The sequence below is a fragment of the Glycine max genome, chromosome 9, assembly GCF_000004515.6.
Source record: "Glycine max cultivar Williams 82 chromosome 9, Glycine_max_v4.0, whole genome shotgun sequence".
NCBI classification, from domain to species: Eukaryota; Viridiplantae; Streptophyta; class Magnoliopsida; order Fabales; family Fabaceae; genus Glycine; species Glycine max.
This window is the reverse complement of record NC_038245.2, coordinates 1,447,848-1,589,365: the sequence shown is the minus strand read 5'-3', so window position 1 is coordinate 1,589,365 and position 141,518 is coordinate 1,447,848. Positions and strand designations below refer to the sequence as shown.

General features: G+C 32.6%; 16 protein-coding genes and 1 pseudogene across 28 annotated transcripts; 8 read left to right on the top strand and 9 right to left on the bottom strand.

Moving 5' to 3' along the window:
- Window positions 1-1,114: 1,114 nt before the first annotated feature.
- On the top strand, window positions 1,115-3,888 carry LOC100785035 (O-fucosyltransferase 23). 2 transcript variants are annotated; one of them, XM_003534713.5, is made up of 3 exons: window positions 1,115-1,613; window positions 2,058-2,179; window positions 2,284-3,888. In XM_003534713.5, exon 3 carries the CDS (start codon window positions 2,296-2,298, stop codon window positions 3,610-3,612), a length of 1,317 nt encoding a protein of 438 aa, XP_003534761.1. In that variant the 5' UTR covers window positions 1,115-1,613; window positions 2,058-2,179; window positions 2,284-2,295; the 3' UTR covers window positions 3,613-3,888. The 2 variants fall into 2 exon arrangements, with proteins under 2 accessions (XP_003534761.1, XP_040861242.1); XM_041005308.1 differs by having other exon boundaries at window positions 1,116-1,613; window positions 2,058-3,888.
- A 4,018-nt stretch (window positions 3,889-7,906) lies between these two features.
- On the top strand, window positions 7,907-12,650 carry RTRP3 (reverse transcriptase-like domain-containing RBR protein). Its single transcript, NM_001282135.1, is given in 3 exon segments — window positions 7,907-8,471; window positions 9,408-10,165; window positions 12,180-12,650. Coding segments are annotated over 3 exon segments (1,536 nt in total). The 5' UTR covers window positions 7,907-8,075; the 3' UTR covers window positions 12,562-12,650.
- A 14,632-nt stretch (window positions 12,651-27,282) lies between these two features.
- LOC100781461 (BOI-related E3 ubiquitin-protein ligase 1) lies at window positions 27,283-29,155 on the bottom strand. The gene is made up of 3 exons (XM_003534999.5): window positions 28,827-29,155; window positions 28,336-28,687; window positions 27,283-27,946 (listed from the first exon to the last, which is right to left on the bottom strand). Exons 1-3 carry the CDS (start codon window positions 28,880-28,882, stop codon window positions 27,422-27,424), a joined length of 933 nt encoding a protein of 310 aa, XP_003535047.1. The 5' UTR covers window positions 28,883-29,155; the 3' UTR covers window positions 27,283-27,421.
- Window positions 29,156-43,434: 14,279 nt separating this feature from the next.
- VAMP721D (vesicle-associated membrane protein 721d) lies at window positions 43,435-50,536 on the bottom strand. The gene is made up of 5 exons (NM_001353581.1): window positions 50,106-50,536; window positions 48,837-48,978; window positions 48,629-48,749; window positions 44,355-44,417; window positions 43,435-43,940 (listed from the first exon to the last, which is right to left on the bottom strand). The coding sequence occupies exons 1-5, from the start codon at window positions 50,293-50,295 to the stop codon at window positions 43,791-43,793; spliced, it is 666 nt and encodes a 221-aa protein (NP_001340510.1). The 5' UTR covers window positions 50,296-50,536; the 3' UTR covers window positions 43,435-43,790.
- Window positions 50,537-54,646: 4,110 nt separating this feature from the next.
- Window positions 54,647-60,822, top strand: LOC100783978 (putative uncharacterized protein DDB_G0288537). Of its 3 annotated transcripts, none has more exons than XM_003534711.4 (10): window positions 54,647-55,057; window positions 55,357-55,400; window positions 55,740-55,866; window positions 56,001-56,124; window positions 56,776-57,323; window positions 57,496-57,772; window positions 57,859-58,138; window positions 58,553-58,714; window positions 59,457-59,918; window positions 60,244-60,822. In XM_003534711.4, the coding sequence occupies exons 1-10, from the start codon at window positions 54,883-54,885 to the stop codon at window positions 60,559-60,561; spliced, it is 2,517 nt and encodes an 838-aa protein (XP_003534759.1). In that variant the 5' UTR covers window positions 54,647-54,882; the 3' UTR covers window positions 60,562-60,822. The 3 variants fall into 3 exon arrangements, with proteins under 3 accessions (XP_003534759.1, XP_006586817.1, XP_014617336.1); XM_006586754.4 differs by having other exon boundaries at window positions 54,680-55,057; window positions 58,556-58,714; XM_014761850.3 differs by lacking the exon at window positions 55,357-55,400 and having other exon boundaries at window positions 54,680-55,057.
- A 908-nt stretch (window positions 60,823-61,730) lies between these two features.
- On the top strand, window positions 61,731-66,369 carry LOC100783441 (uncharacterized). Of its 3 annotated transcripts, XM_014761849.3 has the most exons (6): window positions 61,731-62,104; window positions 62,695-63,504; window positions 64,414-64,473; window positions 64,562-64,631; window positions 65,196-65,346; window positions 65,487-66,369. In XM_014761849.3, exons 2-6 carry the CDS (start codon window positions 63,500-63,502, stop codon window positions 65,510-65,512), a joined length of 312 nt encoding a protein of 103 aa, XP_014617335.1. In that variant the 5' UTR covers window positions 61,731-62,104; window positions 62,695-63,499; the 3' UTR covers window positions 65,513-66,369. The 3 variants fall into 3 exon arrangements, 2 of the variants coding, with proteins under 2 accessions (XP_014617335.1, XP_040861255.1); XM_041005321.1 differs by having other exon boundaries at window positions 61,737-62,104; window positions 65,196-66,369; XR_001382574.3 differs by lacking the exon at window positions 61,731-62,104 and adding an exon at window positions 62,152-62,393 and having other exon boundaries at window positions 65,196-66,369.
- A 660-nt stretch (window positions 66,370-67,029) lies between these two features.
- On the bottom strand, window positions 67,030-69,755 carry LOC100527022 (uncharacterized). The gene is given in 6 exon segments (NM_001250506.2): window positions 67,030-67,283; window positions 67,370-67,454; window positions 68,466-68,543; window positions 68,654-68,801; window positions 68,991-69,150; window positions 69,689-69,755. Coding segments are annotated over 6 exon segments (540 nt in total). The 5' UTR covers window positions 69,698-69,755; the 3' UTR covers window positions 67,030-67,223.
- A 653-nt stretch (window positions 69,756-70,408) lies between these two features.
- Window positions 70,409-73,112, bottom strand: LOC100782904 (F-box/kelch-repeat protein At1g55270-like; annotated as a pseudogene). Its single transcript, XR_415817.4, has 2 exons — window positions 72,891-73,112; window positions 70,409-72,080 (listed from the first exon to the last, which is right to left on the bottom strand). The product of XR_415817.4 is annotated as an F-box/kelch-repeat protein At1g55270-like (transcript).
- Window positions 73,113-73,907: 795 nt separating this feature from the next.
- On the bottom strand, window positions 73,908-76,926 carry LOC100814986 (protein FAR1-RELATED SEQUENCE 6). 3 transcript variants are annotated; one of them, XM_003534988.5, is made up of 2 exons: window positions 76,753-76,926; window positions 73,908-76,480 (listed from the first exon to the last, which is right to left on the bottom strand). In XM_003534988.5, exon 2 carries the CDS (start codon window positions 76,425-76,427, stop codon window positions 74,409-74,411), a length of 2,019 nt encoding a protein of 672 aa, XP_003535036.1. In that variant the 5' UTR covers window positions 76,428-76,480; window positions 76,753-76,926; the 3' UTR covers window positions 73,908-74,408. The 3 variants fall into 3 exon arrangements, with proteins under 3 accessions (XP_003535036.1, XP_006586816.1, XP_040861233.1); XM_006586753.4 differs by having other exon boundaries at window positions 73,908-76,475; XM_041005299.1 differs by lacking the exon at window positions 76,753-76,926 and adding an exon at window positions 76,600-76,690 and having other exon boundaries at window positions 73,908-76,475.
- A 1,991-nt stretch (window positions 76,927-78,917) lies between these two features.
- On the bottom strand, window positions 78,918-80,797 carry LOC100813011 (actin-depolymerizing factor 2). Its single transcript, XM_006586752.4, has 3 exons — window positions 80,625-80,797; window positions 79,389-79,654; window positions 78,918-79,300 (listed from the first exon to the last, which is right to left on the bottom strand). The coding sequence occupies exons 1-3, from the start codon at window positions 80,625-80,627 to the stop codon at window positions 79,150-79,152; spliced, it is 420 nt and encodes a 139-aa protein (XP_006586815.1). The 5' UTR covers window positions 80,628-80,797; the 3' UTR covers window positions 78,918-79,149.
- A 1,321-nt stretch (window positions 80,798-82,118) lies between these two features.
- On the bottom strand, window positions 82,119-85,774 carry LOC100812474 (uncharacterized). The gene is made up of 7 exons (XM_003534985.4): window positions 85,354-85,774; window positions 85,184-85,253; window positions 84,974-85,029; window positions 84,746-84,821; window positions 84,607-84,643; window positions 82,555-82,669; window positions 82,119-82,455 (listed from the first exon to the last, which is right to left on the bottom strand). Exons 1-7 carry the CDS (start codon window positions 85,635-85,637, stop codon window positions 82,212-82,214), a joined length of 882 nt encoding a protein of 293 aa, XP_003535033.1. The 5' UTR covers window positions 85,638-85,774; the 3' UTR covers window positions 82,119-82,211.
- Window positions 85,775-89,063: 3,289 nt separating this feature from the next.
- LOC102664598 (probable methyltransferase At1g29790) lies at window positions 89,064-90,389 on the top strand. Its single transcript, XM_006586751.3, has one exon. The coding sequence runs from the start codon at window positions 89,064-89,066 to the stop codon at window positions 90,387-90,389; it is 1,326 nt and encodes a 441-aa protein (XP_006586814.1).
- Window positions 90,390-90,884: 495 nt separating this feature from the next.
- On the bottom strand, window positions 90,885-97,306 carry LOC100810323 (leucine-rich repeat receptor protein kinase HPCA1). 3 transcript variants are annotated; one of them, XM_003534984.4, is made up of 19 exons: window positions 97,135-97,306; window positions 96,752-96,869; window positions 96,579-96,650; window positions 96,265-96,339; window positions 96,048-96,119; window positions 95,771-95,932; window positions 95,599-95,673; window positions 95,143-95,214; window positions 94,975-95,046; window positions 94,819-94,887; window positions 94,629-94,703; window positions 94,464-94,535; window positions 94,193-94,333; window positions 93,582-94,015; window positions 93,331-93,489; window positions 93,120-93,256; window positions 92,414-92,633; window positions 91,862-92,097; window positions 90,885-91,554 (listed from the first exon to the last, which is right to left on the bottom strand). In XM_003534984.4, the coding sequence occupies exons 1-19, from the start codon at window positions 97,220-97,222 to the stop codon at window positions 91,066-91,068; spliced, it is 2,838 nt and encodes a 945-aa protein (XP_003535032.1). In that variant the 5' UTR covers window positions 97,223-97,306; the 3' UTR covers window positions 90,885-91,065. The 3 variants fall into 3 exon arrangements, with proteins under 3 accessions (XP_003535032.1, XP_040861225.1, XP_040861224.1); XM_041005291.1 differs by lacking the exon at window positions 97,135-97,306 and adding an exon at window positions 96,956-97,100 and having other exon boundaries at window positions 96,543-96,650; XM_041005290.1 differs by lacking the exon at window positions 97,135-97,306 and adding an exon at window positions 96,956-97,100.
- A 5,935-nt stretch (window positions 97,307-103,241) lies between these two features.
- Window positions 103,242-110,743, bottom strand: LOC100782366 (leucine-rich repeat receptor protein kinase HPCA1). 2 transcript variants are annotated; one of them, XM_014761846.3, is made up of 19 exons: window positions 110,333-110,743; window positions 110,013-110,133; window positions 109,855-109,926; window positions 109,533-109,607; window positions 109,346-109,417; window positions 108,982-109,143; window positions 108,796-108,870; window positions 108,028-108,099; window positions 107,878-107,949; window positions 107,694-107,762; window positions 107,510-107,584; window positions 107,331-107,402; window positions 107,050-107,187; window positions 106,420-106,907; window positions 106,171-106,332; window positions 105,948-106,084; window positions 105,008-105,227; window positions 104,262-104,497; window positions 103,242-104,094 (listed from the first exon to the last, which is right to left on the bottom strand). In XM_014761846.3, exons 1-19 carry the CDS (start codon window positions 110,412-110,414, stop codon window positions 103,630-103,632), a joined length of 2,865 nt encoding a protein of 954 aa, XP_014617332.1. In that variant the 5' UTR covers window positions 110,415-110,743; the 3' UTR covers window positions 103,242-103,629. The 2 variants fall into 2 exon arrangements, with proteins under 2 accessions (XP_014617332.1, XP_025979435.1); XM_026123650.2 differs by having other exon boundaries at window positions 106,171-106,329.
- A 7,126-nt stretch (window positions 110,744-117,869) lies between these two features.
- On the top strand, window positions 117,870-120,094 carry LOC100781827 (uncharacterized). Its single transcript, XM_003534708.5, has 5 exons — window positions 117,870-118,344; window positions 118,425-118,594; window positions 118,804-119,458; window positions 119,615-119,706; window positions 119,787-120,094. The coding sequence occupies exons 1-5, from the start codon at window positions 118,072-118,074 to the stop codon at window positions 119,926-119,928; spliced, it is 1,332 nt and encodes a 443-aa protein (XP_003534756.2). The 5' UTR covers window positions 117,870-118,071; the 3' UTR covers window positions 119,929-120,094.
- A 4,519-nt stretch (window positions 120,095-124,613) lies between these two features.
- On the top strand, window positions 124,614-130,421 carry LOC100804994 (ferric reduction oxidase 7, chloroplastic). Of its 2 annotated transcripts, XM_003534980.5 has the most exons (9): window positions 124,810-125,424; window positions 125,512-125,605; window positions 125,798-125,998; window positions 126,827-127,061; window positions 128,096-128,423; window positions 128,519-128,771; window positions 128,927-129,182; window positions 129,291-129,723; window positions 130,027-130,421. In XM_003534980.5, exons 1-9 carry the CDS (start codon window positions 125,190-125,192, stop codon window positions 130,194-130,196), a joined length of 2,205 nt encoding a protein of 734 aa, XP_003535028.1. In that variant the 5' UTR covers window positions 124,810-125,189; the 3' UTR covers window positions 130,197-130,421. The 2 variants fall into 2 exon arrangements, with proteins under 2 accessions (XP_040861230.1, XP_003535028.1); XM_041005296.1 differs by having other exon boundaries at window positions 124,614-125,424; window positions 125,512-125,998.
- Window positions 130,422-134,073: 3,652 nt separating this feature from the next.
- On the top strand, window positions 134,074-137,593 carry CEL12 (endo-1,4-beta-glucancase). Its single transcript, NM_001354193.1, has 6 exons — window positions 134,074-134,527; window positions 134,616-134,929; window positions 135,371-135,829; window positions 136,313-136,448; window positions 136,545-136,717; window positions 136,841-137,593. The coding sequence occupies exons 1-6, from the start codon at window positions 134,155-134,157 to the stop codon at window positions 137,240-137,242; spliced, it is 1,857 nt and encodes a 618-aa protein (NP_001341122.1). The 5' UTR covers window positions 134,074-134,154; the 3' UTR covers window positions 137,243-137,593.
- Window positions 137,594-141,518: the final 3,925 nt, after the last annotated feature.

The following is a 141,518-nucleotide window of genomic DNA, read 5'->3' as shown; positions in this document are numbered from 1 at the left end:
TGTAGCCACTAACCACAAGCCCACGATGAGAACTTCACGAGAACCACCTTCAGTGACTCACGCCAAACAACCTTTGTGATGTGTTTGGTCGAGGGGAGGGGGAGAGAAAAAGTGAAGAAATTGTGTGGATTCCAAGTGGATCTTAAATCTCTTATACTTTATTTTAATTCAAATGTTTTTTTATTTTATTTTCACCATTTCAACCAAACACGACATTAGGTGGGCTACATGGAGGGTTCAGAACCGGAGCGACAAGGAAGACTTTCAGGTCTTCAGAATGCTCAATAGAGAGGGACAAGGAAGGCCTTCAGGTCTTTAGAATGCTCAATAGAGAGGGTTCCAACTCGCACAACCCTTTTTCCTATTATCCCTCTTTAATTTTTTTTCTAAATAAATAATAATAATGTTAACTGAATAAAAAATGTCACAGACCAGCCAGCACCAATCTTGTTGTCAAAGTGAGTAATTTCTTTTTAACAACAAGTGTTAATTATTATTATTATTGTTAGTCTAGAATGAATGATGAATGATGGATAATCTTCAACATCTCCCGGCACAGGGAAATGGGATGTTCCCAAATTTAATGCAGTCCAACTCTTCATGGCACTATTCACTACCCAACCTTTTCTAGTCTCATGTTCACACATCTAAACTGCTTGTCGATACTATCATCTTCCTTTTGTTATGGCCCTATAGTAGTATTTTTAGCTAAAAGTAAAGGAGGGAAATTCAGAAGAGAATAAACTATATTTTTAATCTCATCTTTTCATAAAAATTTACTTTTAGTTTCTTAACAATTTTTTAACCTATTTTATTATCTCAACTATTCATGTTTTTATACCTTCTGTCAATAACATCATTAGACAACCACATAACTTATTACCTAAATTATTTGTTTAATATGATAATCACCTGTTAAAATATTGATTTAAAACTTTTTCTAATCATTTTAAGGTGCGTGCTATAGATTGTCTAGGGAGATAAAATCACAAAAAAAAAAAAAGCTTGAGATTTTCCAATAAAGAAAAAAGCAAAATAGAAACAAACATGCAACAAGCAAAATCATTAAAAAAATCACAAACGACTGAACTTATGAATCAAAACCCAAACACACAAATAAAAAAAATTCTGATTTTTGAAATATTTTAGCCTTTGAAAAAAAAAAATCCCCTTTTAATTTTAATCACAGACACTATTATTTGCACATGGAAAAAGGAAAAAAAAAATGATGTGGTTAGAGAGCCTTTCCGAACAAACTCAAACTTGGCCTTGGTTTTTGGCTCTGTTACACACCAGAGGCATTCCCTCTGAAACATTAAATCTCACTCGTCCTCTTGCTTCACCTTCATCTTATTCTGCCTTTTCCTTTTTACCATCTTTTTATGTTCAACTTCTCTCTTCCCAACAACACTCCATTCACCATTCTCCCTTCCTTTTCCTTCTTCATTTCCATCTTCTTTCATAACCAACCACTCTTCTTTGGTTCAAGTTGGTTCCTTTTCCACCTTTCATCACACCCCAGTTTGTTTATTCTCTCTGTTGCTTTCTTCTTCACCCCACAACTCTAAAACACGGTCGTTCCATTCCATCAGTGACTCAAAGTTTTTCCAAAGGTGAGAAAATCAACATGCAGACGCTGTTTTGGCCTTAATAACAATGCCTAAACAAAATCCTCATTAAAAAGTTATTTTTCTTTTCTTATTTTTTTTTTATTATTATCGTCGGTTTCATTTCATGGGTGATAGGACACGTTCTTATCGATGTGTTTCGTGTTTCTTTGGCTTTTTCGGATTTCTGGGTTGTGATAGGAACATGCAATGATGGTGTTTGCCACCAAGATTCACATGTGTGTCATTTGTTTTTGGCGTGTTCTTCTTTCTCGTTTGTTTTGGTGTCTGTTTTCCCTGTTCTTCTTTTTTTATCTTTTAATGCAATTGAAATGGCATAAAAGTTATGAAACTTTGAACGTATCGCCGTAAATTAGAATATTCATTTTCTTTTAACATTACAATTTCATAGCTGATTCTTGTGGTTTTTCTTTTTTTCTTCTTGTGTAGATATTCATCGTTGGAGGAGAATCCTGTTGGAAATTTGTTACTTTTCTCGTTATTCCTTTTTGTATCAGTCTAGTCAGATTGTGGGGTCCTTCAAAATTGGATCTTGACCTTCAAATTTGTTGGTATGGTTTTTCAACACTTGTGATGATCCTTTGTAAGTGATGCTGTAATCTGAGTTCTTGAACTAGAGCAAAAAAACTTGATGATGCTTTAATTTGCATGGTAGAGTGAATGATACATGGAAGTGTTGGCTGGCGCATTGCATTCAATAACTAGCAAATGTATGGTTTTGCTTGTTACTGTTTTGATCCTTAGAGCACTGTTGTTTGCATCCTTCCCTGGCTTTGGTGGGATCGAATGGGGCAACCTTGTATATCTCCGCGCTCCGTTGTTGAATTTCGACTTTGGGATTCGACAAGATAAGTTCTTGGTGGTTCCTCAGCTCGTGTGGGGATTAAACAACCAGAAGATTGCATTTGCAAGGGCTTGCCTTACTGCCAGATTGCTGAATAGAACATTGTTGATGCCAAGCCTTAGTGCCTCACTGTTTTACAAAGAAATTGACCTCTTGCAACCCATTTCCTTTGACAAGGTATTCCAATTTGAGAAGTTTAATGCCCTTTGCCGTGGTTTTGTCCGGTTGGGGCGCTATTCAGATGTCTTGAATAGAACAGAAGTGCTAGAAATGGAGAAGGGAAGTGGCAGGAGGTGGACAGTGGAGAGAGATTTGTCACAATTGAAGGAGCATAGTGAGGGCTCTTTTGATGACTACGAGATAATTCGGATCATAGGGAAGAACCCTTTCTTGTGGCATGATCATTGGCCTGTGAAGGACTATGCAAGGATTTTTGAGTGCTTGGATTTGACAGAGGAGATTGCTAAGGAAGCAGACAGGGTTGTGTCTAGGATTCGAGCCGTCGGAAGAGAGGTAACAGGTAACACTGAAGCAGTGGAAGTGAAGAGCAGTATTATCACCTCTGATGGATCTTCATTTCAGCCTCTTCCATTTGTTGCTGTCCACATGAGGATAGAAATCGACTGGATGATTCACTGTAAAAACTTAGAGCGGAGATTGAACACGAATCGAATCTGCAGTGGCAAGAAAGCGATAGTGGAAAGAGTTAGGAACATTGCTGGTTTGAAGACTCCAGTTGTTGTTTATCTTGCTGTTGCTGATAAACTCCTGAACAATTCTTCCATACTGGATGGTTGGGAAGAAGGGTTTCTTCCTTTTGAGAAGAAGAAACTTGGTGTTGTTGGAATTTATAAGAAGTATCCCTATTTAATTCAGTCTGCAATTGACTATGAAGTATGTTTAAAAGCTGATATCTTTGTGGGGAACAGTTTCTCCACATTTTCAAGTCTTATAGTTCTTGAAAGAACACAGAAGATGATCAGAATGAGTGTCACCAACATGTGTGGAGAAAATGTAAGATGGCCTTCTTATGCTTACAATATACCAGGAGAATCAAATGGTCCAATGAGATGGGTTACAAATATGTCAGAATCAAGTCTTCAAGCAATCAGCTATGGCACCAATCATATCTCTTGTTGATAATGTCTTATTTAACTAAGTAAACTTTTAGAGAAGATGAAGAGACCCTTTTTCTTGTCCCGACATGTTTCACTTCTTTGTTTGCTTGGCACACTTTAAAAACAAGAGTTTTGATGTAGAGAATACAGCAATGGATTATATGTGTTTACACTAAGGTACAGTTTGCTCCTTATGTAAATTTAACCCTTTATTTTGAAACAATTTTCTCAGGTGTAGGCACTGTTTGTCTGGTTGTTAAAAAACAAAAGTCCCTCCGAAAGGGTAAGTTTTGGATTATGTTTACATTTTGTGTTTATAGTTTGGGTGGTGTTACTGGTTGTTTGATTGGGTTCACGTGTGAGAGAGTTGCAAAAGGTGTGTCTATTTTTGTTGTATACTTGAGAGAACACAAAGTTCTTTAGTTATTATTAAGTGAACCCTCTTTTATTTTCTTTTACATATGAATTTCACTTCCATAATATTAGGATTCTTAAGAATGCTGCAGTGGAAAATTCCATCTTTAGAAATGATTTTCTACATCAAGTTTTTACATGTGAATTCCCCGAAATTTCTTTTTTCAAAAGGCTTAGATTTTATTTTGGCATATCAGACTTAAAACATGTATTAGAATTTGTGTCATTTGCGTGTTTGAATAACACAAAAATCAATTATTCAATTCCATCCCATAAAATTATAGTGATTCCTGTGAAAATGTATAAATAATTATTTGTTGCTTTAACTTTACCATAAAAATTAATTGATTATTTCTTACCATAAAACTAATCTAAACACACTGTTAATCTTCATTCAAAATTTTCCCATTTGTTGATTGGATGAATGCTTAAATTTGGTGATTACCAAATCCATTTTCATGATTTTATTGGTGCAGCATTGCAGCGGGGTGTTTTGCATTTGCATACCCTTGTACAAACAGTGATGATTTTACTTTCAAATTTTAGGTTAGTGCAATCATGTATGAATCAAGCTTTATAGGAAGTGCCATCTTTTTCCTCATCTAGCCAAAAGTAAATAACAAAGGAACCCATCACATACTAGGGAGGGGACTTTGAAAGGGCACTATCACCTAGGGTGGGGAATCAAAATAGTGTTATAGGGTGGTGGAGTGGAATTATTTTGGATTTTAGGTCTAAAAGGAGTCTCCTCGGAATTATTTGTGATACCTAACTTTTCGGTTCAAAATGTTTATTCTAAGTAACAATTCAACTAAATCACTTAAAAAGAAGAAAAAAATTGGTAAGAGATCATTGTATCTCATTTTGCATGTGAATTGGCAATAGATTTGATGGGGTTACTTTACCCATTCGCTTCAGAAAAATCGTAGACGAATTGATTCGATGCAGGTGGTCTTTTTTTAAAAGCCTAAATATAGGGAAGACTTGTATTAAAAAGTAAAGGTTTAAATTAATTTACAAGTTCTTAAATTATTTGATAATTCTTAATTAGATTTTTTTTTTCAATTAAGTTCCTGTATTTGAATTTATTTTTTAATTAGGTCTTATTGTTAACTTTGTTAAGAAAATTAACGACAGAAATTTAATTAAAAAAATACAAATTTACGAACCTAATTGAAAAATTAATAGAAATGTGAATATATAGACGTTTCTGTGTTTCCGTTAACAATTATTAAATGAATATGAGGAAAGATACAAAATTTTAATGAGTTTTACAAAGAGAGAAGATAAGGGGGGAAATAATAGGAAGAAAAATATTATAGGATAATAAAATATAAAAAAAAAAACACGAGAGATAAAAGTAATTGCTATTCAGTAAAAAAAAATAATTGCTATTATTAGAAAAACGATAATAAATTAATTAATTTAATTGGTATAATAATAAAACTTAAAATGTAGAATAATACAAGGTTATACATTGTAGAATAATATGTCTAGTATATCACTTGTATACAGATAATATAGATAAGTTGGGAAAACACGTGCTGCATAAGAACTGTTAATTCCAAATTGGATCCATAATTTGGGCTTACCTTGTGGGAGACTGGGCTTAGGTAACTCCATGTAGCCTTTAATACAAAAAAAAAAAAAAAACTTCCCTATAGATACTATGTATTTATTGATATCCTGTTTTTATTCGCAAAGATTTCGAGACAAAATTATAGAATTGCTTAATCTTCTAAAGATGTTTGAGATTACGAGAATACAAGTATTCAAATGATTAATTTAGAGAAATCATGTTATCTTCAATAAAAACTCACAATGTATTAAAAAGTTTTAAAATAAGAAATCCTAAAAAGTTCTAATATCACATTATATGAAATCTATTATATTTTACGAGTATTTGTCAATTTATTGGGCTGGTATATCATATCTTCATACTCCTAATTTAGGACTATATATTTTTAGATGGAAAAAGAAAAGGGATTTCCATAATTAACACGGATTATAACATTATTTACATACTATCAAATCATTGTTTTCACATGAACAATTCTAAAGGAATTTAGACACTAGAGAATCTAAAAAAAAAAAAAACATCACGGAAAGTTTGGCGCAAGTTTTTGGCATCAAAAGAGAATTTCACGCATAAGAATATGCAAGTTTTTTTTTTAACATAAGAATATGCTTATATTTTTTTATTAATAAGAATATGCTTATATGCAAGTTGACATGAAGTATTATACATGTGGGAGGAAATAGAATTATATAATACATCATAAAAAAGATTATCAATTTTAAGTATGATTAAATCTTAAATTAAGAATTAATTTTATAATCAATCATATGAGGTGAGATTTAACTGAGAAACTAAAGATCCTAATTATAATAGTTACCAAATATATATATGTATGTGATTATCAAATATTTGTGTATGTGAGGAATCAGAAAATAGCATTGATATGTATTCTTTTAAAGATATTTTATGTATTGATAATATAAAATAATTTATATTATTAGTAACAATTTATTATATAAGATAAATTTGTTAATTTTTTTATTTTAAAAGTTATATTAATGATAATTTTTAAGTGATTGAGAATGGAAAAAAATTATATGAGCAATGTATAGTCATGAAAATATTTTTTAACACTATGTTTTTTATATTCTTGGTATAAAATTAAATTTCATGCTAATTTTTCCTAGTTATTTGATTCTTTTTCCTCTTAGATAGAATTTAATCAAATTCAAATAAAATTTTAAAATTAAACTGATTATTAAATAAATAATAAAACAAAAATGATTGAATTGAACAAATTTTCGTCTTAAATCCAATTCAATCTAGTATCTAGTATGCATTCGAATCCGCGAACATAGTTGAAGGTAAGGCAGTGGTTCTGTCGTCTGTGATTAAGCAAGACAAATACCAGTGAGCTAGGCATAGATCACGTCAGATGAGCCACTAGTCATTCATTTATTATTTAATCATTTAAATATTATTTGACAAAAATAATTAAATAAATAAATAGTCATTTTTATTATACTACCAATTTCATCACTGATAAAAGAATAAAATTTATCCAATGTATACAAAGTGAAAAAAATCTAACTCATTATTAACTTTCATCCATTAATATCAAAGAATTCGTCTACCTAATAATAAGAATAAAAATATTATGAAATTCATATTCACCTTAACATAACAAATAATATTAATAATAAATAGATCCCTAAATTTAATAATTTTTTATCCTTTAATTATACAACTTATCAATACAAAATACATAAATCTAATTAATTGATATTAATAAAAATATATTTTTTCATGAAATAAATAATTATAATAATAAAATCAGAAACTTCTAACGTGTTATTGATGCATTATTTTGTTAATAATCTTAATTAATTAAGTTTATATATTTGATGGATAAATTTGTAATAAATTTTATTTCTTCGGTATTCAATTTTTAATTTACATCCCTGTTTAAACGGCGAAGCTCTCTCTGTTTGTTACTTTTTTTTTTTTATTAATTGTCAGTATCTGTTTGGGGGTGAAGTGCCAATTTGTCAAATTAGTAATTTAATTAATAATTATTAATTATAAATTATCTGAGTAAAGATGGGTTGTTAAGCTGCTGAAGTTGTCGTCTTCTAGGTTATTAGGGTTTTTATTCTGTTGCAGAGACAGTGGTTGAGAATCACTGCTCAAAAGAAGAAGAATAATAGTACCAAATTCCAACCAGATAAGGAGTGTGGAATTTCGAAGTTTCACTTCTTTCTTTTACTACTACTTGATACCCTTTTCCTTTCTCTCTCTTCTCTTATTCTCGTTGTTTAGTTACCTACCGTGGATCAAAGTCAATACCCTACCTCGCTCCTTTTTTTTTTTTTTTTAATTTGATTTCTTTTGGGTTTAGCAGCCTCCCCAAAAGGGTTATTTTATTTTGTTATGACATTCTGTAATTTCCCCCAAAAATTAATTTTTTAGATCGATTCGTTGATGGGTCATGCTGGGGTGTTGTCAATCGTTGTAATGGCTAATTGAAGTTCTGTGGGTGTTTTGTTGGGAAAATGGGGGATCAAGGTGTTAATGTTGGGAGAGAGGAAGAGGAAGATGAGTTTTGCAGTTGTTGTGGAGATGAAGATGAGGAAGTGTGGAAAGAGACTGAGGAACCTGTTGTGGAAAAAGGGTTGAAGGATGAGCTTGATGAATTTTCAGTGAAAATGTTCTTTAAGGGGTTGTCAATGGCAGGGGTCGAAAATTTAAGTTCTGGGTTTTCAGGGATTGGAGTGTTCATGGAAAGGTCTTCAGGTCTACCTGCTATAAGGGTGCAGAAAAAGCTTGACTTTTATGCGGAGGAGTCTGTGGTTGACTATTTGGCACTCTTGGATGGGTTGCTGGAAGCTGTGCAGAAAAAGATCCGCAGGGTTTTTGCTTTCACTGATTCTGAGTTGTTGCATGATCAGGTTGGCATTTCAGTGTTGGATGTTAACATTTGTTTGTTTTATTATGATATGGTTATGTCCTTTACATGAATTGATGAAGACCTAGACAAGCACTTTGAAGCTATAATTAATCACTTATATGAAATTTGTAGCTAATTAGAGTGTGTCTGTTAAAATATTGGCTATATTCTTTTCTTTCCAATTGTTCAGGCATGTTATGCTTTTTTGTTCATGTTTCCTTTTTTTGTGGATCGACACTGAGATAAGCATTGTTGTGTATGCTAATGGGCGTTGAGTCTAGCAGAAATAGCTACTAGCTAGCCCCCCACAACTTGATGAACCAAGGTTTGAATCTCCGCTATGAGAGGTGTCTATATTTAGTGTATGACCATGCCTCAAATAGGATTGCTTCCAAAAGAGGATATCTGTTGTGGAAATATAAAAGAGAACAAAACTTCAAGCCTTGTGCTATTGCTGTGTTTGCGCAAACATCATATGGTGTTTCATTTCTTAATATCTATTTTCATAATGTACCTAACATGGCTGTTATTTACATCTCAATATCTTTGTTTGTTTGGATGTTCTTTTTCTTTTTGTTTCTTTAGTTTGTATATATAAAAGTGTTAGAGGTTTGCTTTATAGCAGGCACACTGATTCAATTTGACAGAAAATTGCTTTTTTCTATAACAGGCGACAACTGATATAACTTTGCTATTTTTCATGCATGTGTAAGACTTTTTCTTGAATGTAGTTGGGGAAGCTTTGTGGACTAGGAGGATTGTGTTTACCATTTAAATATCAACGGATAGCCTACATTCAAATTTCTGTTTTAAAAATACATTATTGACATTGCTTTGACATGTGCCACTAACCTCTAATAGTTCTTTAATGTGTATTTGTTGGTATTTCCCTGGTCACTTTAACTATCCTTTCATTTGAACGTGATTATTTTGACAGATAACATTTGGGAAAAAATTGGAGATGCCTCTTTTGACGGCACTGCGAGAAAGGATTCTTGAACTTGCCAATAATTTTGAAGATTTTGTTTTAAAGCTTATACCTTCTAGTGATCTTGAGCAGCCACTGCATTTGGCCAAAGTAGCTATTGGACTTGTTACTTTCCCTGTAAATGATGAGAGATTGCTTAAGAACTGTTCTATTTGCTGTGATGACAAGCCAGTGCCAATTATGATTACCTTAAAATGTTCTCACACATTCTGTTCACATTGCTTGAGGGCCTATGCTGATGGTAAAGTACAATCTTGTCAAGTCCCTATAAGATGCCCTCAACCAGGATGCAAGTATTGCACATCTGTAACTGAGTGCAGGTCTTTTCTTCCATTCACCTCCTTTGAATCTCTGGAGAAATCCCTTTCTGAAGCAAATATTGGCTGTTCAGATAGAATTTATTGTCCATTTCCAAATTGCTCTGTTCTCCTTGATCCTCATGAATGTTCATCAGCAAGGGACTGTTCATCTAGTCAGTCTGACAACTCTTGTATCGAGTGTCCTGTTTGTCGGAGGTTTATCTGTGTGGATTGTAAGGTTCCTTGGCATTCTTCTATGAGTTGTGTAGAATACCAGAATCTGCCAGAGGAGAGGGATGCTTCTGACATTACCTTTCACCGTCTTGCTCAGAATAAAAGGTGGAAGCGTTGTCAGCAGTGTCGTAGAACGATTGAGCTTACTCAAGGCTGCTACCACATGACATGCTGGTAAGATATCAAAAAGTGTTGACTATTTTTCTATTTATTTTATTACATGGTCTACTATGAATTTTATTATGCAGCCAAACTATTATATAGAAAGTGGAACAAAATATTATAGAAATTTACATGTTAAGAAGTGAGGGAGGGATCTGCTTATCTAAAACTGTTGCATTCTGTTTTCTTCCTTGTTTTTTTTTTTTTTGCTCGGCTGTTTTCTTCCTTGTTTGTTCATGGTTTCTCATTTCATTTTACGATTATGTGTGAAGAACTTCTATACTCTAAAAAGGTAAAATGAAATTGTCTGTACTCTGTAGGCCTTAATTAAATTTCAGGTTGAGTGTTAGATCATTTGAAATTTAAATTTATTGTTACCTTCAACTAGATAACGTCCCTGACAAGTGTCTAAGTGAAAATATTAGACTCAGGAGAGAGAGATTGGCTGGTGATATGATCCCACTAAAAGATAATGTCAGAGCTCAGGGGAGATAAAGTAAATAGAATAACTTGGCCTGAACATAATTATATTAATAATCTATGTGTGTCTGTGTAATTCAGACCTCAGTATTAGTTTCAGATTGCTCTGTAATCTATTCAATGTAATCTTATGATCTGATGCTGAAGATTCAAACTGATTTTCTCTAGGTAACTAGTAGGTACTGGATGCTAAAATGGTATATATTGGGATATAGTTTTGTGATCCAAAATTGGAAAATCCTAATGAAGGCTTTAGAACAGCAAAACTGAGTTCTGCCATGAATTTGTAGAAGGGATTGTTCTGTTCTGAGATTATCTGCTATTTGGGTTATATTGATTTTTAGAATTTCTATTGGAGTAGGACAAGTAACATGTGGGTTTGTAATGGGCTATGTGTTAAAGTTGTAAGTTTTTTGTTTTACGCTTACTAAACAGAAAGTGCTAAGCAAAGGGACTTGCAGACAAGTGGCTGAGGACTGTAAGTTGAATCATGGTTATATGATAAGATTCCAAGCCCAAACATTTTTAGACTGGCTGAAATGAAACCAATTGATTTGAAAGTATCTAGGCATCAGAGTATGGTTAGATATTGAAAACTTCCTATGCTGGAGTTATGTGGGCCAATATTGGGGAAAATATTCCAATACTAAGTATTTGTGCCTGTTAAGTACTTGCAGCAATGAAAGAAGTAGAGTGAAGCATAGAACACTTGGTATTCATGCCTGTTAAGCACTTGATTTCTCGTTATCAAATTAATATTTTCAATCATCTAAAATGCTGTTTAATAAGAGGTAGTGAGATGCCAATATAAATAAAGGGACATTTCAAATTCCAAAATGGAGGAATGAAATAACTAAAATTATGCTCAATCCTTGCCTGTAGGACCGAACCTCTATGTCTGTTAAATGAAAACTTTGGAGAAACCCTTGAAAACATTGGGCTTTGAGCTCAAATGTGGATCAGTTGGACCTCTCTTTGGCTTTCCGGTGGATATATATGTCTTGATTTTTCTGCCAGCGTGTAGCTCATTGCATTCAACATAGCCCATTGGCCTTGTGACGGTGGGGTGTCCTGTTTGCTTGTAATGATTAACCTAAATCCATGGGCTTTTTTTTCGCGTCCTCTTCATTCAAAGAAAGATGGTAGTTGGAGATGTTAGAATGGCTGGTGATCAACAATAAAACTGTAACCAGCCAAACAATAACCCTCTCCTATACCTTCACATAGTGAGGAGCCTTGGGACACCAGAGTACGTTAGTTTTTTATTGATGTATTTGTTAGCGTTGCCAACATTGCTGTTAGATCTATAATATGTTGTAGGTTTAGGTTAATGATGATATGATAGATTGTTGAACAGTCTAAAAGTCTTGGTTGAATTTCATTACTAGAACATGAGCTGTCACATTGATTTAAACACCTGTTCCTAGAGGAATAAAAAAGAAAAGAAAAAAAGCCTTACTAGGAAGGGCATGATGACATGTTTATCTAAGTTACGTTATAGCTTAAGCTTTTCTAATAGTTTTCTACTCTCTTGTCTTCATTTCAGGTGTGGACATGAGTTTTGCTATTCATGTGGTGGGGAGTACCGAGAAGGGCAACAAACATGCCAGTGTGCATATTGGGATGAAGATAACTCTGATGACTCAGTGGCGCACTCTCTTCAAGAATCAGAACAATGGGCATGGGAGACATTCAATTCTCTCTCCATGATTGTGGATGCATACTCGGACCAAGAACGATCGCAGCTTGCTCTTATTCAAAGGTTCCTAACTGGGGGTTTCAGTCTCAGTGACCATAATCCTTACCAATCTCCTCCTCGCAGTACAGAGTCCTATGTAGACCCCATGAAGGATCTACATCAACTTCCATGGCTAGAGAGGTTTGTGTCTGTGATTAGTGACAACTACTATGAGGATTACATTCAATGAATGAAACTGTGATAGATCATAGACTACCTAATAAGTTCATCAACTTTCAATCTCAACTAAGTTTTGAAAGGATGCAGGAAGAGTTTGTGACTATGTCCACTTTACATCAAGAGGTGTAGCAACATTTACATCATGGAATTTCTTGTTTGTTCCCCGTTTGGATATCTTTAACCTCAGGTGAAGAATCTGTTTCATGATGATTCTCTTTATGGAAAGAAAAAGAAAAGAAAAAAGGGGGGGGGGGGGGGGGGGGGGGGGGGAGGAATTTGGGAGTGAAAACATTTACTTGTGGTTGACTGGTTGGAAAGAATACAATGATAGGTAACAGAATTCTGGATTTTTAATTTTGGTCCCATACTCGCCACTTTTCCTTACTATCAACTGGTTATTGAAAAGAATTACTTATTCACATTATCATCAATGTTTTATTCAACTAATATAATAACTTGAGAAAAGGATGTAATTATTAACCAATCGAATTAGCCTTTCTTTTTATCACTTTAATCATGGTTGATATGTTTCTTTGAAGATTGTTTTACTACAGTAGGTGACTCATCAACAATGAATCTTAACAAGAGATAAGTGTTTGGTTTAACTTATTATAAAGAAATATTCGATTTTTTAAAGCTTTTAAAAAGTAAGTTAATTATTTTTCCAAAATTAGTGTCATTATTCATTAAACATACATGAAGCCTAAATTATTTAATTGGTGATTAAGGGAGCTTTAATTAGTGCTTATTGACTTATTGTTGAAGTTCTAGCCCAAAGGATGAAGATCATAAGGTTTATTTTTTGAGTTTGGGCTAGTAATACTAGTTTCTTTTCAAAATGGTTAAAGATTGCATCTTTGATAGAGAGATTGTTTGGCACTTTGGTGCAGTTTGAAAGAGATGAAAATAGATAATAGAGTCCAATATTCGGTGTTTGCTACGTCGAGCTAGGCCATGTAAACCATAATCAATCAGAATAAATCAAATGGCAATTGTTTTTGTTTTCTATGTAATTAATGATTACTTTTTGAAAACAAAGGGTAAAATTTTAGTATATTGACTTGTGGAGACACTCATAAGAGTAAGAGAAATGTTTCTGTGTCATTAGTTGAACGTAAGTGTCAATAGATATACTAAGAAAAAATTAATTGACGTGATATAATGCATGTGTTTCAGCTTATTTTGAAGAGATGCTAGGCTTTTATATCAGTTTCTGGATAAATCTTTAAAAAATGAATATTTTTTAAAACTTTAAATATTACCAAACATGTGCATACATCATTTTTTCAGTGTTGAGAGTTGCATAAGAATTGTGACATTGTTTACTTTATAACTCTTTTAAGTATTGGGGGGAGGGGCCATCGTAGCCATTATTTAAAAGTTGCATTCCATAATGTCTACACAGCACATCAAAATGTTGAAGTAGTTAATTTGAACTTCATCCAAATTTATCATAAAAATTGTTGCCGAATACAACCCAAGGATAAGTGAGTTAAGTGTTTTTTTTATTAAAAAAAAAGCAAGTTTTAAGATTTAAGATATAGAAAACACACCAATTTTATAGTTGAAGCATGGAATAAGCACCAGGAAATTTGGAAGAATATTCACTACAAACTCGGTTGCATAAATTGAAAATGTGCATAGAACGTTCAACCATACCAACATTGTTTGACCAAAATACACATCATGGCAAAAGTCCAAAACAGTTTTTTCCATGTAAGTTTTAAAGTTTGAGTAGGACATTCACATTTTTAGCCTAATCCCATGTTTAAAGCCAGTACGTGATGAAATGTGGAAAATTTACGTAGAACTTCGTTGCATCGAAAATATGTTCATAAACCTTTCAACCGCATAAATAGCATTATTTTACCAATTTGCACATATATTTTGAAGTTTGAATGGGACTGTCAAGTCTCTCCAGCCTTACAGCTTGGAAAACTTTGGCTAATCATAATTGCAATTTTTTTTTTCGTGTGTACCGGAGCACAAGTATTTTATTTAACTAGACTTTTGAATAGACTGTGTTAAAGGGGAAGGAAACAAAAAATACGCGCGAGTTTTTGTTTAATTTTGAAAATATGCATATATGGGTTTCAAACTTTCCCCCTCATTATTATGAATCTCTCAAGTCTTGATAGTATTTCTATACTTTGGTTCATAACTATATGACACTTCTTCTATGTCATCCTATTTGTCGTTAAGGTAATGTAAGTTCTTCAAAAATTTATTAATCACATAAATTATCAGTTTATTGTGACAAAAATATCTTAACTTGTTAAAAAAAGTTTAAAATATAACTGTGAAATCTATTTAAGTAGCTAAGTGAGATAATAATAAAAGAGGACATTTTTTATGAGTATACAATAACAACATTTGAATCTAAGATCTTGTATAAACTATTCTTTCCCCATCACTAGGTCATAGTGCATAACAAAATTAAACTAACATGATCTAAAAGATTTTAAAAGACATATAATATGAGTGGAGAGTCTATAGGACAAAGGAATTTATTCAAGAAATTAATCACCAGAGAGATTGTAGAAAGTGAGCAATTTAGTGCAAAGTATATGCATAGCGAGCTGGATTACACAACGACAAACGCATGCTTATGTATTAACTATTAGTCGAACCACATCATTAAAATGAGGACAGCAATACAAAGGTGGAGGAGTGATCATCATAATCTCCTGCAATAATTATTATCGCACTGTTTAATCGACATTTGAGTATATAAACAACCATAAAAAAAATATGAACCTTCTAATGTTTGAACATGCAAGTGTATCACATAACATCATGAAGTTATGAGATTAGTTAGATGGTAAGAAAAAATAATTACAGATCGATAAAAAAAATATAGATACCAACCATGTGTAGATTTTAGTCTAAACTTATCAATTTTGACCTTGACTCGATGTGTTGTGGATCTTAGGTTGTCTACTTTTCATGTCAAGGTAATCATTTCTCATGTTTGAGTATATATAATCTATTAGTGATGAGCATGTTTTTTGCAACTTTCTCCCTTTTTCCTACCAAATCACTGGATTTGTGTGTAAATTGAGTGTAACCCAATAATAACAGTCGGCAACCTTTTACTGTTAATTATTACAAGAAAATTTTATTCCTTATTTATTTATAAATTAACATTCTTAAACATCTTGAATGCATGAGAAATATTTTTATTCTCTTTTATCAACTATGGAAAAATTTTATTTACGTCACTTTCTCAAAATGTCTTACTAAAACATATTGTTCCTAATTAAGATTTTAAACTGTGATTTTGGTGGCGATAGCATGCATTGCAAGCCAATTGCAGTTGAAGTGATATATATAGTCATGGCCTAATGCAGTTGCTGTTAATTAGTAGCATGTCACTAATGTAATCAAGATATTGAAATCGCATCATATAATGCGATTTGTAATTTAAAAGCGATTGCATTCATTTCAAGCCAATTACAGCCAAAGTGATATATATATATATATTCATGGCCCAATGCAGTTGCTGTTAATTAGTAGCATGTCATCAATGTAATCAAGATATTGAAATCGCACCATATAATGTGATTTTTAATTTAAAAGCGATTGCATGCAATTCAAGCCAATTACAGCCGAAGTGAATATATTCATGGCCTAATGCAGTAATGCAGTTGCTGTTAATTAGTAGCATGTCACTAATGTAATCACGATATTGAAATCGCATCATATAATGTGATTTGTAATTTAAAAGCGATTGTATGCATTTCAAGCCAATTTCAGCCAAAGTGGTATATATTCATGGCCTAATGCAGTTGCAGTTAATTAGTGGCAGTCAGTAATGTAATCAAGATGTTGCAATCGCATCATATATATATTAATGCGATTTGTAATTTAAAACACTATTCCCATTTCTTTAATTCATCAACATCTAATTACATATATGTTTATATGCCTGCAAAACAAAAACTAATAACATTAATAATTAATATTTATTGATAAAAATATATATTCATAAAAAATCTATCAATTATGTTGTAATGAAAAATGAACAAGTGCATACCCTAGCTAAAACAAAACTCAAGTGTATGTATACTTTGAATTTTTTCAATTATTAAAATCAATTTACCTGATCGTTAATTATCACAATAATGTTACCGAAAAGGACCTGCATATTCCCAATAAGAAATCATAAATTAATAAGCAATAATTACTACACAATTTTTACAGCATAAACAAGTTACAGAGCATAAGAGAAAATTAACCAAATTCATCTAAGATATTCGTTCACAGTAAGCGATACAAAATTAAATAATAAATATTAAAGATTTAAAAATTAAATATACTGATTAAAAATTTTAAAAAAATAAAAATACTTTATTGAAAATCACGGTAGGAATCCATTAAAATCATCACAACAAAACTACATTGATAATACTTATTCATAATAATGTTCCCTTAAGTCTCGTTTTCCTATGCGTCAAAAAAGAGTCTCGTTTTCCTATTCACCTTTTCTAGTAATGTTAGTTTTATTGGACCTAAAATAATAACTTATTTGGGGGGTTTCCTTTTCTTTTACCACAATCTTTTCAATGTATGAATATACTCTTAAATAATAATAAAAATATTAAATTTTATTTTTTAAAAAAGATTTAATTATATTTTTTAATAGTTTATTGTTGATATATCATCATCATCATCATTTTTTTAAATCCCGTCATTATATATCATAATTATTTAAATAATATTTCATAATAATTAAAATTATTTGTCATCCTCAAAAATACAAATCTCTCTCTCATAGACACAAGGATGTAATAAATTTATTTTTATATAAAAAGATAGTATTGGAGAATCATATAATCAACACCTAATTTTTCATTAATTATTTTATTCATTAAGAAATTTGTTCTCAACTTACCTAGTACCCATAATGGCCCAAAGCATAGAATGGCATCGGCTCAACAATACTAAGCAAGCCCAATATCTTCCCTCAAACTTGCATCCATACACAGGATAATAGAAACTCCAAAAAAACATCATGTAACTTTCTCAGTATTGGGGAAAACCCTAGTTGAGGTATACATTATTCTTTTCTCATTTCTCACTCTAACTTGCATTGATTTGAGACTCAAAGTCCTCTACCATTGTTGACTTGAGGAAGCTCAACAAACCACCATCACAACACCGAGTGACAAACTACTTGTTAGGAACTTTAAACAACAACAATCTCTCAAGTCTCAATCACAAATGTTAGGGCCAGTGCACCACGGTTCATTTTTCTTGCCAACAAGTCCTCAGCAATTAATTCCACTAATTAGTGGGGTGCATGACACAAGTGACTAACTCCAACATCAACATAAAGTGTAACCCAAAAATAAAGATAAAAAGAGTAACATATAAGTGCAATTTATCTGGTCGGTCTCCCATTTTTGTTAAGTCACCCAATTCCAAATTGTTGGCATGTGTAAAACGAATTTAACATTGGATTGGAGTAACAATAAGTCAAATTATGGTGGTGGGAACGGAGTAGCTAGCTAAGCTAGCTTAGCTAGATGCGCATGCACCTGGTTTAATTAAATAATTAATTTTCAAACTATATAATATAATGTTGACGTTGAAGCCGCGGCTAATGTCGAACGTAGGAGAAACGTGGAGGAAACATGATAAGACCCAACTCAACTAGTCCCATATAATTTCTGATGACAAGATTGCTTCACTGTTCAAAATGTTGATTGCTTTCTAAGGTCAACTTTTCAATGACTCCCTTTTCTTCTTTTCCATCCATTTTTTCGTCTCATGTGACATTTATATTGATTATTTGTTTGTTCATATTATTGTCATTTTTCCTCATTAGCACGTTAAGGCAACCGACATCTTGTCCTTCCTCGTTCAACTAAGTAATTTTGTTGTAAACCTTAGCTAGCTAGGTTTTTGCTTATCCAAATTATTATTTTTTCTAATGGATATTATCCAATTTAAGGTTAAGTTTGCATATATTCTAGATCTCACTCTAGGCTTATCTCTTATTATGTGCTGAGGCACACGATTGTGCCAAGTGTGTCGGAGTTTCACGAACCATGACGAGAAGCAAGAAGCAATGGCAGAAGCTCCCTGTGATCCCGCGATCTGCTTCATCGCCATGATCACATGTCAAAGTGAAACTGCCTCAGATCAACACTTGATTCTTTGCTCGTTATTCATCCCTTATAGGCAATCATTTGTAGGAATTAACTTTTTACGTATTGTCAGCCAAAATTTTCATTATCAACTAATTAACTAGAAATGATTGTTAGTGTAACTTTTAAATAATTGTTACAACCAACGAGTCTTCTTGTGTGTTCTAAACTTTTAGTATTGTATTTAATTTTTATGGATAGCAAATAATTATTATAAAAATTGATAAATTCATTAAATTTATAATTAGATACGAGTGTAATTTTTTTTTACTTATTTTATTTTTAAAGTGTCTTTTGAAAATATATTTAATTATATCACTGTTCCAATAGCTGTCTATACACCGTGCAGAGTACATCACAACTATATTCATAATTATCATAGTTTTACAAGCTTGGGATATATCCCACTGATTTTTATTTATGCGTTTATAGCAATATAGCGTATACCGAATTAGGTTGGATGTATTGAAATTTTGAAATTGAAAAAATTATCAAAATACTGATAATATAATCTTATAAGAATTATATATGTAGGAAAATTTTCAGTTTTTTTTTCTTTTAAATTTTATAATCACAGCGATATATCAATAAATCTTACTGATCTATGTATTGTAATTGAGTTACGTAATGAAAATTTTCTCTTCCTTTCTTATGTAACCAGTAAATTGTGCTCTGGTCACATGTCGTCATTAATTAATGGCAGTTATACTTATTAATATTTGAACAAAATACTATTAGATTTATAAAATTATAATTTTTATCAAATATATTTGACTTTTTTTTTACCTCTCACTTCAAACACTAGTAATATAATGTGGCATGATTGACAAGGGATTCTATTTATGATTCTTGTGTGTGAAAAACCATCTCTTAAGAAAAGTTAGTCTATAAATAAATCTCACTACTTAAAGGAATTTTTGGTCGAGACCTCTAGGTTAAAAAAAAAAAAACCTTTCACCTCATAAGCATAACTTCTTACAAATCATTTCATTTATGGAATGACGGTGGGATAAGTAAATGTATTTAATTTTATTGTGGGTGAAATAGTTGTGTTGATGATGAAGATGAAGATGACCACATTTGTAGATTGTGAATGAAACTGAAAGGGAAAGAAGAGGAAGGGGGTGGGGCAGGAGGAGTTGGTGGTGCTTATGAGTGGAGACAAAACAAATGCAGCACTGTTGGCATTTGGATTTGGGAGGACAGTTTTTATTTTATGAGGGAGACACAGAAACCAACCCCACTGGCGACACTTTCAAAACATTAACTCATGGTAACAGATTCAGAAGATTATTATTGTCATCATGATGTTGTCGTGGCCCTTTGTCCTTTAAAAGCCAAAAGAAACCCAATCCCCAATGCACAGTGAAATATATTAAAAATTAAATTGTAAGTACCTTCAGGTCCAGCCTTAGCCCTACGTTTTTTGTCCTCATGCCACCCCTCTCCCATGTCAGAGTCTTGTTTCATCATTTTTCGGATTACCCCAACTTAACTTTCATAACCCTGACACAAGCTACTAACGTACCCTTTCTGCTAATCTTTCCTTTTGTTTTTTCCCCTAATAATAGTATTATATTTTCTTTTATTAACTCTTTTAATAATTTATACATTAAAAATGATAAATATTAATCGGTATAATTAGAACACAATAAAAGAAAAAAATATATTTTATTAGAATGTTTTGAGAATATAAAATGTCTGTATTTTTTTTTAATTTAATAAGTAAGTAAAGCTTTAATTAAAAATATTAGGGAAAAAATTAAAATTATTCTTTTTTTTTTCATGCCCCGTTTTTTCTTGAGTTCCTATTTGATTTCTTCAGAGTCCAACTTCCAATGTTGCGTGGTCCTCAGATGTTGCCATTTCGATTCACGTTGTTTTCTGACTATTCCCATTTACCCACTCTCTTTTCGATACCGAGTTGGTGCCTTCAATTGAATCAGGCTCTGACCATGAATACTACTAATACTATAATTATTTTATATTTCTTGATAGGCACGTTGCGGGAAAAATTTTAAGTTACCCCAAAAAATAACAAAAAAAACTGCATGGCCCTTGTGTGAACCTTGCACATTGCACGTTTAATAATCATATCTCCAAAACAATGTACTAGAATCAAATCAAATCAAATTAAGTACTGTATATATATAAAAATTATAAAAAAAAAAATTACTGCATGAGTTAATAATTCAGTCGAGTCTGTGGCTAATCCCCCAACACCATCCCTAACATGATCAGACCATGTGTGTACAATAGGTGAAAGTGGATTTGAGATATAAGATACATCGAATGGTTAAAATAAATAAAAAAAATCACAAATTTTATTATTTTTGTTAACAAAAAAATAATATTTTAATGAACTAATATTTATTGATAAAAAATATAATAAATTTAACCTGATGACATAATTAAATTATCGTAATTTTTATCCTTTCAATGATTATTTCATAATTTATGATCTTTCATGAACTAAACTATCTTTTATGATCTTTCATGAATTAAATTATTTCATATTCAATAGGAAAGAAAACTGTAAAGGAAAGTTGCAAATATAATAAAATAAATGCAGAAATAAAAACATGTGTTTGATAGATGAGAGCTGTGTTCTTGAATATTAAGTATAAGACATATTTTATTAACACTACTAGTATAACACTTACAAAATTAATCTTATTATTAATGTTATATTAAAAAATTAAAATGAGTTAAAGTGATATTTAGTGAGAGTATCAGTAAAAAAAGTTGTTTTTAAATAACTAATATTATATTAAAAAATTAATATAATACTTATTTTGAGAAAAAAAATCTTCATAGGTGACACTTAATTATTTTAAAATAGAAGGAGTAATAGATATAATCTACCGAGAGAGAAAAAGGGATGAATTTGTTTAAACATAAAAAAATAATTTTAAAATAAATAATTTTCATATATGCATTTTTAAAGAAATAGAGAGAATTTGATTCTTGAAATAAGTAAAAAAAAAATTTAAATGAAAATAATTTTAGGCGAATATACTAAAAACACAAAAGAAAAATACTTATTTTACTAAAATAAACATTTTTTTAACAAATAAATTTAAACTATCCACCCAATATCTATAAGAATTGAATTAAGATATCAACAAATTAACAACAATTAATGTATCTTATTCTACTGACTATTTATAATTAAATAAAAAAAAGTATTTACTATTTTATTCGAATAAATTAGGTTCTACTAATTTCCCAAGAAAAGAACATGTACTTGTGGATAGCTTCCCCGGCAATAGCTGTAATTTTGCTGTAAAGTGACTGAACATTTTAACTTTTCACTGCATGGGTGGCGAGTCTCCATTGGGCATCACAAATTCATTGCACTAAAATTTGTCCATGAAATGGGGCATTCATTCAGTAGTTGTTTTCTTCTCCCCATATTATGATGACACTGTACTATACATTTATAGGGGTTTGAGAGGGTGGGAAGAAAAGAAATTAAGAAACATAGTTAGGGCAATAGAGAAAGTGACCATTATTATTTATTATGAATGAATACGAATATGTTGTTGTGTTGTTCTTGGTGCATGATGGTCATGTTCTGATCGATGGGTACTACTGTGATATGTGTCACTGAATTGGTGTGGTGTTTTGGACTGAACGTGGTTCTGAAGCGAAGAAGCTAAGCTACAGTAACATAACAGGCCATCAATTTCTGTTCACGCTTAGTGGGACTCCTGAAATTCTGTCAGATTCTGATCATGTGTCAGATTCAGACTCTACTACTTGCCACATGCTGACGTTAATGCCCAACAACACATGCAATATTGCACTATGTACCATTTACCCCCCCACCTTGTATTCCATTTCCATTCTATAGTCTATCCATTATTTCCCTAACACCTTATTGGAAGCATCATACCAATTTCATCATAAGAAAATAAAGGTATTACTACTATCATAGCTAGTGGGTACGGAAAAAGTTCAACATACTATACTATTGTAATTATTAATTATGAAACCATATTGTTTTATTTCATCACATTATAAAAAAAAAAATTATTAATGATCTCTACATGCTTCATATGGATTAGAAAATGCATGGTTTTAAATTTCGATGGTGATCGTAAATGTGATAAGTTAGAAAATCTTTATATTACGAATAATTATGAAACATATATGATTCTAATTGTAATTGTCTTATGATGAGTTAAAATATCTTAATATTGTAGCTGTAATTGCAGTTGTGAAATGTTATTTAAAACCATGAAAAAAAGATTAAAATTAAAGAAAAGAAAGAGAGGAGAAAATGGTTTGTAGAGTATCATTTGAATCGCAAATTCACCAAAAAGTCTAGCTTAATTATTAGTTGATGAATAATATGAGTTATTCTAAATTTTTTAATATTTAAACTCGAATCTTATGGGTCAAAATAAAAATTGAAGGTAATTTATGTGTTTATATCTCCCCTAAATCAAGATAGAATGGTGAAAAAATAAATCAGAGGAGAAATGGTAAAAATATATTCGAGTTTTCTTTTTTACTGAAATCAAACAATATATAAATTTGGAATTGTTATTTCAACTTAGATTCAATTAGATTAATCACTTAATATTGTATGTATGGAGAAAGAGGAGTGATTCGGAGAAATCCTCGTTAATTAGGAAAACCGTGTGTTCTACTCTTTTCCACTAGGATGGATTTTATTCCAAAAAGCATAAAGATGGTGGTGGACTTGAATGAATTAAAAAAAAAAAGAAAAGAAAGAATCAAAAGGCAATTGAATAGGAAAGGAGTAAAAGGATAGAATGAGGAGGATATGTGAACATTTCAATCATTCTATCCCAAATTGAGAAGAGAAGTACAACTAAAATTATACTTTCCTTTTCTTTTTTGTGACAGACAAGTCACAAGACAAGATTTTGAGTATTGGGAAAAGATGAAAGATAAAGTTAGGAGAGACTGAAAAAGATGGCTCTACCTGGATCTTTGGTTTATAATATACATGTGGGTCACTGAACCCATATTAAACAAGGACTTTAATAATAATAGCAATTATAAAAGTTTTGACAGATTAAAAGACAAGGTAGTGGGAACGGTATCGGTATCTGAAGTAATGTTCAATTTATTTAGAAAAGAAATACTATATTGTCAAATTTAAATTCAGTGCGTTTGGCATTCTATTTCAGCTTGATTGATAGTACTTAGAAATAGTGAACATGTTTCGATATAATTTTTTTAATGCAATATATGTAATTCTTTTAGAAAAAATTGAATCAAATTTTAATTATGATTTTATTAATCTATGCTCTCACAATACAATAATGCACGTTTGGAAATAAAAATATACTCAATAATTATTTTAAATATTTAAGTAAAACTAATCATTTTGAATATTTAAATTATCAAATATTTATTTTAATTTTAAAACATACCAATCCCATAAAAATACATACGTTAGATGAATAATTTAGTTATAAATTAGTTGAATAGGAAAATAAGTCTATTTTAACCGTATAAAAAAAGAAATTGGATATAAAAATTCAATTACTTTTTTAATTACCTAAGGAAGCAGTGATATTTAAATCCTAATGTAGCTAACGAGGGAATATTGAGACATTAATTAGTACGTGTATATGTCTAATGAGATGAGACGGGAAAATGAGAAAAATGAAAGATGTAATAAATAGTGTGACATAATAAATAAAGGAAAAAAAATAGAAAAAAACAATAATTGTAAAAAGAAGTGAAGGAATTATAGATATATGCATTATATTTAAAATGTTACTGAATTTATCTTAAGAAAATCTTGCCTTTTTTATAAAATAAAAAATCTTACTAAATCCAATGAGACGCACTATTTCAACTTAATGTTTTAGGTTGATAAATTATTATAACAAATAAATAAAATTATTTCTTTTACGGAAAAATAAAGAAATTTATTAACAATGCAAACTTTATCAGAACTATCTTCTTAAAAAATTTATCAAATCTATAATAAAAATAGAATCGAACTTTTTTTTTTAATATTAAAAAAAGATTTAAGAATATTTATCAATGTAGATACAGGTTTGTAAACATTTTGCTAAATTTTTACTGATTCGATCACTGCCTATCCACCGATATCTCTTACTATAACTAGTAGATTCAATCATCAATGCCCAAGTACAAAAGTAAGGTGTAAATATGAAATAATTTTTCCCCATTTTATTTTATTCGGGTAGGTATGTTACATTATTCTTTTTTAATCCAAACACAATAAAAGAATCATTACTTTCTTTTTCATAACTATCGATAGTTTAGCATTGATTATCCTTGATTTGGCATCCCTTTTATAATGTTACAAACGTGGTGTTTATTTTATTGATTTATTCCGAGTACTTAAAATTTTGCTGCTCTCACCTTTATATATGCTAGCTAATGGTGTAATTGAATTTTGAGTTTAACATATGTGAATTATTAGGATGAATAAATTTATTTCAATTAATCAAAAATCATATTTGATTTAGTATTAGTTATAAGATAATTATCATAAAAATGTTATGATTAATTAAAATAAAAATCAGTTTAAGAAAATAATATACAAGGAATGCTAGCGAGATTATCTTTCTAAGACTCCATTTATGATTGATTTTATCAAAATTGTCATTTTTTTAGGTATTGTTTCGAATTAGGATAAAAAATCATTAAATAAGAAATAAATCCTACAAAAATTATGATTGTCAAAAAACTTTGAACAATTAAAAAAGAATCTTAAAAAGAGAATATTGGAAAGAGTATGACTAATATTTTTTTAAACATATAAATTAATAATATAAAAATTTCTATCTTCAGTCGCTAATTTTTTAAAAATATTATAATTTTATTTATTTTTATAATAATTAACTTAAAAGTTATAGTTCACATAACCTGTGATTGTTTAATTGGTAAAGCTTTTTACACTATTTTTTTTTTCAATAATTGTATTGAGATTCAAGCATATCATTCCAACTTCCGTGACTAGGCCGATTCTAATAGGTTAAATTTTTTATATATTCAATACATAGATTTTAAACTAAAATTCAAATAGTTTTATATTCTTAATAATGTATCATTGTATTGTGTTGTTGAATTTTTTTGCAAGGGGATGGAGAACAAAATTAGGCCCTATATTATTGGCAAGGTGGTGCAAGCAATGCAGAAACTTTTGGAGGGTGGGGACAAAGAATTATAGAAAGAGGAAAGGGTGGAGGAAGGTAAAAGGGGTGAGTAAGAAAAAGAAAAGAGAAGAGATAAATAAAAGAGAAGGAAGGAAGGGAGGAAGCATCCTATTCCATAATGGTGCAAGGGCAGTGGTACAAGAAACAATGATGCCGATTTGACATGGGAAAACTTTATACTTTGCCCATGCCATCATGGTTTTCTAAATTATACTCTTCTCTCTCTCTCTCTCTCTCCACAGCCAAGAGGGACTTATCTTTCATTTCTTTCTTTTTTACTCTGTTTGCTTGCTTTCACTTTATGGGGATTTTAGGTCTGTTTCAACTTTTAAGACTTTTGCTGCCCCTTGAAGCCAAAATAATGAAAGCAAACAAAATGAAACCACTCCTCTTGGCCGTTTCCAGAATATTGATGCCCACTTATGGCCATATCACAGCACAACCCTTACTGTGTGTGCCCCCTTTGGCCTTTACTTTGCCTTTCCCATTCACATTCACATTCACATTCACACCCCACCGCCCCATCACTACTTTCCAAACACATCCATTCCTCTCTTTCCCTTCTAACGTTCACCACCATTCACTCCAAGGGTTTACCACATCGGGGACACACACTATACCACTTGCCTTCTTTTTCTAAATGCATATATACTATCATATTCATTCCATTCTCATTTTTTCACCTCTTGTTTAGAAACTTCCTTCTTTCTTCCTTTAATGCTTAAATCATACATTACACTTCACCTTAATTTCTAGAAACTTGAATGAATATTACTTTAGACATATTATATTTTATTGGTTTAATTCATTTTTTTTTCTACATCACAAATATTTTTTTTATTATATTGAAAATATTTTTATTTGAATAAAATAAGATCATTATAAATCACAATATTTTTACATTTGAAAGGTTTAATTTATGTTAATATTAAAAAAATTTACATTGATAATCAATCGTAATAAATATAACTTTTAAGATAACTATTAGTCTAACAAAGTAAAAAATCTTTACACCAAAATATCATTCGAAAACAACAAAAATTCGATTATAATTAAAAGGTAGGAAATAATATATGGTTGTAGATGGAAACAATAAAATACATCATAATAAAAACTTTATATTGAATTTTAAAAAGATAATATGATACGTTTGAATAAATCTTACTTTTCATTTTTGCCAATATAAGTGATATTTTCTTACCGCGCATTGCATGCAGGATTCTATCTCCTAGTAATAATTGATATACCCTAAACATATTGTTAGGTAAACATTGATACCGCAAACGCTTGTAATTGATATGAGGAATTACTACCTAAATACTTAATATAGTATAAAACAAATCAAAAAAAATCATATCAATAAGATAACTGAGAGGAAAGAAAAAGAAAAAAGATCCAAGCATATGAACAAAAGAATTCTAAATTCTATTTTTTTTTTCTTCTAACTGTCTTTTTGACAAGATAAACTATTTTTTTTCTAGTTTCTGTTGTTCTAAACTCTACAATGAAAATTATGTAAAAAGAAAAAAGAAAAAAAGTTGTACTAAGAGAGATTGACATGCACGCTAGCATCCATGTCAGAGTCACAAATAGGACAATTCCTTACTGTGGACCCACACATTGTGCAAAGGCAAAGATGCCTGCATGGCAACAACAGCACCACTGACTCCCTCAGCCCACAGTTCTTACACAACCTACCACGACCGGTCGCCGCCGCGGACGCCGCAGTGTCGTTTCCGGCCTCCGCCGCATCATTGCTGCCACAGCTAGATTGAGCATCATCGCCCACGGTGGCGCGTTCCTCGCCCACATGTGCCAGCACTTGTTCCAAATTGCTTCGTAGGTAGTTGGCTGTGGATTCGTTTGTTTGTGCCAATTCCCTCCAAATTTGGTTCTCCATGCACAAGCTTTTGACTCTTTCTTGAAGGGCCCAATTCAGCTTCCCCATTCTCTGAATCTCTTGGTCTTTTTCCTTCAGCTTCTTCGCCATTGCTTCTTGGATTGCGCTCACAAACATCCTTGATTGCCTCATTTTTTGTTCCTCCAGCTCCATTCTCACTTTCTCAGTCTGCTCAAATCCACAACACAAATTAATTAGAACAATTTTTTTTTATATAAAAATAATAAGAACATCCCATGAATTTTTACTAGGCAAATTTTGAAAATTTATCACTCTCCCTTTTTGTTACTCCATACTCAGTTTTTTCTTTTCACGCATTCACACAGTCAGTCATAAATAACTGTTGCATGAAAATCAAATGACTCATAAATACGAGTCATCAAATCTTCACTCAACAGTTTTAAATGAGGTAACATGTGAATGCGGAAAAGCTGCCGACAGCAGGAAATCCGGATTCATAAATGAACAATTTCCTTTTGTCTTGTATTTGAATTTTTTTTAAAAAAAAAAAACTAAAATTGATTGAATAGAGGGATGGAAAGTGGGAATTAACTTACATGATGGGCAAGGACTCGATCAATTTCCGATTGTTGGTTCTGAAATTGGTAGAGAATCTCTTGGTTGAGAAAGGAAGGATCAGAGGAGATTTTGTTCTTCTGGTGAGCTGGGAGAGAGGTTAATTCGGTGGTGAAATCTCTTGAACGCTTTCTCTGGAGAGGAATATGGTAGGTGAGACCACTATCTGCCTTGTTTGGATCACAAAAGTTGGATTGGTAGAAGGACAAGAGTGATTCAGGCATTGTTGCTGGTTGAGGCAAAGCTGAAGAAGAATCCATCTGGGTAGTAGTGTTGTACATGTAATCAGAGTTTAATTGATGCTGTAGCTGTTGATTGGATTTGATGAGTTCTCTGCAACAATAAACACCTCATATGAATACATAGGGAAAAATCATGCAACAAAATTAAAAAAAATAGAACCATAGAGACAATAACAAATAGAGTTTTTTCATGTTTTTTTTTTCTGGTAAGGATGGTGGTATATTGGTACCTGTTAGTGAGTAACTGAGAAGGCAAGAGATTCATGTAACTAGCTTCAACTGCCATGGTGATTGTTTAGGGTGGACTTATATTGTGTGTGTGTGAGAGAGAGAGAAAGATGAGAGTTTGGCACTATGATATATTGCAGAGAATAAGAAGGAGATGAGGGGAGAGAGCATGCAATAGATGTGGCTAAGTATTAGGGAGGCTGAATGAATGAATGAATGAATGAATGATTCAGGTTTATTTAGGCCTTGGTTTTTGTGGGGCGTTTTCAAGAGATAGAAAGTCAAACGCATCTTTTCCTAGACAGAGAAAATCTCTGCATATTTCTTTTTTTAATTATTATATGGAAGATTAGATTAGATATATAAAAATGTTAAAACATGGTTCTTGTCAGATTTTGCCCTGTCGGATTCGCTTTAACGTTTTTTTTTTCTACATTCACACGTTTTAGGAAATTTGGTTTCTAACTTTTTCCTTTTCTTTTCTTTTTTTCCCTTTTACCCAGCATCGTAATAAATACTGACATGATACATGCAATAAATAATAATAAAATAATCACAGCGTTATATAGTCATATTTTTCACGTATTCCTAACATAGAAAATCACGATTTGTGTAGTTACCATCTTTCCTTGACACCTTCCTCGTGTCAATACTCAATGTATTTGGCATTAGTACTAATTTTAAAAGCACAAGTTCATCAATCAAACTCTCGAGGATTCTCCTCTCCATTTAATATCGGAGGAAAGAATAGAAATAAATTGTAAAAGTATTTAATTTGAAAAAAAAATAGGAAAGAGATAAAAAAAATTAAAATATCCAAATAATTGATTGTTAGTATTGACAATCAGTTCTGTCGAGAAAAAAGAAAAAGGTATTGGCAATCAATTGTTCCTCACAAGATAATCAATTATTCCTTTTGAAAGTTTATTATTTTCTTAAAATATACGTTGTAAATAATTTGAGTTAAGTGGAGTTTGGTCTAATTTAAATAATTGTTGTATATATTTTCCTTTATTATATATATATATATATATATATATATATATATATATATATTCTGGTCTAATTTAAATAATTGTTGTATATATTTTCCTTTATTATATATATATATATATATATATATATATATATATTCTTTTAGATTTATTTTTTTAAAGAAAAAAATAATTATATACTGACTATGTAAAAAAAATTTACACAATTATTTAATTATAATTCATCATAAATATTTATTAAATTTTAAAATAATTATTTTAAAATAATTTAAATAATAATTTATAATTAAATGATGATATTAAAATATTTTACACCATGAATGTATAAGCATTACACTCTCTTTTTTAAATTACCTTTTTTTAACACATTTTCAGAAAACTCCAAAAACAAAGGGAGCAATGCAGGAGGAAGCGTTTGGTTGCGAAAAGGCATGATTGGACACACCCAAAGTGAATGGTTGTTGTATGAAATTGCCTAAATTGTGCATTGGGTATTGGGAATTTAATTAAATCTATTTATATTTTTATATGTTGCAAATAGTTTCTTTTATATGTTGTTAGAAAAAAAAAATGGTTCCTTCTATGATGCCATGCAGTGGTTAAATTTTTATAATGATATACTATATATATATATATATATATATATATATATATATATAGATATATGTATGTATACATATGGTTTAATTATACATATATATTATTTTAACACTTTAGTTTATATTTTAATGATCATATTTTGATTATTAAATATTTTATTTTAAAAAAAATTGTTGATAGGTGTATGTAGTTTTTTTAGGGTGTCACTTAATATTTTTAAGTTTATGATATTAATTGTTTTTAAAACTAAAGATAGGTAAATTGTGACTAGTAATTTTTATTTTAATATATTTATGATATATATATATATAATTAATGTTAGTATATTAATTATTTAGTTTGTTTTTTATTTTTATTTTTTAAATGACACAACATCTTTATAAGTACTTATGTAGATGTGGATCCAAAACAGGTTAACTAAATCAATTTCACTCTCTTTTTTAAAAAAAAAAATTGGATTATATATGGTTTTTTTTATTTAACCTAATTAATTTCAAACCCGATAAAGTATTTGATTTCTTAAAATATAATCCAAAAAAGAGTTTGACTTAATTCAATTAAAATTTTGCGCTAACCATCTAAGAGGTATATATCGTAAAATTTGTAGAAACTCACTTTGCTTTTTTAACATATACAATAATCTTTTGTTTAGGGATGTATAGTGTAATATATATTTGAGTGCCAATATATTATTAAAAAATAAAAGAGTTAAAGTAGGAATAGATAAAAGTATGGATAATTTGTAAATCTCACAAAATCTTGATAAAAAAAATAATGAGTGTAATTTACTATAATTTTTACTAATTCCAATTAAACACACACACACACAAAAACTCATTCCGATTAGTTTACAATATGAATTTCAGCAGTAAAAAATAAAACAGTTAAAATAGAAGGATAAATAATTTTATCCATTATGAAAAATTGGTCAAAAGTCAATGATAGGGTGTGGGGAAGATGCAGTGCATGTGAGTGGGGGCGCGATCGAGTACGGTCAACAATCAATACTGACTGCTGAACACTCGAAAACGGAACAGTTTCTGACTTTCTCTACTCTCCCTTCATTTAAGCCCCAGTCAATGTTTCGTCTTCAATGGACAACTTCATTTGTTTTTCATTTTTAGTCTGGAACCAAGTTTCCAACTTATGCTCTGGCTAGAATAGTAAAAGATCCAGAAAGATTTTTTTTTCCCCAAAATTTTATTTTTTATAAGTAAAGAAAATTAATAAAGAAATATAAGTTCCTTCTAAAAAAATTTAAATATAATTTTTTTAACTAATTTTATCTTATTTAATATTATTATATTTAAAATATCTTTCATTTAATTGAGATTTTAATTTTAATGACTATTTTTTATTCTTATATCAAGTTCCAATAAAAATATTTTTAATTAAAATTGATACAATAAAATTGTGATTAATTAACTCATATTTAATATATTTATTTTGTTATTATATAAATTGCACTAATGTATTAATTTATACAAATATATATACTATGTTTTTTAATCAACACATTATCTTTTACTATTATTATAATAATAATGATAATAATTTTGACATATAAATTTAAATTAAATTATTAATTCAAATATTAAAAATTAAATAATTATTATTCAAATATTTTTTAATGATAAATATTTGAGTAATTTACAAAACTTATATAATTTGTTTATAATTATAAAAAAATTAACTGCATAAATAAAGTATAATTTTCACAATTTATTAAAAACAAATTAAAATTTAATTTTTATAAAATTATACATTAATATTTTTAAAAATTTGAACGTATTCTATTGTTGTGTAATTTATTACCTAATGCATACCAAATATTTTATCTCTATCTTAACCCATCTAGCCACCAAATGAGCCCTTATACGGATAATAGTGCACATTGGCAATAGAATATTTCTCTCTCCAACGTAGGTAAATAGGTAATCATAATCTATAACCAATATAGAGAGATATACATATATGGAATTACTTCCTCTAGTTAATATATTATTAATTAAAATTATTATGACGAAAGAGAGAGTGAAGTGAAAAAAAACTCTAAAATATTGTTCAACCCACACAACGATGAATAAAAATAGTTTTTTTTTATATTACTACTGATTACACAATATTTTTTAATAAAATACCAAAATTACTAGGCCACTTACAATTTTCAGGAATATTTTGCCATTTTATTAATATTAGTAACCAATTTAACCAACTCTTACAACTTCAAAAACCAAAAGTAATTTACTATTTTAATTTAAAATTCAACCTTAGTACTTCTTCAAGCAAATAACATTTGGCACTTGCTAAACACTAGTGCTTCCATTTCTCCTTTTTTTATTTATTACATTAACACAATGGTTTGATGGTGTGCTACAATTTGCTAAAATTCAATTAATATAGATTCCCATGTTTGGCTTTACCTAGAAATTCTAGCTAGGCTAACCACTCTACTATGGAGCAGAATCACTTGGATGCTATAAAAAGAAAGCATAGAATAAATCCACTTTATAAAGTTAGAGAAATTTTATAATTAAAGTACATAATCTTACATATGTTTATTATCTGCCCCACTAATTTCTGAGTGATATATTATTACGTTAGGCCAGTTACCTCTAAAAACAGCCAATTACGGAGGAACTTAACTTCACACTCTGAGTTTTCATATTTAAAGGTAACTTGACTTGTGCAGGCCCAAAACGTACTTATGAGGTAGCCTAACTACAGGGACCACTACGAAAGTGATGGTAGATATTGGTAGAATACAAACGAAACCAATAAATTGATACTTGAACGTATACATGCTTAAAGGTAGAAAAGCTTAGAATTTAACCAACTTTGTATCAGATAAGTTTGGTCTAGAGTTTTCAATTCAAGATGGTTGATGTTCAAAAATCCACTTCCATGTCTGGAATAAAAAAGACAACAAAATACCACATCAATTTCTTCTGATATGTCATTTTAAAAAAAAAAGTTATTTGTATTTATTTTTCATTTTGAAATTATTAAATAAAATTAATATTTTTATTATTTTACCAAAAAAATAAAAAAAATGATATATGAAACTTTAAAATAAGAATTCGAAGAAATAAAATATAATAAAAATTATAAATAATTTTAACAAACATAAAGAGATCAATTATTTTTCTTAATATATGGGTGTTATAATCTTAATCAATAAATAAAACAGATGAAATTAAGGAATAATATAAATAATTATCAATGGGTGCTAAAAATATTTATGATGCATTTCCCTTTCCCCTCACCTTTTATGGACAAAGAAAACTGCTAGCAATATAGTATTTTTTTTAATACATTTTTTATTATTATTTGAAATTTATTGAGACTCATAAAATTATATATAATAAAACTAATAAAAATAGAAAATGAGGCTCATATTATTTGTTGAACTAACTAAAGAGTGAAAGATTCATTAATATGGGGTAAAATACAATTAAATAAATCATCCATCTAATGATCAATATGTTTTTTTTTCGATTTAAATTGGTTTAATTTTTTTTATCGAACTAAATTTAAGTTAAATTAAAACTAGTCCCAACTAAACTAAGTTTTTATGACTATACACTTTCAAATAATTAGTTAGAAACGTTGTCAAACCTGTATCATTCTTTGGAAATTTGGTATTATTTGAAGTTAGGATTTTCAAGTAACTAACGTGCATTTATTCGAATCTCATATTTTCTACGTTAACTAATAAATGTTTGAATTGTAAATTAAGATTTCAAAGTAAAACCTTCGATGAGACCTAAACGTCAAAATAATAAGTATTCATCTAAAATATATATATATATATATATATATATATATATATATATATATATATATATATATATATATATATATATATATATATATAGTTTGAATCAATACGAAAGGTAGAATTCTAAAATATGCAATTTTGCTACTTGATTGCATATGTCTTTGTATAGTCTCATTTTCAGTCGAGATGTGATCGTATAATCTAATTGTAAAAAATAAGTCACCTACATTTGCGCAATTGGTCAAACACAAGATTCTATCATAATACCAAAGTTTTAGGCGAAAAAAGCTGATGAACTTACTTCTCACCATCAAAGCAACATCGTTGTTCTTGCTGTGATGTCTGTGTTTGACACGATTTTGTTTTTCATCTTTAAAAATATAGCTTTTCATTTAATGGATTTGAATTTTACAAAAGGAAACCTAATTAATATTTAAGGATTGTGGTTGAGAGTTTTTAATTTTATTTTAAACGTATTTTCTTAAAACAAAACGTATTCTATTAAAATGGCATTGAAATTGTTTTCAACTCAATTTCTAAAGTTTTACATCCAGTTTGAAAATCAAAATAAGTAGTTTTGGTTTCTAGTTATAAAAATAAGACTTAATTGTATATTTTACCATTAAGTAAACTATCATCATTTTACAATTTTATCATCCAATTTTTTTCCACATATTTTATTAACATATTTTTCAATTTTTACTTATTTTATCATCATAGTTGTAAAAATATGGCCTACGACAAAAAGCATCTGTTTCTAATTGAATCCAATCTCATGTTTGACACTTTGTCTAATAAACGTATAAATATAATTCTTCTAAATAATATGGTTTTAAGGATAGAGTAAGATTTTCAAGTATGATATTTCCTAGAAAAGGGCACCTATTCAATTGTCATTTTCACGGAAACAAACAAGGGGCACCTCTCCCATCCTATGAATGGATTGACATCATCATACATTCAAGTTTCAACTAACATGGAACCTACATATCATGTTCTGCCTGCAAAATTGATTGCTTTTGTAAGGTATTGAAAGTGAATAATTTTCAATTACTCAAATATGTTGACGAGTGTATGGGTTGAATAAAAAGGAACACTCACCCACTTTGTCCGAAGCCATCTAACATTTCCCATTCTTAAATTCCCCCACAAGCACGCACAATGAATGAAAAGGTGTGTTAGAGGATAAAAGAAAGAAAAAAAGAAAAGGAGTGGCCAAAAAAAAAGAAGGAGAAAACATAAATGTAGACAGATGGATTCCCACTTCCACCTCTACTTCCCATGCCCTCTTTTATTGCTTTGTTCCATCATCAAAATATATACTACTACTCCATATCATAGATCCTTTCAAAACTATTTACATTTTACCTTTAACCACCATGGAAGTAAGCAATACTACATGGCATCATGAACAATGAAAGAATCTTGATGTTTATATTTATTTAATAGAAAAAAAAAAGAAAGCATAAAAAGTTCATGTACTTCAAAAAGAAAACACACAACTAGATAAAGTATACTTATACTAATACTAAAGATAATGATCTTTATCAAGCTATTAATTTTTTTCTATTTGCTATCTCGTGGATGCAACATATGTTACTCAATTGATTGCCCCAAGGCAAGCCAACATCGTTCTCATGGATATCCAAAGTATAATTATTATAAAATATTGCAATAGAAAATTTCAATAATTAATCGTATGTGGGATATTGAAAATTGAAATAATTGTGTATATGGGCGTGAGATGCTTTAATTTTGGTAGCTGAAATAATCTTGTCCTTTATCAATGACAGCTCTAAAACCTAATTTCAGAGACAAAGTTTGGTTGCCGTTGCTAGCTTGTTACATGTGGGCTTGGAAACATAAATATAGACGTGACACAAAATGCCAAGTATGTCCAGATTAATATATGTACTTTATTTATTTTGGATGATGTCCATTTCATCATTAACATGGAAAGAGCACTCGTAACTTTTTCAATTGGCCATAAAATATTAGATTTTCCCTAACACTAATTTCTAGAAATAATGTGAATTTGACTTCTAATTTTGGAGAAACGTCAATTGCCACTGATGATCGACATTTGTTGTACTTTTTTCTCTCATTTCTTCAAATTAAGGTTGCATTTATATGCCAACCAACGTACTTTGAAGATCCTCCTGCGGTGCAATTCAAAAAGTTTTCAAAGTTGTGAACCGCGTATAAGAAAAGATATGTATAATTGTGAGGTTGAAAAGAGGATGAGCTAGGAGAAGTGAATGGATTTTTCATGTTTGATTATAATAGTCTGGAAGTAGCTTTTGTATTCTCTTCTTTGACTCTTTTTGTTAACTTTTTTCTTTCTTTCTCAGTTCTCTAATAAAAAACGGTAAACAAAATGATATCAATTACCCCTCAGAGGGCATATGATTTTCTTTTTTATATATATATATAATTTTTTTATGAAAATCTTGTTTGAGGCAATAAGATTATTATAAATAATAATTTTTTTAAAATATTTAACGTAATTATATATTTGATATTTGAATTCAACATAAATAGTTAAGTTAAAATAAAATTCATAACATATTGGGTGGTTCTTTTATATATAATTATTATTAAAAAATTTACTGACCATGTGGTCTTGTAAGATTTGAGTGTTCAATATTAAAATTTTGAAGAGGGAAAACTTTAATTGAGATGTGAAAAAGTAAAACCACCTGTGCTTTTAAATAAAACGACCTAAAACAATTTATTAACATGCTGCTATTTCGGGGGGGGGGGGACTAGCAGGGATCTACATTGGATCTTGTGATCCAGCATGAACTGAAAATATTGAAAGAGGCTAGCTAGGGCCACTATATTTGTTGAAAAATTGGACTAGATTTGAAGTGGGTAGCTAAATCATAATGAAACGAAAGCAATTGATAAAGTGTCTATGCTTTTATAGCACAAAAGTAAAAGGACAGCATATAGGGTCCCCTAAAACCTTTAAGTTTTGGACTTTTGATTAATTAATTGAGTAATTATCGACCCAATAGAAAAGGAAACAAGATCTGATTATTTTAATTGCAATACCTGATCAAGATGAAGTGATAAACTGACTTGACTCCACTGTGTCTTATTTATTGATGCTACCTTAACCAACATGGCTGTTACTTTAATCAAAAGTTAATGCTATATACTATTGCAAATCTTTGCTGTTTCATGTCTTCATTGCTTTCATTCAATTCGTATGACCGAACCTGGCTAAGTTAACTTGATCGCAATTAATTACTCCTATATATATTGTTCACGATTGGATGCTCATTAAAATAACAATCAGAAATGTCTGATTACATGTTCTTTTCACATCAAATAATAAAACAAAATAATTAAGCTGAATAAGAAAGTCAAGAAACCTATTTTAGAAGGAGAACACTACAGTATATTTTAATGATGTAATTGATGATTTGTTAGTATTTTATTTTGCTGCCTCGGAATGAAGATCAGATCCCATTAATTAATTGTTCCTCATATTATGCTTAGCTTTTTTCGATAGGTGTTAGTAAAGGAACATATGATCTAATAATTGTCCATATAAAACACGCCAGTGTGTACTTGTGTTATGAATCTTTATAAAGAAAACTTTTCAATTGTCGACAATATTAATATAATTAATTAATTAATTCCCAGCGTGTACCTGCCACTAACTGGATAGCTACTGCACTCAATTTTATCTTAGATGTTTACATTTTAAGGAGATTTTTTTTTTTCAACAGGAGTTTTTGCACGAGAATGAAATCTTTAAATAGAAAGTGACTCGCCTAAGTTTAGCAGCATTCTAATTTAATTAAAAGAGTTTCCTGTGATTAAAAATTTAGAAGAGGAGAAATTACCTCATTTAATTTAAAAGAGTTTTCTGTCACAAGCTTTAGTAAACTTATAAAAATACTTATAAATGGTGACATATCAAATAGGAGAACACAAATAAAATCAAACTAGACCTTTGGATCAAAAAGCTATTAAAGTAGAACCCTGCCCTAGGGGAAAAACCTACAAAGAAAGAAAATGTTTAGAAATACGAAAAAAAAAATCAGTTTAATCTCTAATAGGTACCAATGTATAGCCAATTGTGACTAGTCACTAAACAGAAAAAGAATTTATTGCATAATTTTGGTACATCCTTAATGGAGCCCCTTACTATATGCAGGAAAATAGGAACACTTATTTAAGAAGGAAGGACAATTTGTACCGAAAAAAATAAAATAAAGATGACAATTGAATCTTCTTGCTTTTATTGTCCAGAGGCCACTCCATGAGTCATTATTAATAAGGGAGGACAAAGCTAAAGTCCAAAAAAGAAAAGCAAAAGAACAAAATGCCTAGTTTCATATCAATATAACATATATACTCTCTCTTTCAACATGTTCATGAATTCGCTTTAATGCTAACTTGAAAGGTTGTCCACAACCCCCATGTGATGAGTCCTTCTCCCTAATTTCCCCGTACATTTGCGAGCTAGCAAGCAACCATATATGCTGTGTGTGGGGTGCACAAATTTGAATTAATTAATCAATACGATATATAATTAGCTAGGTTAAGATAAGATTTGTTTGATATATAAAAATTAAAGATAAATATCAGAACTCAGAAGTTTACAACTTAAGATCAATCTAGACTCCCTTAATATACAATTATTTTACGATACTACTGACCGATTATGTTTTCTATGCATCAATTACTTCAAATCGTGGTCTAATAATCCATGATTGTCCTTGTTTTAAAAAAGTAGTTTAGTTTCTTAAAGGATTAGTCTAGACTTATAATGATGAAAACCATGATGAAGTATATCCTCTTTTTCCCAGAAGTTTCTTGGAGATATGACCTTAACTCTCCGTCCAACAAATCAATTCCAATTTAGTAGCACTACATGAACAAGAATGATTAGACATTTGACAATCATCATACTTGGACATATTCTTTTCACTGTATGATAATCAATCAACTTTGGTCCTTGACGCGTAAAGTTAAAATTTCAAAACATGCTTGTTATATAAAAAAAATCATTTTAATATAATACTCATTTTTCTATAGAATGAAGATTTGTTTTCATTTTTAGTATTTAATTAGAACATGTATATATGGCCACCTAGCAAACAAAATTGTGTATTAAATTTTTGTTAGTGAAATTTTGACACTAGTTATTATTAAATTTGAAAAAACATTTTTTCATGTAAAAATTACATGTATCTTTCAAGACAAATAAATTTATTATGAGTGAAAAAATCATGTCTTAAATTATATTATTAAATGTAGTTGTATATTTATAACTCATTCAATATTACTTGTTAAATTGAAACAACTTTTCTACAGTTAATCCAAACCGTGATAATGAAAAATCATATGAAGAATAATGGTGCTTATCTCATATCAAATAGTTGGATGTGGTTAATGCAATTTTTGGATACCAATAAATATAGCAGTGGGCATTACATTGACAGAAGAGCATATTCAAATAAAACCATTATTAGGTTTGCCAAGACAGACAATATCACAAAAAGTTAAGAAAAGAAATGAGAACCAAAGTGAAGGAGATTGGTGTGCATCACTTTCTTGGAATTTCTCTTTTGGAGGCTGCTGGATGGGCACGATAGCGAGGAATTTGTGCGTATTATAAACAACTTTAATAGCAATAATAATTCCTAGCTAGTGTTGTCACGAGTCACGTACTTTAATGAAACTATATGATATATGATATATCGGACCCTGCAAGGGATAGGGTGTGGACCAGTCTTAGCATCAACCTCTTGTGGTGACATAGATAGATGATTGTTTTTTTTGTTTCCTTTCTGAGTTTTAAAATCAATTCATCAACTCATGTAAGAGTACTTGTTTGGGTTTACTAACGAAGTTGATGTGATTCAATATGTGTGTAGTTATTTTTTCTTTCTTTCTTCTTTTCTTTTTAATTAGCACAAGTGGAAACCCATGAAAAATGCACCACACTGATTTTTGTAAGAAGTGACGCAATATTATCAACTATTTTAGGTCTCTTTCATAGACCAAGCACAAGGGCTAATTAATTAAGCTCAATTAAAATAAGAAAGAAAAAGAAACATGATTTATCATTTGTTTAATTCACACCATGTTGCCACTTTTTTTATGGCTTAACAAATTGATTATGTAATCATCAGCTATTGTTAGCATGTAAAGGGCAAGCAAGCATGCTTTAGAAGTTTATAATTAACAATATATAAAGAAAGAAAGTGAAAGAACAAAATTTGAATTCAATTTTTTTAATTTTAAGTATCTTAATTTAGTATTATTTTCTTAATTAAAATCAAAATGGTATTTTTTAACTAAAAGAATTACATTAAAAATATTGTCCTTAAAAAACCCTTCAAAGTTGACCTGTAGGTACCTATATCATCATATATAGGCTAATGCATGCAATATATATATAGGTAACTGAAAAGGTCATGTATCTAACATAAGTGCGAAGGTTCAATTGTCTTACGTAAGTTATTAATTTATAAAGGAGCGGGGACGCAACTGTTTAAGATTGTTATTCGTTCTTGTACAACATAGATATTCAAATTCGATTTACATTACACTCTTGGAGGTTGAAATTGAAAGTAATCAAGCAAAAATATAGAAAAGGACAACACTCACAATCTAGAAATTTCATTATTTTTTTAAGGTTTAATTTGTGCTTTTAATTTTTGTCAGAAACCTTTACAAACATCGCTGTAAAATTAACCATACATTTAGCTGAGAATGATAGTTAGGTAAAGTATTTCTTTCTGGTAAATAGGTAAAGTATTTCTCTGAGTAGTAACAATGTGTGTGTACGTGTACACACGATGCAGTACAAGGCACCATTTCATGGAGAAAAAAGGTATGATAATAATTATTCTATCTTTTCGTTGTGAGGCCAACTAACATGCTCTTATCATATCATCTACTTGTACTCAACCACAAAAAAAGAAATTATACGGTTTCCTTAATTGCTTTTATTTTAAGTCTCTTAAGATAATGATGGGTAACATATTAAAAGAAAAAGACTGTTTATTGATGACAAATCAGGTTCAAATCAAACCAAAGAATTTAATGACCAGAAAAGGACAGATTAATTTGATATTTGTAATCTGTTCAATTTAGATTTGGTCCTACCACCAGCATCTTTGGCCCCAAATACTTACTTTTCACCCATAATATTAATAACCACTATTTCAGTTTTTGGCTTGTTTGTGAGTAACCTCCAAAATCAACCATTTGTGTAAGGAACACATATCCTAATGCACCTGTCTTTTCAGGAAAACAATGAAATGATAAAAACGGTTTTGGGGAAGGACATGTATATATGATTTGCAATCGTGTCATTTTCACTAACTACACCCATTTATTTAAAAGCTGATTTAGACCATTTCATGTGCCTGACCCTTCTCACAAGTTGTGTATATAAATATTTAATTTATTATTGTGGTTCTCATCTATATCAGGGTCGTCAGTCTAATTTAGAAGCAAGAATCAAGTTATACATTTGGATCAAAAATCATTGTTAGGTGAAACGTTGAATGAGAAGACAGTGACAATTATATAATAAACTCAATATCATGATCCAATGAGCCTCATCATATATAAAAATGCCGCCTATTGAGTATATGTTTCTTTTTTTCTTGTTATGTCTAAGTGTAATTATATGTTGTTCATTATATCTATAAGATTATATAAGTCCATTATTCCCTGCTAACGTCTCTCAAATTTCAACTATTATTATCTGTTTTTCTTCTTCACCTGACTTGACCCGTGAAGCAGCCTACGTGAACAAATTAAATATCTTGACTTTCTCAAAACTATTTGAAATTTTCATCCGTGATGTAAATATATATAATAATGTACACAAGTTTATTTAAAAAGCTATTTTGATAACTATGTGTTGAATTTGTAGTTTAAAATGAAAGTTAAGCATTGCAAGCTTCTTTCTTTCTAATTTTGATATTTTGATCTAATCGATTGCTAGAACGTGTTTAAAGTCATGCCTCACAAGTCACAATGACCGGTTTAAAACGTTTTGTAGCTTATTTTTCTTCTCCTAATGTGTAAGTTGGACATAGATAAATGGCCATGGTTGCATGAAGAATTGCCTTGCGTCATTTCATCAGAAATATTTGGCTAACCTAGAGTTTGACTTCTAGGGGTGAATTATTTATTAACAGAGAAGCTATTAAAATGATCTTCCGCGTGTATATTTTTCTTTCTATTTTCAACAATTGAAAATTCTACTAGAATATAGCATCTGGTGTCTATTCTGTTAACATATTTCTTGGGGTGAGTTACTAAAGCATGTTCGCAAGAAATTCTAGTTAAGAAGGTTTTGAATGATTTGGGCCATGTTGACTAAAATAAATGCACTGGACCATTCAACCTAAGAAACCATGTAACTTCTGTTGAATTATAACGAAAACAAAACTTTTCAGCATAACATGCATGAGTTTGAAAGTTTGGCTATTTGACCCTTGAAAATGCAACATGCAATAATATGGTGATAAAGTTATCATTTGATTGAATATATTGTGCTAAGGTTGATTGCTTGACTTCTTATGACGAAAGATTTTTATGTTGATTTATTACACAACAAATTATCAAGTGTATTAGGTGTTATTGGAGAAAATTTGAACTTCAATTGATGAAATTTAATTGTGAATTTCGAGGTACAGAAGTAAAACAGCAAACTAACTACTTTCAGTGACTTCTAGTTACATTATTACAGGAAACAGTTGTGTTAGTTATAAAGTTTCAACACTTATAGAAAAGAAAATAAGAAAATGATTTAATCTTCGTATATAAATAAAATTAACTTTTGCATAAGAAAGAAATATTAGTTGAAAAGTATATTTTAGTTCTCCATTTCTTGGACTTTTGAGGTTTCTAGCCATTTTAAGAAAAGCTAGTTAAATGAGAAAAAAATACATAAATAAAAATAAAATTATTTAACAGTATTAGGAAAAAAAGTTTTAATAGTTAATTTGTTTAGGGAGTTTAAAAATCCAAACAGTTGTTCTCTCTGCCATCAATTTTCATTAGAAAAATAACTCGACTAACACACGTCCAACATAGATAATGATGATGCCATCAATCTGATGACATATCATCAGTATCACGTCATCATGATTGTCACATTAACAAGGTTGTCATTAATAATTACAGAAACTAAAACTAAAAGAACAATAAAAATCTTTTAGTTTTAGTTAAACGTTTGTTTTTACCTTAGAAAGAAATAACCTCTCCACTCCTTATGTAGGATGGAATCAGGAATGAAAGGCCACAAGTTCAATAAATCTAATAAAGGTCGACAATGCCAAAATGCTGTAACTGGAATCATTAAAGAATATGATCAAGAAACACATTTACATGATTCATGAATATGAATAAAATGGAAATCAAATTTCAATTTGACAACCCAAATTATATTTTCAAAAGCATTTATAAGTAGATCAAAGTGACCAACATACGACCTTTACTATATCTATATCTATATTACATACAAACTCATGCCATTCATTAGTATCTTTTCTCCGATAATCTCAAGGTTGAAATAACATGATAAAAGGCCTCGGAGAATGGTGCTATTTTCCACAGTTGAACCCACGACACACAGATAGGACTATTATCAGGATAAGTGCTATCAATATTCCCAATACAATCAGCTTTATCTTCATGTTTTGCAGCCACATTTTTCGACGGATTCTGGTTCCAGAAGTCCTGAAATCTTGTGCCTGGAAGAAAATATTTCTTTCCTCACAAATGGTGAAATATAAATTTGCACTACCACATCCATATCAAAGTTAAAATTGAAACAGAAAAGTGAAAACATGTGGGTCTCAGGATCTTAGACTTTTTTTGTTTGTTTTGGCATTGTGAGGAGAGCAGAGGGTGGAAACTGTAAGATATAGAAACAATTCTTTAAAAATAGAAATGGATGTAACTAGCTGGTCTGAGAGAGATAATGAAGACACCAAAAGTGAGGAATCTCCTTTCAATATGCTACACTTAGCATCCACTTCAAAAATGATTCAGCCACCAAAAGAAATAAATCTCCTTTCTATAGCATAGATATGAAATCTACACTATAAAGGAACGACATTTAGATGCACACACATACTTCATAGCACGTAGTACATCATACTAACCTGGTTATGAAGGTTCTCAGTCTTGTCCACCAGAAGTTCTATCTTGTCACCCCTGTCCAGAACCTATACATTAAATTATACACATCAATATAATTTGATTAAATGTCCTTATACTTTAGACATATTAAACCTATGATACAACAAAGAATATGAAATAATCATACAACTACAATCAATGAACTTATGATGATGTCAAGGAGTACATTTTCATTCTCATGCTTTGGACATGAGATTGAGATTGGAGCCCTAACGCAATGCTAAAGTTGCCTTTTGTGACCAGTTTGGTCACAGGTTCAAATCTCGAAACAGCCATTTTGCATATGCAAAGGAAAGGCAGCATAATAAGCCAAGAATCCTTTTAGAACTGGGTTACATTAGTTTTAGTGTAGATAACTGGTGTAGATAGTACAAAGAGCCCAGGCCCTGATGAACTGAATTTTAAGTTCATTGAGGAGTTCTAGAACGTTCTCAAGACCGACATCCTTCACTTCTTAGATGAATTCTTTGCTAATGGAGTGTTCCCCAGAGAAGGCAATGCATCATTCATAGCCTTGATCCCCAAGGTTCAAGACCCACAGGGCCTTGACAAATACAGACCTACTATCTCTTTAATAGGCTGTATTTATAAGATTGTGGCTAAGATTTTATCCAGAAGGTTGAAGAAAGTGCTGTCAAAAGTCAGAGATGAATGCCAAAACACATTTATGGAGGGGAGACATATGTTGCATAGTGTGGTGATTGCTAATGAGGTTGTGGACGAGGCAAGGTGTAAAAAGAGCTGTCTAATGTTCAAAGTTAACTACGAAAAGACATACGATTCTGTTTGTTGGAACTTCCTGCTGCACATGATGAGACGAATGGGCTTTTGCGACAAATGGGAGAAATGAATTGAGGGATGTCTGAAATTATCCTCGACCTCAGTGTTGGTTAATGGCAGCCCCACTGACAAGTTCTTCCCTCAAAGAGGACTCAAACAAGGGGATCCTTTAGCCCCTTAACTTTTTAACATCGTTGCTGAAGGGTTGGCGGGCTTAATGAGAGAGGCTCAGAAGAATCTGTTTGAAGGATTTTTGGTGGGGAAAACCAATGTGGACATTAGCATTCTGTAATATGCTGATGACACTGTTTTTCGGGAAAGCAACAATGTCAAACGTGAAGGCCATCAAGGTTATGCTGAGGAGTTTTGAATTGGTTTCGGGTCTAAAGATAAATTTTGCTAAAAGTTGTTTTGGGGCGTTTGGGATGATGGAGTAACGGGTTCATCATGCTGCTACTTATCTAAACTGCAGATTGTTATCGTTACCCTTTTCGTACATGGGAATACCCATTGGGGCAAACCAAAGGCGAAGTGAGACTTGGGATCCAATTGTCCATAAGTGTGAGAGAAAACTTTCAAAGTGGAATCAAAGACATCTTTCCTTCTAGGGTAGGATGACTTTGATAAAGTCAGTCCTAAACTTGATTCCTATCTTCTTCTTTTCTTTTTTCAGGGTCCCAAAGAAGGTGGTGGATAGGATGGTGAGGCTGCAGAGGACGTTTTATAGGGGGGGAGATTCTGAGCATCAGAAGCTAGTGCGGGTAAGTAGGGAGGCCATCTGTCTACCTAAGGAGAGAGGAGGTTTGGGAGTCTAAGATTTGCTGAAGTTCAATTATGCTTTGCTTGGAAAATGGTGGGCTCAAGTGCTGGAATCAAAGTATGGAAGTTGGTGGAACCTGGATGAGACAAGAAGAAATCATAAAGATTCTATCTGGTAGCAGGATTTATGTGTTGTTTGCATTCAATGGAGGAGGGAAGCTGGTTCAAAAATCAAGTAACTTGGAAAATTGGAAGCGACAACAGAGCAAAATTTTGGGAAAATGGCTGGAAAGATGGGGTCCCATTGCTGGAAAAATATCTTAGACTGTACTGTACTTCAAAGCAGCAACAACATTATATTCAGCAGATGGGATCGCGTCAAGTGGAGTGTGGGAATGGCAGCTTGAGTGGAGGAGAATGCTAATGGAGGGAGAGATGGATTTGGCAGCAAATTTCATGGAGGATATTGAGGGGATGGTAGTTCAAGTCCAGCATCAAGATAGTTGGTCGTGGGAGGGGGATCTGGCAGGGGAGTACACAGCGGGAAGTGCATATCGGGCACTTAATCAGTTTATAATTGAAGATGATGAGAGGGCTTTCTCTATCCTTTGGAAACTAAAATTCCCAGCAAGGTGTCTCATGTAGCTTGGAGATTGATTCAGGATAGATTGCCAACAAGGATGAATCTTAGAAGCCAAAACGTAGTTACGGATGAAGTCTGCTGCCCGTTCTGCCTAAACCACAACGAGGATGCAGGTCATTTGTTTTTTGGATGCACCAAAGTTATGCCATTGTGGTGGGAGATCCTGTCATGGATAAATACGCTATTTGTTTTTCCAGAAAGACCAAAAGAACATTTTCTCCAACATTCTCAATGCATTCTGAATGGTATTTCTCAACATAGATGGCAGATTTGGTGGACCTCTCTGACTTGGTGTACTCTCTGACTTGGTGTAATAGGAATAGGATTGTTTTCTCAGGTGACAGCTTTGATGGTCAAAAATTGAAGGATGATGCTCTCTTTTTCTGCTGGTCATGGCTCAAAAATCTGGAAAAAGGATTTGACATTCCTTTCTATTTATGGTCCAGCAACATCAGAGCTGCTTTTTTTGTATAGGGGGGATTGGTCTTTAGAATTCTTTGTAGAAGGGTACCCCAGCATAGATATAGATCTATGGTTGCTTAATATTTGCTTTCAATTGCTAATATTACGCTACCATAGCTCAAAGCAGGGTAATCTTGGGATGTGCATATCACAGTACCTCTTGTACTGATTTATTTTATTTATAATATATATATATATATATATATATATACTCTTTTGCCGATCAAAAAAAAATGGTGACTTCATCTTGGTTCTCTCTCTTTGTAAAGTAGAATGCCTTTATTGCGTCTTTGTTGTGATAATATTTATGTTTTCTAGTTTCAATAGTAATATTTTGTTGGAATTTATGCATCTCATTGTATGGTACCCAATAATACTCTTTTACTAGTATTTAACAGTTCACATATGGATCATAAGTTGTCGTAGTTGTATGGATTGACATCTCACCCATTTCAATATAATACTTTGAATAAGTAACTGCCATAAGGAAGTCAAAGACATTAGCCACCTACTTTTAGAATCAAATTTCCAATACTTAATCCACCCTCCCCTTTATTTTTAGGTTTGCAGAAGACCCCCAAATAACAAGACATATTTTCTAACCACCAGGCTCAGACCATTGAGCCATTACCATTACAAAACGAAATAGTAAGATATAATAATGAATCTAAAAAGTAATCCAACAGCCTAAGGAATAGAAATTAAAAAAACCCTTCCAACTATCAAAGCATTCAAATATAGTGATTGGCCTGATCCCAAAATGAAATAGGCCAAGGATTGCAATTCAAAGATATGCCAAAGAATCAGATTCCGATCTCAGTTCCCTCCTCATTTTTTTAGACTCTTAGTTTCTCACACTTTCTATCATTTACCTTGCACATTTTCTGGTTTTTAAAATAATTAAATTAGCCTCATTACTTTTAGCTAGCCACAAGGATCTCTAATGGACAGACTGAAAATTCACAAAGTATCACTGCTCCTCTAACAAAAGACAACATTACCTCTCAACCTACTCTAATACCCTTGATTCCTATCAAGTATCAACAGCTGTTAAAAACTTATGAGTTACTACTGAGGAGACAAGAAAGTATGTAAAAGGTTCCCTTACCTAACTCCCACTGCCCACTTCGTCCATCTAAACTAAGAACCCGAACTCACCTGATCATGAGCAGTTTCACAATCCAACACTTAGACTAGACAGCATTTTCTTTCCTCCTAACATCATCAACCACTTCATTCTCTATCAAAACAGTGCCTGTTATCTGTTTTCTTGTAATGACGTGACAACACTCAGTTATATGGGTTCTAGTAAACCTTCTTTTATTGTAGCTTGGCTCAGCCTATTAAAACCATCACAGATTCTTAAAACCTAGACAGCAAACAAGGGAACTGTGTTCAATATGAAAATGTGAATGGAGAACTTATTGGTTTCTGATTTTCGTTCCTATTCCCCTTGCCTTGGCCATCTTTTTCCACCAAACAGTCACAATCATATTTATTTTATTGGCAAAAATGATTCTTGTACCAACTGGTCTCTTCAGTTTCTATGATATTATCCTCTTAAATTAATGCAACTAAGTAGTGCATCTGTACCTTTTCAATATTCTCCATCATGACACCCTTAACTTCAGAAACCTGAGCTTTCACCTTTGCAAGTTTGCTTATCTCTTCAGGATGATCAACACAGTACTGCATATGTTCCCTCAACTTTGGCCTGTGCAAAGAGCTTAACACATTAGCTAAACTAACAATTTAAATCCACTAGCTTAAACTTTACAAGCTTAGAACAGAAACTTAGTACCCAAATTCCTTGTTAAGGCTGTTTGCAGGAGCTGTGGCAGCCTTTCCACCACCATATTTTGACACAAATTCATCTTTGACACGCTCTAGAAAAGCCATGGGTAACTGTCTTCCAATTGATTCATCTGCAACAACACAATATGCTGCAAATTTCCAAAAGTTCAATATCTCAGAACACTACCAAACTCAAAAAAATTTACGGTTCACCTCTACAAAAGCAGTATCACTGGATAAAATTATAACTTAAAAGAAAACCAATAAAAACTTAGTTATCAATCTTAGATAGCAGCACTTTGCAGCAAGCCCCAAAAAAGCTATAGCAAGATAATGAATAGTTGAATGACCACCATTCTGAAGATTCTAGATACAACTTAAATATTTTTACTACATATATGCATGTTCAAAAAAAAATTTATCCAAACTTTAATATATTCAATTAATATTCAAACGCCATGGTCTTAAGTTAAATAAAAAGAAAATTCAAGAAAATTAAATAAGTTTAAGCCTAGGGTTTAAGCAAAGTAGTAAACACAGAATATAAAAAAGGAGAGATAAAAACCAAAAACAAAAGGGTGAGCCTCGCCACAACAGAAAAACAGAGGTAAAGCCATGGCAAGACATGTGAAAGGAAAAACAGAGGAATGGCTGGAAGTGCTGGGCTGGAATTATGTCAACGAGCATTGGATCAAGGGGATTGAATCAAGACAGAGAAGGATCTGGGTGATAAAAGGAAAGAGTATCAAACTAGGTTTCAAACCCATTACACTACTGATGAAAAAAAATAGGGAAATCACAAAACAATCCTCCAAAAACACAACACAAAACATTGGAGGAGGAAAACAGACTTTAGCCGCTGATTCACAATTCACAGTCACAAAAGCCACAAATATTCACAAATTCAGGCGTGGCATCTGCAAAGCCAAAACACTCCACGACACATTTTAATATCTATAGCGATTAAAGCCACCACAACGCATTCTCTGCTGCGTACTATTAACTAAAATATTCACACCTAAGCAGATTAACCATAGCATTCCACCAACTGAGTGTAAAACATATTCTCAAAGCAGCACATATCAATACCATTCTCATGTTTCTCGGCCTATCCACAAGTCTTATGCATACGAAATAGCATAAATCAGTTTGGCCAACTAACAAAACCCTAACAATCCATAAGCACACATTCAGTACAACAATTAACTAGCATTAACAAAACACCATCACAAAAAATTGAAACACAACACAGCAAAAGAAAGTACGAGGAACATACTGTAGCCATTGTCGACGAGGTAATTGAAGGTGTGTGCGTCGCAATTGTAGGTGAACTTGTTGTTGGTGGCAGGGAGCTTCTGAAGGCACTGGAAGGCGATGGAGTTGAAGTTTCCGCTGAATTCGGTGTACTCCGCGAGAATCACTGTTCCCCGCGACACGAACGCGTAGATCAGAGACTTCTGCCCCATCGATGAGAAGAGAATGAAGAATTTCGATTGAGTGTGGTGTCGGTAGGGTTTTGGATTTCGATTGTTGGAAGAGTGAGAGAGAGATCTGGGAACAGTTCGGTTTTTGGTGGTGTCACGCTTTCGCTATAGATATCCAAAGTTCCAAATCCCTCTCTCTCTCTCTCTCACTCTCACACGCACTCTTTGTAGAGAGAGAAAGGAAGAGACAAAATGGAGAGCAGGGTTTAAAAGAGAGAGAATTGAAATGTGAAAGGGGAGCTTTGAACTTTCAAATTGAAACATCGAATGGACAAAAACCGGTTACTACCGCAACCCGAATCGAATCCCCCCTTTATTATATTTACGTTTTTATTTTCCCAAGGGTTAACGTAATTTCTTGGTATACTTTTCATTTTCATTCACATTAAAAATTGAATTTTTTTTTTTTACTGCTTAAAAATTAAAGTTTGAATATCACATTTTGATATTTTCTATAATTAAACATCAACATTTAAGAGGATTTACTAAAAGTGTTTAATATACAGTGTATTTTTTTTATCATATTATAAACGTGAAATATTCATTAATTTTATTAATAATAATTACTAATCTAATAAGAAATTTAATTAATTAATTTTTTTAAAATATTTTCTTCCAATCACATTTTTATATCTATAAGTTTAAACGCAAAACTTCTTTTTTTTCCGGCAACTCAAAACTCTAATTAAAAATGTGAACTTAGTTCCATTTAAACCAACTTAATGTTATTAAAGATATAATATCATTTGTTAAAAACTCTTAAGAATGTGTGGATTTTATGAATGATTGGTTTGGCTTGGCAGATCCATTAAAAACTCAGACTTTCTTCCAGCAAGGTATATATATATATGTTTTGGAGAACATCACTTATGAATTAGATTGCAAATATGTAATGTAGGATCCTCCTCCCAAAAGTGTAATGGACTACCTTGTACAAGGTTGCACCACTTATGACTTATGTTACTCGTAATCTAATTAGAGCATCAAAATTATTTAGTAGCAACCAACTTTTTTATTATATTTCTTATATTTTTTCAGCTGTTGTGTATGAAATTATTTACTAACAAGTTTTTTAGTTCTTATGGAAAAATTATGGATTTTATAATAATGTATAATAATACTACTATAAAGAATCAGCACATTTATTCATAATAAATGTTTTGTAAAAAAAAAATAGAGTACAAAATTTATAATAAAAAATTTGAATATGGTAGCAAGAACATTATGGTATCTTTTTTAGAAAAAAAAATTAAATCATTTCATTTATAATAATAGACTGAATATAATACATGATATAATGAGAAACATGATGACTAGTAAAAAATCTAGACATCCTAACAAATTCATGAGAGACTCGATTAGCTTGTCTCTGGATAAAAAGGATCATGCCATTTTGGGAAGAGTTCAGCAGTTGTCTACACTATCCACAATGAGTCCAAACTCAGTATAATTTGGTCTGTTATGCAGTGAATTAAGAGTCAGCGACAAACTTGCAACCAATCACCACGATAACATTATGCAGGTCCAGTTCAGTTATCCACGTTAAAGCATGGAAAAGTGCAGCATCCTCAGCCTCGTGAGCTTACATGGAGAACCATAATAATGCCACCACGTTTTTTATTTGATAAAATAACCCTCACTATTTCGAAGGCAAGCACAAAAACCATAAGTATAGAACTCATTGAACATGGCAGCATCAACAATATTGCACTTGATAAATCCCTCTAGTTGGGAACAAACGTGGTTCGCGAACTTTCTGCCACTACAAAATAGTGGAGGATTTTCAACATTTTTCATACCTTATTGTTTCTTCTGCGAATCTGCGCCATAGACAACATAAAACAGTTTAGAATTCAAGCTGCTTAGGAGGTGATAGTTATAATGATTGAAGGATTAATTTGAATACCTTTGTGGTATGTATGAATTGTCTACATTTTGGAGAAAATGTTGCATAGGAGCTTATAGTTTTTTGTATTGCTAAAAGTTGAGGTGAGGTGGGTTATAGGGACTCATCAACATCATAACATAATAGACCTCAAAATTCAAAGAGTAGTATAAAATTACTTATAGATTACTTATGAATAAAGTCCTCACATTGGTAACAAAAAAATGAATTTAAATTCTTTTGGAATATGAATTTCTTGTTTTTAATATCACTCAAATTTCTTGTTTATCTTGTTTTACATGCTTTCTTTTAAAAACAAAAATCACAAAAATAATTTTGTTTCGTTTTAATTTTTCTTCCAATTGTTAGTTTAATAATTTTTACTATTGGGAAACAAAACTGGTTATTTGGGTACAATATCTAGACTTAGGTCTATTATTACTAATGTGTAGGACACAATTGTTCTTGTGCATACTTATTTTACACATCACATGTTGTTTAAAATTGTCACAAAAACTATAGCTAATAGGCTGAAAAGAGTCTTGCCTAATACTGTTGAGGAGTGTCAGAGTGCTTTTGTACCTAACAGAATCATAACAAATAATGCTCTAATTGCTTTTGAGTGCTTTCACTATATGAAGAACAAGGACAAAGTGAGGAAAGGGTTCTTGGGTCTTAAACTAGATATGTCTAAAGCCCATGACATGATAAAATGAGTTTTTCTTGAGAATGTCTTGCTCTATATGGGATTTCCAAGCAGTTGGATTTCCTAGATTATGAAGTGTGTGAATATTGTCTCATTCTCTGTCATGGTAAATGGAGGGTCTCACAAAAGTTTCATTCAACAGAGGGGTATTAGGCCGGGAGACCCTTTATCTCCCTATCTATTCATCCTTTGTGCTAAAGCTCTCTTTGCTTTACTGAATAAAGTTGTGGCTTCAGGGGATTTGCATGGCATTAAAGTTTCTAGATCAGCTCCTATGATTTCCCATTTATTTTTTGTAGATGATAGTATCATATTTTCGAGGGCCACCAAAGAGGAAGTTACTCATATCTCTGTCATTCTAAAAGATTATGAAACAGCTTTTGGACAGAGGATAAATTTTGACAAGTCAGAACTTCCTTGTAGCCAAAATGTGTCTAGTACCAAACAAGATGAGCTAATACAATTGATGGGGGTTAAGGCGGTGGAAAATCAGGAGAAGTATTTGGGTCTTCCTACCCTTGTTGGAAGATCTAATCTCTAGTTTTCAAATTAAAGGGTGGAAGGAGAGAGCCTTGTCCAAAGCTGGGAAAGAGCTCCTTATCAAATCAATGGTCCAATCAATCCCTACATATGTTATGAGATGTTTCCTCCTACCACAGTCTATTTTTAGTGAGATAAAGAACCTTACTGCACGTTTTTTATGCAGAGGGGATGTAGAACAAAGAAGTATTCACTGGATGAGTAGGAAGAGGTTGACAAGGCACAAGAATGAAGGTGGGCTAGGGTTTCAATATAGCCTTACTAGCAAAACAGTGGTGGAGAATCCTAGTGAATGAGGACTCCTTGATGGCTCGGGTAATAAAAGCAAGATACTTTCCAAACACTTCAATATGGGAAACATCTAAATGTTTCAAGCCCAACTACATATGGACGAGCATAATGAGGTCAACTTAATAGGAGAGGATATGTTGCTCTGCCATTTGTTTGGAGAAGAAAGTGGGAAGTGATAGAGAGCATGTTTTTGCCTAACACTGTTGCTGCTATAAAGTCAATTCCAATTCAGATGATGTTGGTGGAAGATTACAACCACTGAAGTTCACCACGAATGGCATCTACACGGTAAATTTTGGTTACCATGTTGCACGAATGAAGTACAATTCCATAGAGTCTTCTTTGAGGAAGCCAAGGAACGAATGGAGGAAAATATGGGAGGGGGAAGCACTACCCAAATGTAAAAACTTAATGAAGGAGTTCCCCATTCAATTGGACCCATTATTAATAATGATGTACCCTCATTATTTGTTTATTATGAATAAAATCCACATCTTCAACCTTAAAAGAAAAGAATGAAATGAAATAAAATTTCTTTATATAAAAAACATAAAAAATAGGACGTGGTGAACGAATGTTTTTTTTTATAAGATTATGTGAAATTAAGGTTTAAATTTTTGTTGAAATATTATCTACATTTAATATTTGATTGATTATAAGTTACGTAATTGATTAGAAATTATTACATAGTAATTTAAGATTATATAAATTTAAATAGTTTTCTAAAAAAAATCTAAAAATATGTTGGATGAAATTTGATTGAGAATAAATAATCTTCACTCATATAATATAATAATTTCTTGGAATTTTAACTAAAAATATAATATTTTCAAAAGAGGATATTTATTTATTTAGAAAAAGAAGAAAGAAAAGGCTTTAAAAGAAATAAATAACAATAATAATAAAAAATTGTAGACGCAGGAGAAAAGGAGTGGGGGGGGGGGGGGGGGAGAGCGAGAAGGGGTTTTCGCTTTTTGGTTGCAAACTGTAGAGCGAAGAGCGTTCGAGTAGTGAGCGAAAGAGGTTTTCTTTCTTCTTTCCGGTTGTTGTCGCGGCGGAACCCTAGCTACTCCGGTGGTGCGAGAAAGGGTGTGTGAGAGAGAAAGGGTGTGTGAGAGAGAAAGCGAGAGAGAGAAAGACAGTGACGATGAGTGGGAAGGGCGGTGGCAAGGCGCTGTCGGCGACGATTCCAGCGTCGTCGCGGAAGATGGTTCAGAGCTTGAAGGAGATTGTCTCCAATTTCCCCGACCATGAGATCTACGCCACGCTCAAAGACTGTAACATGGACCCTAACGAAGCTGTTAGTCGTCTCCTCTCACAAGGTTCCTCTCTCTCTTTCAATCTTACTGTGTTTTCTGTTTCGATGTTTAGATGTTTTTCTTTCACTTGGAACCAAACGCAAACACCTTTGTTCTGTGTTTTCTGATGTTATTGCTTTGCTCGCCCGCGCATTATTCGAAACGGAGAAATAACTGAGCGAGAATAATCCACGTGCTTTAGTTTTCTTTGTTGGTTGCGGAGTGTGATTTTTGTGGCGCAGGGTGCTGTTAGAGACGTTATCGGATACGCGTGCGTTTTTTTTTTTTTTTTTCTTCTAATGTTAGGTTTGTTAATTGTGTAGATCCTTTTCATGAGGTGAAGAGCAAGCGAGAAAAGAAAAAAGAGGTGCACGCTTTTTTTTTTTTGTTTGTTTCAGCTATTCAGAATTGGTTTTATGTTTTATCTTGAAAAAAAATATTTTATTTTATCTTGAAATAATCAATTTTGTTTCTTGTTTCCTGAGTGTGTTCTACTGCTATGTGGCATATGCATAGGTTTATAAGTTGACAGTAGGTGAATCTGTGTGCTAAGTTTGTAGGTGGATATGATGAGTTGGATTGACACTTTGAGTTGAGCATTTGTTTCTGATAACTGTTCCTACCCTTATTGTTGTTTTTGATATTTTATTTGAGTTTGTCTATCTATATATTTTTTTTTTACCTGTTCTTGCTCTTGTTGGTTCAGATTAAGGACCCAACAGAATCCAGGTCTCGTGGGAGTGGGACAAACAACACATCCAGTCGTGGCGGTGGTAGGGCTGGCACAGATCGTAATGGTGGACGTGGTGGTGCCAACCAATTCGGCAGCAGTGGTATGCAGACGATGGGTGTTGAACTGATACATTCATTGCTCTGGACTGTTTATTTGATGAAACTTATAGTATCTGCCACTATAATTTTTTTTTATTATAATTATTTAAATTTCTGTCCTTTTTTGGGAGGCCAGATTATGGTCTGCAGGGGAAGCCTGTATACAAGAAGGAAAATGGGGCACCCACTTATGGAGGGTCTACATCCTCTGCACCTAGTGTGCTGGGAAACAATGCGAACATGAGACCGGCATCCTACAGGTTTATTTTCCTTCATATATAAACACACAATAAAATTTACATGATTGGAGTGGGAAAGATGTATCACGATGGCTAAAGGGATTCTTATGGTTATGATACATTTACAAATTTGGCCTAGTTATAAGAAGAAATTGAAAACCAAGCCTGACCACCTACTGAGGTTAATACAAAAGGGAAACAACCCTTCAATTTATTCTTGAAAAGTAGGCTGTCTTGGCATCCAACTCTTACGATCTATTTTCTGTATCAATTTAATATTTTTCTCAAACAGTGGATGATTATGTGCCAATTATTCTGTGGATTACTTTAAGGTTCTACATTGATCTTTCTGTGCTGGGTATTATGAACAGTGAGTATTTTGGTTTTGGAATGAAATTGGTTGAAAATGGACTGTTAGTTGTTTTTATGATGTTTTTTACAACTTTATTTTGTAACATTTAACTAGATAGAAAATTTATTATATATGTAGTCCTAAAGTATTTGACTATATAGCTAGTTGTGTGGCTATTCCTCTTTTATCTATCTTTAGTAGCATAAAATTTTGTCTTTTTTGATTGTTCCTACAAGCACTTGGATACAGAACTGTCTTATTGTGTGGCCAGGGTGCAGTTCCCACTTCTCATGTCTCATTTATGTTCAAAATTGTTGCAGTGATTCTGTGGTTACTGAAAAAACATACGCATTCAGCATCGGTGATGGACCATCTTCATCATCACAACGTGCTGGAGTGCAATCTGCATGGGCAGGGAATACGGGCCAAGTATCAATGGCCGACATTGTCAAGATGGGTAGGCCACAGGCCAGGCCATCCATGCATAATTCTTCCATCCAGAGTGGTAATCATCAGAATGTCTTCATGCCTCCAGCAGCTTCAGATAACAACTTGCATTCATCGCAAGGTTATGCTTCCAAAGTTTCAGAAACAAATACTAATCAAGGCCATGCCATTAGCGACAATGTTCCACAGAATGATGAATGGCCTTGTATTGAGAACCAACATGATGTTAGAGTATATGCAGATGTTGATGCCCATGCAAATTCTGAGTGCTATGCAAACTCGTCAAGCTTTGCTGAAGCTGATTGGCAGCAGAAAACTCACTTGGATGAACATGGAGCTGAAGATGGTTCCGTTGAGAATGCAGACAATGCTGAATCTGCTTCTATATCCGCTAAAAGTACTTCAGAGGATAACACAGGAGGTACATCTTTTTTATGATGTGCAGACATAAATTCCTACCAATCTCAATATCTCACAGACATCTTTTTTTATGATGATGACAATGGAAACTGGGATGCTTTATGCGTACTGTTCATAATTTTATCTTAGACACGTGCCTGTGTAGTCTTAATTCTTAAATTTCTTCCTTTCAGCTGAAGATGATGTTTCATCAGTTGCTGCAAACATAGAGCAGCTAAATATACAGAGAGATGATCAGGGGACAGCACAAGAAGATGACAATCCTTCTGTAGTAATTCCAAATCACCTACAACTCCATACTCCAGAATGCATGAATTTGAGCTTTGGAAGTTTTGGATCTGCAAACCCCCTTTCTGGATCTGGGTCATTTACATCTAGGCCTTTGAAAAGTAACTTGGAGGATACATCTGGTGCAGCGGATGCTTCAACAATTGAAAACTCAGACACTAGGTATGCTGCTTATATAATAGTATACTTTGTCCAAACTTGCAATATCATGATTATTCCTAGTTTCCTTAAAGATATCTTTCTTGCAGAAATCCTGACTATTATGGGGATGAGCATCTTACTACTACTACCTCAGATGGAAATTTAGTTCAAGGAACTGGTGTGAGTGCTGGGACCTATGAACATACTTCCATTTCACAAGAGGCTTTAAAACCCGAACCCCCTGAAATTGCTCAGGAAAATCAGTATTCATTTCCATCACATTCTCATGGATTTAATTATGAAAATGCCCAACAGCCGGAGGTCACATTTCCTGTTTCACAGACCAGCTCACAGAATCAGAATCTTGCTCCCTTCTCTGGTGTAATGGTAATGCATGTTTTATGGCTTGGTCATATTTTAGATCTTCAGTGAATTAGTTTAGAATGACTTACTGCCTGTTTTTATTAGATATTTCATGGCTGAAATTTTGAAAATCTTGTGTTCAGAAGCAGTTTGTTCCTTCAGCAAAACAACTGATTGTAAGAATGTGCACCACTAAAACAAACAAAGCCTAATTAGATGTTTCTGAACACTTTTTTTTTTGTTTTGTTTGAATGAACACAATACTATAGCTATTAAATTGCCCCCTCCCCCCTAAAACTGCATTATGTGTACCGTCTGCTGTCATTTTAATATAATAACATTTGATATTGCTGTAGTTTCTGTCTTATATCTTACAATTCTATCTAGCAATCCTGCTATCTAGATCTAAATTTTACTGTCATTCTGTCAATATTTTAGCAGGCACATACAAATTCTTTGCCCAGTGCTCTGTTGTCTTCACCAGTTCAAACAGCAAGAGAAGATATCCCATACTTACCCTTCCCTGCAACACAATCGATGCCTACAAAATATAGTGACATTGCTTCTTCAATTGGTGGTTCCACCATAACCATGTCAGAGGTGCACTTCTGCTCTAATAAGCTTATTTAAGTTTCTCTATATAATGGCTTTTGAGAGATGTTAAGTTGTTTAAATGAAATGTTATGGATGACATAGTTTTTTGAATTTTAGATCATTCTTAACCTAAAAAGTGCATTGTGGAATTAAGAATTCTGGTTTCTAGTATATTGAAGAGCTGTGGTGGTATTCCAATAAATTATTTTTAATGTAATATTCATTAAGTTGTATCACAAATTTCACCCTGGCTATTAATATGGTGCAATATATATATATATATATATATATATTAAACACCATATTATACATTGGATATGAGGATGTTATAAACAATCATATGATGCCACTACAGCAGGTACAAAGATCTTGATTTTTAATACTATTTAGTGCAGTGGTGGTATTCTAATAAATTATTTTTAATGTAATATTCATTAAGCTGTATCACAAATTTCACCCTGGCTATTAAACACCAGCTGTAAACTTGACTACTTTTTGCATTAGTTAAAGCTGACTTACATCCAGTTCATCAACTCAAATCAGATGATTGTGTTGGTTTTCCAGTATTGCTGGTCAAATTGACTGCTTTCATATTGACAGAAATGTTTGTAGAGCTGGTCCTGGGTGTATTCTGGATTTAAATTATTTGTTATTGCAGGTTTAATCGTCACATCCATATTTTGAATTTGTTGTTATAGGATAGGAAGATAACAACTGGGAATTCATAGTTTCTCTTGTCAATTTGCAGGCTCTAAGAGCTAGCGGCATTTCTGCACCTCAACCTAATGCACAAACCCTGTCTGGTGCAGGTGTTGCCACTGGACCCACACATCCTCAGCACCTTGCTATGCATCCCTACTCCCAACCTAGTCTTCCTCTGGGACATTTTGCTAACATGATTAGCTATCCATTCTTGCCTCAGAGCTATACCTATATGCCATCAGCTTTTCAGCAGACTTTTGCTGGAAATAACACGTATCCCCAATCTCTGGCAGCAGTGCTTCCACAGTATAAAAATAATGTTTCTGCCAGCAGTTTGCCTCAGTCTGCTGCTATTCCTCCTGGATATGGCTTTGGCAGTTCAACAAGCATTCCTGGAGGAAATTTTTCTTTGAATCCGCCTGCTGCTCCTACTGGGACAACCATTGGATATGAGGATGTTATAAACTCCCAGTTTAAGGACAACAATCATATGATGTCACTACAGCAGGTACAAAGATCTTGATTTTAAAACTATTTACATTTAACTGCTTTTATTTTCTTGTTACGATTCTTCTCTGGAAAAGTTGTCAATTTGGAACTATCATGATGATTCAAGTTGAAATATGATCTGTTATGCTTGTTAAAAACTATGATTCTTTAAAAGGCTAGGTAAAAATGGTTCAAGTTTACTTTGTTGCGATTAACTCTGAATTGTCAGTTTTGGGAAGGTGGGGGTGAGGAAAGAATATAAAATGGAACCTTGTTTACTTTTTTTCTTCTAATGCCTACTTATATGTAAAGCTGAAATGGGTTTATCTGGTGTTTTCTTCTAGAACGAGAATTCTCCCATGTGGGTTCAGGGCCCTGGCTCTCGAACAATGTCTGCAGTTCCTCCCAGCAACTATTATAACTTGCAGGGACAGAATCAACAACAACCAGGTGGATTTCGGCAAAGGCATCAGCAGCAGCAGCAGCAGCAGCAGCAGCCGCCTTTACAGCATTTTGGACCCCTTGGGTACCCTAATTTCTACCAATCTCAGACTGGCATTTCTCTGGAACAGCAGCCACAAAATCCTCGGGAAGCATCCTTGGGTGGTCCGCAAAGCCAACCATCCAAGCAGTCCCAACAAATATGGCAAAACAGCTACTAATCTTAATCACCTCCCGGTTTTTCAGGGTATTTATGTGAGTTTAAAAGTGGCTAATCAGAGGCATTCACGGTCTAGTAACTTGTCATTGTTTGGTCTCTAGAGACCATGAGCCCATTGCCACGAGGTTGTATTCTACATAATTATATTCGTCATGTTTAACGTAGGTACTAAGTGTGCTGCTAATTTGGTTTATTCGGTACTTTTTTGTTTTTTGTTTCCTAATATTTTCATCTGATCATAGTGGAAATCTCTTTTGGATAACATTCTCACCTGTTATAACTGGTTACGCTCTATTGTGCTTTATGTTATATGCACATTAGAAAGTTCTCCTGAACAATCATGCACTATAATACCTGAATGAAAGGATGAGCATCGGTTGGATTCTGCTAAAAAAAATCAGATTTAGCAAATAAAAAAAGTAATAATTTTTGAAGTCCATGTCGGCGGTTTCAACTAAAAAACACTTGAGAACTCATTAGTTATAATTTTCAGATGGGTATTGCCATCCCGTTCGAAAACTAAAACAGCATTTTTCGGTAGTTTTAATGGGATGCTCATTGTTTTTTGCCTGTGTATTTTTGAAGTTGAAAGAAATGTGCTTTTAAGTTTTCTAATGTAACATTAATTGTTATTTTTTATTTATGTTTCTTATAATTTTAATGATACGAGTAACAAAAATTTAAAATAAATTAATGATAATAATGTTAATTTGGTAAAATTGGTATTTTTTCATTCATTTATTAATTTTTTAAAATTTATATAAATTAACCTAGGATGATAATTATAATGAAACAAGCATCTTAAAGTAAGTATTGTCTTAGTTTGTTTTAAATAGATAAAATTAATAAATAGATTAAAGAGAATAATAGTTTTATAAAATTAATTTTATTAAATAGATAAAAAATAATATTAATATTAGATTCAAAAATTAAAGTAATATTTATTAGAAGCATTAATGAAAAAATAATTAATGTTATATTGAAAACTTAAAGATAATATCATTTATCTATTTAATTAATGATTCATTTCCTCTTTCTATACAATATTTTTACTAAATAATGATTAAAAGTAATCTTGAAAAATATTAATATTTAATACATTTGTTTTATAAATGACATTTATTTTGCAATAATTTTTTTCTTCCAAATCGTCGTAGAGTAGTGAAATGTAAAAATAAAATAAAATTGTATAAACAAAAAGTAAAAATAGATACAGTGATGGTTTGTGACTTGAAGTCCCTCTCAGCATAATGCATCCATCCAATCCACAGTTTACATTAATCATAGAGTTGAAAGTGACTTTGGACAGCAAAGCTCAAAAAAGGAAAAAAACAAAAGAAGAAGAATAGATGCTTGAGCGCGTAACAAGTTAAATTGGAGTCAAATAAAACAACAAAGTGCTTCGATTAAGTTAAGATATGTGTGTGAAAATAACGGATTTATAACTTCATATGTATCGCACAACAAAGTGCTTTTATTAATTTATTAATATTCGTTTGAGGATTGGGTTTGGGATTGAAAGACACCACTCTCCACTGCCCCTGGTAATTTCCTTTTATTCCTCAAATCTTCCAATTATTATTTTTGTTAACAGTAATGATATCAATGCCCGAGTCTTCTGAAATATGACTTAATACAATTTAGTTGTGGTTTTTATAACTAATAAACATGCTGTGTGCTTTTATATATACTTCTGAGTTGAATTCTAACTTGGAAAGTATCTGAGTGATCCCTGAATTGCATCGTTACAATTATGCTTATTGTTGTGTTGTGTTCTTAGAGCCATTAGGAACACTGGAAAAAAAAAACCCAGTGAATCAACCTCATTTGAAGGTTCGTTGATTTTATTAATTACCCAAACTTGTTTTCTCTTTTAAACGAGAAAATAGATTGCATGACAGGTTTATTGCTTTTGATGCGATTTGATGTTTGACTGGTTAGATTTAGATCATTATTGAATGCTTTTCTTACATAGTCTCCTACTTTGATTAACTGCCACGGCAAAATAGATTGACAGTTATTATGTTTAAATTGTTTTCATTAATCTTTCTGTTTTTTTTCCCTCTTCTCACTTTATTAAGAATATCTGTACTATCCCATTCTAAAATTAATACCTTTTCCCATCAAATTGTAGCATTGATTTGTGATAAGTCGAGGAAGGTTGATGTTGATGTTCAAATCCTGGCTTGGAATCAGAAGTGTAACTTTCCTCATATAAGAGTGGTTTTTTTTTTTTGGTGAGGTGTTAACTTGAAAGCTCTATGTTGGCTTCATTAAGAGCAGAAAAATGAGTGATACAGAAGGTCAATCACATTCCTCGGGAATAACGAAGAAACTAGATAGCCATAAAACTTATCATGGTAGAGATCCCAATAATGGAAATGACCTTTGGAAAGATGGACTTATTTGTGCTTTTGAATACATTCGAGGACAAAACAGATCGGCTAAATTGAGTTCCTCCTCATCAAAGATCACAGACGGAATGCATGGCCAACATTCAAAGATGCATCATGTCCCTTCGGATGATAAAAAGAAGCTCTCAGATCCTTCATCTGTAAATGTCTCGAGGGAGAGTTTGTTTGGTGGCTCTGATGACGACAAGGAGAGCCAGACCCCTAAGGCTGGCCAATCTAAAAAGTATGAGGGTGGTCATTGGGTACCAATTGGATGGGCAAGAATTTCAGAACTTGTCCAAGCAGTTCAGGTTGATGCTGAGTGGTCTTCTCATCAATTTGAATTTGAGTATTCTAAAGATGATTTTACTGTAGCAGATTTGGCAGCTCCCTATTGGGAGCATCCCACTGGGCCTATATGGTGGTGCCATGCTTCTGCAGGTCACCCCACTTGGCTCAGCAATGCTCAATGGCTACATCCTGCTGTTAGTTTAGCTCTGAGAGACGAAAGTAGACTTATAAGTGAGCGGATGAAACATCTTTTCTATGAGGTACATTGCGTTTTAAACTTTTGTAATTGCTAGTCTTAACTAATATTATCATTTGGCAATCTATATTTGGATCTATGTTTGCTAAAACACATTTACATGCACCACATCAAGCATACATATGAGAGTGTGTATATGCAATAAGATTTTAAATGAAAATTTTCAATTGTGTTATGTTTTTGTTGATGGCTTAAATGCTTGTAGGATTGTGGTTTCTTTGTCATATGCTCTAGGATTAGGGTTTTCTAGGATCACTTAAGTGTGGAAGGAAAACAGGTAAATTTTGATTTCTAGTTGATGGGTTTTAGTACAAACTAGAACAAAGTCCGTGTGGCAGCACAGCAGAGACCTACAAATCCCAAGTCGTTGTCTTGTTGTCGTTAGGTTTTCAGGAAAATTATAAGCTTTTAGGGACCTGTAGATAGCAGTTGTCAAGCTTGACACCTAGCACTAAGTTGGAATGACTTCTTTGCTGTGCTGCCACATGGACTTAGATTGACATCTTCATGAATGGGAAACACAGCATCAAGAGCTTGCCACCTAGCACTAGGTTGGATAATTTTAATAAGGCAAGAAACTTTTAGGGACATGATATGGGGATTTTTTGAGGAGTTTGCCAGGAAAATAGCAACAGGTAAGGCTTGTAAATAAAAAAAAACAAAAAAAGTAAATGAGAAGAGTACAAAAATAAACCTAGGATTCCTTAGGCATTATGCCTTGGGCTTGTTTGTGTTAGTGTCACACAGCCAGTAGATAGCAGTTTGTCTGAAAGAAAGCAATATAGCTAATTTAAGTAGACATCCAATGTATCTCATGCTTGCATTGATCTTAGTGCACTCTTTTTTCCAACTGCATTTTATGTAAACTTCAAGTCATGTTACTTTGGCTTGACATTTTTATTTAATTTGTCAGGTTATTCCGTAAATCTATATTTGGGGCAGCAGATGAGATTGAATTGAAGTTTATGAACAGGTTCTTAAATGTGCAATTTGTGTAAATTCAAGTCATTCCAGTTTTATAAATTGTCTTGCACTAAGTTGACAATTTTCCCTTTTATTAGGAGAAACCATGAAGATTTGAATCTTTTCATCCTAATCTTAAATCTAGAAATTAGAAAGTTATCAACACAGGTATGTTCATTCTTGCCAAGGAGAAGATATCTTTAGACAACTTCATGTAATTATTTTCACTGAGCTTTATGTAAAACAACTAACATAATACAAATATAGCATTTCATGAATGCTTACATATCTCATGTCACAATCTTCCTCCTCCTTACAGATTTAAATTTGGAACAAGAATCCAGAAGTTTGCCAGACTTGACATAACTACAATTTCTCATACATAAGTTTTTATTGCTTTTCCTTTCTAAAAGCTGGATTTAAGAGTCATTGAGTTAAGGGCTGCTACTTCACAGCTTGAGCTTTTAGTACTTTTAGTTATCAACAATGTCAATGAAGTTTAATTGTTCTTTGTGTCCTTCAAACATGTAAAGATACATTTTAATAATAATAACATTCCATAACCTATTTATTTGTCTATTTTAATATTTCACGTTTGAAAATAGCTTTGAAAAGCCCAAGCAATACCTAAGTGAGCCAAATTCTCTACCTTGGGTTGATTTTTTTTTAATGAAATTAATACTGGCCAAATCCATTACACAGAAGCTCTTCACAACTCGTGTTTCATTGCAGGTTATCAGGGTTAAGTGGTCACTCCATGCAAGAAATGAGATTGTCTTTGAGCTTCTTCAACATCTAAAAGGAAATGGAGCAAGAAACCTGTTAGAGGGAATAAAAAAGAGCACAAGAGAAATGATTGAGGAGCAAGAAGCTGTTCACGGCCGTCTGTTTACCATTCAGAACTTTCATTTAGAATGCTTTGCTTTTTTTTTTTTTACTTTCTGATAGTAGCTAGAACAACTTTATATTGCTCACCCTAGATTAACATGATAATTGTCTTGCATCCGCTGAATATCTATGCAGGACAGAAGCCTTCGAGTAACCCATAATTTAGCTGTATTTGGTGGCGTTGGCGTTGTCCTCACCATCATTACCGGATTATTTGGGATCAACGTTGATGGGATACCTGGGGCAGAACATACTCCGTATGCATTCGGTGTTTTCACGGCCATCCTTGTCTTTCTGGGAGTAGTGCTGATCGCAGTTGGCATGGTTTACCTTGGGCTGAAAAACCCTGTTGCTGAGGGACAGGTTGAAGTTAGGAAGCTTGAGCTGCAAGAATTGGTGAAGATGTTTCAGCATGAAGCAGAGACTCATGCTCAAGTCCGGAAAAATATTTCTCCCAAAAACTTACCTCCTACTGCTGGTGATGGTTTCCGCAGTGATGCAGATTATCTTGTCATACAATAGAGATATTAATAATATAATTGTCCAAGGATGCTTTAACAATAATTACTTTTGGTGTTAATGATTGTTCCAAGTCTGAAGTTAAAGCATGAATTGGAAAAGCATATCTCGTTGCGTATTCACAACCGTGGTTGTATGGATGGGAGATCAGTGATGATAAGCTCATAGCTACTTTTGGACATTCGAAGGCCTCAGTCTCAAACAAAGCCGAAATTCTTAAAGACTTGCTCTATACATACAAGTTCTTTATTGAATAAATTAGAAGTTTTATATGAAATGAATATTTGTATGCCTCATATGTCGTTTTTTCATTTAGCAGAATTTGCAAACGTCATTACAACTTAGTGTATATAGAATAATTTTTCATAAACACCAAAGTGAAAGATGTGATACTAGTGAGACTTTAAACTTTCTAGTTCTACTACGATTAACTAGGATTTGTAACTTTTCGCTTCCTATATTCTTTAGTAAAATTGGCATTTGCTAGTTCAACTCAAAATCAGGCTGTATACAGACTCGCTTAGTATATGTGGATGTGTAATAAGTCACGAAATGGTACTTTTTTGAGATATAGCTCAGTTTGAATTGCCATCTAACTTATGAAACCTTTTAATTTCAAATAGTGATTTAATTTATAATTAAGTAAAAAAAATCCTTAAGAGTTTAAAATTACTTTTTTGATACATAATTATAAATTATTGAGAAGTTAGATAACAAAAAGTTTTTAAGAAAAATCAGATTTATAAATTGATTTTAACTTATACAAACAGTTTGATTTATAATAATCCATTGTATTTACCTTCTACTATAAATACCTAGAGAAGTTTATTCAACGACTCGTGATCTAAAAATATTTCCGTTCATTAATTTAAACTTTCGTGACCTTTCTTTAAACTAAAATCTTGTGCAAGTATTAGGAGTCAGGACTGTACCAGAGACAGATTTTTCTTTTTCCAGAAAATTAGTTATCATAGCAAATGACCTTTGTAATGTCAATTTAAAATAAACTAACGTCAGGATCTCTGACTTTAATCGAGGGATAGTTGTTTGCTTTTGAAACTAAAGGGGAGATAATATAAAAATTTAGAGTTTAGTATGCACTAAAGTTGATTATTATAAACTTGTGGAACATACGCAATATGCCACTATACTGAAATTTAATGGGTAATTAAATGAACAAATCGTCATAAGGTAGTGCCAAAATAGCCCGTATAAGCATGTCAAAGTTAACTTTCACAGCGCAAATAACACCATCATCCAGGTTCGAATGTTCGAGAATGCAATTTGATTCTTATAAACGTCTATACGAAAAGCTAAAAGACAAGTTTCCTCCTCTGTCAAATGCCATTTGAATCATTTAAGAAGGGACCTTGCAAGATGTTCCCTGGCTGTGGCCAATGCTTGACTTAGTGTCTGCAACAGAAAAAAAACAGTTATTCCTCAAAAATTTAATCTCAATTTTCTTTTTTGGTATTAAAGTGAGGGATATAATATAATACCTGTTCAGACAAAGGAGCTCCAGAATCTATACTATTACTAGCAACTTTCCCCGCTATAACATTTGGATCAGTTTCAAGAATGATACTGCACAAAATACGAAGACATGAAATTTAAGTGAGACTTGGGTGAAGCCAAGACATAGGTAGAAGATACAAGAGAAGTAAGGAGGTGAAAATAAGAGAGAAGGCACACAAAAGGGGGAAGCTCAGAGGGGTATCCTTTTTCTATATAAATGTGATGTATGGTATGATTCCAATGACATTTCAGTACTATGGGACCTATTACTATTGACATCACAAAGCAGCTGCAACAGCAAGGTACTAGAGTTATGGGTGTACTGTGCATTTTATCCCACAGGAAACATGGAGGAAAACCATTTAAGGAGTAGCAACACAATTAACTGTATCCAAGATTTAAGTAATGCGTTTTAAGGTTAAGCCATGATCTCTCAAAAAGCATGGCTTAGTGCACGTTTATCCAAACTTCCAAAGAAACATGTATTTAGCCTAAGGATTCATTTAAATATGGCATCTTTTCGTTTAAGAACAGGGTCGAATAATGAGATCATGTGTTCAAACAAATCAGGGGCATGTGGTTGGCTTAACAATGAAAAGAACTGAAAAAAATAGATGTCGTCTGCCAAAAACTCAGCAGAAACATCATATGTATCCAAATTCTACTCTGGCCATAGGCTACACTATAAGACTTGTGAAAGTGACATTTGTTACATTTCATTGATCACATTAGATAAGGGCAATGTGACAGAATTAAGCCAGAGCTATCAAAAACTGATGTAAGTCAATTTGTTACTCTAGCATTTACAGGTTTCAAGAGTACCATGATGAAGTTAGAAAGCTCCAACCTCGGGTATTCAAGTTCCATCCTATCAGATTAACAGTTCAAAGAAGATTTTTGTTTTTATGACAAAAAATCTACAAATTCAATCATTAAACTGCAGAAAAGAATTGATCTCCAATATATCAAATAGCTCCTATTTTGTAGGTTGGAACAAGTGGGAAGCGCAAGAGAAGATTTTGAGAAGCTAACAAACACAACTAAAGAAGATAAATTTCATATGAATAGCATATAGCATACCCGCCATCAACAATTTCATCTATGCACAATAGAATGAGATCCAAGTTCTCTAGTGCTTCCTTCTTGTCCACATTGCCTCTAGAGGGGAAAAGACAGTAAAATCATCAAGGACTACTGTGTTAATAGTGATAGATTAAAAACACCCTTGAACATGGAACATATATAAATTGTTTATGTAAGACCACAACCTGAGCAGAAGGCCCACAGAATCAAAAAATGCCTGCAGAACTGTGGCTAAGATAAGCTCATTTTCATAATCACCACCGGTAACAAAGAAGTGAAGATCTTGGACAAACTTGTAAACAACAATGTTATTCTCAAACATTGCTATTTCCGCTGTCAAATGAAAAAGCCCATGAAGGCAAAAGAAATGAAGTCAATACTCAAAGGAGGTCATATACGAATCAGTGATCAGCAATCTATCCCAATCACATACAGAATTTGATCAAACACACAGACAATTCTTCATCATGAATTATGGCATGGTCAATTGATCATTGACCATATCACATAAGTTTTACACACCTTCTGTGCGGGCATTGGTCTTCTGAGTCTTGTTGAAGACAACTTTCTCAAAATTTTCCTTGGCACTATTCGTTGCCCAGTCTTCAGAGAAGTATTTGACTGCGACACGTTTCCCATCAGAATCCAAAAGAAGGACGTTCTTTACGGAAGGGCATGTCTCCTAAGAAAAACACAGGGCACAGTGTACATGATCAGAATATTCCTTAATTAAAGGCACCTCATGAAAACGTTTCAAAATCTCAGCAAGTCAACTAGCTTCAAATTATTCCAATTCCATAAAACTAACTACATTCAAATAATAACACACAATAAATGAACACATTTCGATTGCAACCTAGTGTTAGATCGGGTCAGAGTGATGTGATACAGCAAATATAGGCTAATTAAGAGTGGTTTCAATTTTGTAACCAAATTCAAATGACAAAAATTCGACACAGATAAATAGTTTTGCGAATTGGATGATAAAATTCAATAATGGTTGTAATGTAACGAAGGGAACACATGCATGCAGATAAAATCACGGATTAGGCGAATTGGATGATAAAATTCAATAATGGTTGTAATGTAACGAAGGGAACACATGCATGCAGATAAAATCACGGATTAGGTATAATACATGAATCTGATCGGAATAATACACAGAAAAAGAAATGGGGAAAAACAGATCTGAATTCCAAGAGAGAGAGAGAGAGACTTACATGAGACATGGTCGCGGAACGGAACAAAGAGAAGGCTCTTGCTCAACCAAAATTTTCAACTTCCGTCAACTCAACTATTTCAGACTTGAGACTTGAGACTTCCGTTTTATTTTTATTTATTTATTTATTTAATAATATTTATTATTTCTTATTTTTTTTAATTTTTTACTCCAGAGGCGAGAGTTAAGTTATTTATAATATAGGAAAAGCAAGTATTTTGAGAATTTTAAAATTAAAATTAAAGTGTAAATTAATAAAATGTTTAAAACTGCAATAAATTTATATGTAACTAATTCGTATAAATTTTGAAAATTATTTTAAAGAGAATCTTTTTATAATTATATATCTATATATTACTAATTTATATTTTAAAATTCAGAAAATTAGAAGATGAAGTATCATTTTTACGATGAATAATATATTACAAATTTTAAGTTATCTTTATGAATCGAAAATTAATAACAGTCTTAAAAAAAAATAGTATAACCTATATTTTTAGTATGTTTGCTTAACTTATTATCACAGTAAAAGAAAAAATTTATTGTAAGACATAAATGTAAGAGAAAATGTTTTTGAGGTGCGTTAGTGCTAAAGGTAATCTTAACTTTAACGCAGAAGTAATAAATTTGATCTGTTAGCAAAATTATTTTTATTTCAAACGTAATTTATTTTGTAACTGTAAATCAAACATGTTCTAAGTCTCGAAACAGAAGCTTTAGGTTATCTTATAAATGTACAGCTGTTTGAATTGATGGTTCAGCCCTAACAGAGAAGAGATAATTGGGGAACAATAAAGAACTGAAGGTAGAATGAGTAAGGTGAGTTCAAAGTGATTACATCAAATCTTTATATCTGCTAACCAACTAGAGCCTGTTTGGATACAAGGTTGGAAGCTCTTTTAAGAGCTTCTCTATTGAAAAAAGCTCTATACTTAATATCTAGTAACAAAGGAAAAGGCACGGCCTTAGAGAGATTTAGCATATACAACGTCTGCCACCTATTCAAGATTGTATAGGAAAGACTTGGTTCTATTGCCAAAAATCTACAATTAACCTTAAAGAAGAAGCATAATTTCTCCTACATGTCCATTGCAAGAAAGTGGATAAACATATTTCAATTAATTTCCAAAGAGACCAGTCTCCTTAGCTGCATAACTAATATTATCAGGGGAGATTTTGTTCTCAGGCTTGTAGCACCTGACAGCAAACAATGCAACCTTGGAAAAATCACGCCTTGCTATAGTTGACCATAACTTTCTAACTAAAGACCTGCGAATGTGCTGAGCTTTTCCAGCAATATTTTCCCAAAGGTCCTGAGGATTGCTTTCCAGTTGTTGGTTAGGACTTGAAACATCAACTAAACTGATGCTCATATTGTGGCGGATAATGCAGAGCTTTCCATTAAGGGAAACAGGTGCAACAGCTACTAGAGATGGAAATTTATCCACGTGAAGCTTGCTATCAATAAGCTTTTTCCATGAATCTGTTGCTCTATCATATACAGTGAGCTTGCATCCATCCGGGCAACCTAATGCATAGAGTTGTCCATTCAGTGAGATACAATCATTACCCCTTCCATTGACCATTCCATTAGTAACTGGGGTCCAAGTATCAGTTTCAGGTGAATAGGCTTCACACATGGAATTACCACTCCCAATTTCATTTCCCTTGAAAAACCATGTTCCATTGTGAACAAAACCAAACAAAGGCACCATGGATGTTCTCATCTCTGAGATAAAACTCCACCTGTTCTGGCTGGGGTCATAAACTTCAGCAGATCGAGTCATTTGAATTCCTTCAAGTTCCCCACCAGCCACAAAAAGACAATTATTTATCACACACGAACGAAACAGATTACGTTTCTGCAGCATATCCGGTGCCCTATGCCATTTATTTGTACAGACATTGTAGAAAATAACACGTCTAATAGATCTAGATCCTTCCAGATCTACTCCGCCAAATAAGTATAGATGGCAACCACTAAGAACCGCACTACCAACCCACATTGCTTCAGGAAAATCTCCAGGAACAGGGGGAAGGGGTTGCCATAGTTGGTAGATGGGATCAAAAGCATGGACTGAAATTCTTCCAGCACGGTCCGCTTTGATGACGTATAACCACTCTTCTGCCATTCCAAGACTTTTCCTGAGTGAATAAAAGAAGTCTTCAGACAGAAGGCGGTGCCATCTCTTGCAAACTAAATGTAGTTTCCTGTGCTCAATCCGGGGTACTCGAATCAAACAAGCAATAGCAAGATCATCAGGAAGACCAGATAGAAGAGGAGGCTGAACTCTTGTCGTTTCTCTAGGTGTGTTTTCTCTCATTCTCATTTGGATTTATGTCAGGTTGGATACGTAGCTTTGATCCTGGTACAAATTCCTTGCCCCAGCAACCTGTAACACCTGCTAGGTTAGTATGCTAACAATAATCCCGTACAAGTTAGCATTATATATGAATTCTGTATTCAATCATCAGATCAACCATGAATTTTGTATTCAATGTTAGCATTAAAAATGTAAGTAGGCATGAAAGTTTTTTTAAATGCTGATGGTGGGACAGTGAGATTAAGAAAACATGCAGACCATGAAATCATCAAATCAACCATGAATTTTGTATTCAATGCAATGCGCATTATATATGAATTCTGTATTCAATCATCAGATCAACCATGAATTTAGTATTCAATGTTATTAGCATTAAATATGAATGTAGGCATGAAAGTTTTTTTAAATGCTGATGGTGGGACAGTGAGATTAAGAAAACATGAGGACCATGAAATCATCAGATCAACAATGACTTATATCATTATGACTAAAAGAAAAAAAATTAAAGGTGCTTGTGATACATGTACTAGAATCTTCCTTAAAAAAGCATCAAACACAATTTATGAGTGAGCCCAACTGCTTAAGAGCTTGAGTATAGACCAAATTATAAGTGAACAGAAGAGAAGGAACTCATTGAGCAGTGACATTTCAGAATACTGAATAAGACAAAACACATAGGTTAGGTTACTTCCAGAATAAGAAGAAATTAACAATGAAAGATTCCATTAATTAGTAACAGGAGTAGGTGTTTCATAACAACGATAAACGAGGAAGATCAAAGATTGCAAATGGAAACCTTTTTACATTTCATTGCAGCAAAGAAAAATGGATTAGATTAGGTTAGGTTTAATTATGCGTGTAAAAATGAAATGAACTGACCAGTGGAGGATGAAGGCGTGAAGTGTGTTGGTTCATTATCTGCTTGTGAGTTTGCTTCCAACCAAGTGATCACTGCAATTCAAACAATTCCAAGTTGAAAGGTAAAGGCAAGAAAAATAATGAAGGATGTCTGCCACTGCCACTGCCACCATGAAAAGACAAGAGAATCCGTGTGTACTCAGTGCTGGACAAACTTAGCCCCCAAGTTTGACTTAATTACACATTTCGCAAACCCTTTTTTGTGGACAGACCCACAATTTGTTCTTCCCATATTGGCGTTTGAACCAAAATTAGGTAAATTAATTGGGAACTGTATGCAATTGAACACATAAATTAATTGGGAAGTGGGTCTTGTGCACAATTATCTTGGATGAAAAAATCTGATTAAATATTAAAGGTGGTTATCTAAGTAAGTTTTTCTTTTTCTCCTTTTTATTATTAATATGGATATTTTTGCAAATACTACAAAATTATTTATTACAAAAGTAATGGACCGTGTTGCATTTTTATTAAATATTTATTGCAACTCACTTCCTATACACTAGTTTTTGGGTTACTGGTAAGTCTGGTATTTTCATTTTTAACCCATTAAAAATATTTTTTAATTACTTTAATATATTTCAAATAAATAAAAAAATGGCATGGATAACATTAAACAAGGGTAAATTAATTTTTTTTGTATTAATTTGAAAGTTTTTAAATTATTAGTAATTTTTGTAATTTAAATTTTGTATAATTTAAATTGATAAAAATAGGCCATGTAGAAATAAAGACGTGAGCGAATGGACTGGTCAAACTCATGACAAAAGAATTGCCAACCTTCCACGTATAATGGAATGTATAAAACAGGAATTAAAGGGGTGTGATTTGACAAATATATGTTGGGAATTGCTACCCAAAAACATGATACAATTCAACTGATATCCTTAGAAAATTTTGCTCTTCCCTTGACAAATACATATTTTGATACAGACCTAGAAACAGAATTTAAAGAGATGCCAAAACTGAGAAGAAAGAAGGAAAAAAGAAAGGTTCAATTAATAAAATATTGAATGACAACAAAGAAAAGGAGATCCTACCAAGGTTCTCCCTTTCTACAAGAGAGCAAATGTTCAATTCACAATTGCTAACAAATTTGAATGCATTTTGCTTCAATCTCTTCCACTATTTAAGCCCCTGTCCTTCCAATTATAACCACCTTACTAATTCTACATCTACTTTGTAGCTAACTATTATATAACTTCCTGACTTCCTCAAGTTCTAATTAATGTATTCAAGAGATTTCAGCAACAACATAAGTAGGGGAAGAAAAAATGACTTAGGAAACAGTATGTCAATCGCTCAACTTCGGAAGCAATATCACTACCAAGTAAAGAAATGATATGGGAGGAGCTACTTATGGTTTAACTCAAAAATATCTTTAGCTATACAAGTTATGGACAATGTAAAAAGAACAAAGTTAAACAGCGCTAAGCAGCAGGTAGAAAAATACAAGTAACTTTTAGAGTACATTGAAGGTTACTCCTGTCTCCGTTCTACATCATGAACCTTACTCAGTGATTCTTCTAAAGATTGTAACGCTACATTGTAATGGTCTAGAGAAAGTATCCCCTCCTCCACAACTTGTAAGGCACTTCTAAATAACTGATTAGACCATTGAATGCGGTCGGTATCATTAGTGCAGTCAGTATCATTAGCACCACCAGAGCTGTGATTAGGATGCTTGTAATCTTTCTTCCATCGTGAAAGAATGTATTTGTGAGGTATCTCTTCAACCCCATTAAAATTGAGCACACACAATGCATGCCTACATAGATATCCATAAAAGTTAAAGCAACTACAGATGCAACGAACTTCACCTGCTGTCCTACTGTACAAAACTTCAAAATCCCTAATCTCCCGTCGGTTTCCCTCAATCAAAACACGCTCCTTGACCAAGAAAATTATGATGGGGCCATCCACATGCAATTGTGTTGTACCAAAACAAGAATACACCTCTTCCACTTCTAACTGGAATTTCATAAACATTTCTCTTGTGTACATTCTAGAGAGCTGCAATTCAAAGGAACATCTGGTTTTCAGCAAGGGGCTTGAGCTCCTTGATTCAATATCTGAAAAAGATTCTTCCTTGTGCTTCTTGTGAAGAGCTAATTCATACTTATCAAGAAACTCCTTCAGCGGAGTCTGTTTGTGCACATATCTATCAAAAAAAGGGTTAATGCTCTCACCAGGGCGAGCTGCAGACATTCCAGCGAAAAATATGTCCTTCAAATATACTGGAGCCCAACGAACTCGATCTTCATATAGAGAACGAAGCCACTCGTGATCACTAACTCCGAAACGTTGAATCATAAATCCCCATGCCGCTTCAAACTCGATCACTTTCAATGTCTCATAAACTGCTTTAATCAGTGCTTTCCTGATTGCATCATAGTTGTGCAACCCTCCTAATTTTTCAGGTACTTTTTTCATAATTAATGACAAGCCAAAACAATGATGAGATTTAGGAAAAACCTCTACAATTGCACTCTGCAAAGCCTTGCACCTATCAGTAATAATAGTTTGGGGAGAACATCCTGACATGCATTTAAGCCATGTCCTTAACAACCAAAGATAAGACTCTGTAGTTTCACTTGCAAGCAGGCCACACCCTAATAACACTGATTGACCATGGTGATTTATTCCAACAAAGGTCACGAGAGGGATTTCAAATTTGTTTGACAAATAAGTGTTGTCAAAATAAATAACATCGCCAAAGTAACCACAAGAAGCCCTGGACCTAGCATCAACCCAGAATGCATTCCTCAAATGGCCATCATCATTGAAATCCATCAAGTAAAAGAAGTTTGGAATAGTCAACTGCATCCGGCAGAGGAAATTATAAATGGCCTGTGTGTCACCTTTTCTAAGGTTCAACTTATTAGAAGACTCAGAGAAAGTTCTGTCCTCAATTGCACCGCAGTTTGAATTTCCATTACCTCCAGCATCTATCACAAGTGCACGATATAACTTAACCGTCTGCCCCTCAGCTTCAGAGCAAGGCAACGGCTTCCTCTTTGTTCCATTTCCCATCTTCTTAACCGACCTGAGTATCTTAGCACCTAACATGTGGTTATGTTCAAGCGTAACCTCAAGCACCCTCCACCTCTGAGACTCCACCAACCTCATCCTTATCATCGCGGGACAACCAGTTCTCGTCTCTTTCCTCAAATGATTAACGACCTTTATTCTCTTGAAACCCTGGCTGCTACAGCAAAGCACCGCACCATATTTTTCCCGGCTGTTCCGCTTGAACCACGAATTCTTCACCCTCACGCGAAACCCCACCTCCTTGGCATAGCAGATGTAATAATTGTAAGCGTCGTCGTACGACTCAAACTCCATTCCAACAGCAGGTGCAACAAACTCCTTTCTTCCTTCAGGAAAACCATTTTGACAGTCCAATTCAATCAGTGTATCGTCTTCTTTGTCTTTCTGAACCACCTCAATGCATTCCCCATCTGGCAATTGTTCGCAGCAGAGAGAGGACTCTTCCATCAAACATAGGACTCCTATCCCCTTTCCCCACCCAATTAATTGCACCTCCTGATCTACCAAAAGAAAAACATAAATTAACTGCAATAAATGATAGGGTTTTTCATTTTAACTTAATCTCGATACCAAAGTATGGCTGTAAATTCAAAACCTAACATCTTGTTCTATTATTTACCTTTGGATTTTCAATCTGTGAAAGCCTTGAAATAAGCAATGGTGAAATATGAAATACACAGAATAGAATAGAAAAAGAGAACCTTAAATTGAAGACTTAGATACGCAATAGAAGAGAATTGAGTAAATAATATTGATGAATAGAGTTACCAACCGTGATTTTGGGTCTTCTCAGACCGAAAGGCACAAGTAAAAGCACAGTATGCTTCTTCTTCTCGCTCTCTAAAGTACACAATTTCGTGTCTTGTTCGAAGAATACCGATTCCAATAAGATTTTGTTCTACAGTTTCACGCTACGCTTTGCAGAAATGATTTTGTTTAAATCTTTCTTTCTTTTAACAAATAAAATATTATACACTAGTAAAGATTATTTATAATAATAAATTTTATACTGATAGACAAATTTATTTATTTTCTATATAAATACTATCAGAGTATCAGATATTAAATATTCATACTTTTTTCCATCTTTATCAAATATTTGTCTCTCTTTAAATGTAAATGTTAGAATGAAATAAGACATAATCTCACATATAGATTCAACATCACCACTTCCTAAATTTTTCTAAAAAAATAAAATAAAACTTTCATATAAACCTCACCTATATCTAGATAGTCTAATTGATTGGTGAGAAAAAAACTCTATATAAACAAACTAGAAATATTAAAAATAAATTCTCAAAACAAGATAAAGATCAAATCTTGCAAGTAAAAGTTAAGTCTAACTTATTTATATGATATAATTTTTTTAAGACTAATTTAACTATCATGATAATTTAATTAAATACATATTTTGTGATAAAACATATAAATAAAACATAAATTTATCTTTAATAATCTTATTATAGGTTGGCAGTAGGGGACCCATGTACACTCTACCACAAATTGACGTTGGTATTACACCCATAAATAAAACATCATTATTGCTATTATTAGTAATTAGATTATCATTTTCATCATCACACAATACATCCTTAAATTAATTTTAATAGAATTAAAAACTTTTAAAAATGAGTTTTATCTTGAAATTAAAAAAATCAGGAGAAAAAATAAAATTAAAACTAAAACTAAAAGCTAATTATTATTTTTAATTTTTTTAAAATTTACAGCTAAAATTCAATTTTTAGTCCCTATTTTATTTTTTCAAAATTCAATTTATAATCCCCTTATAAAAATTTGAACCTCATGATTCTTTTTGTACTTTATACATCAAACACTCCCTTTCTCTCCAAACAAATAAATGAAAAAATTCATCATCATTCATTTTATTTTATGAGAAAAATAATCATTAATTTTTAAAATAATTCAATCAGTACTTTGTAATCACATAACCATTAAAATCTTATTTTATTCTCTTTCCACCAACCAAACATACTATAAACAAACAAAAAAAAAATAAAAATTGATGAACTTCTGTATAATAAAAATCCACCGTTAGTTCAAGAAGTTTTTCTTCCCATAAGTATTTAACACTAAAAAATAAGTTGAAATATCCTTCACAACGATGACAGGCAATGTACGTCTTCTTTATATTTCTTTATTCATTTTCTATCACTTTATTTAGGCCTAACTATAATTTTGATTTTTATAATTTAACGTTTTTTTATTTCATTTTTATTCCTGTAATTTTTTTAAATCCATACAAAATTTATTAATTTTTTTTTATTCTTTTAAGTGTTTTAGATAACATTTTAAAGTTTAAACAATAAAAAAAATACTTGGAACACTAAAAAAATCCTATCTAAAGTATTTTAACAAAAAAACAAAATCAAATTTTACAAGAATTAAAATATTTTTTTTCAAGAACGAAAATTAAAAAATCCTAAATTATATAACCCAAAAGTGTATTTAAACCCTTTATTGATCATATCTGTCACTTTCTCCTCTTTTTTTTTCCATCTTTCTTCTTTCCACCTAGCTACACTCCAAAACGAGATGTTAAGAAGTATGGATCAATATCTGAAAAAGCATTTTTCCACAAGTGCATATTGGCCGAAAGAGCTATAAACCGCACAAGTGCTATACATAAAGCATGACCATAAACCGCTTAGATGCTATTGCTACGAATGAAGTACACTCTGGTTTCAAGAACAATCAACCAGTTGAATAAAATCTCATTCCACCAAACCATAAAACAAAAAAGGAATATAGCATGAACAAGATGCCTTTGTATGCCCATACAAAAGAAAGCATATATCGGCCAGAACAAGTCACAAAACATTAGTGGATGACGAGTGTCAATAAGTGAAGAAACCCCATTTTTTGTCTGATAACACAAACAGTTACAAATTCAACTAGTAAGGGATAAGACGACTAAAATGGCACTCAAACGCAAGGTTGTATAAATCACAAATCATAATAAAACACACTGGAACAAGCAAAGCTTGTTAAAAGGTGCAATAGAATTTATGCCACAACTTGGAAAATTGAGAGAGTTTGGGACCATAACTACCCAAGTTGACCATCCCACAAACTAGGATATTTTCCATGAGTAACTAAGGCTTAAGGAGTGCTGCTCCCACCAGAAAGCCTACTATTTTCTATAATCATTTTAGTTGGCCCGGCTTTTGAACACATCAAGACCCATCTCAGTAGGATCAGTTGCTTGCAGCTCTACTTGAATTCCATCCAGCTCCCTCTTGAATCTGTCTTTGGAGCTTGCATAGATCATCTTGCTCCTCACCCTTGATGTGTCAGGGGACCTACCAGAAGAAGCAATAACAAAATCATTAATGCAGATAAAAACACAGCAGCATGGAAAGCCATCAGCAGATCCAAAACAAACGTTACCATGCAATGAAAAAAATTCTGCTTTTAGGGACATTCCCTTCAGTCAGATACTCAAAATCATAAACAGCATAACGGCACTCATCAGCAGGAAGGCTGGCAGTGAAATCTTCATAGCCTTGGGCTGGCTCACCAAGCTTCTCCACAATGACCTGCTTCTGCTGCTCCTCAATCTTAAAAACTATGAAACGGTGTGTCCTCTTTGTCTTCAGCTCCAAAAACCTTAACTTGCAGTCATCATGGACTGCCATACCAGATGCGGCGTTTGCCTATAGAATTGCAGTTGCAGACACACACCACCATGGTCATCAATACCAAGTAATTGTGCACAAATATGTTGTTAATCTTTTTTTTTTCCCATTTAAATTGTTACTCCGGGAAAGAAAAAAAACAAAGGGTTGTTAACTTGTTAACATAATTGGGTTGAAATATGCCATAAAGTAAATCAAATTGCTTACCAAAAAAAAAAGACTAAATTCGTAGATTGATAACAATGAAATATTATAGGAATATGCGACCAACTAAATAAGTAAATAATACTTCCACAAACACGGTATCTTCCAAATCAAGGGGATAGAAGCAGACAGTGATTAGTGCCAAAACAAGTAAACATCAATAAAAATTAAGAAAACCGTGTTACGTTTGTCGTGTCTTCAGTCCCAAAATAAAATCATATTTATTCATTAATAAATCTAATATAGAAACATCATTAAAATAAATCTAATGAAAGAATAAGAATATATGCAACCAAAAACAAAAAAAAAGACAAGAATATATGCTTTAATTGAAATTTCCACGCATAATTATCACATAAAAGAAGTTAAATCAACATGCTCATAAAATTAAAATTAGAATAAAATAAATAAAATGGAATCAATCCACATGTCAGATCACAACCGATTTCTGCGCAGATCAAACACATCACACATCACAAGCTGTTGTAAACTGAAATCCGCAATAAAAATATCATAATAAGCTATGAATTTGGGAAAAACTCAACCGAAGCACCGAAATCAGATCTGAAATCGCCACGATTTATTCCTTTATTTTAAACAAAAAATAAAAAAAGCACCGTTCAAGTTAAACGATCAGATCAAATACGAATCCAGCTCAGAAATTTCGACGCCACTAAATTCAACAAAAAAAAAAACGCTAGAAATTCGCGGATTTAGTTATTGATGCGTGAGAACAAATCGGATAACGAAAAAAGGAAGAGAGAAATTAGAGAAAAAAACCGACCATGGGATGACGATGTTGTTGTGATCGTTGGAGAGAGCGACGGTGAAGGAGAGGATATAGGAGCGCGTGGGAGTGATCGAGGGTTCTGAGAGGAAATGGGAGAATGAGAAATTTGGGAATGGGGAAATGTGGTGGAGCGTCACAAAATTATTAATATCCGCAGCGCACAAACTTTCTTTCTTTCTTTTCGATAGCCCATTGGGCTGAATTGGGGCTTGAGGGCCCAATTGTGTTGTCCCGTACCGTAAATTTCACGGTCTCCCGACCAAATGTGTCGTCCCCTGACCTCGTTCCACCTCCCAAATTTTACCAAACATTATAATCTCAGGGTCCCAGATACTATACTTTGTCCATACACATTACTATATGGATTAAATTAATCAACTATTTACACATTCTTACACAAAAAGACTTCAGTTTTTACACAAATTTCTAGTAGAAATTTACTTTACAACCACGCCATATCATATTAATAAATAGAAATTTATCCAACACATTCTTCAGTCAAAAGTAAAATATTAATTCTTCAAGATATCAAGATTTATTTAAGGGCTAATCACTCCTTTTTTTTTTTTACTATACATGAGTCTAAGAAATGAATCTTTTATCATACACTTCGAAGGACACCATTATTTACCCATCATATTATATGTCTAAAAATATTCTAGACAATTTCAATGCAAAATATTCTTACATAAATATCCAATAAGAATTGACCATTTTACCATATTATTCTATTCAAAATCAACAGTATAAAAAACAATTTCAACTAAATTCTTTTTATTCTATTTTAAGCAATCATAGAAATATTTGTGTCACGTGATAATTTGTTTAATCTACCAAATTTGTATAAACAGAATCTAAACGAGTTTATTAAAAGGATTATTTTTCTATTATAAAAAGTAAGGATAATCCAGGTAACTATTGCATAACTCAATGGTAAATTTCTCCAACACCCAAGCCTGTAGCAGTTGCTTCACTGGAAAATAAAACTTACTAGTTCATCACGCAAATTTACCTCAAATTACCACGACTCAGAAAGAGGGAGCTGTAACAACTGTTAATCATCACGCAAAACATGTGCATGAGGGCGTAAGCCACAGATTTTAATTTTTCTAAAACATTTGTTTATGTTGCAATCATGATTTTGGAGTTTATGACAAGGGATTCATTGCATGTGAACTCCATTTGCATTTGCAACTTTATTTATTTTGATAAATATCTCGAAATTATTGTGGCGCCAATGTAATTATATAATGCTTTGTAAAATCTCATGTCAGCTTCAGATCTTAAATACAGTTGATGTGTAGGAGACAAGCATTGGTACAATGAAAAAGCAGCCAGAGACAGCTCGTCAACAATTATTAGCTTGCTCATGTTGAAAGGCCTGTAGCGTAGACAAAAACAACTACAGAAAGAATTTTTAATTCATTATAACAGATCAGCCAATAATTCTCAAAAAGGTAGTATTAAATGCTTTTCGAACTCTCAAGATAGCAAAATACTTTTTACTTTCGTTACTTTTAAAGGAATTAGAAGAGTTGTGTTATAAACACACATAACATGATAGTATTGCTTAGAAATGCATCATAGTTCATCATGGATTCTTTGTTCTAAAGGAGCCTCTGCATTATTAGGAACACGATTGCCTCTGACTTGATGAAGATTCACGTCATCTGCAACAGCTTGGGGCCTTAGCTCTGCCTGTCCCACCATACCAGCTTTTATGGCCTCAGTAACCTTTCTTTGCAACGTAAGTAGTCCAATTCGCTTGGAAACAACATAAAGAACAGCAAGGGAGAACAACAAAAAACCAACCCCGATTATTACCCTATTCAAAAACATGTTGAGTTTTGTTAGCATTCAGGAAGGGCAAACTGGGTGGAGCATAAAATCCATTTATTTATTTATTTATTTTTCCTTTCCATACCTGTCTATGACATCTTGACGTTGCATTGTGGAGAGGAGATTTCGTGTTCTCATCAACAACGAGCGGTGCCCTTTATATTCACTTTCAGCCTTTTTTAACACACCAGTTGACTCGTCTATATATAAAAGCAATTTTGCAAAACAATTAACACACCAGTTGACTCATCTATATATAAAACCAATTTTGCAAAACAAATATCCAGAACAAAGTTATTATTTCACACTCCTCATAATCATATTAATGAAAACAATTTCAGCATCTCAGTTCATCAAGACAAAGTCAAAACCAATATCATTGAACTAAAGTTTTAACAAGCACTCTAGCACAAACAGTGAACAGAGCAGCTTCTTTACATTTTGCTTGTGCATCAAAGGGAAGGTAAAAGAATCAGCACAAGCTGAAATTGCACAAAGTCAGATTCCTAGAAGAGAAAGCTATAATGCAGTCTATAATCTACTACACATAAGGAACCATAGGTAATTCAAATTTCAAACCTGTATAACTATGTCATTCTTATTCAGTAGACTAAAAAAATCAGGACATAGTTATTAGTGCTCAATACTGATTAAAATATTTGGCTAATATTTAAAAAATTTGAACCAGATCATAGGTTAGCCTAACACCCTCTTGTTCTCTACCCTGCTCTTAATGGCCCAGAGGAACCATTTACAGGTTAATAGGAAAATATGTAAAGTTACTAATGTTGTTGGAACCATATAAGATATCCACAAACTCAACCTATGCCAAACCAAACAAAAGCTCAAGCCTATTTATGGATGGAGTGGGATGATGTAAAGGAAGGTGAAAGAAAGTAAAGGTTTTTAACAATTTTTTGTGTAATTTATATAAGGATCAATAAGAATCCCTCAAATCCCCTATAATATCTTTAAGATTCAGTTCACTCTATAATTAACATCATAGTATATTATGCATTATGGCTCTAAATTTTAGGCTGATAGAGTACACTTTCTTCATATATAATGATTCAAATCTGTCAATTATAACTAGTTCAAACTAATTGATGTCAAAGAAATTTAACAGGCTGCACGATTTTTCAACTTTATTTTCTTCAATATTCAGATTCAAGAGTTTTTTTCATGGTTACTGAGCTTGGGTCGTGGCTGGCAGGATTCTATTCTTAGATCTTATTTTGGTCCATTTATTCTTCTTAATCTTTTGGAGGGGTAAGGTGGGGAAAGGGGGACAAAAAAAGAGAATCCAATGAAAGGAAAAAGTAAATGCTAAAGGAAAGAACATTACACACATACAAATTAGCATCATCGGAGTAAGGCCACCCTTGAAATTAAAAAAAAAAACATTGGCCAACCACCATTCAAAGGTCAAGCCCAAACAGGAAGAAGGGTGATAAACCTAAAAAGTTTCTGATAAGATTCAGGAGCCCACAATGACTGATGTTAATGGCCCAATAGTGCAACAGTTAAGTCATGACCCCAACATATGGAAGGTAAATTCCAGAAAAAAGGGGATGAGGGACACACGGAGACTTAGGGGGAGAGACAGTTATGCTAAATGGAAATTGAGTGTGGCCCAAAAGTAATCAAAGATGGGAAGTGGTCACAACGAGGGCAGCCATGTGACTTTGGGAAAAGGAGAGGAGTTATATGAAATCAGCCTTAGGCTTGGGCAGGAAGTAGGCATCCATCTGCTGCCTCTTGTGATCTTCCCATTCTTTTTTTATTTGATATTCTGCTTGATTTCATTTTCTACTAATATACTTTGATTTTCACAATGTGAGGTTAATACAATCTCCTTTTATATCAATATTTTTCTGGTCCGTATCAGTTTTACCATAGTGCTCTGTTCATATTATGTTAATTTGAAACTCATTACCTACAACCTTCTTTCTTCCAATCTAACTGACTTATTTGGCCAGCTTAAAATTATTCTATACATTTTTATCAGTCTTCAGATAAATTTCACATACACCAAAAAGAAACACGATGTAATACCATTTGAAATTGAAGTACAAATAGAAAGATAAGAGATTCATCATCAATGTAGACAGGGAGAGAGGGAGGAAAAAGTACCTACCAAGAGTCATAAGTGTGCTTGTGTTTCTTTCAACCTCCTAATCAAAGCAGAGATACGATGAGTATGACAATCAACACATCAAAGACAGACAGCACAAAGAAATATTAGGTTTAGAAAAGAAAGAGACCTAACTACGAACCTGAACCATCAATTGACGAGTACGACGAAGGCTTTCCGTGATGCTCTCTGCAGCGGATGTCATTCCTGCTTTTGTCCTGGAAGATCACAAATTAAAGGAAAAAAATACTTCATCCTGTCATCATGCCAACTGATTTTTCCAATGAAATAGCACTAAATGATAAAAAAATATGAAAAAAAAATGCAAAGCATAATTTGAACCCAGCCACATGAGTCATCAAGGACATACTGTAAATTGCGTCTGCGGACTGTGGACTCTTCTCCGCCACCTAGAAGTAGTTCTCTCTGCATCATATAGAAACAGAATAAGCCGCATAGCACAATGTAAAGAAGCACAAATCACACAAGTTCATGATCACATTCACAATATAACAGGTTTGCTGTCAATATATTCCAAATAACATCAGAAAAAGTTAAAATAAGAAAGTAAGTTTATTGCCTCCTCCTGAGCAGCTTTCCTCAAGTTAGCCTTCGCCTGCAGATTGGCATTCCGCAGATTTAACCGCAAACTGTTTAAAAAAAAAAAAAAAAGCACTATCAAAATGTAAGAAAGAAAGAAATAAGATTTAGATTTCCATTTAAGAGCAAAAGTGGAGAGAGTGGGCGTACTTTTGAGTTAGGGTTTTGGAAGATTGAAGCAAGGCACGAGTGGATTGGACCTCTGGCTCAGAGGGCAACTGAGGAGCGAGAAGATCCAGGGTGAAGAGGAAGGAAGAAAGGAGAGCCAAGCCATCCTGAGCGATTCCATTCAATCTGGCAAGAGAATTATTCTCCTCTTTTGCTCTTGCTGATTTGCCGTAGTCTGCGATTGCCTCAATGTGCTCTTGCGTTTTCTTGTATGTTTCATCCCATTCCTTCTTCACCTTTTCAACCTCCTCCACAACCTTGTCCATCACCGTGGAAAAATAAGACTCACCCTATTAATTTAAGGATTGTGCGGCTTTTGTTCAACTTGAAAACAAACAGACTGCGGTTACTGCGTAAAAATGGGTTCCCCTTGTGGAGAGAGATGGATGAGGATTCAGTCTAATGATTATTATCATTCTAAACAAACGTTATTTATTATGTTTTTAGGGACTAAAATTACACTATATATTAAATTTAAGAATCCAAATGTTAGTAAAAAAAATTAAATTTATGGTATAAAATAATAATAAATTGTTAAGTCTATAAATCAAATCAAAAAGTAAATTTTTAACACGTAGATGATATGTAATAAGTTACTACATTATCACTAGAAGTGTAATGTAAGCATAGTTATTTGAGTTAGACTTAATTATATTTTTCACTTTAAACTTTTTAATTACATTTTATTCTAATTTTAAGAAATTTATAAATTTTATACTCTATTATTTATCCATTCATTAACCCAAAAGTTGAGCGTAAAATTTTTCAAAAATAAAAAATTTAAAGATAAAATTCATCAAAAAAATAAAATTTTAAAAATTTTATCAAAAAATTAAAAAATTAGAGGTAAATTTTGTCAAGAAAAGGTTAAGCATAAAAAGTGCATAATTAAAAAGTTGGAGGTAAATAATAAATTTTTTATCCTCATGCTAATAGTAAGATGACAAGGGTAAAATTAATAAGATTTTTAAAAGTTGGAGATAAATGTGTCAAATTAATAAGATTTTAAATGCTTTACTTTGTAATCTATGTGAGCAATGTGGTTATTGTAACCATTGAGGAAACAAGTACCAGTTGCTATCTATACTACATGTCTCTCACTATTTCTTCCTTTTCTACTGGGCTAAATAACTTCATTCGGTATCTAGATTCATCATTAATGGGTATATTTTTTGAAGATTTCTGTTCTTGTAGTTATATAAAACCAGATAGATTTCTAATTAAGTGTATGCTTGGTTTGACATTAGAGAATTGATTATGGGGTTAGGACTGATTTTAGATCGAATTTTACATGTTTGGTTTCATGTTGCAAAAGATTTTAAAATTAATTCTGGATCCAAAATTAATTTTGAGTTGAAACAACTTTGAATAACTTTTGTGTTGGATCTAACTTGATTCTATAATGAAAACATCCAAATATAAATCACATTACTTTAAAATCAATTTTAACTAAATCAATTTTTTTCAAAATTAAGTTTGTCTAACGCTCGTCCAAACACGCACTAAGCAAATTAGAATTCATATTTAAATTCTGTTTGTGTAAATTAAAGGCTGCCAAAGTCTCTTGAGTCAGAACGAACTACATGCAGGTCCCCAGAAGAAACACAACCTGGCCTGACACCATGTAAAAATGCAGCAAAGAGACTAATAGACTTGGGCCTTGTCTTTACACCAATTCAAGATACAGTGAGAGAAGCAGTGGAGAGCCTTTTTAGCTAAAGGCTTCTTGCAGCCCACACCCTCACAGAGTTAGTATTTAGATTTCATTTAGTTTTTCTCTTCGGCAGAAATAACCACTGTTTAATTTATTTTTTCTTCTTCTTTGGTACAAGGTAGAAGTAATAATGAATGTAATTATGCCAAGTTTATTAAGGCAGAAGTAGAGAAATTAATCTCTTATTTTTGTTATATTTATCGCCTTCCTTTGGAAAGTAACATTCATGATCACTTTTGGCTGTATCACTTGTCAAGTTGTCCTGACATGGTATTGTTGTGACTTGTGACTATGTTCATTTTATGATCAAGACTTATGGTTGAGACTTGAATTCTTTCACGTAAAAAAGTGTGCTAAGTGAAAAGTGGGGGTGTAGTTATCTTTGATTTGAATTAAAGTATCTCGTAACCAATTTCAAAATTAAAGATAGATATACTCCTACTTCACTTGATATACTTCAATTTGAGAGGATCCGAATCCAAGGAAAACGTTCTCAATTGTTTTTTACAGCTCCAAAACCGTATGAAATTCAACAGGAACTGGCTCTATGCATATAATATAGAGAATATTATATACTCAGACATTGTAATCAATTAAAGAAGTAGTATTTTGCTATAGAATACAAAGAAATAGGCAAAATGTTATAGAAAAACATCACATGATGTCAAATTTGCATTTAAAGTGAACTATTTAACTCATCACAAAGAATCTGGGAGTTCTTTTTCTCTTCCAAGTTTCCAAGAAATTTGCAATTAAGACATATCCTATATTTTGGTTAAGATGGTTGTAACTTGTAGGGCCTTGAGAATGACTACGTATAGTCTAGACAACCCCCTGTGGAAAAATCATACTCAAGTTGGAACTCATGGAGTTGTTATTTGCGTTTGCATTCAATTCAAGTAATATGTAGCTTGTAATTGAAATATTCGCAAGTGTTTTTGCCAGATCAGCATGCGGTTTATACTAATATATGTTGCAACCTTCCCTTTTTTGGGTGTTAGCATTTTGACAATGGAAGTCTCTTAAATACAGTATCCATTGATTATATTATATAAAATACTTCATGGTCAACTCCTCTTTATCAAGATTCATTCAAGTTATTTTAGCATAGATAATGAATATATAAGATTGACCTAATGGTTAGGAAATGAACGAAGAAATTATGGATTTAAATTTTCTCAATTAATATTTCTAATAAAACTATCATACCAACATTCATTGTTAAATATTTTTTTAGGCGAGATAATAACATTGACAACCAACCATTAAACTTGAGGGGTTTTGTAGCGTTCACTTGTATTTTGACAATAACAAGGGTGGATTCTTCAACCATTATTCCATTAAATCAAGTTGCTATAGATACATAAGCGATAAATAGTTTGTCACAAAGGATTTTTGCTTAATTCTTCAAATTGTTATGGCATCAATTAATCTTCTCTTATTTAAACTTTTTAGGAGCATCCTAACATCAAATTACAATTAATTCTTTATATATCTTTGGTCTTTGAGCTTTGATAATGAACTCGAAGCAATAACTCTTTAAAGGAGACATAATATATAGTAGAAATCTATTACCGATCAAATCTCTCGAGCAACCAAATTATTGCTAAAAAAATAATATGGATTTCCAAGATAATATATTTAAGATGTGTGAGCTTGTGAACGAGATCCGCAGATAGTGCTCAAGTAACAAGCAAGCTATGAATAAACGGCATTCTCAACTTGAAGGTGCTACAATTTCCCTACTATTAAGGTGCAGATCACAAGGCATATTATATTACATTCTTTGAACGTCCACACCGGCGCTTCACAATGACCAATGTTCATGTTCAACTAGAAACATGTACAGAACGTGGAAGTATTATCCCTCCTTGGATCTGTATATCATTAAATTTCCCTATTGGTAACCTTAAATTACACAAACATTTCCCCTCCTCTGTTCACTTGTACCTCTTGTTCCTTTCTCTTCTAATCCATCATGGGAAATGAAGCTCATGACCAACAATACTCAAAAAAATTGCAAGCATGTGGTCACAGCCAAAAGCACAAGTTGCCGAAGTCAATTATGCTAGTCATACTCACCAACCTTGTCACCATTTACATCTTCACTGGTCCAATCAGTTTTTTGTACCACTCTTCTCCGAGTCCTCGCTACTCGAACTCTATCTCAAAGGAACTCAACTCCACCAAAGCTCAGATTGCTGCCACTCACTCACTCTTGTCTGAACTGCACCATAGACTTAACTCCTCTAACTTACTTGTCCAGGCACTGCTCATTGATCTCACGCGCCAACAAGAAAAGCAATCCAATGGTGCTGATCAGAATCAAATGAGTTTGAAGGTAGGGAGTGATGACCTCAGTTTTGCACTTGGCCCTCACAAGCTCCCTTTTGGGTACTCACCAAGGATAGGATCAGATGAGATTCACACACCTGTTGGTGCATCATGCATGAGGCTCCATGAAGAGTTAAACCAATATATGTCATATGAGATTGGAGGGGAGTGCCCTATGGATGATGTTCTTGCACAAAGGCTCATGCTCAAAGGGTGTGAACCGCTCCCTCGAAGGAGATGCCGCCCCAAGTCTCCCACAAATTATGTGGAGCCGACACCTTTGCCTGAGAGCCTTTGGACTACCCCACCAGATACTAGCATTGTTTGGGATGCTTATGCTTGCAAAAGTTACCAGTGTCTCATTGACAGAAAGAATAAGCCAGGCTCTTATGACTGCAAGAATTGCTTTGATTTACAAGGTGAAGAGAAGAATAAGTGGATCTTCGATGATGGGGGACTTGATTTTGCAATAGACCAAGTTCTTGCAACAAAAGCGGCGGGGACGATTCGTGTTGGACTTGACATTGGTGGTGGAACTGGAACATTTGCTGCAAGGATGAGGGAAAGGAATGTGATCATCATCACAAGCACACTGAATTTAGATGGCCCTTTCAACAACCTCATTGCATCAAGGGGTTTAGTGCCAATGCATATTAGTATCTCTCGAAGGTTTCCATTCTTTGACAACACACTGGATATTGTGCACTCCATGGATGTGTTGAGTAATTGGATACCAGACACCATGCTTGAGTTTGTACTATATGATGTATACAGGGTGTTGAGGCCAGGTGGTCTGTTCTGGCTGGACCATTTCTTTTGCTTTGGGTCACAACTCAACAAAACTTACGTGCCAATATTGGATCGAATTGGATTCAATAGATTGAGGTGGCATGTTGAAACCAAACTTAATCGTGGGGTTCACAAGAATGTGTTGTACATTTCAGCCTTAATGGAGAAACCAATGACTTAAGGTTAAGTGTATGAATGAATGCATAGGATAACTTAATGAAGATTTTTTTTTTTGAATTATCATGTGAGAAAAGTGAAAGATCTTGACCAATTTAGAAGTTATTCTCTTTCTTGTAAACTTAAACTGTACTCTTAAGATTGATAGTACTCTCTACTCCTAATTTCTTGCATTGGTGGCGATGGTCATGGGTTTCATAATTTTCCAACCAAATTATGAGCAGCAAAGACAACAGAACTGATTAATGGTGATAAAGGTTTTGATACTTGGATACTTTATGCGACATCATTCGGTTAAAGCATTTGTTATCGCTATAACCAAAATAAAAAAGTTGAGCTAGAAAACTTGTTTATTATACTTTTGTTGTTTATTGATAATTTAAAAGGATTAAACTCATTCAAAAAATGAGAAATCATGCCCATATTAAAACCGTTTATACTTTATATTCTACATGTTCCATATCAAAACCTATATTCATTGTACATTTCACATCTTTAGTGGGAGAGAAAGAAGGAAAAGAAATGATAGTCAAGGAAATGTTAACCTTGCTACCACACTTATACTCTGAAGCTCACAGCCACAAACTCTAAATTCCACAATTTCTACTTTTCTGTGTTTTGGCCAAGAAATACTAATAAACAAGTCTCTCTTGACTTCAATCTTGAGAAAAAAGACTAACTTAACTAACTAGGTTCAATTTTTGAATATGTTCTGCACTTGAACCAAAGGACTCATTGCTGTAAGGTTGGTCCAGATGGAAACTCACTATACTTACCTCCTGATATCTATGACTAGATGTTGTGGATGTTACTGATTCAGATGTTAGGTGCATACCAACAGACTGCAACATGTCTTCAATTTCTTTAACCACATCACTCATTGCGGGCCTGTCAGCTCCTGAATCTTCAACACACTCCATTGCAAGGTCCACAAACTTCTCAAAACCCTCCAGTGTTGATCCTGAACAGATGGCCGGGTCAATAATTTTGTGAAGACCATACAAGTCTTTTGTCTTATCTATTGTACTCCTGACCACTTTCACAATGTATTTCCCTCGTTCTATTGGCTTTCTTGCAGTAATCAGCTCCAGTATTAGCACTCCAAAACTATAGACATCACTCTTTTCAGTCAACTTCTGACTAGTATAATAATCTGGATCCAAGTAGCCCTACATTAACAAAATGAATCAGTTCTCATCAGTCATCACTAAAATTTTGAAAACTAGATTTTGCTCCAGACAGATGATGTGTTTCCCTTGTCTTGGTATGTGTTGCATGTGAAACAGCTTAGATGCTTACATAAAATCATGAAAATTCTCAATACAGAAAAAAATTTAGAATGAAAACTTTTTTAAAACTCTGCAAAAGAATGGAATCAATCATTTTCTACCTCCACTAATTTGAAAAATAAGATGTCACCTTCCCATTAGTAATCTTTCCATTTTAAAGAAAAATGCATAGAAGATATATACAAACCATTGTTCCTTTAACTTGAGTGGAGACGTAATCTTTTTCATCATCTAAGATAGACTTGGAGAGACCAAAATCAGAAACTTTTGCAGTATAGTTTTCATTCAGCAAAATGTTGTTTGATTTGATGTCCCTGTGTATAATAGGGGGATCAGCATGTTCATGAAGATAAGCCAAACCCCTGGCAGCACCAAGGGCTACTTTCAGTCTTCTACTCCAGCTCAACACAATTCCAGATTCCCCTGCATAGATTATACGCATGTTATGACTTATTAGGTACAATAAATATAATGAATTTGACATATCTCATCAAGCAACTATTTCCAGATTTGAAAGTCATAATTATAAGAAACATTAGAACTAGAGTTTTAGTATGTTTATCTTTCAGAAACAGATATTGTGTAGTGCTTTGCCAATGTGGTAAGTGGTCACACTTAGGAAACTGAATGGTGACTGGTGAGTACTGACCAAAAGGCGGATGTAAATGTAAATAATCCAATTAAATTAGTTAAAAATTCCAAACAGATAGCAATATCCGCTGTAGATACATATAAATACCTGTGAGAGCATCCTTCAAAGTTCCATTTGGAACAAACTCATAAACCAGCATTTGTTCTTCTCGTTCAAAGCAGAATCCCACAAGGCTAACCAGATTCTTGTGGTGGACCCTTGAAAGGAGTTCAATTTCAGCTTTGAATTCTAGCCCTCCCTGCTTTGATTCTCTTTGAGCTCGTTTTATGGCTACCACTTGCCCACTGGGAAGAGTTCCCCGATAAACCTGTGAACATTTACTTATTTGTCTATTGTTAGAAGCATATAGTTAAATTTCTGTCAACAAATGTTACATTTATTAAAATGTTCATATAAAATTTGTTGCTAATGAATGACTAGCACGTCTGTGTTTCTGCCAGGTGTTTCTAAATCATACTTATACGCTATTATGAAAAAAAGTATAGCGTGAGAAGCCTTCAAGGCACACTACAATAAAAATGAAACAGTCAATTAATATATATATATATATATTTCTATTTTAATTTTTTGGTCCAAAAAAACATTTCAACTGACAGGAAATACTTAGTGAACAGTTGAGAACAAATATCAGGTGAGAACTATTCTCATGAGAACAAGAAATCATGACCAGTCATGTATGGTTGTATGATTAAACTTTGATATTCTCATATGGATAGTTCTCATGCGCCCTGTATGTTTGTACGCATGTATAAATTACAACAGTGCATTAGAGTTAACAAGAAACATTCAGGACCTTTCCATAACCCCCTGATCCAATATCATTGTCTTGTGAGAAGTTGTTTGTGTATTTCTTAATTTCTTTAAATGAAAACTGCCTTGCTGCTTTTAACTGAGGAGTGCCGCAGTTGCTTTTATTTGGATCCCAGTTTCCTGCATTTTGTGTAAATTAATATTAATCAACAGAATTCCATATAACTCTAGGAACTGAGTTTATAATCATTTACCAAAAGGATTGCTTCGAGAAATGGCTCTTTCTGCTCTTCTCTTCTGGCAGAAAGCATAAACACCTGCAAGGACTAATAAAACAAGCATAACGGAAGAACCACCAACTGCTACTCGAATAATTAAGACCTTGCTTGATGAATTAGTTGACTCCTTCGGTCCTTTATTATGAGAAAGAAGATAGACAAATTAGTATTATTATTTCTGTCTCTAGGAAATGGGATGAAAAAGTTAGTAGTGTAGTTACCATCACCTTGGTTTCCTGTAATAAAATCATATGGACTAGTAGCACTTAGGTTGCCAAGAATAGAGCTTATTGTAGATTTGTCTTGTCGGTCGAAACGATCTTGGCCTCGTGGGAAAATTTGTATGGTATACACAAAACTATGAAATGGATCTGAAATGATTAAAGAAACTGAATCCACAGGTAGATCATGAGATTGAAATTCTTGCAAAAGATGTTTCTCCAGGGATGTTGTGTCTCTCCATTCAAAATATGAGGGTGCTCTGAAAGTCAAAGTTCCTGTAATTGGATATCCACATATGCACTTGGGACTTAGAATCTGATCTCGACTGCAACTATCAGGTGGACATTTATTTTGTGGTTCTGTATCTAAGATGTTGTGTTTTTTGCAGTAACTCCTCTCCATAGCTCCTGTTTCTGTACAAATGGGGTTGGACTCAAGTCTGCAGACAAAAGTGCAGTCAATACTTGAGCCATGTAGAGGGGCTAAAAAACAAAGACTTGTAAATAATGAATCTTATGCTTGAAAAGAAACTAAAATTGTTTGAAGTGACAAAATAACCTATGTATCCAAGAAATACAGAAAAAAACAGCCAGAATCATGAACAGGTATGGCTTACATTATCGTGATATTCTCTGGGAGATCATTTTGTTGCTCGAAGTCCTGAATTGAATTTGACTTCAAATTAACAAGTTTCAGGTGTTTTCTGTTGTTGGTGCCAATATCCAAGGTTCCACCAAGGTTGTTGTTGTTTAGCACACTATGAATATGTTAAATGTTAGAGCATTTATGATGTAGTATATTACTAAAACAACGATGAATGTGTAACCACTATTTTTTATTTCTGAAAGTGGAGACTGTAAGATTAATCATTGAGACAGGTAACTCACACATTTTGTAAATAGGCAAGGCTAAATAAATTAACTGGAATGTTTCCGTTAAGGTCCACACTCTCCATTTGTCTGCCAAACAACAAAAGACCAAACAATATTGAATTGTTGAAACCAGATAAATAGAGAACTCAAGGGTGAAACAAGTGGAAAAGAAAGACATACAATGTTGTTAAATTCTTCAGATTTGAAAGCCACAGTGGAAAATCTGACTTGTCAAAGCTATTGTTGCTCAAATCCCTTCAACACAGATTTTGACGAATTGATTCATTGTCACACAAGAAACATTCACTACAAATGAGAGAGGTTGAGTAATAATATTCCAACTGTCACAGACAAACGCTTTGTTACTTACAAGTATTTTAGGGAGTTCATCCCAGTAAGGTTTGGCAGGGCACCTTGCAGCTTATTGTTGGACAACAACCTGAAAAAGTGAAAAGTATAAAACAAAAAATCTTGCCGTACAAAGAAGAATAAACTCTAGTTGGTACATTGGAATTTATGTGCTTACAGGTCTGTGACATTGGTAAGGTTGCTGAGGGTCTGGGGCACATATCCATTCAATGAATTATTTTCAAAGCGTCTGCTAGCAACAAAAATATATTTAAGCCAAAAATCATCTAGCAAACTCTGCCAATGAATTTGTTTGAGGATGTAATATGGTCAATTAGTCACTCACACCAACGTCAGACTCTTAACTAGTCCAAGCGTTTCTGGAATGCTTCCAACTAGTTTATTACTGTAAAAAATCCTGCCAATAAAGATATTCCAGAGTATGTTAGAAAATGTGTTGTCACACACACACACACACATATAAAATAGGGTAGATCTCAATTAAACTCGAGAATTTCTTTTCTATCAACCATTCATCATTAGAAGATAGACAGTAAGAAGACTGTCTAAACATGTAAGTGTCTGCATGTCTGTTCATTTTTACAATATCACAGTTAGTGTAAATTTTCACTATGGTCATATTAAGTTTCTGACAAGTGACAAGTGCGTTTTATTGGCAAGTTTCAATCAAAATTCTATACCTGTGACCTGTACAATTGATTATATGAAAGTGGAAAATTCTGCATACTGGCTCAATCATATTCAAAGACTACAAACGACAAATATTAAGAACAACTCTTACACATGTATCAGAGTCATTTTCGAGCTAAAAAGTTTTGGAGGAATTTCTCCTGAAAGCCTATTCTTCCCAAGATGACTGCAGACAATATTAGAAATATGTTGGATAGATTTTTTATCACGTTAAGAAAATTCACTGATACAGAAAAACTGGCAGCTGAAGAAAATTGACGTACAAGTGCAGTGTTTTTTGCAACATATCAAGACCAGAGGTAGTGCCACTAGATACTGGGATGGATCCATCAAGCTGATTGTCAGCTAAATCTAGCCAAGTAAGATTTGACAGATTGCCAATAGAAGGTGGAATTGGTCCAACAAAATTGTTGGAGTTTAAAGATCTGCAATAGGAAGTTGTTGATTTAGAGTATTAACCAAGAATTAAACACACACCAAAAGGGTGTTATTTGAATTGATTCACACACAAAAAAATGAAACAGTAAAAAATATGCTTACAAGAAAACAAGCTGTTCTAGAAATCCTATTTCATCTGGAATACGACCAGTAAAACCACAACCAACTAGAACTCTGCAAGATAAATGAAAAAGTACTACTTTTGTTAGAATTGTTTCATTATAATGTTCATGATACGACCATAATCTTTTTGTTTTGTTTTTTTTAGTGTTGTTGGTATCGAGTTATAAACTTGACAATAATCAATAATATTACTTACAATTTTAATAGCTTCTTCAAGTTTCCAATTTCTTGTGGAAGTGATCCTGTGAGGCCCCTATTGTATGAGAGATCCCTGTAGAAGGAAAAAACAATTAGGAAAGAAACATTAATCTATTCATGAAAATTGGTCTCCAATTTAACACACAAACCAAGGAAATTATGATTCATTTGGATACTTTTCTAATCACTTAGCCTAACATAAGCTCGTGGCTTTTGCAAAACTTTTTTTTTTGTGCCTTTGTAAACTAAGAATCTCCAATATTTCCAATAACTTACAATAGATCCTTTCAATCTTTAAATTCAAAGGCTTACAGAATCTCCAACTCAGAAAGTGATCCAATATCTCCTGAAAGGTGGCCAGTCAAGCCAATATCTGGTAATGATCTGAAGCACCAGACAACAGGTTATAGTCTCTCAGAAGTACAGATTAATTCAGGAAAAAAAAAAAGAGTAAAAAAGACGGAGATAATCAGAAGAAACATTACATGGAAATAACACGTGAGTTTTTGCACTTAATGCCTTCCCAGTCCTTGCAAGGATCTGAACCCTCCCAATTGGGAGTTGGGCTTAGCCAAGAACCTCTTAGAGACTTTAGGACTAAAACTGCATAAGAATTTTACGTTGAAAAGTATCAAATTATATATTCCGGTCATTGAAGTCTTCAATCTTAACACAACCAAGTATCCAACCATTTGATTATTAAACTTGGGCATCCATGCAAAAGGTTAAGACTTGATCATTTGATGAAGACTTCTCAGTTCTCTATTGCATGAAGAATCATGCTTGTTTTGCTTGTTTCTTAATGTGAAGACATGAATTATAAAGATAAGTGTATGATCACAAAACACATAGTCAAAACAGAACTTACAATCACTATTAACATCTTGTGCTACTGCAAGCAACAAAAAGTTGAAGGAAAGCACTAGTAGTAGTATCAGTATTATTCTTTCACCCATGATCAACTTAAAGTAGAACTCAAAAGTCTTGCCACAACACTCATAATAACTCTTTAGTGTTGAATTAACAAAACTCTATTCTTTATTATCGTCCACTCACCTTTTTATCCAGTTATAGGAAAGTTGATGACAAACGCAATATTGATTTGAAGTTTTCATTTTCACTTATATGGTGTTCAACCTTGTCTTTCCTACACGATGTGAGACTTCACCTTGCACTTGTACTCCAACAATCTCCCTCCCAAGTATGAAACTCTTCCACATGATAATCTCCCCCTCAAGCGGAAGTCATTATCATCCACGAATATTCCATGTTGACCATTAGAGTCCACATGCTCTAGATATTTTTATCGCCGCTCCACTCATAGGACACGTCTCCTGGACCCACCGACAGGAAGACGTTCGATACAAGAGATATGATAATTACTATGCATACATAATTTGTGGATTTAAATCACATGACAATTATCTTATTTTTCTCTCTTTTAATGCTTCTTTTGGGTTAAACCATTAGGAATTTAGCTTCTTCTGAGTTTTTGTCCAATGAATATTAAAGCTAGTTAATTTATAGTGTTTTTAGTTGTATTTTTTTGTAAAATTACACAGCAGGAGACATGAAAGATGGTTGAAGAACTAAAGTAGCGCGTTCAACGCATCAACAAGAGGTTATAGGATTTAGGCATTGAAAAATATTTATTTCCTAAAAACTTGAAAAGAACATCAAGATAATCCATTTTTAGGGATAGAATGATATTATTTAGTCCAAATAATACATCAATAATACATCTCTACTCATAATTCAATTGAAGTGAATTTTTATTTTGCTGTTTAGATTTTTTAAAGCATTTTACTGTTTAGAAATGAATGAGAAAATCTTATTTATACATGTATTAGAAGACAAGTTTAGACGAGTGGAGACGGAAAGACCTGTCTTGTCAGTATTAGAAGACCCTCAAATCCAAGTCTTCCTCAACCGTAGAAAATGTAAAATATAATAAATCCTGTCTTGTCAGTATTAGAAGACCCTCAAATCCAAGTCTTCCTCAACCGTAGAAAATGTAAAATATAATAAATCAAACAGATGGCCAATTGGAGAAACAAAGGTCAAAGGCTAAATCCTCGTGCTTTGACCTTTTTACTCACTACAAAGAAATTGGGGAATTAGAGATTCTCTTACGCATTCTAATACTGATGTTATAGCTAAAAAAGACTCTAATAATGCAATACTTACAGATGAATCTATAAACGAATTGAAGAAACAAAAATGCAATATTTGTGCATCTAATATTTTTTAAGAACAAAATTCATATATAGTATTTCTAGCAGAACATCCAGTAATTAATATCAATTTTTATTATGAGCTACATATATAAAAATCTAATTTTAATTAAAAATGATTAATTTTAAAAGTGCTTAAAATACTGCATCTACATGTAATTAAATTGGTTTATTTTTAATTGAGATAGTTCATCTTTGTAAATTTCGTGAACCCTCTTTAACTTATAATTGATTATTTTAAATAAAGTTGTCATTGTATTAAGAGAAAAATATTTATTATTAATAACTAATTATTAATATTATGCACATATAAACATAATTTTATTAAAGTAAATTATTCTTTGATCCATGGAATAAGGTGAGGTTGAATGTTTCCGCACCATTCTAAATAAGTATATATAGTACTTGATGACTCCATTTGCAAGAAATAACTTTTGTTGCATAATTGATTGATTTGCACATTGACTGAGTCCGATTAATAGAACTTTTGGAACTTTAGACATCCACAATAGCCTAATCCGAGGGTTACTTTATATTACTAATGTCTTCTGGATATATAGCAATGTTTTGTCGTTGTTTGTAATCAAGGAGAGTGGATAAGAAAAGAACTTTACTAAAAGTCTAAAACTGTGAGCTAGGTTGCCCGTATATGAATCAATCAATCAATTCTTGGACTCTTTGAAAAGTAGAAATAACTAGCTCGATGATACGATGAGAATGCATAGTGTCACCCATAATTTGTATTGAATTATTTGATATTTTTTTATCCTGATATATATATATATATATATATATATATATATATATATATATATATATATATATATATATATATATATATATATATATATATAAAATTAAAAAAGATAAATAAAAATTTGAAACTTTATTCAAATCGTTTAAACAAACTCGTGAAAAAAAAATCACATTTGTTTCACTGTTATCAAATAAAATTTATTAAAAATATCTCTAGCTCAAAAGACCGTCCAGATTTAAAAAAAAAACTGAAGTTAAGTAATGGAATAAAATAAAGTAAAATACATTTTTGGACCATCATGTAATTAAAACAGAAACTCATGATCCAATGTCACATTCCATTAGAGTATTGTGTCTTAGTATCCTTTATAACATCTAATTTTCCGTAAATAAATTAAAAAGGATTTTTAGTAAAAAATAATAATAAATAAAGTTTTAGAAAATGATGAGGTTTTTATAATTAAATAAATAAAGAGAAATAATTGTATTAAAATAATAGTTTGAAGAAAAAAATATATTTTATTTATTTATTTGATAGGGAATAAAATAGAATTTATTTTTTATAAACTGATTAAAATAAATAAATAAAGTAAATAGTTTTCAAACCGAGGATGCCTCCTCTTCCCCTCATTTTTATTTTTCTCTCTTCTCTTTCCAAAACCTTCTCTTTTTTCCACAGACCACCAAATCTGTCTCAGAAAACAACGATCTCAAACTCATTCACCTTTGGATCGTCGTGAAAATTAAGCACCAAGTTTGCAACTCAATTTGCTGAGAGAAAAACCCTTCGCATTGTAACTTTTCCATTCCCGCAAAAACCCAGAGTTGTCTCGGTAAAACTACGATTCCAGATTCGTTAACCGTTGGATTGTCGTAAAATTTTGGTATGTGATTCGCAATTCAATTGTGCACACCTTCCACATTGGAATTTGCGAGATAATATTCACGGAGAGAGAAAATGGAATCTCACGAAGACATTACAAATGGAGGCTTCAATCCCTCCTCATTTTCTCTAACGTTTGAGAACTCTAAGAGAGCAATCGGAGGAGGAGCTCTAGAGAGTACCAGAAACATCTTAATTGATAACGAAAAACGCTTGAGTGACTACATCGAGGTAAGGGATGAATTATTCACAATTGGGGATTAGTAAGAACATATGTAGGGATCCTTAAAGTATCAATTGAAATAGGTTTTGGGGTGTTTCTGCAATTTTTATTTTATCCTTATAATTATAACTGTGAATTAAAAGTGTGAATTATATACTTTTGATGAACCAGTTGATGTCCCAATAAGAAATTGTTATGAAATTGATGTGTTCTTGTATTGAGTCTGAATCTTATAAATTGAACCTTTGTCTAATTAGCGTGAATTGATGAAATTAAGCAAGTAGAGATTTAGCGTAAGAAGGAGTGAGATATTGCTTTTGTATTTTCCTCTTTTCATGTTTTTTTGGTTTTTTTTATAGTTTAAAATTAATATTATATTTGAAATTGACCAAAGATTTCTAGTAGACTGTGTGTTGTATTCTTAGATAATATATATGAATTCATGTATACTTATATATACGAGAAAGTGTTCATATAGTTATTTAGAATTGGTACATTGAAAGCTTACTTTGAAATTCATGATCCAATATGTTGCTGATTTTATATATATAGATTTAGCTATATATTTATTTATATTAATATTTTATGTAAATAATATTGTAGTGTTGTTATAGTGTGATTCCAAAAATTATTTAAGTGTTGGAGTTTGAGAATATTATGGTTAGATTTAAGGTACATGTGTGTATTGAGTTGTGAGCTGTGAATTATACAATAACCCGACCAGTGTTGATATTGAGAAAAGTTTTGATACACAGTGTTAAGGAGAAAGTGTAGGTTCCTATTTAGGAACCAATGTTAAATTGTAGCACAATGCGTTAAACGTGTTTGAAACGCAAGTGTGAGGTTGTGGGTATTATATAATTCATAAGCAGTGTTTATAAATGGAATATGTGATGAATTGTGGGATAAGCAGTATGATTTTTCCCAAAAGAAATGCATGATTTTTCCCCTTTTTTCCTTTTAAAACGCAGCGCAATCGTGTTTTGCGATATTAACCGTGTACTAAGCCGACATGTGCTCGATAAGCGCACGTGCAAAGTCCAGCTAGCATAAGTGACTGTGTGCTAAGCCGCAAGGTGTTGACTAAGCCGTAGATGCGCGCTAAGCCGTCAGATGCAGGCTAAGCCGCAAATGTGCGCTAAGCCACCACATGCAGGCTAAGCCGCAGATGCGCGCTAAGCCACTAGATGCAGGCTAAGCCGCAAATGCGTGCCAAGCCGCCAAATGCGCACTAAGCCTGACCTCCAAGTTGACTCCTCGCGCTGAGCAAGCTGCTCCAGTTCTTCAACCATCTTCTAGGCCTCCTACTGTGTAATTCTATATAAAAAAAAAATACACTACAAAACACTGTAAATTAGATAACTTTAGCATTTATTGGACATAAACTCATAAGAAGCTAAATTCATAATGTTCTAACACAAAAGAAGCAATAAAAGAGAGAAAAATTATATTATTGCTATGTGATTTAAATATTTAAATTATGTAAGCATATCAATTATCAATTGCTCAGCTAGGATTTCCAAGCGTTAAAGAGAAAGAGAAGGGATTTGAGCTTCCATTTTACTGTCTCTATGTGAGGGATATTTCTCTCACCATAGACATTATTTCACAAATCCCAACAGTGGAAATGTGCCAAAATAAGTTCCAAAACTGGTGTTCAAATTTCATGACGATCCAACCGTTAACAAGTCGAGATCGTAGTTTATTAGGACATGTTTAGGTGTATATGGGAAAAAGAGAGCTCCGTGCGACAAACATTTCTCTCACCATAGACATTATTTCGCAAATGCCGATGGTGAGGATGTGCAAAAATGAGTTCCAAACCTGGTGTTTGAATTTTATGATGATCCAATAGTTAACGAATCCGAGATGATAGTTTTACTGAGACATGTTTCAGTATATGCGAGAAAAAGAGAGAGTTTTAATTTGAGAAAGGGAGAAGGGAAAACGAATTTGAAAGAAGAGAGAGCATAGGGACATGTCGTAAATGTAAAAATTGACTTAATATGTCTCTAATTATATCCAGGGCATTTTCAACCTATTATTTACTCTCGTTTTTTTTTGTGTTATTATTTTATAAAAATAAACTTTATTTTACTCCCCATCAAATGAATGAATAAAATATTTTTTTTATTTTCTAAGAACATATATTTATTTTATTTACCTTAAAATTATTAATTAATATTATTTCTCCTTGTTTATTTAATTAAAAAAACTCATTACTTTCCTAAAATTTTATTTATTTTAAATAATTTTTTTATTTTATGAAAAATGAGATATTACGCATTATATATTGCACCACTGAAGTGGTCCAAGCATAAAGTAGTTCAAGTCCTTTCTTTTAGGTTTCTAAAAAAAATAGTTACTTAGGTTAAGTATTTATATAACTCTTATCATTAGTTAGCTAGTTTAGTAAACAACTAAAATGAATTTTTTTTGTCTTTGATAAGTAGTATTTGAACCCTATAGAAGGAAAAAACACTTTTATTTTAAGTAAGACTCCAAATTTTATTTTTTTTACTTTTATTAATTTAAAAAAACTCACTTCAAAATTAGTTTTAGGCTTAAAAATATGTTAGATTGGACCTAGTTACCACTTAATATGTTAATTATAACGTGTCTTTAATTCTGTATTATATGAGAAATGTTAGTAAAATATTTTTTAACACACTATACATTTTTTTTTTGAAAGGGACTCTATACATAGTTAAAATCTATTGTAAGTGAATAAATGATGCGTGAGACCATTATAAGAAGTGAAGAACATATGATTTGTTGGTTTTACCTTAATTTCAACTAATTGTAAAGAGTATTGAAGAGAGTGTGTTAGAAAAGTTATTACTATAGCATTCCTTATCAAAGTATGCGGTTGCATTTAATTATTAGAACACTGAGAAGAATTTCATATATATTACGCAATCCAGAGATTATACTAGCTAGCCAACTTGAAGAGAAATCTTTTCTACAATATGTTCAAAAGCAATATATATATGTTACACAATCCCGGCTAAAATGAGAAACTAAAAGTAAACAAGAATCTAACTAGAGACTTATCAAACTGCAGCTCTCTTGTTTTGTACATTATTTGCACAAGTTACGTTTGAGGTGTAAAATGAAAAGGCCTACACAGTGAGAAATTATTACATGGTTTGTGATCATGTGATCCTAACTATATAATCTCTTCTACATAGTTTACATGATACATAGAGATTAGTCGAAACCACGCTATACTGAACCATGTAATAATTTCTCCAACACAGACTCAATTTATGCTCGTGGAAGTACCACACTTGAATCAAAGTATTCATTGTTGTAAGGATGCAGGGAAATTTTGGTTGCATTATTATAACTAGATGAAGTGGATACTGATGCTGATGCTGAAAAAATTGGGCTTGAACCAGCCAACTGCAACATGTTTTCAATTTCTTTAACCACATAATTCATTGTAGGCCTGTCAAAACTTGACTCTTCAACACACTGCATTGCAATGTCCACAAACTTCTCAAAACCGCTCAGTGCTGTCCCCAGATCAATGGTTGGATCAAGAATTTCCTCAAGACCATAGAAGCCTTTTGTCTTGTCGATAGCACCCTTTACCACTTTCACAATATATTTCCCTCGCTCTATTGGCCTTCTTGCAGTTATCAGCTCCAACAATAGCACTCCAAAGCTATAAACATCACTTTTCTCAGTCAACTGTTGAGTCATATAATACTCTGGGTCCAAGTAGCCCTACATCAAAAACAAAAATCCATTGTCATCACTTGATTCTGATAAGATCAAAATAATTATTGAATATAAGATGCTACTGCAGACACATGTGGGATGTTAAATGTTAATATGGAAACCGAATATTAATTGTGTTCCCCTTTAAAAAGTTTAGATGAGAATATACGAACCATTGTTCCTTTGACTTGTGTGGTAATATAACCTTTTGCACCTTCACCCAAAGGCTTGGAGAGACCAAAATCAGATACTTTAGCAATCAAGCGCTCATCCAGTAAAATGTTAGTGGATTTGATGTCCCTGTGTATGATTGGAGGATTTGCTAGTTCATGCAGATAATCCAGCCCCCTCGCAGCACCAAGGGCTATTTTTAGCCTTCTAATCCAGTCCAATCTAATTCCAGACTTCCCTACACAGACCATAATAATCATATGTGTTATTTGGCACTTCAATGAAAAAAGAGAGGTTAATAATACCTTAAATATTTTTAAAACAAAAATTTTAATAATAGACTTTTTATAATACAGTATGTTATTAGTCTATTCTTTTCAAAAAAAGCCAATTCAAACTATAAATCTATAATAGTGTATGGGATTTTTAAAAAATAAACCGGTAATAATGTGTTTATTAGTAAAAATTTATGATTGCATTTTTCTAAATGATTCACAACAAGTTCCATTTCTAAAGAAACGAGAGATAGAATAAGAGACGATTCTCTAAAATTCTTTCTGCATATTTCTCAATGTGCCGACTATTCATGGAATGTTAGAAGCATGTTTGTTTCAGTATATTCTTTTTTTGTAAACAATTACTTTTTTAAAGCTCTTTCAAAACATTATTCAAAGAAAAATGATTATTTATCTAAAAGAAATTAATGTAAACGCACATTAATGAAGTTAAATTGTGAATAAACTTGTACCTGAAAGAGTATCCTTCAAAGTACCATTTGCAACATACTCATATATCAGCATTTGTTCTCCTTGGTCAAAGCAGAAACCGACCAGGCTAACAAGATTTTTATGGTGGACCCTTGATAGAAGTTCAATCTCAGTTTTGAACTCCAGCCCTCCTTGCATAGATTCCTTTTGAGCTCGCTTTACTGCAATTAGTTGTCCGTTGGGAAGAGTTCCCCGATAAACCTGCCAACAAATTCTTTAAAACACTTCCTAAATGTCTATTAAATGCTTAAGTAGCGTTATAGGCTTATAGCTATAAACATTCAGACAAAAGGTCTCATTTTCTCTTCCTGAAAGAGTAACATAACTATGTGGTGGTATTGATGATAAATACATGATGCAGGAAAATAAGGTTTTCTTCACTACTTATAACACTGATTGAATGTGTCATCTAGGTTGGGAATGGATCTATTTATGTTATAATTTCAGGATCTTGTGAAAATTTTATCACTATCTCTCTCTTTATTAATATTTACATGACAAGGTCTTGTGAAATTTTTCCATGAGAAGATTCACTCCCCATATTGGTTATAGTGTTATAGTTCTTTCTTAAAATTTAGCATTTCCATTAATTAACATGAAGCTTCCAAGTTTCAATACATTATCCACAAAATATTTTGAAGGAAAAGTTTTCGTTCTAAAAGAGAACCGGTAAATTAAAAAGTAAAAAGAAAAGAGAACACATAAGGCATAATTGATCATATAGTCTTTTTACATCAGGCATATTATTAAGGAATAGTCTAAATACATAAGTGTTTTCATGCATAAGTTCTGATACGACCTACTAAACTACAATCAGATGCTGCAAACTGTGGAGGTGTGAATAGATGTGATTGCAGGCAATATATTTGACTATTGCTTAACTATTATAGAGAAATGAAGTAAACAAGAGGCATTCAATACCTTCCCATAACCGCCAGATCCTATATTATTGACTTGTGAAAAGTTTTTGGTGCAGTTCTGTATCTCTTCAAAACTGAAGCGCCTAGCTCCTTTCAACTGTGGGATGCTACTATTGCTGTCATGCGGATCCCATTGTTCTGCGTTTTATGAAATCAAACATTTAAACAAACTCAACTCCACAAGGATTGCTACAAAGCAAGAGCTAAGTATACAGTTATCATACCAAAAGGATTGTTATTCCCAGTTGATTTTTTGGTCTTTTTCTTCTGGCTGATAGCGTACACACATGCAAGGAGTACTAACACCAACAGGGCAGCACCACCACCACCAGCTCCAGCTATGATGCCAGTATTTGAAGATTTTCTATTTGATGTCACAGGACCTTCTAATAATAAATGGCAAGAAATTAAAGTAGTCTTGAAATGGAGCACATACTATACTTAATTTCATTACTATGTAGAAACACATTTACCTGAATTATCCACATAGTTTTCATACTCGTCAGCAATAAAATAATAAGGTCCAAACATTGGAGGAGGCTTGTATGTTTGGTTGCTGAGAAGAAAGCCTATATCAGAAATCCCTGTTCGATTGAAACGATCTTGGCCTAATGGAAATATTTTTAAAGTCAATTCAAGGTACTGATATATGTTCTTCCTTGGATTGCTTAAAGAAATTGAATCCACAGGTTTCTTATGAAGTTGAAAAGACTCCATCAGAGAAGACTCCAGAGTTACAAAGATTGTCTTGTTTTCCAAGTCTGAGAAAGAAGGAGCTCTGAGAACTAAAGTTCCTTCATATGGGTATGCACATTTGCACTCGGGGCTTAATGTCTGATCTAAGCTGCAGGGAACAGGCACACAGTTATCTGGTGGCGTTGAATACGAGTCATTGGATTTTGTAATGGAGCAATAAGTTTGTGGAACTCCTGTCTCTTGGCAAATTGGATTATTCACAAGTCTGCACATAAACATCTATGTCAAAATCAACCTTGTAAAGAAAGACAAGAAGGAAATATTGAAACTTATAAAAAGAAAATTTCTTTCTTCCTGTAGAAGTAATGAAAGCATCTATTATAATAATCATTATAGTTATGGCTTACATTATCTCCACTTTAGAGACATCAATTTGTGGATCAAAATCTTCAATGAAATTAATCTGCAAATCAAGGAGATCCAGGTTGTTGCTGATGGAGGTGCCAATATCTAAAGTGCCATTTAGCTGGTTGTTTTTCAGCACCCTATGCATTACATTAAAAATTTAGCTTGTATATCATTATGAAAAAAGATGACAGGAATAATTACTTTCTAGTACTATATTCAAACTTTGAGCATTAACTCTTATCATTTATCACATGACAAAAGAATATAGGTTGGCACTCACACTGTCTGCAACTGTTGCAGGCTGAACAAAGAAACAGGAATACGACCTTGAAGTTTTGTATTCTCCATCATTCTGCCTTACAAAAGAAAAGTATGAGAATTAATTAAGGTGTTGAAAGTAGAAACATGTGTGAGAAAGTGAAAGCTGATAGATGAAAGAGTAGATAATGAAAGACATACATTGTCGTCAGAGCGGGAAGAGTTGGCAACCACGGTGGAAAGTCTGATTGATCAAAACTGTTATTGCTCATATCTCTAATTTAATTAAGAAAGTTAGTCATTGTTACAAAAATTATATTAAGTTTGAATTACAATTTAAAAAATGTTATATAGAAAATAAAAGTATCTTAGATAAATGATTTACAGGTAACTGAGGGAATTCATTCCAGTAAGGTTTGGGGGGGAACCAGACAGGCGGTTATTGGATAGGAACCTGACAGACATGAAATTAAAATCTCCATCAATGTAGTTAAAATTGATCAATATAGATATTAAAAACATGCCTAAAATAATAGAAATTTTTTTTGGTACATTAGTTCTTTACTTACAATTCCCTAACACTTGTAAGATTGTTGATGTTCAGAGGCACAGGTCCACTTAAAACGTTATCATCAAAGCGCCTGCAGCCACAAAATATTTCAAGACAAAAAGAAACTAATTCTATTTACTAGTTTAAAGTTTGAGATATGGATACTTACACCACCTCCAGAGTCTTGACAAGGCCAAGTGTAGATGGAATGCTGCCAGTAAATCGGTTGGATTCAAAAAGCCTGCCAAAAAGATATTATTGTGAATTTAAAATCATCATTTTCATAATCTTGACCCTGCCCTCCCTAGCCTTCTTGTCTTTACTTAAATCCTGCCACTGTCTCTTTTTCCCTTCATTGTTCGAATAAAGGCAGCTACAGTTTGTCAACTTAATTGAAACAAGTGAGAAATATATTAGTTAGCCTTTTAAAACCAAAGAAAGAATTCAAGTAACAGACCAATAGATCGATGGCCTTAATTATGCATTTGGATGAGCATTTGCAAACTTAATTTTTAATGATGTTGATTTTGGAAGTAGATTTGAAGTCAACTAATTTATATTTGGAAAGTTTTATTTCAAAAGTTTATAGCAAAACTATGTGTCTGTTTATTTAAAATTCCAAACCAAGTTTACACAATTTCCTATGCATGAGACCAGTTAAAAGCTTGATTTCCCATTGAAGGTAGTCTAATGGAGTTTCTAACTTGAAACCGATCAGGCCTTAATATGATGTAGTGACAAGGTAAAATCCTTTTGAATATCTTGGTAAATTTTACAATGGCAGTGTATATATAAACTAAACCCGTTTTGCAAAACCACACTTCCCCCAAACCACTAGTTCTCTATCTGTGGTAATGGTATGACATGTGCCTTTTGTTGTGACAAGAGCTTTACACCCATGTAAACAAATTCCAGAAAATATCGGGATGGATCTTACACATGTATGAGAGACATTTCTGGGCTAAAAAGTTGAGAAGGAATGTTTCCAGAAAGCTTATTCTTCCCAAAATGGCTGTAAAAAATGGAACATATCAGATGGATTTTTGATAGATATTAAGAAAATTACTGTGAAGAGAAAAAATAAATAAATAACGTGATCTTTTGCAAAAGGTATTTCACATACAAGTGCTTTGTATGGTGCATCATATCAAGACCAGGAGTAGTTCCATTAGATATGGGGATGGGTCCTTCAAGCTGATTTTCGGCTAAGTCTAGCCAATAAATATTTGAGAGATTACCAATGGCAGCTGGAATCGGCCCAGTGAAACCATTAGAATTTAAAGATCTGCAATTGAAATCAACTTAATTTGTTATCTTACAACATATCAGTAGCATTAAGAATATAGGGACTGCAAAAACATATGAATATATGATACTCAAAACGTAGTCCAAATGGGAAGTACAAAAGGACTTGATTAAGCAAAATGAAGAGGCCTTGTGTGTGTGTGTGTGCGTGTATCTTCTAAAGTAAGGCTGAAAACCCTTACAGGAAGACAAGCCGTTCTAGATTTCCAATTGTAACTGGGATAGGACCAGTGAAACCACAATTAATAACAAGTCTGGAAAATAAAGTAATAAAGTGCACTGTTAGTTAGAGTTGTTTGTTCAAAAACTAAAACTTAATCACAATTGAGTTATGATCTTAAAAGTTCTTAATATTCAATACTGCCTTACAAATTTCTCAGTTTTCTCAAGTTTCCAATGTCATTTGGAAGTGGTCCAGTTAATTTCTTATTGTAAGACAGATCCCTGAAAAGGAAAAAATCAATAACAAATCACAGAGTCATCCACCTTATGAAAAACGGTTGTATACTCAAATCAGGGATGTTGTAAATGAAAATGAAATGAAGACTTCATGCAATACTATAGATAGTGGCCAAACATAATTAGTTTTCAGGGTGCTTAGTCCTCAACACTATTTTGATATATATTCCACAAGTTCAGCAGACAAATTAAGATATTTGATCATTGACAAGCACCAAAGTAGAAAACTTACAAAATCAGCAGTTCAGATAGTGATCCAATATCTGAAGTAAGCTGGCCTGACAAATCCATGCTTGCTAATGATCTGAAATACTAGCAACCAAGTTAATCTCAAAGAAGATAATTCAGGAGAAGGTAGCAATTTTGCAAGAAATTAAAACTTTAAAGTACATGGAGGTAATGCGTGAATTGGTACACTCAATTCCATCCCAACCAGCACCACAAGGATCTGTACCATCCCAATTAGGTGGTGTGTTCTGCCATTCATTCACTAGAGCCAGCAGAGCAGCAGCTGCATCAGAAATTAAAAAGCCAATCAAATACATAATGAATCTTCATACAAAAAATTGTTACAGAAGCTAAGAGTGAATGTATTCAATTTTTTTCCCAACTGAAAAAACAAGTTGAATATTTCTGATTTGAATATAAATATGTACACCAAAAATGCCTTTTGGATGATGAGAAAAAAAATTGATTAAAACTGAACTTACAATCCTGAGGTGATGTCTTTGTGAATACAATCAACAAATGAGTGAAAAAGAGTAGTATCAATACTATAACTCTTTCACCCATGATCAACTTAAAGGAGTACACAAAATTTCACTACTCATACAGCTGCCTAATGCTGAATAAAAGGATCCTTTTGTTGAAAGCATTCAGTGCCAATCTAGTGAATCAAGTCACCACTTCATTACATCAATGGAGAAATAGTCAACAACCTTATACTTATTCCTTTTACCTAGTCTTGGTCTCATTTAGTATAAAATTACATGGATAAACATCTTGAGTAGAACTGTTACATGGTTTAATACAATTTTAAACAACCAATAACAGACAATGGTGGCACATTCCTGCATCATTTGAGTAAATGACCAACATTATTAACAAGATACAAAGTCAACAACACATCATATAAGATTATAATGCCATGTTCACGAAATCTCTTCGATGAAGCAAAAAGGTTTTGAATTATGGCAATAAGGCATAATAAAATAGTTAAGTATGTCCACTATTGTAAATTTGACTTCACAAGGTTTTGAATGTTTCTGCGCCAACCTAACTCTCTCACTGTCTTAATCTTGCAGACAATGTTATATGTCATTATCAGGCCACAACATGGAGCGAAGATATCTACTTGCCACATAGAAAAGCTATAACACAACGAAAAGGATACTAAATTAAACCACAACATTGACTTAAACTTTTATAAACGTGAAGATAAATAAACTAAACTAAATTTAAAAAGAAACCATGAGAAACCTAAATAAAAAATTGGGGAAAGACATTTGATTTGTTCTTTGTATTGACTGAAAGGTGACTTGCAACAAACCATAAACCATAAAAAAATATTCTAAATTATGATTATTTAGAATAAAAATAGTTGCATTAATTAGTCATGTAAGTGGAGGCAGAACTCTATTATTTCCATTAACTTTGATATGAGAGCAACTGAGTCTTTCTTCTACCAATACACTTTGATATTTGGATAAATTAGGAAAACAAAATAAGAAATAAAATGAACTGAAAACAAGAGAACTTCACTTATGTGCGTAAGTTAATTTTAACTTTTTTTATATAGAAAAACTCAATTCATTTTATCTCTTTTATTTCTTTTTCATAAGAGTGTTTGGGGGGAGAAGTTTATATAAACAAGAGACTACATATATCTTCTACTGTTCCACGACTATAGACATAACCTTCTGGAGAAAGGATTCACCAAAAACCTTCAAGGATTTGTGCCTTCAACTCTACTTATCATGATATTCAAGAAGCAAGCTTAACTAAATTTTAAGTAAATATATCCAGTTGTCTAACGAAATCCAGTCGAATTGCTCTAGTTAATATGTATATATATCAAGACCATGGTTATTATCGTTTTCTGAAAGTATCAAAGTTCTCAAGCTCAAATGAATTTTGACAACGAAGTAATAATAAAGTGAATATAAAATGGGTAACAGTGAATAATTCAATGTAAATATCATTTCCCCAAATGATACATTTTACTGTTCAAGAAACCGATTTCTCACATATTAATTACCCAGAAATTGATTTCTTAACTGTTTTATTTTTATTTTTTTTCTTTTATTTGTTTTTAAATTGTTTTTGTATTTTTTGTGTGTTATTAATTGTCTAAATTAAAAATAATATTGTTTTGCATATGTTGTTGTTAATTTTTTTTTGTATATTTTGTTTTATCATTTATTAAAGAGTTGAAATCCTTTGTATTTTTATTTTATTTTATTATTAAAATACATAATTGAAATAAAAATAAACATATTTAACCAACAAGTTGAATTGAACTAAAATATTTAAATTGTAAAATAGATATAAAATTACAAACAATAAAACAAAATAATTAAATTTGAAACAATACAACAAAGCTTTTTAAATACAAACAATATGACAAACTTAACATTGTTGGCTTGAGCCTACACGGTGGGGACATTTGTTTTTTGAATGACCTGAGATGCGACACATGAAATATTGTTTTGGTTTACTCAATTCTCGGATATCAATTTCGATGTGTATACGAGAGGAGACATGATGACCTTTAGAATTTCTTTTCTTCTCTTAGTCAGTGCAAATTCTTGACTCATGACACGGTAACCAATATGCTATGTTGCGTAATTCTCTAAACAATCATTTGTATACGTTGGAGACACTTTCCAACGTATACATAGGATGTATGTATTCCATATACTCATGGTGAGCATGCTTACAAGCAGTAACAACAAGAGAACAAGACATGTGCACTTTTTGGAATTTTTCACATTCACACCACTTTTGATCCAGCTTGATCATGAAATTTTCAGCGGGTCAAATTTCTATCGGGTTAATTATCTCTTGGACTAAGAATTATGTGTCGCATCGATTGAACTCAAGAACAATGTGAAAGTTTGTCTTTCTTTGTGCGTCTTTCATAGTTTTGTTTAGTACTTGTGTATAAACTTGGTCGAATGTAATCATTGCTACAATTTCTCTCCCTTTTTGGTTGAACAATGCATTACACCTTGTGTAGGTTGATTTTACAAGTGCACTTATTGACAGATTTCTTGTTAATTTTGTACCAAATTAATTGACTCAGCAAGATTGGTCGTTATGTGTCCCCATTGTCAGCCACCATCCTATGCAAGAGTCTACTTTTCTCACGGAATCTTCTTTAGCCAATTAATTTCTCGATCACCAATTGCTTCCTCCTTCATATTGTTATAGTAGTGATTGAACATGGACTTTGTCCTTGCATATGTTGAGTAATTATAAACATACAATTTCAATATTATGAATAATACAAAATTAAGTGATATTTAATATGAAGAGAAAAAAGTTTGGCACTCACCCATATTGATAATTAGTTTTCTGAGGTCATTGTTCTTCTACCTCCTCATGTAATTCTATGCAATGTATCAAATGCAAAACACATGCATAGAATTCTGGGTCGCTCACCCACTATCATGTCTAGGGTAGACACTTTTTATTGATTCGTGTCTATCTGAAATCAAACATAAACCATCTTGTGGGGTGACATGCCTTTTTAAATTTTTGAGGAAGAAGAGTCATGCTTTCGCTATTTCACCCTTAACAACGACAAAGGCTATTGGAAGATTTCATAGTTGACATCCTGTGCAACTGCCACAAGGAGGGTTCCCTTGTACTTACCGTACAACCATGTTCCATCAACCTGAACCACGTGTTTGCAATATTAAAACCTATCAATACATAGTCTGAAACTCCAAAAAAGATGATAAAATTTCATGAAACCCTATATTGTTTAACCTTCTTGTGGTGGCATTGGCAATGTTTACTTCTCCATGACCATAGCAAGAATAAATTGTTGCATAGCTTGCAACAATCTCAGTAAATCGTGGAATGATCTTTTTCAATTGTCATAGATATTTTCAATGACCTTTTGCTTTGCTAACCATGCTTTCTTGTACGTGATAATGTATCCTTTAGTGCTTTTGACATGTGCCATCAAGGTTGACACTAAAATTGATGGATCCTTTTCAATCAACATATGAATGCTTTTACTAATTAGCAGATAAGACAACTTCACATGATCTTGTGAGATTGCTAGATTTGAACATGTATATAGTTAACAGAGCTTTCTTATTTCTCACTTCTTGCAAGGATGTATGTTGTCTTACACCTCTCAGCACAACCATTGACATCTCAAATGATAATTAGCTTTGTTGAGTTTGATAGTTGTGTCTTGTAGTTAGCTCCTTTGCTCACATGATACTATTACAAAGAATGTTATATTTTTTCTTTTGTTTGAAAATGCATCCCTTCAAAGAAACTCCACACCGGATGTTGGATTTCTTCGCGATCTAACGTATAACCATATTAGAATCTTCAAAATTAGATTCAAGGTCAACATTATGCATGTGTGGTGGCATATAGTATGGTGGTACAATTGTTATTGGAGAAACATGTTGAGTTTCTTCCTCATGATTTTCCTGGAGTTGATTGCGTAGAATTTCATTTTTGTCCTCATTAAAAGAATCGAGTTGTTGGTTAGGTAAGACAAGCTCTGATGTAAACTCAAGCTCATTTGCTTAGGTTGATGAGCTAGGCTATGCTGAAGGAGTACTCCAATATGAGTGAGGTTGATTCTCAGTAACACCAAATGTTTGTGAATCTAACAAATTGATAAAAAATGATGCAGACAAAAATTGAGTAAAACAAAATGTGTTTGGTTCAAATAAATTTTCCACCTCCAATGTCTTTTAAAAATAACTTTATTTCTTGTAGACCAAATATTCCATACAATGAAGCGTCATCTTATTTTCCACCACATGTTTGAAATTTTCCCATGTAGGTCATGTGGTATTTGACAAAATTGATCTTTGGCAGATGCGAAAAATACCGTAAAAATGTCCAATAATTTAAACCGAGAATTTTCAGTGTAGCACAATGAAAATGAAATTTCACGTTTCGCTGAATTTGCCTATTTCTTTTTCATAATACAACAGTCAACAAGAGGTCTAATCGAAAAAGTCCATAGTCTAATCAAGAATAAAAAAAAAAAATACAGCAATAGGGAATTCTGATTTTTCTCTATTTATGTCTTTTTTTTTTGTACAGTTTCTATACTTATGTCTTATACTTTTTTATATTTTATTTTTTTTTTCAGCTCATTTATTATGAAGGAGTAAGGCTCGGTTTGGATGGGCAGCAAAGTAAATGACAGATGAGCCCTGGATTGGAAGGAAAAGATAAAAAAAAAAATTACCACCTTCCAACGTTTGGAAGTTTTTAAAAAAGTAATTATATATATAGAAAAGCTAATTAATTAAGTACAACCTGCGGACAGCAAGCAACAACACGCCCAGGCCTTCATATTAACTACGGAAAATGATGTTAGGTACGAAAACTAATTCGTCCAAATACTCATTGTAAAAATTTCATATGATTCATATATTGAGGTTGTTAATTGAGAAGGAAGATGAATACACTAATTTCTTCTTATAAAAGCATCTAGTTAAATCGATTGAATTAAACATGTGAGTATTATAAACTTTTTTATATTATATTTAAATTTTATGAATGAGGTTCGAATTGACTTGGTGACTTAATTAACAAAAACCAAGCAGAAGGATAAATATAAGTGTTAATTGTAAAAATTGTACTTATTTTTTAAAAATGATATATTATTATAAAAGAGTAATTTTTATTAAATGACTCTATTAATAAATAAATATTTAAAAATGAGACATAAAATTTATTTTTAATTTAAGTTATTTTTCATCAAACAAGCAATTTCATAATTTTTAACTTATTAGAGAATTATTTAATATTTAATACATACAGTGACCATGATTTCAATAAAAATATTCATAGATAATTTTAATTATCATAAAATGGTTTGATAGTAATTCTAACCACAACCAAAAATAAAGATTGAAAGAAGTAAAGAATTTAGAAATATGCAATAAAATAAAATAAAAGCATGAATTTATTAAAAGTGAGAATGAATATATACAAGATGAACTTTTGAACGAGTAGGTAATTTTGATATGTGGCATTGTTGGTGTTTAAAGAATTAAGTGACAATGATTTAATCCATCGAAAATTGATCGTCAAAAGTCTTATTAGTAAACTTCTAACACTAACACGGTTGAATTCTATGATTTCTAAACATATGCAACATTATTACTAAATACACATCTAATGTTACTTGATGACTTCATATAACTTCTTTCATAACTGTTTCAACTGATATTTCAAAATTCAAAACAGTTTTGTTCGCGAGCGCTTTTAAGTTACACATGTGTTTTAATATAGTCATTAAAAACATCAATTTTTATTAAAATGAATTCTTTCAATGACGAATATAACTTCCTGGATTTTACCCCAAATGTTGATTATCCTTTAAGGTAATCTTCATTTTCTTTCAAGACAAGTTCATCTAAATTATATAAGTTTTATAACTTAAACAAATTTTACATGAAAAAGTAACAATAGCTCGGTGTGGTGAAATAAGTTTAAGCCATGAAGTAGGTTGGTGTTATTAGCAATGCTTACTAATGATTGTCCAACATAGAATTGTCAATTGGGAGGTAGCAAAATAGAGAATCACGCAGAAATATTGTCAAAATTGGTTTTGATTTGGTCACGATAAAGATTTGATAGATCATTAGTTGAACCGATAGATAAGATTAGTGATTGATCCTATTTGTTCTAGTATGTATTAAAAAAATTTAAAAATATATAATTAACATAATTGTTGAAGTTATGAAACTTTAGCAAATGATATTCTCATATCTGACGGGAAAATGCAAACATAGACAAATAGAAACAGTTAATCCATAAATATTTTCAACAGATTCACAAGCATAAGTATAACTAATTTGCAATTGTCTCTAGCTTGGGTAGGTATATACGGTGCCTATGAAGCACAGACACTCCATCTCCTTGTCGTGTCCGGTGTCCGACACGCGTCCGTGTCAATGTCTGACACCGACACGACACCCGTACTATGTTCTATATTTTGGACATTACAGGTGTTCACGTGTTCGTGTTCGTGTTGTGTCAGTGTTGATACTTCATAGTACGGTACATGACCTTAGAAAAAATTGACATAGTGGGAAAGTTCAGTACTTACGTGAGGCAAGGTGCAGGGTTCGAAACCCATTTTAGGGTTTTTTGGGTTTTGGCAATTTTCTAAAGGTGCAACCATTTTAGGCTAGGTGACATCTATAATGGGACTTGAAAGTGACGTGAAGTCACAGAAACTTTAGAATTCACAAAAAAATTAAAATTTTGAATAATATGACTGATTCTCACACGATTCAATTTGAGCAAATACACCAATTTTTACCGGTTTGATGAAGTGACACAAGTCGCATTGCATGACCTTATGAAATACTGGATTCGGCCCGACTATGAGTTCAGCTTTCGGATCAACCAGTTGGATGGTCGGTTTGACCCGATTTTAATAACACTATCACAAAGTGCAAGCGCAACACATAACAACTTTTGGGATTTTTCTTTTATTTTCAATTTAATAAAAATAATATATATTATCTGATGTGGTAGGATAAAAATTTATTTATTTATAAGTATAAAACAATTTTCCACTAATAATATATAATCACTAACCTCTTTTTGTTAAAACTTTATTTCACTTCATCACAACTCTATTTTATAATAACATTTTTGAAATAAACTTGTAAAATAAGTTAATGAACTTAAAACGTATTTTAATAAATTTAAATTTTCAAATAAATTAATAAGTATAGAATTTTAAAAAATAATAATATATTATGTATATTACTTAAATAGTTTAACTTTAAAATTTTCTTAAATAATTTAAAACCTACTTTTTCCTTTATTTTCTTGCTTTTTTAGCCCCATCAAATACTAAATATAAACATACTTTCTAACAAAACTTTAATATGGCACATTTTCTGCATCCTACCTGTTGGTTCTAATATTTTAAGATATTTCCTCTCTTTTTTGTTTATTTTTTAATTTAGTTTGGCCAAATGAATTGAAAAGGGAGCCGGTTAAGTTATATGATGGACTAAGGGTCTGTTTGGGGTGATTATGAGTTTGTGTTTTCAAGTTGTGGAATTGTATTCTGACGTTGAATTTGGCGATCAACAAGACCTGTTTCCACGTTCCAACTTCCCAAGTGTCACTCTGTCCCACACTTTCTCATAATGGTTGCAACAAACATGTTGGTAAATGAATTGAAGAGAAAGAGAGAAAACTTCTGAATCCTCTAATGGAGGAGTCACAAAAGCATCTCCAAAGAAACAAATGGTTCGACTTCGACATGGAGCTTCCCTCGCCATTCCAGTTGGAGCAAGCAGTGTGCAGCCACGGCCTCTTCATGATGCCGCCCAACCACTGGGACCCACTCTCCAAAACCCTAATTCGCCCACTCCGTTCTTCTCCCTCCTCCTTCCTCGTTTCACTTTCCCAGCACTCCCAATCCCTCGCCGTTAGGGTTCACGCCACCCACGCCCTCTCTCCCCAACAACAAAACCACATCACGGTACCCAACTCTCTATGTAACCGCTTCTTTTGCTTCGCGCGTTTTCATTCTTTCGCTTCTTCCGCTGTTGCTGTTTTTAGGCTCAGGTTTCGCGAATGCTGCGTTTCTCCGAAGCGGAAGAGAAGGCTGTGAGGGAATTCAGAAGCCTGCACGTGGTTGATCATCCAAATAGAAGCTTCTCTGGAAGGGTGTTTCGCTCTCCCACGTTGTTCGAGGACATGGTCAAATGCATACTCCTCTGTAATTGCCAGTGAGTACTGTCCACTACGTGTTTGTCATAATGTCACATTGTAGGGGGAAAAAAAAAACCCCTTTTTCTCGACCTTTGTTTGGTGGGGTGTTTTTGTTCTTTGTTTTCCTTTTTTAAGTGCAAAATGGGTTGACGGACGTTGAGCATGGCTCAGGCGCTTTGTTTTCCCTTTTTTTGTTGCTCACATTGTGGAAACAAAACTTTTCCAGGTGGCCGAGGACGTTGAGCATGGCTCAGGCTCTTTGTGAGCTTCAGTTGGAACTGCAAAATGGGTCGCCTTGTACCATTGCTGTGTCGGGGAATTCAAAAGGTGAGAGTGAGGGATTCATCCCCAAAACACCAGCTTCTAAAGAGACCAGGAGAAACAAGGTTTCAACAAAGGGTATGTTTTGTAAGAAGAAATTAGAATTGGATGGAAATTTGCAAATTGACCACGTGGTTGCTTCAAGTTCAACCGCGACAACCTTGCTTACAACAGATAATGGTGATTCGGAAGAGCTACGATCACATGATTCATGTCATGAATTCTCTAATGGAAATGAGTATTTTAGTCGTACTGGAAATTTTCCATCCCCAAGTGAGCTAGCAAACCTTGATGAGAGTTTTCTGGCAAAGCGATGCGGACTTGGGTATAGAGCAGGTTATATAATAGAGCTAGCGCGAGCCATTGTTGAAGGCAAAATTCAATTAGGACAGCTTGAAGAGCTCTCGAAAGATGCAAGCTTATCCAACTATAAACAGCTTGATGATCAGCTGAAGCAAATTAGGGGATATGGCCCATTTACTCGTGCCAATGTTCTTATGTGCTTGGGATATTACCATGTCATTCCAACGGATTCTGAAACTGTTAGACACTTAAAACAGGTGATGTCTACTTGCTTTTCATGTATCATTATGTCTATGCTGATTCCAAAACTATTGGATATTTAAAGCAATAAGTGATGCTGCTGTCTTGGGCTTCCTCTTTCATTTTGTCTATATTATAAATGCCCTTGATGTGTATGAGACGTGTTAATGCAGGTTCATTCCAGATATACAACCTCTAAAACAATTGAGAGAGAGCTTGAAGAGATTTATGGAAAGTATGAGCCCTATCAGTTCCTAGCATTCTGGTAAAATCAATATAGCCTAATCTTCAACTTCATTTTTGTTGTTGGTGTGTAAATTTCCTTACTCAAGTTCGTTTGACCAGGTCTGAGGTATGGGACTTCTACGAAACAAGGTTTGGGAAGTTGAACGAAATGCATTCTTCTGACTATAAACTTATAACTGCTTGTAATATGAGAAGCACTACAAACAAGAGGAAGAGACCATCACGGAAATGCCAATGCTAGAGTCCTACTCCAGAAATCCACTCTTCATCTTTACTTTTTGTTGAGCTTGTATGTATATCTACTTGAACAAGGCATTGGGGGTCTATCGTAGAAGTAATTTATTGTTTCAATTTTGTAAATTTTTGTTATATTCTCTTACCTATTAATAATTTTTGTTTTTGAAAAAGCCCTGAAATTTCTCTTTACCTGTTAGGAATTTACATCTAAAAGAAGTGATTGCTTATAAACATCAATTAGCATTTCCCCTACTTTACAAATTTGACTTTTGTTTGATGACATCAAAAGGGGCTTGCAGGAATAAAGCTCTGATTTGGTAGAGAATGCACTAGGAATATGACAAAAACTAGGCAAGGTTTTTAGGTTTACAAAGGTAACGTGTTTTGGTTGTGTATTCAGTGTGCACCCCTCTAATACAGTTGGGACACATTTGTGTTGTGTATATTGTTCAACAGACCCTCATTTTCATGAGGGTTATTTTTGAAAATTAAAATTAACAAACATACAACGGAGTGAGAGAGCAAAAGCTCGAGTGGGAATAGCAAAGCCCAAGATTAAACGACTGAGACCCTGGGCCAGCTTATTAAAGAGACTACAGTAATGGTACCACAACAATACTACTCGACATATTTATGAGTGGGTATTTACACCCTCCTTTTTACACTTTACACTCATCAACTGTTTTTGGACTTTTTGAAATATCCAAACTTCTTTCACTTTCACCCTCACCCTCCTCTCCTCTTTGCTTCCTCCCCCTTCTTTCTCCCATCTTCATACCAAAATGAGGTCTGTATAACATGTGCCAGCACATTATATAGCTTGTACATCCTTTGTTCCCAATCCCAAAAGTCATATGTAGACCATGGCTAGAATTATTACTGTGTCAATGTTCAACATTGTAAATGTTGCATATAGTTGGGGTGCTGAAAACATAATGGTGGCCATTAGCACGTGTGTCAATTGATATAGATTTGTTTTAGTTAATTAGTAGTTTTAAGTTTGAGTGTTGAGTATGTAAATAATACTTGAAAGAGTTTTATTATTTATATTGATTTTATATGACTCAATATAATCCTTAACTATGTTTATCATTGTTTATAGTCCCTCCCATCAAAGATAAAAGACTGTGATAGTTAAAAAAAATATTGAGACTAAAATGAAAATATGTCCTGAAAAATAATGGCTAAAATTCATATTACCTGTTTTTGTAATTTATTGAATAATAAAAAATCAGAAAAAGAAGTGTAATAAATGTTTTCATCTTCTTAAATTATTTTCTTTCTCTATTAAACTTTCTAAATTAAAAAAATAAACAATTGCGGGAGAAGTAATACATCAAATACGACATCGTGAGTTTTTTTTCCCCTAAAATTCTCAAGTGTTCTCAAACAAATTCCAAACCCATTTTTTTTAAAGAAAATAATCATATTATTTTTTAAAAAATATTAAAATAATATAAATTAATAATGTTTTCTTCAAAATAGGATAAATTAATAATAGAAATTAAGATACTTTTATGACTAGTGGTCCTTTTGAAAAAATGTCTGCATTTGCATGACCGGGGGAAAAGAAGAGGGGAACAAGATGACACTTGGGAATATTGGGAACACAAAGCAACAAGTGGACATCATACTCGTACAGTCATTTTCTTGCTTTAGCATTGCTATTACGTTCTTTTGTTTCAATGGAGAGAAATAAGTTTGGAGAGAGAGTTTGTATTTTATTCTTTTTGAGACTCATATCTCTTATACTTTATTTTAATTTAAAATATTCTCTCCTATTTTTTTTTTCTTTTTATTTCTCTCCTATAAACCAATCATACCCTCGGTCTCTTTCTCAAAATGTCTCTTTTTCTGATTTATTTGTAGCCTTACACAAATACAAAATATAATAAGATAATAACATCCGTTTTTTTTTTTAATTTTAAATACACTGCGACTTCGGGGGTGAGAGAAATGAGGTCGAAAATCCTGATTATATATGGCTGCCTGAGGCAAGGGGGTTTCCCCCTACCACTACACTATGAAAACGGGTTTTTTGACCGTGCCACTAATTTATGATTTTTTTTTTTGAATTACAGAAGAGAGAGACTTAGAAGACTCCCGGGAATGAAACTTGAGCTACATCAACAAGTACAGCATTAACAATATAACCTAGAGCTACATTTATGATTTATTTTAGGCTAAAATATCCTTGTCATTTCTAATATATATTTGACTTTTGTTTTTTTTTATCTCTTGATAAAAAAAATTGTGTTTATTGTTTGATATTTAAAAAAATTTATTTTATATTCTTCCTTTAAAGGATGACATATCTATTAAATATTTGATAATATAATATTTGACTAGTTATCACTATTCATTTCAAATCTAAATTTACAATTTTTTACAACTTAGATTGCGATAATCAATTTCAGGCAAAATATAGTGAGATAGTGGTGTGGTTGGTACAAATTTGGACCCTTTTTTAAGCAAAATAAATCCTGAGAACGATGAAGCTTCCAAAATAGATTCATCATATTCGGTAGAAGTTTTCCAATCTGACAACGATGAGTTTTTAAACTTTTTTTCTCCTTTAATTGATTTTAGCGGTTTTAAAACCATCACAAATCCTATTTTTAAAAAGTTAACATCACTAATTAACAAAGAAATCATAACAATGGGATCAAAAATAAAACTTTTCAAATTTCTTGGAACAAAATAAAATAAAATAAAAACTTCTCAACGATAAAAAAACAAAAATCAAGTATATATAATGAAATACTAATATATTTAAGTCTTTATTTTAATACCTTTTTGTTCACTTTTTTTAACACTAAATCAAAATATATTTCTTAACTTTTTTTTCATTTTACATGCATTTTTAAAATATTAATTTTGGCTAACTATTTTATTAATAATATTTTTTTATCCCTAATTAGAATAATCTAACTTTGACCTGAATGTCCTGTCCTTAACGCCCTGTTTGGTATAAATAAATTAGGATAAAAATGTGGAATTAGAATAGAGGAAAATAAATAGGCTTGTTTGGTAGAAAATAATTATTAATAAAAAGTATAAAAGTGGTGGATCAATTGCACAAAAGAGAGTAGAAATAGCAACAAATGAGTAAGGGTGTTGTATATTATATGCATTTCCAAAAATAACCTTACGCTAGGATCTCTGTTTTCTTCCTGGCTTGCTCGTGTGCAGGGTTGCTAGTTTCTTTCTCACTATGGGGTCTTTGAGCTCGAATTCGCTCATTGTTCTCTTGTTTGGTTGTTTGGTTGTGCTCACTCAATAATATTTTGCGAACTTGTCTGACCTTGATTGTTTTTCTTCACTTTAATCTATTGTGTGATTTGCTATACAAGGTAACCCATAATCAATTATCTTCTTTTTACAATCGATTTACAATGTTTGATCTCCCATGTTGTGTTTTGCACAATCAATTGTCATTATGTTTATAACTGATTTCATACTTGTAGCTAAGGATAAATACAAAGGGGAGGTCCCTCCCTGGAGACTTTTTATGTATATACATATATACTTTTTAAGTTCAGTAGTATAAAATTGTATGAAATTAGTTGTTATTACAACAACAATTAAGATTAATTAGTGTAAAATTAGTTGCGTATGATGCCAATTAATTTCTCCAGCAACAATTATCAATTTTCAACAAATCCTATCCAACCCAAGTTTGTTTATTGGGTTGAGTCTTGAATTAGATCAAACTCAACTCAACCTAGACAACTTGTTCCCTATCAATTATACTAAAATTATAATAGATTATATGACTCTTGTGACATGTTTTAATAATTGATTGTATACAATGACAATGGATTAGATTGACACTTTTTTAGAAGTGTTAAATGTTATATTCGAGATTATGTTATAAATTTTTTAATGCAAGAATAAAATGGTATGGTACTTGAATTTCTAATTTAATTTCTTTTATCTTTCATCTAAACCAAATAACTTGTAAGTAAAGCTATTAAAGTGGATTGTTAGGCTAGTTTGGCCTGATGGACCAAAGTATGAAAACAAGTCTAGTTAACCTGATTTTCCTATGAATCAATGATTTGTTGGTTCGGTCTAACCCATCAAACTAGGTCCAATTGACTTTTTTTTTTTGCATTAATTTGTTTATCTTTTACCAAATCAAATAGGCTTGATAGTTTTCAAGCCTACATTTCACCAGCCTAACTTGGCCATTATTTTGGGTCCAATGGGTTCAATTTTTAATTGAAATGATCCCAGTCATTTTTTACTTCTCTATTCACAATGTTACTTCATTTTAATATTTCTTTGATTTCTTTTTTTTTTGGTAAAATTTCTTTTGATTTCTCTCAAACCAAGCAATTCAAAAATTCATTTTAATTTTTTTTATCTATTTTTCTCTTTTCTATTTCCATCCAATCTATATTTTTTTCTCACTACCAAATAGAAAAGGAGTGTAACGCGAGCTATTTATACCTTAAAAAAAGACAGAAGATAGTGTAACAAATTAAAGAAATATTAAATTTTATTATTTAAACTATTTAGAATGAGATAATAATTTTTATTAAACAATAAAAAAATAATAAAATGAGATAATAAACATAAATTGAACAAAATATAAATATTTTTAAAATAGGAATAATATAAAAATATATACAATCCAAATAATAAAATGGTATTTTTAATCCTTTCATTTCCATACATTATGCTGTACTATATTCCAACAGAAACCATTACTGTTTTTTACAACCAATTCTCTAAAAAGCAAACCTTTACCGTAACATGGATGCTTCAACCTCAAACGGTATACCTTGTCTAAGAGAACAAAAAAACAAGTGTGTTGATGTTGATGTTGATGTTCATGTTGGTGATTACTTCCTTAATTTAACGTTTAACGTCTCAGTTTGTTCTCCCCCTAATTATGTGTCATAACTCCCTGACAAAGGCACGAATGGTGCTCTTAAATCCACCTTGATTTATCAACTTTCTTGTAGTATTGTATGTTTTTGCAATTGTACTCCACCACATGTTCCTGCTTAATGATGTACACTCATGCATTTAAACTCTGCTCCATTATCCATCCTCAGATGAAAATATTCATTTGGGTGGCTCTAAATTAACCCTTACCTCACTATCTTCATTTCACCATGGGTTCCACAAAATTAAATTTGTCTTCTTTTTCACTACAACCTGGTATTTCTATGTGGCACCGTGCTTCAAGAAGTTGCAACAAGCGCCTTAGAGCATAGTGTGATATTAGTGGAGTTTCTTCTACAATTTGTGTCCATGGAGAAAAATTCTCTTGATTATAGTCCTTTGCTTTCTCCTCGTGGTGATGAAAATGGAAGTGAGACAACAGCATCTCCTCTTGTGTCAGCTACTAAATGGACTCTCAAGACTTTGATCTTGATGATCTTTGTTCTATGGGCAGCTTTCATCTTTTTTCTCCCTGCAAAGCCTGTGAATGAGTTGTTCTCAAAATGGAATGATCTCAACCGTGACACTCCTTTTGGAGTCACAGGTTATTTTTTCTTACTCTTTGCTTAGTTTTTTTCACTTTGTTTGTATGTGGCGTGAGTTCAAAACTAACTGTGTGTTTTGTTTGCAGGAAGCATTTTTCTGGTCTTCACTGCTCCAATTCTCATAATTGCATTTCTTGCCATTGCACACCAAATTCTTACTGGGGAGGATCAGCTTCATGAGTATGTGATTTCCTCAAACTTACCTTTCTGTGCACAACATTTCATCATCATTATAGCAAGGTTTTCAATTACCGTCACAGTTTCGACACAATCTTTGATATTGCGGGAAATTGTGGTCACAGACAGATTTTTGAAACCTGGCATTATAGTATATGTTGAGTACTTTGTTTTTGATTTGGAATTTGATGGCAGGAAGAAGACTTCCAAACTTCCAAGGTTCCGCCTATGGACGTTTCCTGTGTTTGTGAAGGGACCATTTGGGGTTGTTTCTGCCACAGAGCTTATTGGGATTGTCCTCGTTTTGTTGTATGTTATCTGGGCTCTCTATGCTTACACTGTGAGGGCGCTTGATTTTATCTCTGAATTTGATGTGCCATCCTTTAGAGACAAGAGGTACAACAATCCTGTGTCATTAATTTATTTTCAGCATTTGAATTCTGCAGACTTAGTTTTCTTCTTTTTTTTTAATCCGAAAATGTTAACTTTTGTTAATAGAGGACATTAAACGCAGGACATTTTTTCTTTTCTTTTCTCTCTTAACCATCAAATTCACCTTATATCTCTACGTAGATTTAGTTTACTTGATGAAATTAGAAATATCAGTCGCATATTATCTAATACACTTTTTCTTTGTATTACTGACTGAAATTTATTTGAAATCACAAAATTTGTATCATATTTAATGAGTCTCGTTTATGATTTTATAGTTTTTGATAAATTTTAATAAAAAAAATAGAGTGTTTAGAAAGAATATGTTGTTAGCATTCCTCCTAATGAAATTCTTTGGTTTGTTGAAGACTTCTAGTTTTCGCCTTTATTGTTGGAGTTCTAATTTTTCTCTTCTACTTATTTTTGAAGACTTCTCTGGGATTCTTCAATAGATATGCATTAAAGTGTAGTAGAACTTGTTTTCTTTGTTTTAGCCATATTGTAGAGCTTGTTAAACTAAATCATTTATATGTAAACATGCATAATATAATTAGCAACTTTCCCTAGTCTGTTTTAACTTTTAAGTTAGGAGTGTTGACAATAATCTATATGTCGTCTACTGAACAAGCTTCAAATGGAATATTTTTTTTGCATGTTAAATATCAGACAAGAACCATTCTTGAAAATTACATATTAGAACAAGTATTTGGCTTAGAAATTTTCCCATGCTCGTTTAGGTCTAACAATGATGAACATGATAAGCTGACTTTCCCGACTTCAAATTTTTTTCAGCATAATCATGTTTAAAGTGATGGGACTTCGCACGGGTGCAATTGGGTTGATGTGTTTGGCTTTCCTGTTTATCCCAGTTTCAAGGGGATCCGTTCTTCTCCGCTATATAGATATCCCTTTTGAACATGCCACAAGATATCATGTATGGCTGGGACATCTCACAATGGTGCTTTTTACTGTCCATGGACTCCTCTATGTTATTGCATGGGCAATGGAAGGCCACCTTGTACAAGAAGTGAGTCCTCTTTTATGGGTTTCTTTTCTTGAAGATAGTTTATACTCACACACTGAATGTGAATGTACTGACAACACCAAGTGTTCTTTTTGAAACCCCATTGCGTTTCTTTTATTTGTTTATTTATATTTTTGGTATAGAAAGAATCTATTTCTTGATTAGAGGATGACTTTTATTTTAATAAACTGATGTAAATGAAACATTGAATGCTTTAACCAGGCCATTTTTTTTTTAAGGAACACTTAGCAGTAATGATATGAGCAAGAGTGATACATTCTTGCAGAATAATACAGGCTATCCATGGTTGAATTTTTACTGAATTGATAATCTTCTAAAAAATGCTTGTATTGTCTATTTACTTCTTTGATTTTTACTCTTGACTTATTTTTCAAAAGTCAACCTTCCAAATCAACAAGTATTTAGTTCTCATGCAAAATCAAATGAGCCAGATTGGTATGGAGGAAAATAAACAGTAGTGACATTCATAGCTGTTTGCACTTAGGTTAGGTTAACAAGTTTGATAATTCAATTGAATGACTGTAAAAGGTGTTTCTCACAAGTCAGGGTGCAGAACTACTAGTATATCACAACACAAGCCATGGAACACCTTTTGTCTTTTTCTTTAATTTTTCCTTGTGCCTTATCAAAATGACTACAATGCTATCCCGAATCCCTCTTAGGTTTGGTAGTTGTTGATTAGTGGTGAAGTGACATCCTTTATTGCTTAATGCATGATCTGTTTATTGGGATAGATTTGAACTTATGACCTCATACAAACTAATCAAGGTTCAAGCCCCTAACCACCATACCTTATCTAGTTGTGGCTTAATAAATGATTTTGGGTGGTTTCAAGTGTCTTGTATTTAGAATGAAATGATGGTTTGTAAACAGTAAAATCTAATTTTTAATTTTTTAACTCTCAAACTGGTCATGCTCTAAAGTATGAAGTTTTAACTGATAGTGCAAGCTTTAGCTCAAATACATTGGTTTAAGCAAGCTAATCATTTCTGTACCTAATTTGGTCTCCTTTGCAGTTAATACAATGGAAAGATATTGGTGTTGCCAATCTCCCAGGAGTTATCAGCCTTCTAGCTGGTTTGTTAATGTGGGTGACCTCTCTTCCCGGAGTGCGGACATGGAACTTTGAGTTGTTTTTCTACACCCACCAATTATATGTAGTCTTTGTTGTCTTTTTGGCCTTGCATGTTGGTGACTTTGTTTTCACTATGGCTGCTGGGGGAATATTTTTCTTTGTGCTCGATCGATTTCTGAGGTTCTGCCAATCACGAAGGACAGTTAATGTAATCTCATCCAGATGCCTTCCATGTGGCACTGTGGAATTGGTTCTGTCAAAACCTCAAAGTAATTATATACTTATCAAGTTATCATAATATTTTTGTGTACATAATTTGGTACCATTACCAGTTGAGTGACAATAAATTTCTTTGAAAATGTAGGTTTGAGATACAATGCACTAAGTTTCATTTTCGTTCAAGTCCGGGAACTATCATGGCTGCAGTGGCATCCATTCAGTGTTTCTTCTAGTCCTTTGGATGGAAAGAATCACCTTGCTGTTCTCATAAAGGTTCTTGGCAAATGGACAGAAAAGTTGAGACAAAGGATTACTGATGTCGATGCACAAAAAGATTCATGTGTCATAACAACTTCAGTTGAGGGGCCATATGGGCATGAAGTACCATACCACTTAATGTAAGTGACTACATGCCCAATTTATTTTGATTTTGCACACATAATAGAGGATAGAAACCTTGATTTAGTCCATAATATGCATATACTTTCAGACCAAAGAAGATTTTAGGCCAACATAACTAATGAAGTTATTGGCAATTCTGTTCTCTTATTAGGTATGAAAATCTTATATTAGTGGCTGGTGGTATTGGACTCTCACCCTTCCTTGCTATATTGAGTGACATTCTCCACCGTGTTAGGGAGGGGAAACCCTGTCAACCGAGAAATATTTTACTTGTTTGGGCGGTAAAAAAATCAAACGAGCTTCCACTTCTCTCAACCATTGACATGGAATCAATTTGTCCATCATTTTCAAATAAAGTAAACATTGATATTCATATTTATGTCACCCGAGAATCAGATCCTCCATTGGTGAGTCTACACTTCTTTATACAAATTTGTACTTTCTTTTGTTGACGCGTTCTAATGATATATTTATTTATTTTTCACTTAATGGCATTTGATTTTTATTATCTGCAGGAAGAGGGATATAGTTACAAACCAATAAAATCTTCATTCTGTCCTATGGCTAGTGATTGTGGCATGTCTGTTTTGGTTGGTACAGGAGACAATTTTTGGTCTGGACTATATGTCATCTCATCTACCGTTGGCTTTGTGATATTGCTGGCTTTGTTGTATGTTTACTACGTAACCCCATTTCACATAGAAACATGGTGGTACAGGGGACTACTATATGTAATCTGCATGGTTGCAAGTGTTGTTATCTTTGGTGGTTCTGTGGTTGCAATGTGGCATATTTGGGAAAAGCAAAATTCTTTGAAGGACAAGTCCAATGATACAAAGGTTGATAAGATTCATCAAAATGGCTCTTTGGCTACCAAGGATCAAAGTCAAGACAGTAGTATTGCGAAGTCAACGGTCATTCATTATGGTTCCAGGCCAAACTTTAAAGGTATGCCTTTGTGAAGTTAATTTTTGGTTTAATTAATCATTTGGTTACTATATTTGCGCCAACTTTTTGTTTTAGTCCCTAAACCTAAAAACTCTACGTTTTAGTCTCCATATAAGTTTTTTTTTTATGTTTTAGTCCTTATGGACCAAGTAATTAATTAAACCTTACTTTTTTTTTTTTTGTAAATATAAACATGAAAAACTGTTAACATGTAAACTAATACATACAGATACACATTTTGTGCATACATATATTGTTTCTTCGCACTACCTAGATTTACTAATCTGAATTCATATATTGCAGAAATTTATGACTCGATATCAGAGAAATGGGGCCTTGTTGATGTGGGTGTCATAGTTTGTGGCCCTTCAACACTTCAGACAAGTGTTGCTGAAGAAATCAGGTCACACAGTATGACAAGACAACGCCATCATTCCATCTTCCATTTCCACAGTCACAGCTTTGATCTCTAGCTTCCCTAATGGAAGATGGAAGACATGCATTCACTAAAGAAAAAAGCATATATATATATAATGTGTATTGTATATAGCAGTAATCAAATTCTAGAACCCTTTGTAGCATTGGTGCTATAGTAGCCTACAGTCCTTAGAAGGGTTCTAATTCTAAGCGGGATGATATGATTTTACTCCTTAATTATGTGAATATATGCATTATCACTCAGACATATTTATATGCAATTTTCAGCTTCCTTGAATATTGTTCCTGTCGTTAACTCATGCCTATGAGAAAGGAGGCGTAATCAAAAAACATTAAGTGTAAAGTGTAATTTCTCCTCCTAGATTTAATATGAATTATATAATAACATCGTATTTGAGCTGAGTGGCTCAACATCCGAGTCAATAAATTTTGGATAGGTCGATCCTATAAGAATCGAATGACACACAATCCATCAACTTCAAGTGTCATGATGCAAAGAGGTTAAATATGTGCAAGAGGGTCAAAGGATAGAGGTTAAATATGTGCAAGAGGGTCAAAGGATAAACAAACATAAAGAGACTAAAATCGAGTGGATGATCCTACCGAGAGAGCTGAAGGGGCACAGTTGTTTGTCTTTTTTAATTTTTTTTATACTTCCATTTTTATTTGTAATGCTAACAATGTTATTCCTCGGTGTTAGATGCCCTCTTTGTATCTCATCCCTCAGATGTGTAAATGACTGAATCAGATCATAAACCGTAACAGCGAAGCATATACTAATTTAAAGTAAGTTTCAAGTATAGGTGGTTGTCATTTTTGGTACCGTATTTGGATCCTGTATTTAGTTTCACCTAACTATCATTCTATGATAAAATACACTATTAACAGAGTAGGCGTACTGAACATTTGATTTATTATTGTTTTTTTAATGTTAAAACAATACAGATATATGAATTATTTTATTGAATAAAATCCTGAAAGCATCTCAGCAAGTTTCATTGGTTTTAGGCTTAATAAATTATAGCACGTCATTGTTATGAAAGATGACAAATCAATAATGACCGAGTGCTAATCATTTTTCGTCTAGAGTTAGTAATGATAGAGTAACTAGTAAGTACTACTAGTATAATGCATCGTACGAATTTTTATAAAAATATATAAAATGTAAAAAGTAAATAAAAACGTTTATGAAAATACTATATTAATTGATAAAAAAATATTTTTAGGGTAATTTGTAAGTATTTGAATTATATTTAATGCTAATTAAAAAATTTAGTAGTAATTAAATAAATTAAAAATATATATCCTTTAAATTAATTAAAGAAGAGAAAATAATGATTTTATTTGATATAGAAATCCAAAAAATATGTATGAAAAAATAAAGAAGAGATGTGCATGCAAAAAATAAAAATAAAAAATGTAAAGAAATTATTTTGTTTTTCAAAATAAAAACTCATTTAATGTATAATAATAAATTAATTAATTGTCTGTTAACTTTTTGTTAATGTAATTCATGCAAGTTGTGCGAACAAAATATATAAACCAAATTGTGAAAGGTATACAGATGCTTATCTTCATTTTAAATCACATAGTTGTACAATTATTTTTTTCTTATTAAAAGTGTAAAGTATTAATCAATTTTGTTGAAGTTTATTCAGCTATTTTCCATCCAAAAATCTGATTGATCATTTTAGTAGGTTTTCTCCATCCAAAGTTGTTAAATAATCAAGAATAATTCAATTGATATACGTTTAAATTCCTTTTAAGTTTAAGTTTAAGCTTAAGCAAAGTCTTGCATGAGTGGGAAAAAGCACCGTTAGAAACGCTTAATCTTACTATGTTATATAAATGATCTTAAATTGAATAAAGGTATCTCTAGTATAGAATACCAATGACTTATATATATATATATATATATATATATATATATATATATATATATATATATATCATTATGTAATCCACACACTTAAAGTAAACTTTAGTAAAACAAATTATAACCAGATAATTAAAAGGTGTATAGATCTAAAGTAATTTAGCAAATGTGTGGGTGAATAGTCGTATTCCAATTGCCTCATTATTGCTTTGAAGACAAGCAAAATCTGCTTTTTTGATGTGGAGCTTCTAGACATTTGGCATTTGATCCTCGAGGCGTTCATTATATAACGTGTGCAGAAGGAAAAAAATATAAAATAAAATTTTCATTAGTTAATTTATACATGTGTTATTATTTTATTTAGAAAATTTATATAAGGAAATTTTTATAAATTAATTAATAATTAACTAATAAAAACTCATTTTCAATTATGAAAAAATGTACATAATTTTTTTATACTTCTAAAAAAAATAACCCAAACAGACAGTTCTCAACACTTTGGTCAAATATCTCGCTTTCATATGCCCTTTTTTTCCCACTATTAGAAGAATAAAAAGGACAAAACGCGTTTATGAACGGAAACATGCCTTTATTATTTTTGTAGTTCAAACACTTAGAAAACTTAAATATTAAAAAGACTTCCTACATGCAATGATTTTTTAAAGGATTTTACAAATAATACTTGCGGAGATACTGGGGTCAAAGTTAAAATAAATACTTTTGTAGTCTGCTTATATTTAATTATGATATTTTTCTTTGCTTTATTATTTCTACATTTAAATAAATATGTTAAGTGTGCCAAGATACTCAACTATAAATGAAATATAAAATTGGTTGTTTATAGTATAAAATAGATGATATTAGTTTCGAAAGCAAATTGATGTTTGAAATTATATTGAGATTTCATAAGCAAAAATACTAACGTTGTGTTTGGTGATGAAGAGACATCAAAGAAATGGAGAAAGAAGTAGCAAAAGTAAGCATGTCTGGTATATATGAAATATAGATGGTAGAAATAAATAAATAAAAGTGGTGCGTATTATTCATGCAAAAATGGTGATGAGATGTATGGTAATTTTATCAGACCAAACATGAATGGTTTCCTTCTTATTTGGTGCGTATTTGTTTGGTAAAAAGTAGATGATCATTTCTTTGAGTGTCGGCAAACCTCTCCGTTGAATACCACACATCAAATTAAAGAAACGCCACCTTCGCCAACCATCATTTATTTACTTTATAAATTATTATTCCATAACCAACATGTTAACAAATACTACTATTCTTTATTGGGATCGTAATTGCCATCATCAGAAACATCATGGTTTTTATATTGTACTTATTGAATTGGCTAGGTATCCATGCACATGCCACATTCTCTTGCCCTTGCTAGCACTCACAATTTTCATATCCACAATAACCGTCACCGGTTGATGGCTCTAGTGTAAAAAGAGTAGGAACCAAGTAACCATTTGTGACCAACCTTTCATATCAGAAAAATGGAAGAAAAAAAAATTTATTACATTTGTAACAATCATCAAAATAAGCTTTATTTCTTTCAACTTTTTTTCTATTCACATAATCAAGAATGATACTCCTTGTAATACATACTTAAACAAGAGGAATGATTATCAATATTATTTTTGACACTTTTTTTAAACACTTATCTTACAATTAATGAAAATTAATAATATTATTAGTTATGTTATAATAAATTGATCCCAATGGATATTATTGTTATGGAAGGAGAAGTGTGTTCGATTTGCGGACAGATTGTCAGCGTCGTGGGTAGAGTGGTCAGTGTCTCCAACCTAATTAATTTAGAAATTTCTATTAAGAAAAATGAAAGCAAAATCCCAACCCACATGACTTAAGCATTAACCAATAATAATTACAAAGAGAACGCCAAGCACCGTCACTAGCAGACACGGAATCTAATAATTCAAAACTAAAAAATTTGGATTTCCACCAATTAATAAAAATTTATCCTAGAAAATATACTTTTTAATATAAAAAAAATAAAAGGAAAGAAACACGACAGCAAGACTCCTACTAATACTAAAGAAGCAGTGGCGTATTGTGTTGTGTCGGTGGCATTGTTGTTGGAGTGAGCGAAGAATATGTATTCTAGAGATTCATGGGGTGGACCGTTGGAGATAAACGCGACGGACTCGGCGACGGAGGACGAGCGGAGCCGGAACCTGCAGGACGTTGACAGGGCAGCGCTGTCGCGTCCCTTGGATGAGACGCAGCAGAGCTGGCTCCTTGGCCCCGGCGAGCAGAAGAAGAAGAAGTACGTCGATCTCGGCTGCATCATCGTCAGCCGCAAGATCTTCAAGTGGACCCTCGGCACAATCCTCTTCGCCGCCTTCCTCGCCGGCCTCATCGCCCTCATCGTCAACACCGTCCCCCGCCACCGCCACAAACACCCCCCTCCCGACAACTACACCCTCGCCCTCCACAAGGCCCTCATGTTCTTCAATGCCCAACGATGTATGTAAACAACTTTTGGAGTAACTCAATCCCTCCTCCAACCAAAATACAGTATGTATAAACTAACTTTTGTGTTGTGTTGTTGCAGCGGGGAAGTTGCCCAAGCATAACAATGTTTCATGGAGGGGAAACTCGGGAATGCAAGATGGGAAGTCTTCAGATCATTCTGCTGCGATTAAGGATCTGGTGGGTGGGTACTATGATGCCGGGGATGCTATCAAGTTTAACTTTCCTGCTTCGTTTTCCATTACTATGTTGAGTTGGAGTGTGATTGAGTATAGTGCAAAATATGAGGCTGCTGGGGAGCTTGAACATGTTAAGGAGATCATTAAGTGGGGTACTGATTATTTTCTCAAGAGTTTCAATAGTACTGCTGACACCATCACCACCCTTGCTGCTCAGGTATCCATCCATGATCCACCCCTCCTTCTTTTTGTTTTTTATTCATATTCTTGATTTATCTCATTAAGTGATTTGCTTGCCAAGGATCGATCGTTCTAGTGCTAGTATAGAATATGGACGAAGGTTTTAAATTGCGATCACGGCCGCAGTTTCGTTGCAAATTGCGATCCTTGATATTGTAGAAAATTGTAGACAAATATGGTTAGTGCAGTCTCAATTGTGGTTGTGATGATGTTGCAGTCAAAATTGCAGTTACGGATCGTTTTTTAAAACCTTGATATGGAGTGTGAATTGTGGAGGATAGATCTTATATATATTGTTGTTTTTAGTTTCTTATTTTGAATGGTTTGAGAACATTAGTTGGGTTGGTGGACTAGAATTTTGTTGTGTGGTGCGGAGTAGGATGTGTCTCAATGATGGTTTTTTATGCTTGTTTGACAGGTTGGGCTTGGAGATACTTCCGGTGGTGACAGTCCGAATGACCACTATTGCTGGATGCGCCCAGAGGACATGGACTATGACCGCCCTGTGACTGAATGCCATAGTTGTTCTGATCTTGCAGCTGAGATGGCTGCTGCCTTGGCATCTGCTTCCATTGTTTTCAAGGACAACAAGGCCTATTCGAAGAAACTAGTTCATGGTGCTACCACGCTGTTCAAGTTTTCTAGGGAGCAGAGAGGCAGGTACAGTGCAGGGAGTTCGGAAGCTTCTATATTTTACAATTCTACCAGTTACTGGGATGAGTATGTTTGGGGAGGCGCATGGATGTACTTTGCAACTGGAAATTCATCGTACCTTAAGCTTGCTACTGCTCCTGGCCTGGCCAAGCATGCTGGTGCCTTCTGGGGAGGCCCTGATTATGGGGTACTCAGCTGGGATAACAAGCTTGCTGGTGCTCAGGTAATTTTGTAGGGATTCTTTGTTATAGTAAGTTATAGCATGCTTGAGTCGTTTAGATTTGTTGTTTGTAAATTAGATTAACATCAACAGATAATAGCAGGAAGTTAATGTCTTGATGAATTATGAAGTTTTTTTTTTTTTTCACTTTTTCATTTTACAATAAGACCTCCATCTGAGATGAATATAATTGGCTGATAGTTGTGGTGTTCATGGTTGATGCTGTATGAGGTTTCAATGCTCTGTCTTTAAGCAGCAAAATTTGGATTTTTAACTAGAGGTCTGGTTAATTATTCCTATATTGGAAATAGTTTTGCTATATTTGGTATGATTGCTTCTGATCTTGAATAGCATTTGCCTTTGTATGTGTCATGACTCATGATTTCTCTTTGATGTTCCTATTAATATCATCCATGATCTTGCAGGTTATGGTAATTTTAGTGAAAATACATTTGACTGATTTGATCTTTGTCATCTTGTATTTAGGTTCTTCTGAGTCGTTTGAGGTTGTTCTTGAGTCCTGGGTATCCATATGAAGAAATTTTGAGGACCTTTCACAATCAGACAAGCATAATCATGTGCTCCTATCTACCAGTTTTCACAAGCTTTAACAGAACCAAAGGTAACAGTTCTTACTTCAAACCTTTCCACCAGACATCAGAATTCATGACTTTCCAATTTCTGTTCTGATGCGAATGTTGGTATTTTGTGAGCCCAGGTGGCTTGATTCAATTAAACCATGGTAGGCCTCAGCCTCTCCAATATGTGGTCAATGCGGCCTTTTTGGCTGCCCTATATAGTGATTATCTTGATGCTGCTGATACACCTGGATGGTATTGTGGACCTAATTTCTTTTCAACCGACGTGCTCCGTAGCTTTGCCAAGTCCCAGGTGTGTGATATTCTGCTACTTTAAGAGAGATGATGTCTATGGCATCAAACTCTTCCTAATGTTATCGTATCACTATGAGGTGTCTGGGCTAATTTTTCTTTTCTCTTCTGTGTGTTTTTGCAGATTGATTACATCCTTGGAAATAACCCAAGGAAAATGAGTTATGTCGTAGGTTTTGGTAATCATTACCCAAAACACGTCCACCATAGAGGAGCATCTGTACCGAAGAACAAGATCAAGTATAGCTGTAAAGGTGGATGGAAATGGAGGGACACTTCTAAGCCAAACCCAAATACAATTGTTGGTGCCATGGTTGCCGGTCCTGACAAGCATGATGGCTTCCATGATGTTCGTACAAACTACAATTACACAGAGCCAACACTTGCTGGAAATGCCGGTTTAGTTGCTGCACTAGTGGCATTGTCAGGCGACAAAGGCACATCTATTGACAAAAATACCATTTTCTCTGCTGTTCCCCCAATGTTTCCTACACCGCCACCACCTCCAGCGCCATGGAAACCATAAGCTCATCGTGCCATTGGTTATTTCTTTCTAGCAAGTACCCCAGATGATATGAGTGCACCGTTAACCTTCGTTGTTTTGTATCAACTTGAAGATCAGGGTAATTTTGAAGAAAAAAAAGCTTGGAGAAGTGGAGCTTGGCCACTGAATATAGCTGCCTGGGGCCAATGATCGACTCAAGATTAGCATTAAGAATTGATAAAGTGGTACTTGAGAGTGTGTCTCTTTAAATTTTTGTGATACTCATATAGTATATATGTATCTAAATCAAATCTTGTATTCTTTAAACATGAAAAACTGAACAGCTTGTAATTGTTTGACAGTTTCATCTAATGCCTTCACAGTTTTACCCAATATTGTTCTTTCCTTCTATTTATTTTCTTTTAGTCTTTCATTTTTCTCGTTAATCCTGGGTTCTTTTTCTTCATTCTATTTTGTGAGATAGCCATTAAGATGTTCTAAAGCCTCTGCTAGTGGATCTATCCATGCACAAGCAAAAGGTTAATATATATATATTAAAGACTACAACTATGGGTGGTACACAGGTGAAACATTTGTTTTTAACATTGGATATAGAATTAATTTTATATTTTACCACCTAACTTTTATTATTTATAAATTTTATCATTTAAGTTTTATTTTTATGAGTTTTATTACTCATTTTTTTTTTTGTGCATTTTACTGATGCTTACATGTCACTAAGAGAAGTTATATTTTTTTTTTTAAACTGTCTTTTGATACCAACATGGTGGCAAAATACACAAAAACTAAAAAAAACTTGAGTGATAAAATTTGTAGAAAAATTAAGTGGTCAAATCATAAAATAATGATAGTTGGATGGTAAAATATGCAATTAAGAATTTGATATATTAACAAATATTTAATAGATGAGATTAAAGACCACAGATACTTAGAAGTGGTCTTTTTTTATTGTGGGTTTTGCAGTTTAGTCCCAATATAAACCCCACATTTAGATCCATTTCCAATATATTATTGATCGCCTTTTTTCAGTTCAAAAATATAATGGCAATGGAAACATGACAGTTGAGTTGGGCTGGAGGTGAGAACAAAGAGGGTGTATCTGGTTCTCGTTACCATCCTATTTCCCTACTTTTTCTTCAACTCTTAAACCATTTCCCCTTCGTCGTCCCTAAATTTTGAGTGAGAGACCTCCCTAAAGCTTGTCTTTTCGTTTATCAATAACACCTTGAACGAAGTCTCCATTGCTAGGATCATATACACTTCACTACTTCAGTACTAGTACGAGGTATACGTTAATGACCTTATAAAGTATTGATACATGAGGAGTATACATAGTTCATATATTTTGTTTTATAAAAGATAAAAAAATGTTATACATTAACGATCTATCATGTATAATAATTTTATTAATTTTCTAAATAATTATCTTAAAATAATTCAAATAATAATTTATACGGTGAATATATAAACATTAATTTTTTAATAAAATAATAGTAATAAATTTTTTATCTTGTTAAAAACTATCAATTACATATAATATTGTAAATATTATTATAAATATCATTGTGTTCTGCTGGCCTTTATTTTATTTTTTGCTAGCCTGTTAATAATGAATATTATATTATTCTACCGACCTTTAATAATAAGTATTATTTATTATGCTGACGTTCAACATTTATGATTATTTATGGTACTTTTATCAAGAAAAGTAGCACACAGATATACAAAACCATTCTGCAACTAGAAGTCTATAACTCTTGAGTAAAATCAAAATATTTTCATTTCTCATCTTTCCTTTTGTTTGCCTAACTTAGACACCGCTCTGGCTTACGCTACAAAATATTTCCCATTCTTAAATTCTTGAACTTTGATTCATGCACAACACTTTTCATTGCCAAATTGAACACTATTGTTTGCAATATTTTTCATTTTTCACCTTCACAAACCAATTCGTGGTTCTCTATTCTGTTGCACGAATTATGTGACTATAGTTAGTAACGTGCGAGTGACATCTAAAGTAGCTTAGACTTGGTCCTTCCTTGACCTGATCTCTCAGTGACCCAATGCCATCGCCACTACCTCGCTCAAGTGTCATCTCAATCTCACATCGTCATTCAAGTTACAACACTTGCTCACGTATATTCAACATTGCTTCAAGGAGGGATTTTGATTTTCCGAAGAATGAAACTCAAGAAGTTAGGTAACCTATAAGACTTCAATTCTTAGATTACATCTCTATTCATAATACAAAAAATTGGAATTTTTATTGAAATTTTTTAAAGATAAAGTTGAGAATTTTATGTAGATTTAGAGGTGGGAAGGGTTAAATATTCGTGTTCTTCTTCTTCTTATTACTATTATATCAGTTTTTACTTTGGGAAATTTACATATATTTTGTGTTTTTTTTAATAGTAAATCTAATCTAATAGTATTGGGTTATATATCCTTATTATAATGATTGATTCTTGTTTGGTCTTGGATGGAAGCTTAATTAGTAGCCATTGTTCATCTTTCAAATTTGCAAGTATATTGAATTTACAGTGGAACATTCTCTCTAACCGGGGGTTAAATTCACAAAATGGCACACATAGCAAATATTTGTGATCCTGGCAATTGTCAACTTACATTCACACAAAGTAAAGAGACACAAATGTTAGTATGACGATTATTTGCTATGTGTGCTAAGACCCATTTAGACAGAATGTTTCACTGTAAATTCAACATGTTTGCAAATTTGAAGGATAAACAATATAGCTACTGAATAAGCTTCCATCCAAGATCAAACAAGAATTAATCATTATAATAAGAATGTATAACCTGTATATTAGATTAGATTTACTGTTAAAAAAACGCAAAATATATGCAAATTTACCAAAGTAAAAACTAACAACAACAATAAGGATATATAACCCTTCCCACCTCTAAATCTACATAAAATTCTCGGCTTTATTTTTTAAAAAAAGTTCCAATTGTTGTATTATGAATACAGATGTAATGTATACGTTGAAATCTTATGTTATTTGACTTCTTCAATTTTCTTTTCGAAAAAAATTAAAATCCATCTTTGAAGGAATTGCATGAACAATACTATTATGCATAGTTCATATTCTATGGTCGAACCGATGCTGGAGGGTAGTGGAGCGAAGCAACAACATTTGTCTTTGGGTTACAATGCGTGTTGAGGATTTAGGAGAGACTAATTAAGCCCCTTGCAATATGATACAGGATAATATTGTATATTTGTACTGTTTTATCTTTATAAACTAATGCTACTTATCAAATAAAATAGTAGAAAATGTCCCTATACTCCTGAGGAGTAAGGCTGTAGGCACACTTCTTGAACCTTCTTAAATCTTGTGTTTGATTATGTGCATGTGAATATTCTATTTGTTATTGCTAACAAATATTAGTCTACCAAAAATTAAAAACCCTCTTTGAAGGAATTAGATGTGTTGAGTTATGGAGCATTTTTTTATGGACTCAAGTTAGGGATGTGCAAAATATTATTCTTTCAAAAAATTGAACCAAGCCAACCGAACCTATAAAAAGTTCAATTCAAACCAAATCACTTTATAAAATGATTTGATTTAAACTGAACCATTCTTATAAAGCAGTTCAATTCTATTTTTTCTAGTTTAGTTTGGTTATCCATTTTACATATATATGATTTGATTTTTTAAAGAACCAAACCAAATCAATTCACTTACAAAAATAGATTAGGGTATGGAACCACTTTATGAAAAGGATTAAGTTTGAAGTGAACCATTTTCATAAAGCAATTTTTTTCTCGAAACAATTCAGATTTTTTTTAATTGTTATAAAAAATAAAAAATGAAAAAGAGAAATCTTCTCTCCCTCCCCCATTTCATGCCAATTTGGGAGGAGGGAGGCACACTTTCTTGTAAGGCCCAAAAACATTTTTTTTTTATTTTCTTCCTTTTTTATTTCATTCTCTCTATTTCCCCTAAAAATAAAACTATCAATATTTATGTACGCACAAAATATGAATATAAATACTAAATACACTAGTTTTGTAACAAACAAAAAAATATTAAATTGTAACAAATAAAAGCAATAAGGTTACCAGTCACTCAAGTCTAAAGGATACTTTTTATAACACAAATATGAAGAGAATGTTATAATACATTAACATCCCTGCTTAGAACGATAATATTTGCAAAATAATGATACACTTCTTTGGTTTAATTTAAAATGTTGAACAAAATATTTTAGTTAATTTTTAACTTTTCTTATTAGTTGAATAACTTATTTAACTATTTGTTAAATAAGTTTTTTT

What these genes read in the sequence shown, in the direction of transcription:
- LOC100785035 (XM_003534713.5), top strand. Translation starts at nt 2,296, where the DNA reads ATGGAAGTGTTGGCTGGCGCATTGCATTCAATAACTAGCAAATGTATG.
- LOC100781461 (XM_003534999.5), bottom strand. Translation starts at nt 28,882, where the DNA reads ATGGCAGTTGAAGCTAGTTACATGAATCTCTTGCCTTCTCAGTTACTC. An exon ending in TCTCAGTTACTCACTAACAG is followed by an intron (nt 28,688 to 28,826) that starts GTACCAATATAC and finishes TTATTGTTGCAG; the next exon opens with AGAACTCATCAAATCCAATC. An exon ending in ATCGAGTCCTTGCCCATCAT is followed by an intron (nt 27,947 to 28,335) that starts GTAAGTTAATTC and finishes GGATTTGAGCAG; the next exon opens with ACTGAGAAAGTGAGAATGGA.
- VAMP721D (NM_001353581.1), bottom strand. Translation starts at nt 50,295, where the DNA reads ATGGGGCAGAAGTCTCTGATCTACGCGTTCGTGTCGCGGGGAACAGTG. An exon ending in CCTCGTCGACAATGGCTACA is followed by an intron (nt 48,979 to 50,105) that starts GTATGTTCCTCG and finishes GGAAATTTGCAG; the next exon opens with CATATTGTGTTGTTGCAGAT. An exon ending in CTGAGAACCTTCATAACCAG is followed by an intron (nt 43,941 to 44,354) that starts GTTAGTATGATG and finishes ATTTTCTTCCAG; the next exon opens with GCACAAGATTTCAGGACTTC.
- LOC100783978 (XM_003534711.4), top strand. Translation starts at nt 54,883, where the DNA reads ATGAGTGGGAAGGGCGGTGGCAAGGCGCTGTCGGCGACGATTCCAGCG. An exon ending in CTCCCTTCTCTGGTGTAATG is followed by an intron (nt 58,139 to 58,552) that starts GTAATGCATGTT and finishes TCAATATTTTAG; the next exon opens with CAGGCACATACAAATTCTTT. An exon ending in CCACCATAACCATGTCAGAG is followed by an intron (nt 58,715 to 59,456) that starts GTGCACTTCTGC and finishes GTCAATTTGCAG; the next exon opens with GCTCTAAGAGCTAGCGGCAT.
- LOC100783441 (XM_041005321.1), top strand. An exon ending in GAATTGAAGTTTATGAACAG is followed by an intron (nt 64,474 to 64,561) that starts GTTCTTAAATGT and finishes CCCTTTTATTAG; the next exon opens with GAGAAACCATGAAGATTTGA. An exon ending in TTAGAAAGTTATCAACACAG is followed by an intron (nt 64,632 to 65,195) that starts GTATGTTCATTC and finishes GTTTCATTGCAG; the next exon opens with GTTATCAGGGTTAAGTGGTC.
- LOC100814986 (XM_003534988.5), bottom strand. Translation starts at nt 76,427, where the DNA reads ATGGAAGAGTCCTCTCTCTGCTGCGAACAATTGCCAGATGGGGAATGC.
- LOC100813011 (XM_006586752.4), bottom strand. An exon ending in AGAATTTTTTTCATTGCATG is followed by an intron (nt 79,301 to 79,388) that starts GTAACGTTTGTT and finishes TTCTTCTGGTAG; the next exon opens with GTCCCCTGACACATCAAGGG.
- LOC100812474 (XM_003534985.4), bottom strand. Translation starts at nt 85,637, where the DNA reads ATGGACAAGGTTGTGGAGGAGGTTGAAAAGGTGAAGAAGGAATGGGAT. An exon ending in GTCCGCAGACGCAATTTACA is followed by an intron (nt 84,822 to 84,973) that starts GTATGTCCTTGA and finishes GTGATCTTCCAG; the next exon opens with GACAAAAGCAGGAATGACAT. An exon ending in CTCGTCAATTGATGGTTCAG is followed by an intron (nt 84,644 to 84,745) that starts GTTCGTAGTTAG and finishes TGCTTTGATTAG; the next exon opens with GAGGTTGAAAGAAACACAAG.
- LOC102664598 (XM_006586751.3), top strand. Translation starts at nt 89,064, where the DNA reads ATGGGAAATGAAGCTCATGACCAACAATACTCAAAAAAATTGCAAGCA.
- LOC100810323 (XM_003534984.4), bottom strand. Translation starts at nt 97,222, where the DNA reads ATGGGTGAAAGAATAATACTGATACTACTACTAGTGCTTTCCTTCAAC. An exon ending in TTGAAGAAGCTATTAAAATT is followed by an intron (nt 96,120 to 96,264) that starts GTAAGTAATATT and finishes TTTATCTTGCAG; the next exon opens with AGTTCTAGTTGGTTGTGGTT. An exon ending in CCAGAGAATATCACGATAAT is followed by an intron (nt 94,016 to 94,192) that starts GTAAGCCATACC and finishes TTTTGTCTGCAG; the next exon opens with ACTTGAGTCCAACCCCATTT.
- LOC100782366 (XM_014761846.3), bottom strand. Translation starts at nt 110,414, where the DNA reads ATGGGTGAAAGAGTTATAGTATTGATACTACTCTTTTTCACTCATTTG. An exon ending in ATGAATTCCCTCAGTTACCT is followed by an intron (nt 107,585 to 107,693) that starts GTAAATCATTTA and finishes TAATTAAATTAG; the next exon opens with AGATATGAGCAATAACAGTT. An exon ending in GATCTGGCGGTTATGGGAAG is followed by an intron (nt 105,228 to 105,947) that starts GTATTGAATGCC and finishes ATTTGTTGGCAG; the next exon opens with GTTTATCGGGGAACTCTTCC.
- LOC100781827 (XM_003534708.5), top strand. Translation starts at nt 118,072, where the DNA reads ATGGAGGAGTCACAAAAGCATCTCCAAAGAAACAAATGGTTCGACTTC. An exon ending in ATACTCCTCTGTAATTGCCA is followed by an intron (nt 118,595 to 118,803) that starts GTGAGTACTGTC and finishes AAACTTTTCCAG; the next exon opens with GTGGCCGAGGACGTTGAGCA. An exon ending in TATCAGTTCCTAGCATTCTG is followed by an intron (nt 119,707 to 119,786) that starts GTAAAATCAATA and finishes TCGTTTGACCAG; the next exon opens with GTCTGAGGTATGGGACTTCT.
- LOC100804994 (XM_041005296.1), top strand. Translation starts at nt 125,190, where the DNA reads ATGGAGAAAAATTCTCTTGATTATAGTCCTTTGCTTTCTCCTCGTGGT. An exon ending in GGTTCTGTCAAAACCTCAAA is followed by an intron (nt 128,424 to 128,518) that starts GTAATTATATAC and finishes TTGAAAATGTAG; the next exon opens with GTTTGAGATACAATGCACTA. An exon ending in GAGAATCAGATCCTCCATTG is followed by an intron (nt 129,183 to 129,290) that starts GTGAGTCTACAC and finishes TATTATCTGCAG; the next exon opens with GAAGAGGGATATAGTTACAA.
- CEL12 (NM_001354193.1), top strand. Translation starts at nt 134,155, where the DNA reads ATGTATTCTAGAGATTCATGGGGTGGACCGTTGGAGATAAACGCGACG. An exon ending in GTTCTTCAATGCCCAACGAT is followed by an intron (nt 134,528 to 134,615) that starts GTATGTAAACAA and finishes GTGTTGTTGCAG; the next exon opens with CGGGGAAGTTGCCCAAGCAT. An exon ending in ACAAGCTTGCTGGTGCTCAG is followed by an intron (nt 135,830 to 136,312) that starts GTAATTTTGTAG and finishes TCTTGTATTTAG; the next exon opens with GTTCTTCTGAGTCGTTTGAG.